Here is a 129,239-nt window from a genome sequence, read left to right on the forward strand (position 1 = left end):
AGGTAGGCCTAGGCTACTCTGCTGCGTACAGTTGTGCCCGGTTCTTGCGGAGTGCGCACCGGCTTGAGTTACATCCAGCCAAATTTCACTTCTTGAGTGTTGGTGTCCTTAAAAGTCAGACTGCTTACTCCATAACAAACGATAATTGATTGAAGATGGTAAAGATGAATAGTCTCTTTCGTAAAACAAATCTAGATATAGGCAGTGTTTCCTTTTTACGCACGAATTCAATACATTGTATGAAATGGCTCTGTGACAGCATCAGTGGCATCAGCGGTTCTCATTCTTGTGCGCTTTGACGCGTGATTCCAGTTTCAAGTCCTCCCCTCTGAGGATCGGCATGGTGTTTCGTTTTCTTTTGCAGGACGCTGAGAGAGTAACCTGCTCCCTCTGATATATCCTCCACGGGTTGTGATGGATATATTAATTACATCTGAATGTGGGTTTGTTGTAGGAGATCCCCGAAACCTCCCTCAATCAAGAGGCGGGGATGGGTTAGGGAGAGGAGGGGTCCGTCAATTTGGATTCTGATCGCCCTCTGTCGGAATATCTGACTACTTCTGCTAATTTTCCATTGATAACAGAGGGGGGAAATTAGCTAGAAGCGGTGAACAACAATTAGAACTGAATGTGAGGGGCCATAGCCACTACTATTTCTATCAATAGGCCAACAGCTACTATTCATTTTGAGAGGTTAGCCTACTGGCTACCCTGTACAAATACTGCTGAGGATTTTACAAAAAAGGCTTACTAGGTTATAAAACAACAGGATATAGAGATATTATTTGTCATGAGGAAAAACATGTTAAATACTCTATATAATAGCATCCTTAAATGACACTCATGACACATACACTCAATAATAATACCAACACAAAATGCTTCAAATGTTTTGAATTGTTGTGAGCAAGTAGAACATAGGGAGAGACCTTATAAAGAACATGACTGAACAAACAACTGTTTATTTTTCTAATGAAGAGTGTTCTCTTTGTTGGCAGGGACAATATTTCAGTGTGCAACCATGTCACAGGGAACCTCTCAATAAACCTTGGCCAAAATAACTCCCAAATAAACAACTCTCACTAAGCAGCAGCCATGGAAAGTATCACCATTTGCAAACCTGTCTACCCTCAAATGCTTGGAGAATCATTCCTTGAAAATAATTTAATGGAAGAACTGACTGGCTGCTACATCAGCCATAAAGCATTCACTTAGATAAATGCATCTCTGTTTCATTTTGAATGAGCTAATTCACACACGCACTTCTGCGCACCACTCATTTAGTTTATGGTCAAATTATGGTGAAGAGTCTGGAAAAGGTCACGCTTATTTTTATTTTTTGAAACAACAATTGATCGGACTATTCAGGCATTCTTGGGCATTGGCAATCAGGCATTGACAAGGTTTAACTTGTTGTGACAAATCCCCATGTATCTGAATACCGGTGTTGAAATGATGCAGCGATAATAGGTAAATACTGATGAATAGATACATAACCATCTAGAAGCAATATATTACAATGATTATAACATTCAATGGTCTAGATACATGGTAACATCTATGGAATACTTTAATCTATGCGATGAAATTTATTGGAGAATACAGCTGCATTAGAGCCAGCAAAGTGACATTTCAATATGGTTCTCATTACATTATGGACTTATTGCCAGCCCTCATTTCATGGTGAGTTGTTTTTGTTTCTTCTAATCCCTTCCTACTGTTTTATCACAGGAAAATTGTGATAGTTAAATATTCACCTTGAAAAGACAGAATACTTTAGACAGACGCCTGCTTAATTGAAGAGTTTTTATTCAAGTAGGCTAAACCAAAGTCAATTTCCTCAGCTAGTAAAACAGCCAACATAATTATCATTTTCAGGGTCTGGTCCTTGAAAGGTACAAAGGAATAACAACTTTTGCTTAAGGATATGCATTCAAAATGAATACCTTTAGGTTCTGCATAGGTCGTTGTACCCGTTCCTGCTGGTTTCTCATTTAGTGAGGCAAACCAGACCACTCTCTTGGCAGGCACCTTATTTTTTTATATTTTTTTAACTAGGAAAGTCAGTAAAGAACAAATTCCTATTTACAATGACGGCCTACCCTGGCCAAACCCTAACAACGCTGGGCCAATTGTGTGCCACCCTATAGGACTCATGATACAGCTTGGAATTGAACCAGGGTCTGTAGTGACACCTCTAGCACTGAGATGCAGTGCCTTAGACCGCTGCGACACTCAGGAGCCCTTAAACATAGGCACCAAGAGAAGGCCAGCTTAGTTAAACCATTAAAAACACACTAATAGTGATTAAGAATGGACCTAGACTTTCCAGTGTCATTTCTTTTATTGTGGTTGTATTAAATTATTACTTTCTCCTACAGTTGAAATCGGAAGTTTACATACACCTAGCCAAATATATTTAAACTCAGTTTTTCACAATTCCTGACATTTAATCCCAGTAAAAATTCCCTGTCTTAGGTCAGTTAGAATCACCACTTTATTTTAAGAATGTGAAATGTCAGAATAATAGTAGAGAGAATGATTTATTCAGTTTTTATTTTTTTCATCACATTCCCAGTGGGTCAGAAGTTTACATACACTCAATTAGTATTTGGTAGCATTGCCTTTAAATTGTTTAACTTGGGTCAAACGTTTTGGATAGCCTTCCACAGGTTTCCCACAATAAGTTGGGTGAATTTTGGCCCATTCCTCCTGACAGAGCTGGTGTAACTGAATCAGGTTTATAGGCCTCCTTGCTCGCACACGCTTTTTCAGTTCTGCCCACAAATGTTCTATAGGATTGAGGTCAGGGCTTTGTGATGGCCACTCCAATACCTTGACTTTGTTGTCCTTAAGCCATTTTGTCACAACTTTGGAAGTATGATTGGGGTCATTGTCCATTTGGAAGACCCATTTGTGACCAAGCTTTAACTTCCTGACTGATGTCTTGATATGTTGTTTCAATATATCCACATAATTTTACATCCTTATGATGCCATCTATTTTGTGAAGTGCACCAGTCCCTCCTGCAGCAAAGCACCCCCACAACATGATGCTGTCACCCCCGTGCTTCACGGTTGGGATGGTGTTCTTCGGCTTGCAAGCCTCTCCCTTTTCCTCCAAACATAACGATGGTCATCATGGCCAAACAGTTATATGTTTGTTTCATCAGACCAGAGGACATTTCTCCAAAAGGTACAATCTTTGTCCCTATGTGCAGTTGCAAACCATAGTCTGTCTTTTTTTATGGTGGTTTTGGAGCAGTGGCTTCTTCCTTGCTGAGCGGCCTTTCAGGTTATGTCGATAAAGGACTCGTTTTACTGTGGATAGAGATACTTTGAACTGGTTTCCTCCAGCATCTTCATAAGGTCCTTTGCTGTTGTTCTGAGATTGATTTGCACTTTCGCACCAAAGTACGTTAATCTCTTGGAGACAGAACGCGTCTCCTTCCTGAACGGTATGACGGCTGCGTGGTCCCGTGGTGTTTATACTTGCATACTATTGTTTGTACAGATGAACGTGATACCTTCAAGCGTTTGCAAATTGCTCCCAAGGATGAACCAGACTTGTGGAGGTCTACAAAAAATGTTCTGAGGTCTTGACTGATTTCTTTTGATTTTCCCATGATGTCAAGCAAAGAGGCACTGAGTTTGAAGGTAGGCCTTGAAATACATCCACAGGTACACCTCCAATTGACTCAAATGATGTCAATTAGCCTATCAGAAGCTTCTAAAGACATAATTTTCTGGAATTTTCCAAGCTGTTTAAAGGCAGAGTCAACTTAGTGTATGTAAACTTCTGACCCACTGGAATTGTTATACAGTGAATTATAAGTGAAATAACCTGTCTGTAAACAATTGTTGGAAAAATTACTTGTGTCATGCACAAAGTAGATGTCCTAACCGACTTGCCAAAACTATAGTTTGTTAACAAGAAATGTGTGGAGTGGTTGAAAAACAGGTTTTAATGACTCCAACCGAAGTGTATGTAAACTTCTGACTTCAACTGTATCAAGTTATTGATATTTGTTATGAATATAATGGACATTGGTTTTCCAGGTACTGCATTATTAGTTACACTTTTACCTCAGTTGACTGTTGAAAAGAAAGATGAACTGAAAGCATAAGACAAGAAAAAACAGTTATTCTCTGTACAATGAGAAAGTTTAAGCATGTTCTTGTTGTTTCACAGAGTAAACTGTATTATTCATGTAGGACATGAATTAAAATATGCATTCTGATAGTACTAGATCAGTGTTTTGTTTTTTACTGATGACTGTTTACTGTGTTTGCTTGAATAGGGCCCACAGCAAGAATGATCAGTATGCTCAACACAGAAGTGGTCTAAGTCAGAGCACCTCACTACTAGACAATACAATCTCTTGACACTCCCACTCAACCGGTGGGGGAAATAATTGTGTAGTCTACTCTGGAGGCACTGGTGGGGGGCACAGATAGTTGTCATAACTGATGGAAACAGTGTGTGGTTTCAATAAAATGAAATTGTCTCAGAAAACAGTCCATTTCACGTGGCGCTCTTCCGACACAGCACCTTTCACAATGTTTATCTCGCGCAATCCCATTTTCACACTCCAGGCTAATTGAGGCCACATTGCTGCTGAGTAAACACAGACATGAAATGGGTGCTATTTTGTTTACTCTGGCACTCTGGTGGTGTGCAATTTGGTAGTTTGTTTAGCACTTTTCCCATGTTCCTCCTGCAATCCAAGAGCCCACAATCACAATAATCACACTTACTATGTGCTTTATTTCAACAAATTGCTAGGTTTCACTAGAGCAAGGTGAGATCTTTCCTCACAATGTTAAGCCTTATCGTAGATGGTGTTCTTTCATGTCAAACAAGGCCACTCTACTGCTCGAGCAAAGCCGTTAGAGTTTACAACACCAATCATTTGCCAGTTTTATGTAGTATACAGATGTCAATCCTATTTCCGTGAATCTATTATCATAAATATCCAGATATGTAGTCGTTATACATTACCATGCATGGACAATACTGTTCTTTGAAGGCACAGAACCATTAAAAAATATATATATTTTGTTTAATTACAGAGAAAATTGGTAGACACATTTTACCCGAGTCATCACTTGCCATTGTCTACATGAAAATGTGTCTAAAGCATGTTAGAAAACTCTCTAAAACACCAACTCCTATTACATCACAATCACATTCTGAATCATATCTCTACACTCAATTCTTGCAATTTTTTTTCCACTGTCCCATAAATCCATATTTTTGTTCTTGTTATAAACAGCATCATTCAAAACATGGATTTATGGCACAATGGAATGTTTTTAGTGCAGAAACATAATTCCAAATGGGATTCTGATGTAACATGAGTTGGTTTGGAGTGTTTTAGAGTGTTTTCTAATATGCTTTAGACATATTTGCATTTTGCATTATAATTAATGCCAAGTGATGACTCAACAAAATGTGACAACCAATTTTCACTGTAAAGAAACAAAATATCAACTACAAGCACAGAAAGAGTGAAAATAAGGCCAGGTGGGTGAACTTCCCCTTTAACAGGCTCTTTAATTAACAGCTAGCCTTGTTTTCCCACAGGTTGTGGAGTTGAGGCTGTTGTGTGTGTTCATTTCTTTTCATCCCATAAAGTTTTCATAGATAATAGCATTTTATCCAAACAGAGTAATTAACCAGAATATAAACCCGGGCCTATTTCAATCTCCGAACCAGCCTCGCTAGCTATTCAAACAAATGACTTAACATAATGTCTATTTGGGTTTCAAAACAAATAGAGTACTTTTACACAGTTAGTTTGGGCCTGTAAATGTAATCGTTAAGAAATTATGAAAGGCAATTGTGTCATTATTTCCAGAAATGATCAATAAAATAAACAAACTTATGCTCAGATTTGGTAAGATACGGGCCTGGGAAAATGATAATGCAGTATTGTAGGCCTACTTATAATCCAAAGCAAGCTCAGTACCTCACAACTAACATATTACATCAGAGCGTCATGGATGGTGGAGGGCTTAAGGTTCCATTGAGCTCAGGAGGTGAGCATGAACTCATATGTCATCCAGGATAGCAGTGTCCTCAACTGAGACGGAGGAGGACTGATGGTTCTAACAAGCCAGTTACACAGCAAGTGCACTGGGCTGTGATGCAGCCCGAAGGCAGTGGTCAGCTCTCAGATAGCAGCCCCTTTAGTATATGAAAAATAAATACTTTGGCTTTTGATTGATGATTCAGCAGTTCATCAATCCACCATGTCACAGAAATGGAGCGTGAACAACAGCACAGAGAGACGGTGGGCATCCACTGCGGCTACCAAGATATTTAGCACACGTCAAAGACGGCTTTTCAGCACCGCCAAAGCCAGCGTGGTGATCCCATGTAGTAATCAAGGTGGATTTACACGGTTCATCAGGACAAAGCGGCAGTGGCTGGGCCGGAGCCTCCTCTATGAACTAACAGGCTGGGGGAGTTGGAGACAGGATGGGGAGCCAGTCGAGAGGGATCCCGGTGTCTCAACCTATAACACAGGGTGCTGTGTTTGCCACCCACCCCCTTGGTCTCAGACTCTCAGCTCCAAATTCACACATCATAAATCAAGATGACCTTACATTAATGAATCCCTCTCTTTGCTTTATAGTGGTGCTTTTGCAGCAGTGCTAGGATTCATTTCATGGATGTATTCACTCCCTGATAGCTTACGGGGGGCAGGTAGCCTAGTGGTTAGAGCATTGGGCCAGTAACCGAAAGGTTGCTAGATAAAACCCCTGAGCTGACAAGGTAAAAATCTGTGGTTCTGCCCCTGAACAAGGCAGTTAAACCACTGTTCCTAGACTGTCATTGTAAATAAGAATTTGTTCTGACTTGCCTAGTTAAATACAAAATAAATACAAGTCCTCTATAGCAGATAATCTGTTGATCATCAAAGCTGAAACATGTCTGAGTATAATTGAAAAGATCCATACCAGGCTTCATATTTCCATTTTGAATGTATCATGAGAGGCGCTAGGTAGTAAGAAAATATGAGCTGTAATTGTCCAATGTCTATTTCTGTACTAAATAAGTATTTTAAGTGTTTTGTTTGTGAAATAAGGTTGTTCTCTCTCTGTGGGAGGTACTTTTCAGTTCACAACATGGAAAAAATAATCAGCTCTTGATTTTCTTTGTGCAAATAAATAAGGTTGTTTAAATGAAAATCGGTAGTACAGTATAGTTTGTGTGAGGCTTGCACTGCTCCCTGTGACATCATCAGTGTTCGTTGACTCATGAGCAGATGAGTGATGCACACCGTTTTTTCTCTCCTCTTCTCAAAGTCATGTTTAGTACAGCAACTCTCTTTCTCTACCTCTCCCTCTTTCATTGGGGGGCGTTTGGTAATGAAGCAAGTGTTTCTATGCAATACGAGGGGCTGTCAGCTCTGCACACAGCAGACCTCTTTCACCTGCCGCAGCCAGGAGGGTTGGACAGCGGGCGTTGAGCCAGCCTGGCCCGGCAGCAGCAGGCCCCTTCCTCTACCTATGGATGGCCAGCTCAGTGATTTACACAGCCTCCGCCCAGTGGTGGCATGTCCAGTTGTGTACAGAGGGTTGGTGCTAATTGAAAGTTGGCAGTGGAATTAAAGCCAGTTCAATGTCTGTACTTTATATTTCTAAACACCTGGTCTCATGTAAAAATGAAAGAGGTCAATATTCTTGTCACTATATGAAGCGTTAACATTAGTACTGAAATACAACTATTATAATGATCTCTCTTAAGCTAAGAATAAGAACTTTACCACTGTTTTGTTAGGACTGTAAAATGTATCAATGGAATGACGTTTGTTTTGATAGCAAGAGTCTTCTAAGGCGGTCCTTGGCTGGTTTACCAGTAGTGAGGTTGAGATAGGAGACCCTGCTCTTGACAAGGCCAGACTCAAGAACAGAGAAGTGAAAAAGGAGAGGAAGGCAGTGAGAGGGAGACAGACAGCAGAGGAGGGGGAGTGTACTGGGGGCTTGGGCAGCAGTGGTAGCAGCGACTGTTACAGAAGGAGTTAAAGTGAGACAGTAAAGTGAATCCAGATGTGCTGTTATTATTAATATCTCTGGCTGATGAATGGGAAGGTAAAATTACAGGCGCCAGCCAGGGAGGCCCGGCGCGCTGCCCTGCCACCCAGGCGCGTCCCAGCTCACCTCACCTCCACGGCTCCAGCGCTAGCCTAGCGTCATGCTCCCTGTGATCCGCAACGGCAGGCAGACGCTCCGAAGGCCTCCACGTGGTTTCAACACGTCACACAGGCAGAGAGCAACAGCCTTAACCCCAACTCAATCTTCAATTTCAAAACATTGAACACCGTGATTGATATTAAAATGGAACGATTTGAGAGGTAGATGATCCTAAGCATGGTGAGGCATGAGGAGGACCAGACACAAATCTGTAGTAACAGACACCGGGGGGTAGCAAGTTACTGCAGAAAGGGGCTAAAGAGCTGAGACTGAGATTTAAACAAGCACCCTTTAACGATAAAAGCTAAGAGTTCCACTTCATTGCCTTTGAAATCCAACTGAGAAAGCCTTTACACCTCTGGTTTGTACTGTAGGAAATCTATAATCACTCCTAAACGGCTTTATTGGTACTATTGGCTCTTCACACCTCTCTTTCTCACACCGTTTGCCTTTGAATTGGTGTTGATCTATAGTGGTCATGTAAAGCGGTAACAAACAGACACAGAGAGGGCAGATTTCATAGGGTGAGTTCTATGGAGGCAGGACCTCTCTCACTCAGCCCATCATCATAAAAAATGACACCAGACAGGGCAGTTTATGACAAGTTCCTACTGCGGTTTAATCAAAACCTATAATGCCAGAGTCATTCCTGAGGGCTGGCTGGCTGCTGGAGTGTGGAACTGTCAGCTCAGCTCACCGCTCTGTCACAGTAGTTGTTTACGGGAGCAGCAGGAGAGCCCAGAGAGGAGGGGAGGTTGCTCCTGAAAGACTGACACAAGGGGGACTGGTGGGGGAAGCAGAAGGGGAGAAGAGAGGGAGGGACGGGGTCGGGGTTGAGAAACGAGTGTAAATCCACTGGGGAGATGGAGCCTGGTTGGCTGCAGGGGCTGTTGTTTTAACCATCAGGGGAGTCCCTCTCGGGTTGCTGTCCCCCAGCCGTCCTGGGGGAGATCACAGCGAGCCTCCCTGTCGCTGTCTGCTCCCTGCACCCCGCATGGGGCCCCCATCTCTCCACATCACAGCTTAGAAGAATGTCTCATGCAGTCTTACTTTCCCCCTTTGTGCATTTTCAGCGCAGGGATACCAGACACATTATGCTTAATGACTGGCAGTGGTCGCCAGAGGAATGGCTGTTTTGTTGCTACTGCCAAGAGTGTTATACAGTATGCAAACGTCAGGGAACACCCCTATCCCCGCCCCCCTCTTATAAACTGCCCCGTGGTGTTGAATAGACTAGTAAAGTAGTAGAGAGCTGAGAGACAGACTGGACATGGTTTGGGCTTTTATCATGGCGGGCGGTGTCGCTGTGCGCACCAGGGAGAGCAGATTGTATGGGGCTATTCTCCACGGTATAGAGGAAGAAGCCCTCAAAAGCACTCCACTCTCCCCCGCTGAACTACAGGCAGAGACAGCACCTCTGTGTCCAGACAGAACTGAACCAATAGCTACATGAATAATGGCCACTGAAATAGTCTATTTTCAATGACAATAATACACTTAAACCAGTTTATGGATGACCATAACTTGAATGGGTCCAATGTGATGTAAGACATTTAAGATGGGTGTATCATGACCAGGATTGAATCCTCTACAATGGCGGTGAATTAGTGAGAACAATTCCAACAGGAAAATGTTCATTGATTTCAGATTAATGCACTGTAACTGAGACTTGTGGGTCAGACTAAAGTAATTTTAAGGTTGGATTTCTAGTCTGAAAAACGAGCAGACCTTTTGAAATGGCTGGAGTCAGTCTGATTAGACTACTCCCCAAGGAGAAATTTCCACCCTTCCTCCACAAATATCATGTTTGCATTTAATGTAATATGCTCTCTGTATGAGGTGATGTTTCAGAACTATATACATTACCAAATTATATAAACATTTAACATTGACCAGCTCATATTTTAATGCAATGCAGAAAGACAAAACTAGCACAGTGTTATTTTGGTAAAGGCAAACCTAGACTGATAGATGAAGTGTTGTTTTGCGACATGGTGATTCAAGATGTAAGGACAGATTGTCATCAAGGTCCAGTGATGAAAAGAGACACAGAGATCAGCAGGACAGTTCACCAGACTGTTCACCAGACATGTTTTACAGGACCGCCACATATGATCTTTCACCTCATCCCCTCATGGTGTTTGGAGGACAGTCTAAATTAACACATTTACACGTGACTTCAAATGTGTTAGTTAAGTATACATCTTTCACCAGGTGCAGTAAATCCAGAAGCTCGGTCAGATAGTAAGCTTTGGGGATCAAAGACATTCTCTGTCAGCATGGCTGTTTGACTGTGAAGCCTCACTTGAACCCCTGAATAGAGGGAATCCTCTATGAGATACAGACAGAGAGGGGATCAGTGGTCAGCTCAGGGAGGGGAAGAGGGGGTTGAAAGCAAACAGCCCACTGCCAGTGTGATATATGTTTAAGCCCATTGGGTGTAGAGCAGACACCCAGCTTAAGATCTTTAACTTGTCTCAGGAACCAGGATGGTCGATCCCTGCCGACTCCGTGATTCAAGCTGTTGCGTTATTAAAGAAAAACAAAACCCACGGTAAAACGCCCATATGAAGGCTAAGGAGAAAGCGCTTTCTGTCTGCAAGCAATTCTGTAGTCATAGAAATAAATGATTTTTTCTTCCTATTGCAGGAAAATATATGATTGCATGATATGTTGTTTTAAGGAGACGTAACATTTTAACTCAAAATGATCTTTAACAGTCTATAAATGTTTGTATAACTGTCTGTCTGAATCTTATATCTTGCATAATCCTGTACATCCTTAGCTAGCTATATTTTAAAGGGCTGAATTATGTAACCTCTGTCAGGGGTTCTATTGCACAAACCTGACAGTAGGTCTATCAAAGTATGTTCTGTCTGGAAGTATTGAATGTCAATGATGTCAATACATTTATTCTGCCATCAGCTTAATCATTTTTGCCAATGTCTTTTCAAGTCATACTCTGGGGTGTGATCAAGACAATCTAGAAAATCAGCTCTGTTTGGGGGCAATATTGGTTTGAGTATAGGAAGTAAGAAAATAGAGGCTGAGAGAGAGATACCCTGGGCTCTGACAGACCATGTTTAAATACCAGTCTGACACCAGCCCAGCTCCGCAGTGTGACTGAAACTCTGACTCGCCACGCTGTAACATTTAATTAGGAGTCACTCGGATTTCCTGTGCAGCCATTCCAGAGACTCAGCTGAGAGGCTCCCTCACCAGGAGAGGACTGAAAGACCACCCATTCCCTCAAGAGCACGTCTTGTGTTGTTTCTGTAAATTATTTTAATAGCAGGGTACTGGGCTTTGTACAGGGGGTCAGGTCTGGGTGGGTTGACTGAGTCTGACGAGGTACGCCACCCGTTGACAGACAGTGGCTGAGCATTTCATACACCTACCTCATTCGTTCATATCAATGTTTTATCAAACTGAAATAGAAACTCTATATAGAATTTCTGCATCAACAAACAGATTTGGCTGGTGAGGACAGATGAGCGAGTGTGATGGGTGAATGGAGCTGGGTGGAGGGCCCTGTGGTAGGGTTGTTAATATTGTCTTTATTAATCTGATCGGGCAGAAACCCATTACCACATTGACTTACGTAACTTATGTTATATTTTCTTTAACAGAGCTAGATATATACCTTCATTTCTTGAGCCCTGTTAGGACTTGGGATCCTCTACACCCCAAGAACTGACAGTTTGGTTCCAGTCTGGCGTTGGCACTGAGAGGGGGTGCCTGGGGTGCTGGGGGCTCCAAGGAGATGACAATGAGTGATGTGCGGCTGGTCACTCAGACACAAGGCTTGGAGTCTCCCAAGACCTTGGAAAGAGAACAAACACAGAGAGGTCAGACAAAACAAAGTGCTGTCCATCCTTGTCTCTCAGAACCCTACTAAATAACCAAAGCATCACAGGCAAAGCTGGTCCCCAGGTCATTTTAAATCCAGCTCAGAGAGGGGACAAGTAGAGACTAAACGGCTGAGATAATGAGATTGCCATTAGATTTAGATTTTAATTATAGACATTACAACATATTGATATTTAGGTGCAACACTATTGAGACACATTCCATGTTTATGAGAGGCTGTCCTCTGGTTGGTCAGGTCTCTAGGTGTTCTGTTCCCTAATGGTGACATTAGATATCTCAATGTGTATCACTGTTGATGTAAGTGTGGTTGCACCAAGTCCAGCAGTAATCAGCTGCACTGCACCACATTCCACAGGGGCAGCATCACACTGTGTTTTCCTAAGGAAATAGATTCATCATAAGTCATCATACTAACTGCCACATCATACAAAACAGCCCTTTGTCAATTTGTCCAGCTGCCAACCTTTTCAACATTAATTAACCGACATGTTGAAGAAACTGTCCAGCAGAACATCAATCTCAACAGAACTTCACATCAAAGGTTAATGTAACGAATAATCCGTAAAGAGATTCTCTCCAAAGCAGTGAGTTAACATCCTTCTGACAGATACATTCTTATGAATCCTTTTCTTTCACTATTGTTTTAAATGGGTAAATCTTCCGGTGTAGTAGTACATTCTGCTCAGATTATTGGTCAACTGAACAGCGCTACGAGTGGCAGCCAGCCAGCAGGTGGCAGTCTTATCAGGAAAGCCAAGTGAGACTTGACTTGATACTGGACAGTCAACTTTCAGATGGTTTAGAGTCTCGCCACGGCACTCTGATTACACCCGAATAAGCAACCTCCTTTATAGAATACACTCTACTGCACACAGTCAAACAGAACAATAAAGGAATTGTCCTGGAACATAGCGCAGGGGAACAGCCAAGGCCTTTTTTCGTGTTGAATTACTGTATTTAAAAACAATTGTGAAACCACATGTTCAAATATACATCATTTGAACTAAATATTGTTGGAATTTCTAAATAGAGGGCTTTATGTTGCATAGATCTGTCATGGACATTATATAACTAGCTCAAACCATATGTACCAAGCATTTGCTCAATGTGAAGGACTGAGAATGTTTAATATCATCTGATTCTGGCTCGTTTTCTTTCCAGCACCCACAGTGAGACGTCTGTCTGACTAGCTTTGTTCATTCTGATAGACAGATACATTCAAAGGCTTTTGTAATTGTGACAGTAAAAGGTCCATTTTCCGATTCCTCTGAATGTCGACGACATTGAATAATATGCCGTCTAATCTGTGTTTCAGAGGTCTCATTAAACTATCCACAAGAGCCAGACAAAGGTCAGTAACTCACAAGACTGATATACTTGACATAATATGCCCCCCAAAATGTAATGGACTGCTTTCAAAATCTAGTAGTTGGCATATACAGTATAACAACTTACCTCAGGTTACCTCTGAGAAGCACTCAGGACACAAAATGATACATTTGTTTTCCCTTCAACAAATGAGACTTCTAGATAAATTCTAGATAAATAAATCACATTCAGAGAGGTATTTGAAGGGAATAGCATATTGCTCTCAAAATATTTGTACAGTTAAATCTGTGAGTGAGTATATATCCTCATTTTGACACTGGTGCATAGCAATGTGGAGCTAAAACAAACTGCAACATGTGGAATCATCCCACGTAAGAACCATGGCACCAGACCTATTCAGACAGCTTTAATGGCAAGCTCTGTGAGAATCCACTCTGGGCTTAAATTCCTTCCAGTATTTGTGAGAGTGCTTAATAACTGTAGAATTAAACTAATTACAAACACAATGTTATGGCGACAGAGCAGATAGATGCCAGGCTTGAAACCCTGAGAATCTGCATCTATCTCTGATTAGAAAAACAAGCTTACGAACTATGGTCTTAGTGGGAGGATTAAGTTGGATGCAAAGAAGAAACAAAAAAGAAAGAAAGAAAGCATGATATTCAGGAGGTTTGATTTGTCTATAGCAGAAACTAACCATGAAACCCAAACAAAATGCTCATGTGCAGTGTGGTAAAGTGAACGTTATTTTTCCAGGAAAAGTGAAAGAGACAGAATTTCCGTTGCTATGGCTGCAGCCCTTAAACACGTCCAGTTCCCTGGTATGTGTGAATTCAAGGGCAAAGCTGTAATGAACAGTGGCTTTAATGACACTGCAAGATGTGCGCTTGCCACAGTGTGTATTACTACAGTTAACTGGGGCTGTAATGAGATAGTCTTTCAGGCATGAGTCTGAGAGGAGACAGACAAAGAGCAGGGTTCAATCATATCTAAGTGCATTAATCAGGGAGAGAGAGAGAGGAGAGAGTCACTACTGGTTATTACTGCTGCTGTAGCCACACCAGGTCAGCCCAGGTGGGGGAGAGGCTCTTTACTGCGTTCATCATTTCAGTCAATGAAATCAAAACAATACATCAAATCTATATATTGGGAGCCACGGGTTTAACATTCATAGGTTTGGACATTTTAGGGGAAAGACAAATACGGTTTCAACAATATGAACGTAATCTGTAGTTACAAACTCAGGTGAATTCTATATTTGACTAAGGACAGTTAGTTGTAAGTATGCTGTAAAGACAGAACAGGACAGTAATACTGTCTGAATGGTTGTCTGTCTGCTACCACCACTGTTTGTGGAACCAGAGGGTACGAGGCCTGCTGGTCTTTGATTCTGGGAACGCGTAAATCTATAGACCGAAACATTTCATTTGTGGTATTTATTTTGTTTATTGGTCCCTAAATGGCCCCATCCATCTCTGACCAAGACAGGGTTGGTTTTGATTAGGGAATTTGCTGTTAAGAAGTTTATAGAATAACAGATGGGTTTACTGATGGTTACTCAAAGGTGTTATTACCTATGCATTTAAGCAAACCACTACTCACGACTCATACCAACATGCCAAAATCAAAAATCAAAAATCAAAAATCAAAGTCCATTTAAAACTCCATCTATTGAAAGTGTATGCCACAGAGAAAAAAACACTACATTATGTTGTAGTATGAAGAATTTGTGAAGTGAAGAATTTATGTTGTTTCGACATGTTGCAGAATTTCTCCTTCAGAGACCGATTCTAACCACACAATTTATTCAATGTGGTAAATCTGCATTCTATTGATTACAGTGATAAATCATTATCTTAACTATAAATAGTTATATTTTTCTAAATGGAAATCAAGCAAAGAAATGTAGAAATACATTTTTAAAACACTCACATTAGTGTTTTTCAGGTCTCATCTTTTTTTCCACAAAAGGTATTTACTATTGTTTAAACCAAACAATCACCTATGTCAAAACTGCACTCCAAGCAAAGCACTTGACTTGTACAAATCATTCCAATCTGTATTTTCTGGATGGTTTGCACATTCTGTCACTTATTCATGTCATCTACTTCCTCAGTGCTCTAGTACTACTTCCTCAGTGCTCTAGTACTACTTCCTCAGTGCTCTAGTACTACTTCCTCAGTGCTCTAGTACTACTTCCTCAGTGCTCTAGTACTATTCTGCTCTATGTGGTCTGCAGGCAGCTGTAGTAAAGCAAAAACAGTAATCTCTTCTTCTACCAGAGGGGTATTGACATAATAGGAGGTATCAGGTCCCAGAGGAGTTTCATTAAATGGAATTTATAAGAACAGCCAGACTGATAAAACAGAAGAGGGGGTAATCAGTAATCACTCAAAATGTTTGCAATCAGATATTTGCCAAATTTATATTTTGGGGGTAAAACTTTTTTGAAAAGAGCAATGGAGAAAATGACTTGACATTTTCACAATAGTAGTGGTGGTAGTCCTCAACAACTCCTTAATGAAGAGAGCAGCCAATATAGCCTCTGTAGTTAGGCTACCAGAGCTGAGGAGAGCTTGCATGCCCCCTTTTGGCTCTTTGGGGAAGAATGGTCATCATCTAGATTCAGAGGAGGGTCACCAATCTGAGAGAGAATGCAGATGCTGCTTCTCCATATCCAAATGAAATGCTTCACCTACTTTATGCCGCTTTGTTTCAAGCTGCTTGGCTGACTGCAGGTCTGGACTCCTGATTACAGTGATAGACATGCAGGAATCTGGAGTTGGCTGCCAGAAACCACAGAAGGAAAGGAGAGGACCCTGAGTCTGCGGTCAGACGGTCGGGAGAGGTAAACAGGAGTAGCCCCTCCTTGGAATGCAAGGCCTGTGTTGGCCCAGAGACTAGGTTACGTATGGAGGAGGTGCCAGTCTCAGTCCACGGCAGCTCAACAGAAAACACAATTATTTTTAATGAATGCAAAGACACACCAAGGAAAACAAATACCTGACATTAAGCTAGCGCCAAAGCCTTAGCAATTTTGTGTAATGCAGCTTACACTGTGCATTACTCTTACGTGATTGAATCTGTACTTGCGCAGACAAGCAGTAAAGCTTAGTCATTTAAACTTAGAAATGCATTCATTGTAACCATACCATAAGACCAGCAATGGGTGTTAATTACGGTCTGTGTGTACCTCTCTCTTTTTGGCAGCAGCCTGCAGAACAACAGAAAGTTTAGCAGTTATTGTTACTCCTCTGAAAAGTTGAAAAATAGTCTGTATCATAGTCTGTTTTCTCAACATCATCATAGACACAAGCCTGCATTCTAATGACCAGAGAATTTAGGGACCATAACAGCAGGTAGAAAGTGAATGGGAAAGAAATCACCATCCAGTCACAGGCATTAGCCACGTGTCTGACCCAGTTCACAAAAATACATTTTATTTTTAACTCTTCTGTGTATTTTTGTAGCCTGTAAATGTATGCTCAAGTCAGGAAAAGGCTTCTCTATTTTGTTTTATTTTGTTTAAAAGGACCCGTATTTCACACCAACATTATTTTCTGCTCGTTGAATGAGGAGCTGTTTGCAGAAAGATTGATGGATGAAAATCAAACATTATCTTACAGAGCTGTAACGATCCAAAATCCATAAATACCCCTGAGTGCCCAACAGCAGCCTGCCATCCTGGTGATTTCTGAGTTCCGTAGCAGGAGAGCCCTGAGACAATATTGTGTCTCTCCGTGTTTGCGAAGAGACCATTCATTACCTCAGTAGCAGGCTAAACGTTGGCCCTGAGGAACAGACTAGACTCTCCCAGAACCGGAATGGCTCCCGCCAAATGAGCTATCATACAGAGATACATTATTTACCATCCTAGACAAGCATGTTTTTAAAACAGAAAGAGTCAAACATCAAGTGTTTTGACTGCAAGCTTTCTCAACTCAACTAAACCATCCTCTGTGGTAATAAGAACATTAACACAGCCATTATAAAAGTATTGTCAAACAGTTGGATTCCTGGCCTGGTATCCTGATATACGGCTTGCTACGGTTCAACATTTCTCCAAAATAAAAGGGGGCACAAACTGAGCACACATAGCAATACAGACAGAGGAATAAGCTATAACTCAACCAGTTTGCATGCCAGTTGTTGAGAGATTCAAATACAATACTGCTATACATCTTTTTTTAACCATAAAACTAATGGAGTTAAACAATCCCTCCTAAAAATTCTCATTTTGCAGGGCTGAGTTATCTCCAACATCATTAATACATGCGTATGCAGCCTATTGCTGGACATTAGTTATACTATTGGTTATTCAAAATGCTCTTACTTCTGGAAATCATTCCGTTTGGACTGTATTAATAAGTCAAATATGTGATTGGCACAAGCACCCAGCAGTTCTCAAAGATGATGTTGAACTGAACCAGTGCGACAGGGTTGATTGATATTCATAATGTAAAGGAAATGCTTTTCATTTACTAGGCAAGTCAGTTAAAAACAAATTCTTATTTACAATGACAGTCTAGGTTAACTGACTTGTTCAGGGGCAGAACGACAGATTTTTAACTTGTCAGCTCGGGGATTTGGTCTAGCAACCTTTCGGTTACTGGCCCAACGCTCTAACCACTAGGCTACCTATGCTTAAGAAAATAAGTGTATAACCTTAAGATTGGGCCTTTTTGAATAGAGGTAAAGCAAGGCAACTGTGCTCAGCTAGAACCACATGTGAGTCTGCATGTATAATTAAGTTGAACTACAGTTCATTTGCACAACACTGTATAAAATCATATAAAAGCCTATTCAGGATCAAGGATTCCGATTCCCAGAGCACACTGATATCTATAACTGTAATCTATTAAAAATCACCAAAAAGGAGGTTGAAAAAATAAATTTCCAAGCACAGCCATTATTGTATTACTTCTGGCAGACAGCAAGGCACCTGGGAAATCTGAGCTGACATTTAGGAGAAGCAGGAGTCCAGGAGAAAAAGTACATCACTTTCTAAAGCTAATTAGCCCTGTATATTACCAATCAAAAGAACCCCCCTCTAAAATACAATGGCTAGCCAAGAAATATATTTGTCTTCCATTTGTGAAAGACTGGCAATGGAAAGAACCCTTTTGAGAACTGAATATTATTCACTCAAGAAATTCCCGTGGATAAAATGGTGCATAAAAATAGAAATGTAAGGCTCTGATTTTTATCGTTACTCCCATAATTCAGTCCAACCAAAATAGAACGGATGCATAGAAAATCATACAAAAACTCTTCCAAGATTCCAACGTCATCAACCTACTACTATCTCGTAAACGGATTCAGCTCTCTCTGCTATGACAATTCTCGACTCGTCACTTACATTGCCAGAACTGAAGTGTGCCTTTGATTACTCTATTAAAATAACTAATGCAAGCCTATGCTTTGTGGCCCATAGATGGAATTTGAATTCAGTAATGTAATTAAAACTGTAAAGTATTCATGAATCAAATTGAGATATTAATTGGATACACAAATGTGTTCCTTGTACTTCCTGGTAGTCTCAGGGCTGAAAGAAGTCATGAGACAAAATTGAGACCGGACCTTCACTGCAGATTATGTTCATTCAATGTTCTACTATTCACTCCACAGACCACTAGGTGGAAGAGAAGAACAAAGTAAATGGTCAATCTCCGGCACAGTGAAATCAGTGAGCTCTAGGCCCTACTTCACTTTCCATTGATGATTAAACAATACCCACTGGGCATAGACATCAATTCAACATCTATTCCATGTTGGCTCAATCTAATTGAATTGAAATGACGTGGAAAGAACGTTGATTCAACCAGTGTGTGCCCAGTGGGTAGTGATACCATGATTGCACTTTTCTCTAACTCCTTAATAGCAAATAGCCTCCACAGACCACTAGGTGGAATAATCAATATGAAAGGCTATAGATGGCATGTTGTGTGCACTGTAGCCTACTGTACATGCGCGTGGTTGAACACCTGACAAAGGGACAACAAAACATTCCGATTTGAATAACTGGCTATATGCCAATGACTAGAAAGTTACCTGGACAGTGCTTGGAAATGTAATGGCAAAGACAAAGCTCTTCTCTTTGGGGTTGATGGGAGGGCTTTCACACAAGATATCCTAGGCCTAGAGCAATGACAAGAGTGAGGTGGTGATCTCATAGGAAGCCAGCACCATTTTCACTCAGGAAACATCTAGAACAATGCCCAGTTCGCTAACAGGTCAGCAGAAGTGAAACGTCAGAGAGAGGGACACAGTGAGGATGGGAGGGGAACACTCTCTGGTCTCACTCTCCACCAGTGGACTGGCAATAAACAGGAGTATAGTGACCAATAGCGGTGTGGGTAAAATCACTGGGGAAGCCAAGCCAGAAAAAAAACTACAGTATGTGTTGTGATAATTGCGTTGTTTATTCTATAACCTGTTTGTTCATATGCCTTGCAAACGTGATACACTACATGACCAGAAGTATGTAGACAACTGCTCGTCAAACATCTCATTTCAAAATCATGGGCATTAATAAGGATTTGGTCCCCCCTTTGCTGCTATAACAGCCTCCACTCTTCTGGGAAGGCTTTCCACTAGATGTTGGAACATTGCTGCATGGACTTGCTTCCATTCAGCCACAAGAGCATTTTTGAGGTCGGGCACTGATGTTGGGCGATTAGGCCTGGCTCACAGTCAGTATTCCAATTCATCCCAAAGGTGTTCGGTGGGGTTGAGGTCAGGGCTCTGTGCAGGCCAGTCAAGTTCTTCCATACCGATCTCGACAAACCATTTCTGTATGGACCTCACTTTGTGCACAGGGGCCATTGTCATGATGAAACAGGAAAGCACCTTCCCCAAACTGTTACCACAAAGTTGGATGCACAGAATCGTCTAGAATATAATTGTATGCTGTAGAGTTAATATTTCCCTTCATTGGAACTAAGGGGCCTAGCCCGAACCATGAAAAACAGCCCCAGACCATTATTCCTCCTCCACTAAACTTTACAGTTGGCACTACAACGTTGTGAGAAGGTAATGTCTAGTCATGACCAATAATTACAAATCCATTACGTTGGGGTTGGTCGTGGTTACGCAACGTGTTTGCAGTTCATGTTGCACATTTCATTTTAGACTGGGGTGACATTTTGTTCTATGGTTATCTATAACTCTGCTGTGTGATTAATTATTGACGCTTTGTCAAAGTTACAGGCGCTCTGCCTTGGAAGCCAGAACCTTCAGTATTTTGGGACCTTTAGTTATTTATGTTTTACCTTTATCTAACTAGGCAAGTCAAACAAATTCTTATTTTCAATGACGGGACGGCCTAGGAACAGTGGGTAAACTGCCTTGTTAAAAGGCAGAACGACAGATTTTACCTCGTCAGCTCGGGGGATTCGATCTTGCAGCCTTTCGGTTACTAGTCCACTTTCTCACAACCTACAGTAGGCCTATGAGAATAACATCGTTTACTTACAACTAAGCTCCTATACCACCTATGTAGCCAGACAAATTATATCGGACTCACCATATTCATCACCATCACGGTTCATGAGGTTCGATTTTTCCGGTCTCGCGGATTCTATGCTGTCGACGAATTTTAAGATACAACTTGCAAAGTAGGCATAGACTGCTAAACGTAGGCTAGGCTCTACCTTTTTCAGATATCAAGAAATACCCTGTCAATTTATCTTCAATATAACTCGTTTTTACAAAACACATCAGTGCTTCCGGTGAGAGAATTGAATTATCAGATACAATGTATCAAATTTGAAAGGTCAAGTAAAGTATATCAACTTCATCACGCAACATCAGGGCCGCGCGGCGTGAACCTATCATTTTTACCGCAAGGGGGAGCGCGAACCACAGGAACAGTTCATTTCGTTGGTCAACGCCAAAAGGTGGAAAATACACTTTTTTAAAAATTGTGTTCGATTAAGGTGATAGTCCTGTTTTGAAAAGCGTCTACAGGTTTCAGTCAAATAATACACGATGCAGTGCTTCATCTCAGCCGTCATTTTATTGATATGTATTAGATAGTAATACACACTTATCACCTCCACAGAACTGGAGACCTAACTGCAACCACATAAGGATAAAGAGGTATAGGTCTAGCTCTCGAAGATTCAACATATGAATAATTAACTTCAACTATTTCATTATCGTGTTTTTGTCAATTTCAAGTATAACAAAAAAATCAGTGCAGGGAACTTTTAATGATAGGACAATATCTTTTTTATTTTTTATGTACATTCAAAATGTCCATTAGGGAAATACATATAATTACAGCACTGCATTTCTTCCTATAGACATTAAGGTTTGAAAGTTGATCTGATTTCAGTGCTTAATCACAAGTGCAAAAATGCATATCATTCATTGACTGAACATTCATACATGAAAAAATGTAGGATTTAAAAAAACAACATATATTTGACCATAACAAACAGGAAAATAAAAGGAAAAGCCATTGTAGTCAAAGAAACAGTACTCGTTAAAACAGGGGGTAGATCACTACAGATCTCATCCAAGCCCTTACTGTGGGCATGCCCAAAATACAACATTTACATAGGAGTAGGAATTCAGTACCAGATAACTTCAATTGAAATTTATTTTTTATACAACTAATAACTAAAATACAGTACATGCCCCAGTCAGTACCACATCCAGCTGCAGATTACACCAACACCACTTTCACCTATTGACTTCGTAATAAGTCTCAAACCATACCCAAAACACACACAATGGCCCTCAGACACCGTGAGTGTAGACTATATTGAACGATGGGTTGAAAAATACAATCCTTGTGGCTTTGATGCGACTTCCCACAAAGGGCGTTCATTTCTTGTTCTTCTGGCAGTAGTTTGAGTAATTGCCACAGGCCTTCTGCATGTCTGTAAGGAAGGCAGGCACTCCGCTCTGTTGAAACACAGGGAAACACAGCTGCCTTTGTCAATGAACTTCATGGATAGACTAGCAGAGTAGACACACCCAAATGGGGCAACCATTGGCATCCTAACACAAAACATCTGCTTGAGATTAACAGCGTGAATAAAGCCTTCCAATTGAGATAACAGGGCATGCTTTGGGGCATTCATAACTGGCAAGTACATATAAATGAGTAAACAAACCGTTTTCTTAATTCTATAGTACTCCTTTATTATTACTCTAGGAATATGTCAACCATCCCACCAACAGAAAAAGATGAGCTGCTACACTCTTAGAAAAAAGGGTTCCAAAGGGGTTCTTCGGCTGTCCCCATAGAAGAACCATTTCTGGTTCCAGATAGGACACATTTTGGTTCCATGTAGAACCCTCTGTGTACAGGGTTCTACCTGGAACCAAAAGGGTTCTACCGGGAATCAAATAGGGTTTTTCAAAGGGTTCTGCTATTGAAACAGCCAAAGAACCCTATTAGGTTTTTAGATAGCACTCAGGTCTGAACTCACCTTGGCTGCCCAGTTCACAAGCCAGGTTGGAATATTACCACCAGGGTTATCAAAGTAATTCATGAAGACTGAAAGAAAATAATGCAAATGTAAATGTCTGTCAATAAAAAGCAAGTGACTTCACAGACAGATCCACAACAGATTCAAGTTCAAAACTGAACAGTTTCCCCTATAGACATTTAAATTGGTACTACAGGGATGAGTTCTGATTGGATCCGATGTACTCTAGAGTGAGCAGTACCTTTAGTGCCACAGGCACCATCACTCTCCATGGCCACAGTCTGCTTGTAGTCATTCACTCGCTGCACCCCACTCTTCTCTGGTAACGGGGACAGTGGGGAGCTCTTAGCCAGGACCACCCAGATCTTCCTGCTGTCCACGTCAACGTCCCTCCGCTCCCTGACGTACACGTACTGAGGTTTACACTGTTAAAGAAGCCTGGTAGAGATAATATGGTCTAATGTGGTCCACACCCCGTGACTGGATCAGTTACTCCTTGAGAAAATATACTGTCCCGTGTTGTCACCTAAAAAACAATACATTTCTCAACTTACTCTTAATACTATAAACCATACTTGTTTTCACTTCACCATGTCGGCCCCATTGTAAATGTGAAAAGGAGGAGAGAGAGGAAAGCAAGATTGAGACATTGTGGGTGGGTGAATACATAGAACAGGATTATGTGATATTGTATATGGAGTATGTATTTTGTTTTTTTTTAAGTAAAAAAAAAAAAATCACAGGCCTATTTTTCTTTTACTGAGAAACATGATGACCTGATATCTACACGTATTATTTATTTGGACATTTTACTTCATTAAGGATACGTCTCTGTTTGACAGAGGAAAAGGGTATTTCACCTCCCAGTAGATTGCTGAATGACCATCATAGTCCTTCTCATGCAGCTCTGCAAAAAACAAAAAGGCACACACACAAAATAAAGCAGTGCTTACATCATGAAACATCAGTCATCTATTATACTATAGGTATTATACTATAATGTCATACTATTCATTACATGATTAAATCATACATCTTCTAGAACACTGGCTGCACTTAGGGGGAAAAAAGGTTATATCTAGAACCAAAAGGGGTTCTTCAAATAACCCCCTTTGATACTAGGTAGAACCCTTTTGGGTTCCATGTAGAACCCCTTCCATATAGGGTTCTACATGGAACCCCAAAAAGTTCTACCTGGGACCAAAAAGGGTTCTCATATGGGGACAACCGCAGAACCCTTTTGGCACATCAAGATACAATCACATGTGCAAGCAAAGACACCAACAGCACTTTCAGAATACAGCATCTATCCAATCTATTGAAATGGCAATTTTATTCAACAAAAAAAAGCTTGACGGCAGTCAGGAGCTGAAGCCAAGGATGTGTTTCCAATAAAAAGCCCACTCCACCCTCTCACGCAACAAGTCTCTGGGAGAGGCAAATCTGTTACTTCAGTTAGTTATCATTTCCAGGATATCCATAACCCTGTTGTTTCTTCTTGAAAAAGGACAACAGTCCAGTATTTGGAAATCCCAAAACAAGTTATGGCCAATGATTTAGGCCTACCTTGTTAAGATGGAACCTGTTGGTAATTTCTCAGTGGGTCGACAAAACAAAAAACTACATTTTCAAGATACAAGCCCTTGAAAGAACATCTTCAAGTTCCCTTGTTTGCTCACACAGTCTAGGCTTATTTAAACATTTGATTAAGCACATTAATACACAACATTAGCCCATGGCTACACCAGAGTGCTAAGTACCCAACTACAACATCAATAGCTACAGTCTATGGCTAAATTCAGGTGGACAGACATGTTACCTGTTGGATACTTTGGGGAGGCAAGAGAGAACAAAAGATGAGAAAAGTTATTAACTGCCAAATAGGCCCTGTGCTCTTGTTGTGATCCTCATGAAAACTGAGATAAAAGGGATTCTTGGTTATGATTGGTTTGATTGGGATAGAAAACAGGAGTGAATGGAAAAGGACAATGGAAAGGTGATGGTTTCAACTATTTTGTGGAGCTCATATTTTAGATAATTAAGTAAGAGTTAAAGGGGCTATACATATGAACAATAACACATGCATAAGTAAGCACCATATAAAACAAGCATTAATATGCAATACCATGTCATCAATACTCAACCAAACTGACAGAATTGAGTTGCTTATGAATGTGTTATGAGTCTTATAAATGGCCCTTATTAGGTGTTGAGTGCGACAAGAGGTTTGAATGGAAGAAAGTCGATCTAGGGAGAGTTTGTGTAACTCTTTACCTTTGACATATCCATCCCATTGTTTCCGATAGGGCAAGTCCATGTAGACATCAGCACACAGTTCTGGAGTGCAGGTGGCAAGCACTCCAAATACTTTGTACTCATAAAGTCCAGTTTCCTGTGAACAGCATATGAAAGAAGTTCTCTCTTCCAAATATATACCACACCTACAATGTAACTAATCCCATACCACAGGGATCTGATTATTGCCAGTTGGAGAAACATGCAACCCTCAAAAATGTGCTGGATTTGCACAGGATATTATTTCTCCAGAAACTTGAGCTGGGGATAGAGTTAGGCAGGGGGTTTAATAAAAAACAAACATGCATTCTGTGAAAAGGTACTGTCTGAGCATGCGTAAAGTTCTAGACTACAATTTGGCACACCATACCCAACAGACGCAGCACAAAAAGCAATATTTGGCATATTTCTGAGGGTGCCATTCATCCCACTATCTCTAGCCTACAACACCATCATTCAATTTGCTGACGACACAAGAACGGTAGGCCTGATCACCGACAACGATGAGACAGCCTATAGGGAGGAGGTCAGAGACCTGGCAGTGTGATGACAGGATAACAACCTCTCCCTTAACGTGATCAAGACAAAGGAGATGATTGTGGACTACAGGAAAAGGAGGGCCGAGCACGCCCCCATTCTTATCGACGGGGCTGTATTAGAGCAGGTTGAGAGCTTCAAGTTCCTTGGTGTCCACATCACCAACGAACTGTCATGGTCCAAACACACCAAGACAGTCGTGAAGAGGGCATGACAACACCTACTCCCCCTCAGAAGACTGAAAATATTTGGCATGGGTCCTCAGATCCTCAAAAAGTCCTACAGCTGCACCATTGAGAGCACTGGTTGCATCACCGCCTGGCAACTGCTCAACCTCCGAGTGCAAGACACTACAGAGGGTAGTGCGTCACTGAGGCCAAGCTTCCTGACATCCAGGACCTCTATACCGCCAGGCGGTATCAGAGGAAGGCCCTCAAAATTGCCAAAGACTCCAGCCACCTTATTAATAGACTGTCTCTCTGCTACCGCACAGCAAGCGGTCAAAAAGTCTAGGTCCAAAGGGGTTCTTAACAGCTTCTACCCCCAAGCCATAAGACTCCCGAACAGCTAACCAAATGGCTACCCAGACTATTTGCACTGACCCCCTCACCCCCACATTTTTACGCTGCTGCTACTCTCTGTTTATTATCTATGTACAGTCACTTTACCTCTACCTACATGTACATATTACCTCAATTACCTTGACTAACCTGTGCCCCTGCACGTTGACTTTGTACCGGTACCCCCTGTGTACAGCCTCGTTACTGTGATTGTTGCTCATTAATTATTTGTTATTTTCTTAATTAGTATTTCTTCATTGTTGGTTAAGGGCTTGTAGGTAAGCATTTCACCCTAAGGTCTACCTACACCTGTTGTATTCGGCACGTGACAAATAACATTTGATGATTTGATTTGTATTTTTCTTTTAAACCTAGCATAAAAATGAATCATTGTACCGGTGTGGGCAAATATAGTCAAAATGTTTGCCTTGGGATAAGTTGAGAAAATTAAAGTGTTTTCTTTCCAGGCATAATGCAAGGCATTATCGCTGGGATATGAGGTAACAGGGCCTGGCCTATGTTGAAAAAAAAATGGTAAAGTGTTAAGCCTTGTTAAAATATGCTTCAATTACTGAAATACAAAAAAAGCGATTGTAATTGTGTTGAATTGCGGAGGTAATTGTGCCAAAATGCCACTTTTTTTGGACAAGCTACAGTATGCTTTCAAAACTAATGTTTACATTAATTCTGAATGGCTCAACTTACCCCACTCTCCCCTAGCCTACTCAATCATCAATATGACGTTTAAAACACTTTAGTTGATAGCGACTTCCGCAGTGGGCCTGTTGCTCGAGTCTAACGCAGGCTACTCACAAAATCTTCTATGCTATTTCATGTAAATGTCCTTTTCGACGTGAAAATAATACAACGTATGAAACGTGAAAATAGTCTACGTGCGAGCACATCCAACAGATTGATGCCAGTGCGTCATTCAATCACGCCAATCGGCATAATCACAATGAATAAACTATTGCTTCGCCAGCTAACGACGCTAACCGCCGATAAGCTAACACAGCAGTTTTCACTTTCTATTCCTGTCTCAAAACATTAACTTAAATGTACCTTGTCATACAGCCGGTAGATTTTGACACCCATAGTCTCTGTGAAAAACTCCCATCCCCCCTCCAACTGAGGTTTATCTAATTCCTTCCATGCCTCCAGAAATTCCTCATCTGTAAAGTGCAGCGACATGTTTTTAAACCGTGCCCCGACATTTGATCATGTGATCTAGGACTCCGTTGTGCGCTTCAGACGCCGTGCGTGCGCTGAAGTGCGTCAGTCGTTCCAGTGATATATTTAGAATCACTATCTATTTATTTTCGTGATTGAAATTGTATTTTGTATTTAAACTGTGTGTGTGTGTGTGTGTGTGTGTGTGTGTGTGTGTGTGTGTGTGTGTGTGTGTGTGTGTGTGTGTGTGGTTAATAACTATCTGCACTGTAATGTTTTTGGAATGCTCCTTTGTCTATCCCACCTCCAAATTGAAGTGCCATCCAAGGAAAAATATAATTTGGAAGCACTGACCATCTCCAATTACAATAGAGAGGAAACATAATCTGTAATGCTTTGTGTCCTGCTGGTGCCCTGTCTCAGTTGCTTGTTGATGATTATTCTGTGGTTAACCACTCCCATTCCATTCAGAAATCCCAAAACTGTAGTCTATTTCAAATATAGGATAAACTACATCTGGTGGTTTTAATAAAATATATCAATGCCTTTAGGAACTTCCAGAGGTAGAACCCTGGATCTGTGGTTTAGCATCCTTGGCACTCTTCAGGCGATTTCAGCATTTACATATGCCACTGATTGAAGGTAGGCCCAAATGATAATCACTCTAAAATATGTCACTCCATAAGTGCCTCTGAGGGATAGTTTAGAGATATGTCATATTACTCAAATCAGTTTTCCAGCCGGACAGTATATGGTCCAGCTAAGGGTTGTGGAAGAGCCATGATTTCCCATTGCCACTGTCTCTTTTTGGGAAGGGATTTACTGCAGGAAGGAAGAGACAAGACAACACCCCGTATCACATTACTATGTATCAGATCTGTCTTGGGGAACACTTGTGTTACAAGCAGTAGATATATCCCATCCACAGGCCCTGGTGGCTGCCATTGGATCACAGGCATAGCATGGGTGTGTGACAGCATGAATTTCCAGACACATAGGTCCTATGAACCATGGTCCCAGTTTGATAGACCATATGTCAATCATCTTAGAGAGTCCCTTGTTTTAATTAAAAATAACCAAACATGAAGATATGTGCATGGATATTATTGTAGGCTCTATTGTGTGTGTTTGTATGTTGTATGTGTTTGTATGTTTGTGTGTGTGTATATTTGTTTGTCATGATGTGATAATATTGTAATATGTCAACTGCTATAACTCATCTTCGTATTAGCCAACATCTGCTTCAAAGGCCTAATGCGCAGTTCTAGGCTATATAAATGTGTCTGGACATCCCAACAGCTGTGCTTCATGTTGGCCCTGCCTTAGTCAAAAGAGGTTAAAAGGTCCCCCCTCCTCTGAAGCCAAGATAATAATAAAAACCTGTGGCCCGCGTTTGGTTCACCCCACCCCCATAGCCACCGATATTCTACAAACGTGCTTGCAATGCAAGAAGATGGCAGTCAAACAGTCGTTTTCTTACACAGGAGGAAACGCACCGGGGACATCCGATGAATGGGAGTCAAATTCCAACACAGCGTTTACGGTGCGAGCTGTAGACTGGCTGAGCGAAGTAGAGAGTGAAACTGTGTTCTAGACCTACATATTGAATCTGGTTTATAATTGAATGTACATAAAGACGGAGGGGAGTCCCACTTGTGTCTGCTTTTGAAAGTATACGGAGTTACTGGAATACAAAAGCGTATTACAGTCCATGTTTTATTCATCGATGGGCAAAACCACATTTTAAACGGTGCGGGCATGGAAAATGCGTGCAAGGTAAGTTTAAACACTTCGTTAGACACTTATCGAACATGCTGATTTTTTTTCTTCATCACACAATATTCACTGTGTGTTTATCGGAAGTTGGTCCACGCGTAAAACTCGATCTCTCCAACTCAAACACTTTCCCGCATACATGATATGTTCCCTTTTATGTAATCATTACAACAACTTGAAATAACGTGTTTATATATGGTAGGTAGACTATGCATGTGGCACAGCTAAGGCTACAATATTTTCCATTGCTAACTTTCTAGACACATGGAAATTCAATTCAAACATAACACCCCTTACAGCAAAACCGCATGATTTTACATGTGTAAAATCACATAATTTCACATTAAATTATACTTGTGAAATCATGTGAAAAGTTGTTTTTGTAACATTTCACATATGTAGTTTCATGTTATCTATCACATGTTGCTTTACTTGTTGTCGCATGTTATCACATTAACTTCACATACTATCACGTGATCACATGAAAACATGTGTTTTTGGAACACTTCACATGTTCACATGTGAAATGAATGTATTTTTTCTATCAGGGACCTCATCAACAAAGGTTACTATAATAAAGGACTAGGCCTATTACAACAAATAGGCTATAAGTTAAATATATTCCATATAGAATATCAATTGCAAAAGGTCTACAATTTTGCACTAGGCCTATTAGAGTAATACATTTCTAAGATGTTATGACATGGACTAATGTTTTATAACAAGCATCTTGAATTACATTTTTTATTATATTTTCTAAGTTTGCGGACATGGAGAAAGAATGACTGCTTGTGAAATTGCTGATGATTTTGAGGCTGCTCGGATTACACAGAGTAGTTTGTAATGCCATCTCCCACGCTCTCTAGGGAATGTGACAGCTTGTGCAAGGTTGAGTGGTTCTGCGTCATTCAGCCAATTTCTGACTTTGTTGGGCCAGAGGCTAGCATTGTGCAAGGAGGTTGCCTGGAGTTACTAAGTGCCAAATGAAGGCTCATGTCTTAAGCTGTCAACAATTCCGACTGAGGCCATGTGCATGCACATAATAGCTACTTAAATTATTGTTTAGGCCTATTTTATTATGTCCAGTGAGGCTACAATTGGGCAACATGTTGAGGAACATATGGATTTTGACACTCCCTTCAGTATGACATAACAAATTATATATTTCTTCACATAGATTGGGACACGCTGACAGAACAACCTCAGGATATAAAAAGTGAAGACCCATCTGTGGTTAAAGTGAGGATCCATCTGTGGTTGGAAAGAAGCACAACTTTGATGCTGGATCCTGCGATGCCAGAGGAACCCAGTAAAGACCCAATGACAGTGACAGCAGCCCCAGAAAGAGCTGTCATGGAGAAGGCCAACATCAATGACCACACTCCGACTGTGACTATAGTAGCTATCCCTTTGGTCACTGAAATCCAACTGAACGCGGCCACAGGTGGTGCAGAACTCTCCTGCTATCGTTGCACAGTGCCGTTTGGCGTGGTCATTCTCATTGCCGGTATCGTGGTCACTTCTGTGGCCTACAGCTTCAACTCACATGGGTCCACCATCTCCTACTTTGGGCTGGTGCTACTATCTGTTGGACTGGTGCTATTGGCGCTAAGTGCGGTATGCTGGAAGATGAGACTTGAGAGAAAGAAGGAGAGGCGGAGGGAAAGCCAAACTGCACTGGTTGCAAACCAGAGGAGCATCTTTGCATGAAGGAAAAGACTGATCATCAGGAGAAAAATAAGTCTGTGATATGTTTGGGTGCGAGGCGAAACAGAGGTAGTGGTTAATTTGAAAGCGGAGTGGAGACAGCTGTATCCAGATGTTTTCATGACTGACCAACGTCTATGTGGTGGGTCGTTGCCCTGCAAAGCTTTGACCTCAGACTATCTCTAGGCTAAGCAAGTCAAAACGTCTTAGCTTTCATGAAGTTGTTGGGTTTTTAATCTGTCAAACAGACTGGTCACATCTGGGAAGCTGGGCAGACAGCCAAACTGAATGTATCAAAATTAAGACAAATTACCACTGTACAAAGCAATGGAGAGGATGTTTCCCATTAATCTACTGTTGCATCTGGTGTCTTAGATTTACTGGGAGGGATAGTGGTCTGAAAGGAGGGGGACATGGGAAAATCCAGAACAATGAATCATGCTTCATTTACCATGTTTTAGGCATAACATCTCTCATAAAGTCTGATTGTTCCTTTTCATTTCACACAGAATTATGTTAAAATACCTGACATGGGAATATGGTACTTACAGTGAGGGGGAAAAGTATTTGATCCCCTGCTGATTTTGTATGTTTGCCCACCGACAAAGAAATGATCAGTCTATAATTTTAATGGTAGGTTTATTTGAACTGTGAGAGACAGAATAACAACAACAAAATCTAGAAAAACGCATGTCAAAAATTTTATAAATTGATTAGCATTTTAATGAGGGAAATAAGTATTTGACCCCTCTGCTAAACATGACTTAGTACTTGGTGGCAAAACCCTTGTTGGCAATCATAGAGGTCAGATGTTTCTTGTAGTTGGCCACCAGGTTTGCACACATCTCAGGAGGGATTTTGTCCCACTCCTCTTTGCAGATCTTCTCCAAGTCATTAAGGTTTTGAGGCTAACGTTTGGCAACTCGAACCTTCAGCTCCCTCCACAGATTTTCGATGGGATTAAGGTCTGGAGACTGGCTAGGCCACTCCAGGACCTTAATGTGCTTCTTCTTGAGCCACTCCTTTGTTGCCTTAGCCATGTGTTTTGGGTCATTGTCATGCTGGAATACCCATCCACGATACATTTCCAATGCCCTGGCTGAGAGAAGGAGGTTCTCACCCAAGATTTGACGGTACATGACCCCATCCATCGTCCCTTTGATGCGGTGAAGTTGTCCTGTCCCCTTAGCAGAAAAACACCCCCAAAGCTTCTTGGTGACTATGGTCCCAGCTGCCTTGAGATCATTGACAAGATCCTCCCGTCTAGTTCTGGGCTGATTCCTCACCGTTATCATGATCATTGCAACTCCACGAGGTGAGATCTTGCATGGAGCCCCAGGCCGAGGGAGATTGACAGTTCTTTTGTTTCTTCCATTTGCGAATAATTGCACCAATTTTTGTCACCTTCTCACCAAGCTGCTTGGCGATGGTCTTGTAGCCCATTCCAGCCTTGTGTAGGTCTACAATCTTGTCCCTGACACCCTTGGAGAGCTCTTTGGTCTTGGCCATGGTGGAGAGTTTGGAATCTGATTGATTGATTGCTTTTGTGGACAGGTGTCTTTTATACAGGTAACAAACTGAGATTAGGAGCACTCCCTTTAAGAGTGTGCTCCTAATCTCAGCTCGTTACCAGGGAGCCAGAAATCTTTCTGATTGAGAGGGGGTCAAATACTTATTTCCCTCATTAAAATGCAAATCAATTAATAACATTTTTGACATGCGTTTTTCTGGATTTGTTTGTTGTTATTCTGTCTCTCATGGTTCAAATAAACCCACCATTAAAATTATAGATGGATCATTTCTTTGTCAGTGGGGAAACGTACAAAATTAGCAGGGGATTAAATACTTTCCCCCCTGACTGTACATGTTAATTAATATGTAATGATATATATTGGAATTATGGGGACACAAAAACGTGTTGTTTTTGTTTGATGTTTATTATCGTATTCTCTGAAACAAGTCGAGCTCAGAGATAAAGTCAATTAGATGTCACACAGTAATTATTGATAGTAACTATGATGTACTTATTATGTTATAGGTAGTATTGCATTATGAGGGAATATGATTATTGACTAAATGTAACTTACATCGAATTAACCTTTATTAAGTATTCTCTGTAAGCACTTTGTTCCACACCATGACTAACATGGTGTTCTATGTAACTATGACAACAAGATTCTTTGGAAATACTAGCATCTTGCCACAGTCTTGTTGTCACTACAGTACTTGCCAATGTCAGTAAATGTATTTCATATGTTGAGCGATATGAAATGTTCTAGTGTTTTATTTCACTTTAATATAATCATTTTTATGTATGACTTCTCTGTTAACAGTACATCAATTGTTAATAGGTTATAGTGAGGTTTAATAAACTCTCATCCATATTTAAACATTTAATTTGTGTCCGTTTTCATGATCCAAAGGTTCACTATGTATGTATTCTGAAGAGAACAGCTGATATATAGGGGAGAAGTCGAAGTGTTCCATGAGACAGTCTGGCTCATATCAGCTATTAGCTTGACATATCAAATTAAATGATCTTTCTGTTTAACACAACCACACATGGTCTATTTCAGCTTTGGGGGTTTTTAATGACTGAAATGACATAATAGAATGTCTCTCACTTAATGTATTTGTCAAAGAAGAACAAGTAGGGCATAACTGCTAAAAGCAGATAAGTGGTGTGACTTGAACATTCAATAGTGAATTGAAGGAAGTGTGTCTTTCTCTCCTGACGTACACCACTAAGTCCAACTCCTTATCCTGGGGTTCCATTGTGTATTCAACCTTATGCACTTGTTCTGTCCTTTGTTGATTGTTTAAACTGCTTTGAGGGCAGGTTTGCCTAGGATTACATTTCATTAATCTGCAGTGAATGAAATGTGTTCGTGATAAGGATAATAAATATTGTTTATGTATTATATAAATAAGTTACAGTATTAATATCTACTTAATATGTTTTCTAATATTACAATGTATTAACTATTTGTTGTTGTTTTGTACCTCTGTCAGGATCAAATTATGTAGCTGCCAAAGGTGACATCACTGTACGCTTTGACAGCTGAGAAATCACTTCCACCGTTTCTTCCACTATATAGTAAAGTCCAAATAATCTGCATAACAGTGCTCAGTTGGCCAACAGAATCAATACTCCATTCTACCTTCCAATACATACATTCCCAAAGGTAAAAGGAAGTTGAACTCTCCTGTTTGACTTGGTTTAAAATAGCACAGATGCGGAGGTATATTTATAGGCAGCATTTGCGTTGCTATGTGTCCCTGTGACACCAGACACTACAACTAAATGGTTTGCTTGCGTCAGAGGAGCACCTACAACACACTTTGTCACTTTTGAGGGCGAACCTTACCCCACGCATAGGGAAGCTCCCATATAGGGGGAGAATGGAGTCAACCTGACTCTGAGACCAAATGTTAATCACTTAGTAAGATGTGTCCCTTTCCGCATGACAGGTTACCAGCAGCTAGGGCTAAGAAGCAGTGAAGTTGGAAAAAAAGGGTGACCTGATATGGGATTTAACAGGTGCTCTCCACATCCGTACCCTCTTTCTGAATTTGGTATACGTCACTTTTTTTTTGTTCCAGGGACTGCCAAGCAGATAATTATGTTTATGAATAAGACAAAAGTGAGATTGGATCAAATTCTTTGAATTGAATCGAAGAAGCCCATAATGGCTAGCTGTTACAAGCCAGAATGGGATGAGCACAATTAAAAGTAATGAGGCTAACATTACAGGGATCCTTTTCAGTCAGTTACCTCCAATCAAATACTTGATGAAACAGAGAAGCATGACTTAACCATAAACAGCTTGAAATAATCAAAATATGTGGTACCAGAGGAGCAAAGGGCTTATTTGTTACAGCTTCTATTTCAAATGACGTCCAATCAATGACCTTGGTTGACCTGGATTATGAGGTCAATGTTTTAGAAATATTTTTTTCATCGTTGCTTGTGAGCTCACCCTGTTATCATTAGGCTGTTAGGGCTGTTGGTGTAAAGGAAGACAAATTCTCACATTTTGTGTCTGCACACAAATAAGACTGCCCATGTTCTTGTACAGTCCAGCCCAAATGGAAAAACAGCTAACCATATCCTAATAATTGTGGATTGTTCACTTGAAAACAGTGTTACAATTATTCACTTCAAGAGATACGTTGCTGTTATGAATATTAGAACTGGGTTTCTGATCAATGTGAAACTGTCATTTGAAGTATTCTGTGGTCAGAGCTTCTCATATGTCCAAACCATTGTAAATTCATTTTGATGTGACTTTTAAGTTGCTCTACGGGGGCTGGTGGGTTAAAGAGATGGAGAGTGACTGTTTAGTTGCTCTACAAGGGCTGGTGGGTTAAAAAGCTGGGGAGTGACTGTTTAGTTGCTCTACAAGGGCTGGTGGGTTAAAGAGATGGAGAGTGACTGTTTAGTTGCTCTACAAGGGCTGGTGGGTTAAAAAGCTGGGGAGTGACTGTTTAGTTGCTCTACAAGGGCTGGTGGGTTAAAAAGCTGGGGAGTGACTGTTTAGTTGCTCTACAAGGGTCTGTTGGTTAAAGAGCTGGAGAGTGACTGTTTAGTTGCTCTACAAGGGCTGGTGGGTTAAATAGATGGAGAGTGACTGTTTAATTACTCTACAAGGGTCTGTTGGTTAAAGAGCTAGAGAGTGACTGTTTAGTTGCTCTACAAGGGCCGGAGGGTTAAAGAGCTGGAGAGTGCGTCAGCCACCTTTCCCCTGGCGGATTGGCCCATGTCACTACTTCCTCTGTAAACTCACCCCACCTGACACTCAGTGACCATGGGCACAGGCCAGCTGATGCAGGAAACAATAGGCAGCTAGCCTGCTTATCAGACACAACCCTCCCATTTCTTGAACGTGAGCAGTTCTTTGATAGTTGTGTCAGTGGATACAACAAAAGTGGAACCTTGGCAATCAGGAGAGAGTTTTGATTAGATTGTTGCAGCAGTCGCTTGTAAGAATGCTTGCCTTCCCAAATGTTCACTGTCAGAAATATTTGCTCACTTGGAGTTTCAAACTTTTAAGCTTGTGCCTCTGCTGAATTTCAACATTGGCCCATGTTTTTGATAACTGAAAGAGCAACCACTGAAACACTGCTAAATTCCATGTATTGGTTCAGCCCTTCAAAAAAATTCCAATCTATATTTCAAGCACCTCATCAAGCAATGTTTTCTTCCTGCTCCCTTTGAAAGGTACTAAGTGCACACCCTCCAAGATAAATAAATGGCTTATCAAAAAGTATTTCAAGGCAATAGCTAACCACAATTTTGGTGGTAGTTCCCTTAAACAAATTATTATTGTGATAGCTGGTAGAGGATATGTCACAATCTTTTTAATGAGTGGACCAAGATGCAGCGTGGTATGGTTCCATCCTCTTGATTAGGTAGTGAAACTCAAAGAAAACAAGAAGACACAAAACGAAACATGACGCTCAGGTAGTGCTCGCAGACAACTATACATAGACAAGATCCCACAAAACACAAAGGGGAAATGGCTGCCTAAATATGATCCCCAATCAGAGACAACAATAAACAGCTGCCTCTGATTGGGAACCATACCAGGCTAACATAGAAATATAAATCACCTAGATTACCCACCCTAGTCACACCCCGACCTAACCAACATAGAGAATAAAAAGCTTTCTATGGTCAGGGCGTGACAGGATAAACATAATAATAACTTTTTATTGGAAGAAATCCAGACTACATCCATTATCATAGAAGCACATTTTACCTTAAAAGGAACAGAAAAGCCACTATGGCATTCACAACAGTTATCTTCACTGGCACTGCCCAAGACTGTCTTTTCTTTCATGCTGTGCCAACAGCTCTCAAAGAGGTGTCTGAAGTGCTGCCTGCCCCGCTGCCTCTGGGGTCCTAACCCATGGCATGTCCTCATTCCCATGCACACTGGAGGTAAAGCCCTTCCTGACAAACTCAACAACTCTGAGGGATAGAGGATGCTCTGGATCGCCATTAAATCTCAGTTCAACCCAAAATTTCCCACTGTTGTTTAAAAAAAACTACTTAAGCACTGCTTTTCAAAGCCTTTTTAAAACTGTAAAGTTCTTCACCCTCTTGTATCTGGCAGTTTAACTTGAGTTTTGAATCTTGATTCAACTTGACATGAACAACTCTCAGCAGAGTAAAATAAGTCTGAACAGCAAACAACGCAAGATCAATAGACACTGTGACGTTATTGAGTCTGGAGATTGTGTAGAACCTTGGAAGGGTGGTGGGTCAGGGCCTCTAGAAACAATTATTTTTGTTTTGTATTATTTCCCTAAATTCTTATTTAGACTACAGGGCTCTCTTCAGCCATAACAAAAGGCCATCTTGACTGATACAATCTTGACGATTGAAGCAGCTGCAGCTCCCCCAATGCCCAACAACGACCAACTGTTGAACGAGCACATTCATCTTCTAATCGATTGTGCTGTGTAGTATTTTACCTCTTGTCTCCTTGTAGCCAGCCACCCTTCTGTCTCTCTCCCCACAGACTTCCTAATTAAACCAAGGAGTGTACTGCTAACAGTGTTTTCCCCTTGTTTCTCTTTCCTCATCAAGACCTCTCTCAAACATAGTGAGCCTCAACCAGCTGCCTGCTGGAAAAGGGTGAAAATGATTCCCATCATGCAACAAAGACGGAAGGACGTCAAAACGGCACAAAGGGAAACCACAAAAGTGACATCCTATCGTGACTGTATTGTTGATTCCGTCAAGCATGAAGATACATTTAATCCATTTGTCTGAAAATAGGAATGAGAACAGACATGGTCAGAGTTTGGTTTCACTGTGATACATAATACAGGATAGTTGGCCGAATTCCTGTTGAACCATGGTGTATGTTGTATCTTGTGATTTACAATGCATTGCAAAAAGCTTAGAGAGATAAGTAGTATGAACAAGGCAGTGACGGATATGTTATTCATGGTCAATATGTTGGCTCAATGTTGATCTTGAAAGAAGTTCTCACCCTGAAACAATCTAATCCTCGTACCCTTGTTGGAACAACAGAGGAACAATCACTCCTGTCATGGTGTAAAAGACCAACAGGGCTGTTTCATGTCAATCTCTGACACCAACAGGAAAAAAGCGACTTCCACAGTGTTTACCAACTCTGCCTCAGGAAATCTGTTTGTAATCTGCAAGTTCTCCTTTGAAACCAGGGATTGGGAAACAGCTGTAATTGAAGAGTTATCTATTAATCAGTGTTTATTTTTTGCACTTCCACCTTAATTAGTGTGTGTGTGTGTGTGTGTGTGTGTGTGTGTGTGTGTGTGTGTGTGTGTGTGTGTGTGTGTGTGTGTGTGTGTGTGTGTGTGTGTGTGTGTGTGCGTGCGTGCGTGTATGCAAATGCTCATTACAGAAGTATTTGAGAAAAATACACACTGCAGATTAAAACTGCACCCCCTCATTGATCAAATAATAGACAATATGCCAAAGTACATGTGCTGCAAAAGGATATATATTTTTATATCACAAAACAGTGGATAAAAACTCAATGATTAATATGTCTCCTGTGTCTAGAATATCAGTTTACTGTAAAGAAACATTGTGGACAGTGAGTTAATGCTGGAAGACCTCAAGTGCAATTGGTTAGACTGCAATAATACATGCAAGGTGTTCACTCTTTCCAGTACCATATTCTTGTATGTGTGCCAAGAAACATCTTGGCAAGCATGGCCAGTCTTTTTCCCCTAAGTAAATTAACTAAATAATTGGAATGGTTTAGGGAGGAAATGACAAGGTGTGTCTGACACAGCTGCAGAGGTCATTTAACAAACACAATGATGTCATGGGAAGTAGCTTCTTCACAGCACTTGGTTTCCTTTCATCTGAACAGCTGAGCTACTTTGTAAAAGGTTGGGTTTTCCTCTATAGGCGTTCAAAAACTCCATTGCATAGATCTTTTTGAATGGTAAGTAGAAACTTCTACTTCTGCTGTTGGTTAGGTTACCACCTTGATATTCCTCAACAGATAAACTAACACAGTTATGCTATAAATGTATTGATCTTTGGGGGGAAATGAAAAAATGACGAGGGAATAATCTAAACGCTTCATCCTTGAATGCATTAATGGAGACCAAGACAGAAATATATATTTATTTACCTTCTTCTGCCCTTATGTGACATGAAGTGAAAGCCCAGAGGCTCTCCTATTTGCCACGCTCTGTCAGGTAACTTTCACACCCAGAAGCTATGGCCCCATAAACCAGCTTGGGAGCCTAGGACTTCGTCAGACCTGGTCACACAGAGCACAACAAGGGAATGTGGCCCAGCTGAGAGTAGTGGGACCCCAGCTCCGAGCACCACCTAATCTTGAACAAGTGTGAATAGGTTACTGTGGGAATCAGTGGGGGAGAGTTTAATGTGGTCTCGGGGTGTAAATCGGCATGCTTTTAATCAGCTCTGGACGTTCTTCTGAGCGCTGCCTAGGGAAGAAAACAGCAGCATTTCTGATGACGTATGCAGGACAATGGAGAGGGGACACAGTCAGGGCATCTGTTTTGTAGTGCCCCAATGACTTATTACTGTGGCCAATGGGACCCACGTATAAATCTGAGCTCCTCTGGAGCTGCAAGGCGAAAGAGTCTCTTTGATGCTAAGTGAGATTTAAATGCATTTAAATGCATTAGATGGAGACAGAAAAACCTTCGACAGCTCTCTGTCCTCCTGAGTATGTAGAACATTGCTATAGGTTGCAATGTGTTCTGAGACATATGGCCAGAGAAGAGTGTTACAAAGGATTACACAGGCTTCATATAGAGTAAAACAGTTAATTGAAATCCTATTACTCCATATTACATACAGTACATGTCTAAGTAGGCTACAGATGAAGGATCTTAATTTGAGCCAGTTTACTACAGCAGTAAAATAATTCTGAAGGAACAGGAAACGTGCATTATAATGTGTGGATTATAATTAATGTAAATGTTTTGTAGGGGTTGATACGTTTTCTGTTAGGGCAAATCATGCACATAAAGTCTGATATTTTCAAGTGGAAATGACAAATTTTAGAATCCTTTTAAAACCTTGAATTCACTACAGTTTGCATTTCCTCATGTGCAGGAAAATTCTCAGCAACAAAAGAGTGATCAAATAAAAATCCTACAGCTGTAATTTAGTGCTGTCTAAAAACCATTTCATTGATTCATGTGGTGTTTCGGTAAGGGTCTTTACATGTGTCACATACTCTCCGTGCGGTTTAACACCACTGTAAAAGCACTCCTCTCCCAGGCTGGGCTTTAAATGTAAGTCACATGGTACACAGACGGGTTGTGCTTTGTGGGGTCCTTGACTAGAGGAAGCCATGAGCTCTGGGAGGAGCAGGTTCCCACACCCAGAAGAAGAGACGGAGGACAGGCTAACACAAACAGTCCGCCTTTCAGGAAGGAAAAGGCTCCCTTTAGGCCTTTATCAGATCTGCGAGCGCCTCAGTCCGCCAGTCGCCCGCCAGCTGCTGTCCCCCCGAGAGGTACGGTTCCACCCTGGTCCAATTTAATGGTCCCTTTACTCTGAAATAATCAGTCATCATAATGCACTACTAATATATCAGGCTAGCTGCTAGGTCACTCCCTTATTTGGGTCTGAGGACACAGTGCATACAGAGGTAAAGTGTGGAACTAGTCAACTAGTCAACATTTCAAGAATGCAGGCTAATGGCAACACTATCAGATAGGGCTAGACCGGCAGTGCAATATGTGATGACCTGTGCACGGTGGTCTACACCCTCTCTCACTTGTTCAGGAAGGTCTGGCCAACGGGATACAGCAATGTGGTAACAATTACTATAGAATGAACAAAATAACAGATCTGTGGGTAAGTTAGATTTACCACACCACACATGGATTCCTTCCCGTTCAGGTCTAATTTCCTGATCAAACAAGTTATACTATTCATAAAAACAATTCTGAAGGAAATACACACAACACGAAACAAATCCTCAACCCCCTGGTTCCTCAGTCTAGATCCCCTCTACTCTCTGTGCCCATGGACCAGTATGTCTCTCCTGTGATATTCGTACACATTGCGGCCGAACAGGAGCTGCCCTCAGCTGTCTTTTGATTGCATAACCCTGCCTCTTTGCTTACCTCATGGAACATCTCTGGAGTAACTCATGGAGACTGAAGACACAAAGAACAGGGACACGTTCACAACGTCTGCTGGCTTCAGCACCTCATGACTGTGTATGCCGCTTGGGCAACTCCGAGTGAGTAATAGTTCCCTTATGTCCAGTAAAGAGGGCTGTGTCTAAGGAAACCTTTGCCACATCGAGGAGGTCTTGATTTGATGGGTTTTTGAAATAAATTGATACGCTAACGCATTACAAAATTAGCACTCTGGTTTTTTAAAAATGATTTAAAAAAGCCTGGGCCTGAAACTTCTGCAATTTTTTTTTACTGGCATGGCTAAACTCTCCAAACTTGTATAAAATATATCTTACATTTGTTAGTAGTAGAAAGAACACAGTGTACGCCACTGTCCGCCGATTGAATTTCATTATTACCAGATCTGTAAAACAGAGCATTTTAACCTCAAATGTAAACATGCTTCCTTTTGATTCATGTCAGTTAAGTTGTAACAACTGTCTACATTTGGCGCACCCTCATGGTTGCCCACAGAGGCACCATGGCAACAAAGACAAGAGTGCTTGAATACATACATGTCAAGACAAAGGTCTATGCTGTTCAGTATTTGAACGTGAAGCTAGTATAGGCGAGAAAAGCTCTTGGGGCCCTGTAGTGACGATTTATCACATTGTGTTGGATTGCAGAGAAGGAGGGACCTTTTGAATGTGTATGCCTTGTAATTTGTTGTGGACTTGGAGGGGTGAGGGTGGGGGGTCAGGATATGTCTGATGGAGGGAAGGACACCACCAAGTATTAGTGGCATGCTGGGAAAATAAACAAACATTGAGCAGAGTTGTGTCTCTTTCCCTTGGAGGTAAAGTCTTTGTGCTCTAGCAGAAAGTGAGGCTTTTGTTAACAGAAAAGTCAAAGAAAATAATAACTCCCCTAGCGTCCTCAGACATCTACACACAGAAAGGCTCCATCCAGACAGAGAAGACAGATGGGAAGGCCCAAGGCCCTCCGGGAGGTTTCTCTACATATCCTTTCTCCCCAGCTCTCTCAGGGCGTCTGTCTGCTTCCAGTCCCGTGGAGACGGCTGGACACCCTGGCACCAGGTCTGGAGCTGGGAAAGATCGCCGGCCCAGATATAAACAGGAGAGAGTCCCCACCCATGGGCATGGGACAGACAGACAAACCTGACATATCCTCTCCTGTAATCACTTCCAAAGAACTCAACAAAAACATCCCTCAGCTTTTCCTTCAACCCAATGTCAATGTGCTATTTCTTGTCTAGTAATCTTGAAAATGAAGCTATATGGATTGCAACGCACAAAGTCATCTTATTGATTCTGCAAAGACCTTACCAATATTAATCCATACCCACAATGTCATCTCATTGCCAAAATTGACCATTTCCCAGAAGGAAATTCTGGCCTCCAAAAATAAGGGAGGATGTTTGCTAAAAAAATGCATGTTGACTATGTTCTGCATTTCAATCCACAAACAGACAGGCTGACTGTATTAATGCTGAGGCCGCCACAAAAGGGCGTAGCCTTTTCCAGATGCTCATTTTGGGAATTTGACCAGATTAACAAGTGATGACGAACTGACTGACGTACAGAGGACTGTCAGAGGACATGGTTGCTCAATGAGGACTTTTTACTCAAAGACAGAGAAGGCATTAGTCTTCTTCATAAGCGTTCATGAAATATTGTGCTGATTGTCCTTCAGAGGCCAAAATAACCCTCTAGTTTTAAATCAATGTCCAAATGGACAGTTAGATCATGACATGTTGGTGTGGCTATGAAAAATCTTTGTAACCTTTGACATTGGTCACAAGAACATTCAAATCAAATCAAATCAAATCAAATCAAATAGTAGTTTTGGAATTGTTAGTTAGATTACTTGTTGGTTATTACTGCATTGTCGGAACTAGAAGCACAAGCATTTCGCTACACTCGCATTAACATCTGCTAACCATGTGTATGTGACAAATAAAATTTGATTTGATTTGATTTGATTTGGTCACAAGAACATTCAAAACGTATTAAAGGCATGAACATCTAGTTCTGCTATGAAGTAACAGTGAATCCTAACTAAGCCTCTGATGGTATTTGGAAACATGAAACCTCTTTATCAAAGAAATCCTTACTTTTTCAAATTAAAACAGCTCTGTCCTTTGTTCTAAAAACCCATGTCATCTGTTTGGGGCTTGTCCATTGTAGACAATCATCCTGATAAATGACTAGTTGAGCCAGAGGAACATGAACTCTAAAAACAGAGCTGTTAGAAGTTCATCAATTCACATAGGATCTATCTGGTTTTATCTTTGTTCAAGAATACAATCTAAAACTCATGTATGCACTCATAAAAATGCACCAATCAAATCTCATCTCTTTGTATTGAAGTGCCTAAATAACAAATATTGATTACCAACGACATCAAGTAGAAGATTACAGTTTGCCTGTCCCCATACATGACAGACATGTGTGTGTGTGTGTGTGTGTGTGTGTGTGTGTGTGTGTGTGTGTGTGTGTGATGGCAGTCTGGGTCAAAGTTCAGATTATCATCCTATAGATGGTGCTGTTCCTACTGCGCAGCTCATGTTGACGATGATGACTGCCCTCTGCTGCTCATCTAACCCTCTCGCTTGAAAGCAAAAGGATGAAAACCATACCACAGGAACAACATTAGCTTCACTCAGTAAAAAGATATCAGTAAATAAATATGGTAGAGAAATGTCCTTGTGGTGGAAGTTCTCTCTTCCACAGAGCATGTGTATTTGAAAATGAAAAATGGCACTGCCTTAATTGACATGCGTCAGCACAGATTATTGACCTCATAGGAACGCTTTCAATTCCGTTAATCCGCCCTCTGATATCTCTGCAGCGGCAGCCTACAACGACTGTGTCAATCCTCTGCTACACACAGTGAACAGAAGAGTACTGATCACACATATTTACCACAATAAATATGCCTGCATTGATATTTAACATTGAAAATATGAAAGTCAAAGACCCCTCTTTCACATCTGAGTAGCTTTTTAAGTCGCTATCTCGAGTCTCTATTTAGCCAGATGGCTCCCTCTCTCAATCCCCACTCACAATCAAGATTAAGATTACACTATTACACACACACACACACACACACACACACACACACACACACAACACAGCACACACACAGAACACAGTACTCATAAATGCGTCATACACATGTTCATACTAACGACAGACTGTCTGTCCCCACCCTGCTTTTTCTGTTAATTCTCTAAATCCGTGCTGTTTCCGACATTAATATGCCCTTGATAAACAGATTCTGGTGATATAACACAGGCTTTCAAAAATGGCCTTTTTAAATGGGCAGAATCCTATACGAGATTCAGTTGTTGAAATTACAACCGAGGCTTAAGTTATTAAACAGAGCAGCTTTAATCATTGATCACAGAAATTCAAGGTTGGAGGAATGGCATGGATTAAAGTATTTTTACCACAAAGCCACATATCCACTGTGATCTGAGAGAGAGAGAGAGAGAGAGAGAGAGAGAGAGAGAGAGAGAGAGAGAGAGAGAGAGAGAGAGAGAGAGAGAGAGAGAGAGAGAGAGAGAGAGGAGATTGACGAGGATAGATTGACGAGGATAGAGAGAAAGCCCTGCTGTCACTCGCTAGTTTAGTGATTCCAGCTCCACTGAAGGCGACCATCTTCCATTTTCCGTCCCATTCACCAGCTGTTTCTTTTGGGCCTGTGGGCCGCACAGTATGAGGCAGCTACCATGGGCTTTAAGGAAAACTTCTCTGAGATTGATCCTGTCACTTTGAACCTCTGCATCCTTATCGCCAGCTATGTTATCTTGCTTCTGGTGTTCCTGATATCTTGTATAATGTATGACTGCCGGGGCAAGGATCCAACCAAGGAGTACGCGCCGGACCCTGTGCCGACCCAATCCCCCATCAGACTGGTGGTGATGCAGCAGACCACCCCTTCTCCGCAACATCAACGCTGGGACCAGACCAATATGGTCACCTCATATGAGCCTCAGCCCAGTCCAGACTTCAGGGAGAAGAAGAGCACCATGGTCTAGATTCTAGAAGGGCTACTGTGGTGCTGAATAACTCAGTCCACCACCCGTTGGAATTATCGCAGCGGGATAAACTTTTGTACATATATGTTTTTTAAAATCTGTTTCTACATTTATTTTTTAGATTGTATTTTTCCCTGGTGGCCAGGACAATGCTAGGATTGGACCTGCAGAAGACCAGTCTGAGACGGTAAGAGAGAAGCATGTGTGTGCAGTGTTGATGCACATGAAATCCGTCTTTTAGAAAGCTCTGGTGGATCACAGAAGCCTACAGCCTGTTCTAAAAGAAGAAATGTCACAACTGATAATCAACATGGAATTCAGGAGCTGTACTATTAACAGTGGTTTGTGTTACACGACATGAGAGGGAAATGCAATTGACTGAAAAATGATTGCAGTTTTCAAACCTTATCTTTGCACATAGCCCAACTATTTATTACATCACAAAATGCCTCAGTGTTTAAATGTGATACAAAGTATTACCAGTTATAATTGTTCATTTTTAAAGAGAGACAGGTCTGTCCCCTCTCAGTGAACGTTCATTGTCATCTTGCTTCACTACTTTGTCAAATGTTACTTGATAGACATTTGTATGATGCTCTGCTAGTGTAATGTTTTCATCGATGACAGACTTGTTGTCCTATCTCAACCAGGACTCAGGAGGAGTGTATTACAAAGTGTCCCCTGGCATTTTCAGATTAGGAGACTGCCCAACATTTCCTCGTATTGTTTATAGGCAAACTAAGGTAGCCATTAGCCAATTACATAACTTGACAGTGTTGAGTCTCTATGAAGTAACCGACCACAGTTCAGCCAAGTGCTGTCCAACCATGGTCCTGACCTGTGAGGCCCAGATTATTCTGCTATTTTGAGACTTGCTTCTTTAATCTCTCTCCCACCCGCCATGAGAAACAGGTTATTTATGGAGCCCATTTCAGATATGTACCTGCTAACCCTTTGATGTCAAGACATGTGACTTGATTCAGCCAACACAAGTTGATACATGTAAATAAATACATTAACAAATGCTATGTAACGGTTTATATACAGTTAACTCAATAATTACAAGCTGTATTGTAGATACAAATGGTCAGAGTAACACATCAATCAATCAATATGGCATACTGTGTACTTTTTCTGAAGTGCTTATTGTTTTGTATAATTTCCCTGTATGAGTAGTAGCTTCCTGTACGAATGTTCCCTTATGAATAGTGAAACTACAGACGCTTGATACAGACTACTCCTATCATCAAGCAAAAATAAACATACTTTCTAAATAGTGTTTTACTTTGATAATTGCTGAATCCTATCAGTGCATGTAAATATTACATGGACTGTTCCAATAAAGAGCTGCTGTATCTAATACTGATAAAGGTGTCCGCAGCACACGCATGGCTATTTCCTGACTGTAGGGTCCAGACTGCCCAGGGCACTTCACTTGTTGGTGATACAGAGAGCACGCCATGCTGTGCCCGGAAAAACCTGTATCTCTCGTGACACAGGTACGATGGGAACATTGTATTCCCAAGCCCCACACCAGTCATAATGTAGTGCAGCTCTGCAGTATACACGTGAAACGAGCAAAGTCCCATAGATATTTATTGATGTGACGCAGTGCTGTTACTGTAGGTCCTGAGTCCTGACTTTGCCTAATGTACAGTATATGACTCACTAAATAGCCAAATCTATGCACACATTCCTTGACTTGATGTTGTCTGATTCCAATGTGTTTCCTCTTTTATTCTGACAGGCAGTGTTTCCATTTGGCATCTGTGTTATAGGAATATGAGACGCTTAGAGAGGGTCTGTCTTTTGTTCTGTTGTCCTATTGCTGAAATGGTAGAATGCATCCACAATGCAGGCCTCATGAGGACTCGCAGGTATGGATTGTCGTGGCCATACATTCCCCTCCTGAAATTCACTAGGCCATCACAGACTCCATTGAACAACTACAGTATATTGAGAGAAAGAGGTTGTGGCTAACACTTATCCAATTATTCAGTCAATCTGCTTGAATTAGGATCTCTAAAAGAGAGTGCAAGCTGAGGCTATAAACTGAATTAAGTCCTTGCATGTAATATAATTAAACGCCAGTAATCATACATTCACTCGAAAGTGTGACGGAGTACTCACTGCCAAAACTAGCACCTGTACACACCGAAATAGCTTTGCCCATGCCGTCTTATCTGGAGTATAAACAAATTAAGCTGTTTTAGTCCTTATACTTAGAAATGCTACATGTATGCACCTTGCCCTGAGCTGACACACCTGGCAAAGCAGCTCCAATAGCTTGATTACAGTACAACAACATCAACACCTACAGTACCAACAGAAGATTACAGTACAACAACATCAACACCTACACTACCAATAGAATATTACAGTACAGCAACATCAACACCTACACTACCAATAGAATATTACAGTACAACAACATCAACACCTACAGTACCAATAGAATATTACAGTACAACAACATCAACACCTACAGTACCAATAGAATATTACAGTACAACAACATCAATACCTACAGTACCAACAGAATATTACAGTACAGCAACATCAACACCTACAGTACCAATAGAATATTACAGTACAGCAACATCAACACCTACAGTACCAATAGAATATTACAGTATAACAACATCAACACCTACACTACCAATAGAATATTACAGTACAACAACATCAACACCTACACTACCAATAGAATATTACAGTACAACAACATCAACACCTACAGTACCAACAGAATATTACAGTACAGCAACAACAACACCTACACTACCAATAGAATATTACAGTACAACAACATCAACACCTACAGTACCAATAGAATATTACAGTACAACAACATCAATACCTACAGTACCAACAGAATATTACAGTACAGCAACATCAACACCTACAGTACCAATAGAATATTACAGTACAGCAACATCAACACCTACAGTACCAATAGAATATTACAGTACAGCAACATCAACACCTACAGTACCAATAGAATATTACAGTACAGCAACATCAACACCTACACTACCAATAGAATATTACAGTACAACAACATCAACACCTACACTACCAATAGAATATTACAGTACAGCAACATCAACACCTACACTACCAATATAATATTACAGTACAACAACATCAATACCTACAGTACCAACAGAATATTACAGTACAGCAACATCAACACCTACAGTACCAACAGAATATTACAGTACAGCAACAACAACACCTACACTACCAATAGAATATTACAGTACAACAACATCAACACCTACAGTACCAATAGAATATTACAGTACAGCAACATCAACACCTACACTACCAATATAATATTACAGTACAACAACATCAATACCTACAGTACCAACAGAATATTACAGTACAGCAACATCAACACCTACAGTACCAACAGAATATTACAGTACAGCAACAACAACACCTACACTACCAATAGAATATTACAGTACAACAGCATCAACACCTACAGTACCAATAGAATATTACAGTACAGCAACATCAACACCTACAGTACCAATAGAATATTACAGTACAGCAACATCAACACCTACAGTACCAATAGAATATTACAGTACAGCAACATCAACACCTACACTACCAATAGAATATTACAGTACAACAGCATCAACACCTACAGTACCAATAGAATATTACAGTACAGCAACATCAACACCTACACTACCAATAGAATATTACAGTACAGCAACATCAACACCTACACTACCAATAGAATATTACAGTACAACAGCATCAACACCTACAGTACCAATAGAATATTACAGTACAGCAACATCAACACCTACAGTACCAATAGAATATTACAGTATAACAACATCAACACCTAGGGAATCTCACCATCTCTTTATCAGTTATTGACAGAGAGAGACACTTATATTCTTGAAGTAATTTACTTGGGAAAATGTATTTCTCAAAATCTGGAATCAAGAGATTCCAACTGATGAGAAACTAGCCATCTGAAAGGATCATGTTCTGCTGAGTATTAAGATGTAAAAAATAATTACCACTAAGATAGAATACCACAGATTCCCATCTAAGTATATACTGTATGTGAATAATTGTACCATTTAGAAAAGGCGACATGTTGCAGGACAATGGGGCTCCTAAGGTCTAATGTGTACATAAATCCGAATGTTCCAAATATCTGAAAATGCTTGCAGTATTTTTGTCAACAGTGAAGAGCAATGTTACACCAATGTATTAGCTGGGTGCAGGTCGACTGTCATGCCTCTATGCAGACACTACACCAGTAATCCTTTGCTATAGGGGGAAATGTGCTTTACAGTCTAAGAACATGCCATACTCAGCTTGTTAGCTACTAGATCAATTCTGATCTCTGTTGAGGCTGGGACACAACACAGGCTCTATCTTACTTTACAGCAGTTTGATTTATTGATTAAAATGGGCATTGACAGCATGGCTATAACATACACTAATATATCCACCATGCCATGAATTGCAAAATGCAGCCATTTTATTTCCATTTCTTTACTGAAACCTCGAAGGGCATAGCTATGTATTTAGATGTTTAGCCTTTTCACATTGACAACATTGATTCATCAAGCATCTGAATATCACACCTTTACATTTCTTGTCGTCTTTGTCAGACAGAATTAGCGTTGTTGTTATCCTAAGTGTGAGGATGGAAATATTCTGTGGCTTTTCCTAGAGGTGTTTCCAGCCTATTGTAATCCACAGTATTGGGATTCCCATGTCTTCCCTTTTTAGAGGTACTGCATTCCAGCATGAAACAGTAAACCAATTACAGAGCTGTTTAACCCTGGCATCACGTGTCTTCACAAAGCCTCTGTTATCCTGTGCGTAGTCCCGCCAGTTTCTGTCTTACAGTAGCCACTAAAGATGTCATATCAACAGCATGGCCTGCTGTGTGCATGTACAGTACAGTACATTGCTGTTGGGCAGTATGGAGCATTGTTTAATACTGTTGATCTACATGGTGTAGAGAGCTTTTACATCCTGGCAGAGGGCTTTGTTGGGCAAGCTTTGGGTGTTTAAAAGCAATCAATGAAAATAAATCACACACAGCCTTTACAGTATGTGTTGCCATAGTGTGACACAGAGGGTGATTCTTGTGAGATGCTTAACATAATACCTGACCTGAGGGACCTTTAACCACACTTCCTCTGTAACATGAGCTCTTCCACTTGCACTGCCGTTGTGGCTCGTGGAGGAAGTGAAATGGGTCTTCAGGTTGTTGACTGTGAGCAGAGTGGGGTAACGGATGAACTCTGCATGTGCCTCCAACATGTAACAGTGTCAGAAATAGAATGAGCTAAACACTGTTTTATAGCATATTTAGAAACACAGGGACACTCTGCTGAGCTGCTAAACCCTGTGTTTGCATGACAGAATGCCAACCTCCATGTCTCAGTCCTGTATCGCATTAGGGGTGTTAGCATGGCACCATGGGGGAACTTCAGCCTTGCAGCAAGAACAAGGAAATGCTAAACCCTAACATATGGCTGCTCGCATCCTCCCGTTGTCTCTGCTAATGTCATTCTTAAAAACCCTGCCTGCCTGCCACCCACCATCTCAGCTGTACTTCCACAGCTGGTGAACAATGAGCTCCTCCTGGGCTGGATAAACCACATTTGAACTGTCCAATGCATGGTGTACCCTAGGGATAGGATCTTGTGCAAAAAGTGGATTTTACTTTCATGAACTACAATACACATTAGGCTAGGGCTACTTTTGTAATCCTTTGGCATCACAACATATAAAACCAGAGAGATGAATTCCTACTTAGAGGCTTACCTGTCTGTCCAAAGATAACATGTGAAATATTTCTCTACGGGGTTGATTATACATCTTATTCTGAATTTACCAACGCAAACATTTAAAATGGATACATTTGGGAATGTTATCTTCTCATGCATAAATGTGCTGGTTATTAATGGTTCTGAACGGTATTGTGCAATGCCACCACGTTGAAGTTGAGTCAGTATGGGCTTATGTTTCACTCTGGTTGTAATAGCCCAAAGAGGAAAAAAACTACAGGCATTTGTCAGTTTGAAACTCATTAAGCTTGCATATTGCACTTAAAGTCTTATGTAAACAGCTATGTGTTGTGTTATCTAATGCTGTTCCTGAATGATCCAGTTACATTACTGTCACTGTTATGTAACTCTATGGGTTAGAGAGTGCTCATCAGATACATTGCTGAGTTACAATGCCATCACTGTTATGCAACTTTATGGTTAGAGTGCTCATCAGATACCTTGCTGATGTGAAATTCAACATAGGCTAGCAGCACATTGTTTTGTGTCCTGTCCACATACAGCACAACACAATTACCCATAGGGACATATTTGCATCTGATAACATTGTGAACTAATCTCTTCGCATCTGTTGAAACAGGCCTATGATGTAATATCAGTTTATTTGCTCAGGTTTATTGACACTGAGATAAAAAGTCAATACTAAAAGGCTGAATTCAGAAAAATAAATGATTCACTCATGACACAGGACATGATATTGGACTCTGAACAGAATACAAAAATAATGTTGATGCATATTCAGGTTTCGTCACTAGTTGCCACACCCACAAGGTCATAAACCCCGGCAATTTATACAACTTCTCTTCTTGAAATTAAAATCTGATTTCAAAACTAACGCTAACATTAACATTAACCTTAACCACACTGCTAACCTTATGCCTAAACCGAACCTTAATTTAAGACCAAAAAGCTACTTTTGGTTCTCATGAATTTTTTTCGATAAAGCGTTTTTAACTTTAGGGTTGTAGTAACTAGTAGAAACCCATATTCAGGGTTGCTGGTTGAAAAACAAAATAACTACTACTGTTACATCTGTCTAACATGGTGTGACAGATTTTGAGACCTCCTCCAGCCACCCACACTGTCATAAGATGATTGATTGGTCTGATAGGACGATGCCCCGCACTTTTAGTGCTATTACTGGTTCAAGCATCCGTCATTCAAAATCTCTTTGCTTGAACTAAACACATTTCAAGCGTGAAAAAGGGAACAACGCCGGTGTCTACAAGGGGGCACAAGTGTCAGGAGGATATGTCTTTGCTAAATTATACTATTAATGTAATCGATTGAAGCTAGTTTATATTTGCAGCACAATGGTATTAAGGAAAATACTAAAATAGTGTCTTGATGTATTGATTTGGACTGGGGGTATCTCATTATGTGTACAGATGACTGATTAGTTGATGACGATAGCTGGGCCTTCACTTTCTCTTGTTTTGGCTAGCTTTCTAATTTCCCATTTGGCTAGCTTGCTGATTTCCTATTTTTGACTGTAGCTCGCAAGCTAAATCTTGCTTCGTGATTTCCTCCCTTCGTTTTGCGTGAAGGCATTGAAATGAAGAGAGTGAACAGCCTTCAAAGGTGGGTTAGCTAAAAATGTGGCAGTCAACCAATGTTTGCATTATGATGAATTTAGCTATAGATAGATAGCTGGCATTCATTTGTTCAGGCAAGTGGTCTTGTTAACGTAAGTGAACCTAGCTATTGGCATTTACTGAGCCTTATTCTTAGATGGATTGTTTGTTTGTAGCCATGAATTGAGCAGAAACATGGTAATTGTAGCATGCAGTACTATAGCCTACTAGCTACAATGTGTCCCACCAGGAAATACGATATAGCACAGGGAAATGGAATCCGGTAAAAAAAAATAAAAGAAAGTCGCCATAATTGTCCAATCATTGCTTTGTAAATAATGGTTATATGTCCTTGATGAAGGGTAATTACATGTTATCAGAGTGACGCTGAGACTCACTTTAAAATGTGTGGCAAGATTCAAAGATGATTGCATTAAGAATTAGGTGTCAGCTATGATATGACACCTTGAGTATGAACAAATCTGTTTTGGTTATTGAACTACACTAAGTGAAGTGGATCAATACCCGGTAATAGAATGACTGTAACAGATTGACATCATGGGTCTGTACTAGACAGAAATGTATAATTATGAATATCATTCTCTTCATGGTGAAGTGTCCTATACAAAGGTAGAAAAATGTAATATCCTCCTTTGCATGTTTATTCTACACACGAGCTATTATTCAAAATGTTAATCTTTTTATTTATTTAACCCTAATGAGCTCTGCCTCTATACATGACCAAATGTGGTCGGTCTGGACCAAATCTCTATCAATCATAGATGTCTATGTTTCACAAGTTTGGACATTACAGTAAATTAAAGGTATAGTACAGTATAGTGCTGCAGAGTAGAGTATATAGTTCAATACAGCACAGTATAGTCCAGCAGAGTATATTACATTATATGGTAATCTACTCATGTGCTCTACTGTACTGAACTCTACTTCCATCTCCGTGAGCAGAAATCAAAGCTTTTGCATATTCCACATTTTTAGGATTTAAAATGGTTGAAACATGTATCTATGCCTTAATTTTTTTTTTTAAATACAGACTCTTAGCTTTCATTTGGAACAAAATGTTAAATGCTCCTATAAACTTCAGGTTATTGCTGATTGGTCCTTTTTTACATGGAAATGACCTGAAACTAAACTACTTTTCCTTTTTTTTTTTTTGCCAATCACTAAAATGTGAATGTACCAGTAGGCCTTCATGTGTTAGTTATATGCTATTTTTCTTTGGTCAATCACTAAAATGTGAATGTACCAGTAGGCCTTCATTTGTTAGTTATATGCGATTTTTCTTTGGTCAATCACTAAACTGTGAATGTACCAGTAGGCCTTCATTTGTTAGTTATATGCGATTTTTCTTTGAGATGTACTGTATGTCAGGTTCTTGTCTTCTCTTGTTATTTTCCTGCTTCCTTCAATTGGCATGGCATACTGTTGCATGAACAACACAGAACAGTGTGAGAACAGCCCTGAATCAGGATAACCTCTAACACCGGTATTGTACCAGCCCCTAGTCCTCCCTGCTACCTGCCCCACTAACACTTGCTGCATGTTGCTGTATGTTTCAGGTTCATGAACAGGCGGGCCAGTGCTAACTGCCGCTACCAGCCCACCTGCTATGAGCATGCTGCAAACTGCTATACTCACGCGGTGAGTTCACCTTCCCTAAGTGTAGGCCTACTGTACAAAGACGGGTTTTCAAATGTCAGACCTCAATTGCTCTTTTTCCCATGCTTAATTCTATTGACGGAATTCTACCTGGTGTTGATAGGGTTATGGAGAAAACACATTTGATGAAAAACACTATCATTATAAACTAGACTGAGTGTATGTTACAACAGTTGGTAATGTTAATCTGTCTCCCTTTGTCTGTACCCTGCAGCTACTCATTGTACCAGCTGTTGTGGGCATGGCCCTGCTGCACCGGCTCTCAGACGACCGATGGGAGAAGATCACAGCCTGGGTGTACGGCATGGGCCTGTGTGCCCTCTTCCTGGTCTCCACTGTGTTCCACATCATCACCTGGAAGAAGAGCCACATGAGGTGAGGAGACAGAGTAATGTTCGATCACACTAGACCAGGGGTCTTCAACCTTTTCTTGCCAAGGGACCCCCTCCCAGGCAAAATGCCGACCCAGGGACCCCACCATACTTAAGCAAATATTATGTTTTACATGTCTTATCATCAGGTGAATGGAAAGGAGAAGTAATCAACATTTTAAAGGGAATAGATTTGTTTGATTATTTTGACCTCCCCACATTATAATTGAAAGAGGAAGTGTAAACTCATAGCCTATTAGTTAGAAAGGTAACTCCAAACTCATTTTCGCTAAGAGCAGTTGCTTAGCGCTGGTTAAACAAAGGTTAGCCATGTGTTGGTAAAAATTAAAGTCCAAGCCAAGAGCTTACCAGCAGCACTTGTTGCAGTGGTAGCCTATTCACGGGTGCTTATTCAAAGCCTATGTCAGATACTTCAGTGAGTTTAATTTGCAGTAACAGGTCTGACTACCTGAGTTATATTATACAGCACCCAGCAGATAATAATTTTAATTGCATACTAGGTATGAGTGGGCAGACGCAATCAAAGGCCAATGAGAGAAAAACTGAATGCTTGGTCTTGATTCTAGGTCTGTGGAGCACTGCTTTCATATGTGTGATAGAGTGGTCATCTATTTCTTCATCGCTGCCTCCTACACACCATGGTAAGTTCTATTTCTAATACCAATTTTGATATGTCACTTATGGGATGCACCTAAGGGGCGGATCGCAAACTCGAAGGATCCAATCACACAGCATCTGTTGGAGACAGCGTGACGAATGAGGTGAGCCCCTCTCCTTCATTAAAGTAGCCACTCACCCGCCAACTGGTCATTCTCGCCTTTACCTTGCGGAAGTGACCGCGTTCACTAAAAGCTCTCCTCAGCACAACTAGATTCCTGTCTTTCTAGTGAACTGTTCTCAGGCGAACCAAGAGGTTAACGCTGACGAACTTAGAACCTCAGCTCTTGTCGATTAGTGTTGAGTACTGACCGAAAGGAACATTTTTGCTTTTTTTTTTGTTTTCAGGTAGTGCCACATGGCAAGCTACCGAGACTCGGTTAGCCCTCGCTTCGGCTAACTAGGCTAGCACACACCGTAAGGCTTTAACTAACCACTAACAAATGTCTAGCTCCTGCCGCAATGCTTAAGCTAACCTGGCTAGCTAGCTACAAAGCAAGCTAACCGCACCAGCCTTACTACCAGCAACACTGTACTATTGTTAGCTCTCTTCTCTTGTCTGGTTCAAATCTACTTTTACATGTTTGTATTAACTTCCTAAGGTTGATGTCTGCACCCCCGCGGATATCGAATTAGCATAATAAAAAAATCCCAGTAAAAATCTGTCAGTTTAAGCTAGAGATATGTTTTTTTGTTGCATTGGATGCATCTCAATCCACCGTATCCACCTATGTAACACTTCCGCATCAGCGTTGAAAGGTGACAGAGCTAGAGCAGTGTTTGTCAGACCATGACACATCCCGAACATCGGTCTTCTCACAAAATCGTCTGTAGTGTCCGAACGGTTTGGGTTACAAACTATTATTGACTGTTGGCTACGACCTACACAAGCATCTTGAGACTCGTCTGAAGTCTGTATAGCCAATCTGCCAACTTCTGTCTGTAGCGTCCGTACAGTTTGGGCTACACACTAATCTAACGTACATGTTGGTTGTTTTGGTCTAGGATGCCCACAGGCCACACAAGAATCGTCTGAAGGTCCCCGGTTGCAGTCGAAAAAATGTATGGAAGTAAATTATATATACAAAAGTATATATAATTTAAATTAGTGGATTCGGCCATTTCAGCCACACCCGTTGCTGACAGGTGTATAAAATCGACTACACAGCCATGCATTCTCCATAGACATATATCGGCAATAGAATGGCCTTACTGAATAGCAACTGTAAGTGCTGTTATTGTGAAGTTGAAACGTCTAGGAAAAACAACTGCTCAATCGTAAAGTGGCAGGCGTAGTGCGTAAAAATCGTCTGTCCTCTGTTGCAACACTCACTACCGAAGTCCAAACTGCTACTGGAAGCAATGTCAGCACAATAACTGTTCGTCGGGAGCTTCATGAAATGGGTTTCCATGGCCGAGCAGCTGCATACAAGCCTAAGATCACAATGCTCAATGCCAAGCATCAGCTGGAATGGTGGAAGGCTTGCTGCCATTGGACTCTGGAGCAGTGGAAACACGTTCTTTGGAGTAATGAATCACGCTTCACCATCTGGTAGTACGATGAAATAATCTGGGTTTGGCGGATGCCAGGAGAACGCTACCTGCCCGAAAGCATAGTAACAACTTTAAAGTTTGGTGGAGGAAGAATAATGGTCTGGGGCTGTTTTTCATGGTTCGGGCTAGGCCCCTTAGTTCCAGTGAAGGGAAATATTAACGCTACAGCATACTGTACAATGCCATTCTAGAAGATTCTGTGCTCCCAACTTTGTGGCAACAGTTTGGGCCCTTTCCTGTTTCAGCATGACAATACCCCTGTGCACAAAGCGACTTCCATACAGAAATGGTTTGTCGAGATCGGTGTGGAAGAACTTGAGCCCTGACCTCAGCCCCATTGAACATCTTTGGGATGAATTGGAACGTCGGCAGAGAGAGCCAGGCCTAATCGCCCAACATCAGTGCCCGACCTCACTAATGCTCTTGTGGCTGAATGGAAGCAAGTCCTCGCTGCAATGTTCCAACATCTAGTGGAAATCATTCCCAGAAGAGTGGAGGCTGTTATAGCAATAAAAGGTGGACAAACTCCATATTACTGCCCATGATTTTGGAATGTGATGTTTTACAAGCAGATGACCAAAAGTATGTGGACATGTAGTGTATATACAGTGCATTTGGAAAGTATTCAGACTCTTTTTCCACATTTTGTTACGTTACAGCCTTATTCTAAAATGGATTAAATAAATAAAAATCCTCATCAAGCTACACACAATACCCCATAATGGGCTCCCGAGTGGCGCAGCAGTCTAAGACACTGCATCTCAGTGCTAGAGGCGTCACTACAGATACAGCCTGTATTTGAATCAGGGTATCACAACCGGCCGTGATTGGGTGTCCCATAAGGCGGCACACAATTGGCCCAGCGTTGTCCGGGTTCTTAACTGACTTGCCTAGTTAAATAAAAATAATGACAAAGCAAAAACAGTTTTTTCGAAATGCTTGCAAATGTATTAAAAATAAAAAACCTATACCTTATTTACATAAGTATTTAGACCCTTTGCAATGAGACTCGAAATTGAGCTCCGGTGCATCCTGTTTCCATTGATCATCCTTGATGTTTCTACAACTTGATTGGAGTCCACTGAGACTCTACCTAGAGCTGGCCTCCCAGCTTAACTGAGCAATTGGGGGAGAAGGGCCTTGGTCAGGGAGGTGACCAAGAACCCAATGGTCAGCTCCAGAGTTCCTATGTGGGGATGTGACAACCTTCCAAAAGGATAACCATCTCTGCAGCACCACCAATCATACCTTTATGGTAGAGTGGCCAGATGGAAGCAACTCCTCAGTAAAAGGCACATGACAGCTCGCTTGGAGTTTGCCAAAACGCCCGTAAAGTACTCAGACCATGAGAAACAAGATTCTCTCGTCTATTATTGCCTCAATTTTCCATAAGACATACAGAGCTTTGTACCTTTACATCTGAAAACTGAATGTGACCTCTTTATTGTTGGCCTACCAGGCAGAGTTACAGGAGGATGTGGGGGAAACAACTGGATTCAGGTACTCTGAATCTGGTTTCTTGGGATGAGATCTGTATGGCTACAGATCTAAACCTCTGTGCCTCCCATAATGCCATCCAAGGCTGTGGTCATACTATGAGTCTGGCGGTGGTGGGAGAATGGGCTCTTTGGCTAAGCTTGTCCAGCTTGACAGATAAAGAAAAAGTGGACTTCCTGGATGCCCCTGTGATACCCAAGGAGTTGTTCGGCCCGCTGTCGCCGCCATGCAGCAGAAGTGCAACATGTGTATGGAAGAAGGTGAAACCTTCAAATTCTGCCTACCCCGCAAACCAGGGACAGGGCAGCAAGCTGGCCTTAGGGGCCCTGAACCCCAGTGACACAGCAGACTGCCAATACCCAGGCTAAGCTCTTGAATCAAGGCAAACCTGAAGCCAAACAATCCTTTTCGGCGGCCTCAGCAAGGTTCCGCCCTCCTAACCCCCCTAAGGGGGGCAAGAAGTGCCAGTTAAACTAGGTCACAGCCCTAAGTGGCAGAGGAGGATAGTGTGCAAAGCCTCTCTTGGGTTTAACGTAAGCTGTCCCTCCCCCTCGCGTGACAGTGGTGAGGCACATCTGTAAAAAGAATAATATGTATACACTATTCCCTTTTGCAAAAGCACACTTTTGTGACATTGCTCACATGGGAAGATGGAGGATGTGCACTCTTACCATGAGTGCCATCCCCCTTGGACTCTCTGCTTGGCACCTTATCAGGTTTTAGCCAGGGATGAAAAAGTGAACATGTCCGTTCTCCCTCTGGTCTCTTCTGACATACGGAGCAGGATGACAGATTGCCTTTTGCTATTATACCATGGCTTCCTTATTTTTCCTTGCCTTACGGCATTGTTGCCTCTGTCTTTTGCACTAGCAACACAGTAAAAACAGGCTCATGTGGGCACCTCCTCGGTACTACCACCAGGAGGCGCCATCATGAACTGAGCAAGGCAGGGGAGAAATCTTGCACCTTTCTCTGTTTTCATAGTGACAAACAGGAAATCAGGTTTCCGGGGTTCACTTTAGGGACCACAGTCTTTTTTTGGGCAATTTTATGGCAACTTAGCTCTATTGATAGAAAACTATTTTTGTTGAGCTATAGGACAGTCAGTACAGTATTCCATATTCCAAAAATAAGAGGGGGGAAATGGTTACCTTTGCTGGGCCCCAGAGCACCAAGTCCAATGCGCTCAGTCTTTTTTTTCCTTGTCCCGTTCTTACCTGTGCTTGGTTTGCACAGTCTAAGATTAGGCCAGCTCCACCTTTGCTTTCTGAACGAGCGGCTGAGGAGATCTTCGCTCATTCTAACCCTCCCTTCCGGGGTAGGGCCAAACAGACCAGACACATACAGGCAACTGCCAGAATAAAGGAAGCACCAACATAAAGTGTCTTAATAGGGTGTTGGGCCACCACGAGCCACCAATGCACCTTGACATAGTTTCTGCAAGTGTCTGGAACTCTATTGAAGGGATACGACACAATTCTTCCACGAGAGGCTTTGATGGTGGTGGAAACCACTGTCTCAGGCACCACTCCAGAATCTCCCATATTGGGTGGAGATCTGGTGACTCGCTCACACACACGCTTTAAACCCCCTATGTTTCTTTGAGACCCATGGGCAACTGGGCATTTTCATACATGAGCATGATGGGATGTTAATTGCTTAACTAACTCAGGAAGCACCTGCTTTCAATATGCTTTGTATCCCTCATTTTCTCAAGTGTTTCCTTTATTTTGGCAGTTACCTGTAGCTGATCTATTGCTTAGGATTAGGATCTGGTTAACCAGCATGTTTCCTTCTTTCTTTTGGCTACACGGGTTGCCCCCGCTAGTCATTCCATTGGCCGGTCTCTTTCGCGCAAAGAACCCCACTCGGTAACACAAAATAGCCATACCTATTGCCACCTGCAGTCCAAGAGGATCAAGCATGTTTTGCAAGAAACATTCATGCTCATATGCCTTCGACCCATTACAAGGTATCCTAGTTAACTGGGACACTCTTTGCCCCCCCCCCCCCCCCCCCGTGGAAATATTACGCCCCGGGGTGAACATGCTGGCACTTCAAACCAGTCCCTGAGAACCCGGCCTCCCCATCTATCCAGACTGACTCGAGAAGACACTGTTAGAAGCGTCAACCCTATAACGGTCTTTTGGAGACCCTGCCCCTAAATTATGATTAAGCACCACTAGGGGTGGAAGCCACGGCACACCCTCTCAAGGGTAATGCCCTATGCTTTTTCTCTCTATCCTAGGCCTGACACCCCCACTCTAAGCAGAGCGAGGTAACAGGCTTATCCCTGATCTTCGACTCCTGCAATGACCAGGTGCACCCTGGTTAGCGGAGACCACTCTCCTGCTCTATAACCAGTCCTGGTAGCCACTGTTATGCAGGGATCCACGGACACTAACATACGGAGAGATTTGTACCCTCACCCAGTAGCTGTTACCCTCTGTGCATAGCCCGTGGGAGGATAAATCTGAATGCGACAAGCCGGCCACTCAAGATCTTTCACAATCCAGAGTGCCAGTGCCCCACATACATGCCCATTGTTTGGAGAAACAGACAACGCGTTTTTTGGAGAAGTGGTGTAACCTACACAGATCATTCCTTAAATGCTCCGTATGCTTCATTGCAGGACTTTTTTTGGACAGAGGGAAGATCTCCAAACGTCCAGTTGACTGCTATCTCGCCTGTCACACAGGCCTCGACAGGTGTTATACTTCTCTTTCTAACCCGCTTTACCGTCTGCCCTATGCCTGCAAAACGAATACGCGGGCTGTACTCACTGGCAGCCAACCCCTGCAGAGGGAGGCCCCCTACATCGTTAACGGCTATATTGAGATAGTGTAGGCTATTGTATTGGAAAATATAATAGCAAGGTTACAGCCCAGAAGGTCTCATTCCACCAGAGATATGACTACCACTTGGGCACTGGTCTAAGGCATCTCCTTAGGGGAGATTTGCGCTATAGCGTGTTGGGCCACCCCTCATATGTTTTTGGTCTTCACCGACTGGATGTCACTGCACCTTCGTGGGGCATACTCCCTCAGTGTCGTAGCCTCTGAGGGGTGATGCTGTTGGAGATACCCTGGCTTCAGGGAGCATGTCTGTGTTATGGGAGTTTACTATATCCCATAAGTGACACATTGAAACAAGTATAAGAAATACAACTTTGGGTTACTTGTGTAACCCCGGTTCTATGAGAATATGAGTGAGATGTCACCTCTTTTCGCAAGAGCGCAAGAACTAGAGGCATGATTGAAAATGACCAGTTGGCTGGTGAGTGGCTCTCTTTATGGAGGAGAGGGGCTCACTTCATTCACCAATCGACCAACCTGTCTTCAACAGACGCTGTGTGATTGGATAATTCGAGCCTGTGACCCCACCCATAGGCATATCCCGTAATTGACACATGTCACTGGTATTCGCATAGAACCGGGGTTACACAAGTAATTCAAAATGATCTCATGTATGTGATGAGGATCCTGTATTTAGTATGTTTCCCTAGGCTAAAGTGTGGAATGAACATCATCTTTCTCTCCTGCCAGGTTGAATCTTCGTGAGCTTGGCCCACTCGCAGTTCACATGCGTTGGTTTGTATGGCTAATGGCTGCGGCAGGAACGATATACGTCTTCAACTACCACGAAAAGTCAGTATAATAATCTTTCTGCATTTTAATGATGCCTTTTTTGCAATGTAAATGTATATTTTTTGAACTAAATCTTCAGTGGAGTACTTGGATATGTACAGACTACGGTCTCAATGAATCCTATAACAATGAAGCTGATGAACAGGGCCATTGTTATATCTGCTAACCATCATCACTTGTTTTTGTTCTCAATTTTGTAGTTTTTCTGGTGATAAAGTAGGTCTTTTTTATATGGAATATTCTGTGTGTTTTTTGTTCTAGGTATAAAGTTGTTGAGCTCGCCTTCTATTTGACTATGGGTTTTTTCCCTGCGTTGGTTGTGACATCAATGGTAACGTACTCAGTTTTACATATTGACTTTCTGCTGTAATCTCCTTACTCAGTCACCACCCACACTCACAGCGGTAGTGGCAGTGCTGCTTACATCTGCATCTGCTGCTTGCTGTTTGCTTTGACACTCTGTTTCGAGCTCTCTGGCAGACAAATTAAACATGACCGGTTCTCCATAACTTAATTAAAATGTCCCTATAAAATCTGGAATCTGTCAATTCCACCAAACCGGCGTTTACATATGTGAAAACAGCGCATTTCTATGATCTGTGGTTAAAAAAATAAGGTCCTAAAAAAAATGCTTCTCTGTGACATCACAGGGTAGGATTAAAAGGGAAAAACTGATTTTCAAAACCTGCAATGAGTTTCTTGCCCAAGGGAGGGTATTTTCTTACTCCCCACGTCTCCGTCAATCTCATAGTGTTTGAAAATCACTGTTTGTAAAATGTTTAAACTTTTGATGATGTCATCGGGTAGAACTGTTCACTTCCTTTTTTTTCTATAAAACTTTGAAATGGGCCGTTGACACTGGAGTTGTGCTGGAGATAGTGAAAATGAGGTTGGAAAGTGGTGGAGTTGTTCTAAGGTGCTCTATCGCTTTGCACCTTTGTAATGCCTACCGTCATCTGGTGTTCTTGCAAAAACATCATGTTAATGTGTGTATTAGTGACTTACTATACATTATCAGTAGCATCCATCGCCAAGTCGTAGTGATCACAGCCTCCATCACCACCCTTCACTTGTGTACCACTATATCCCTCAAACTCAACTCTGGACCTTGAAGCCAGTCCCACTGCGTTTTTTATTATTCCCCTCTAATCAGGGTCTGATTTAGACCTGGGACACCAGCTGTGTGCAATTAATTATTAGGTAGGACAGAAAACCAGCAGACTCCGGACCTCGTAGGGTAAGAGTTGAATAGCCCTGCGCTATATGATCAGCAGAATATCTGTTGTTCAGCTTCCTATGCCCCCCTGTGGACTTCTTGTGGTAGTTCACTCAGACTCCAAAGGTTTTTAGGGTTTGTATTACTGTACTATATTCTAGTCCTTTACATGAGATTTTCCCCCAAATTTTCCACAGAACAACACGGATGGACTGTACGAGTTGGCCTGTGGGGGACTCATCTATTGCCTGGGCGTGATCTTCTTCAAGTCGGACGGGGTCATCCCGTTTGCCCATGCCATCTGGCACGTGTTTGTGGCGCTGGCTGCAGCCGTGCACTACTACGCTATCTGGAAGTACCTCTACAGGAGTCCCCCTGCTAATACTATTCGGGACGCCTGACCCCCACCGCATCAAGTAGGCTAACTGAAAACACATTGCCCTCCAGTGCCTCTCGACATAGGCACCAGCAAATAAAAACTCCCACAACTGCCCACCGAGGATGCATCCACAGCCGGAAAGTTTACGAAAACGACCATGCATTGTTTACTGTTTCCAGGTAGGGAACAGTTTTTCGGTTTATCTTTGACTGTACAAACGTTGAACAAAGGTTATTTGTAATTCTGTTTTTGTACGACTATTATTTATTTGGAACCCCAAACAACTAAAATGATCAACCTTTGACTTCCATTTGGAAATTGTTCTCATCTTCTACACATAATGAATGATACGTTGGGCTGAGTTGATATCAGTGCTTTGTATCACTTCACATTCCATACTTAGTATCTTCTGTCATTTGTAGTGATTTTGTCAGTCATCTTATTGATTGGAAAGCAGTTGGGAAGGACATTCAATTGAGTTGGGCTTTTCACTCTGAGGTAAATGTGCACGGTACACATTGGACACAAAATGTCTGAATCAGTATTTATCAGTATCTAAGTGCAGTCTTATTTTTCAGAAGCACTTTTGTATGATAAGAACCACAAAGAACCATTGGATATGATGTTTAATAAGTACTCTGATTTGTGTAATTGTATTCTTTCTCACAAATATGGAGCCTTCAGAAGGTGAGTATTTGAGTTGGTATAGTTTTTAAAAAGGGTTTCTGTGATTGGACTGAACTTCCAGAAAGATACAATATCTACAGTACATCTGAGATGTCCTGTACTTCTGCACATATCACTGCTGCCACTTTAATGGTATAGTAGATAGTTCCATTATATCACACACTTCCTGATTTAAAAACTCTTCACATCCTAAATTACCCTTCTGTTCTTTGTATTCATTTGAACCTGTTATGTGTTTTTGGGTCTTCAATGGTACTCCATTCCCTACCTTTTCTTTTGAGGAGTATTTGCCATTTCAGTTGAGAAACTATGAAGACCAGTACCATTATACTATGATGTTGAATTGATTGAGAAACGTGTCATGTACAACCAACCCTATAATGATTTTTAATGGTTGGTAGATTTATCCATTTTTAGCTTTCTCTTTTGTTTCTCACAAATGTTCCTTGTGTAAAACACTGTACAGCCCTTGGTGAGCATGCCTTTTTGTTTTCCCCTCCCTGACATTTTGTTAGCTATGCTAAGTGGAGAAGTCAGATGATTTTTGTTATGGATTGTAGCCATTCTGAAATGTCTTGCTCCCTTTACCACAATGTTTTGTAATATTTGTACATTCTGTTTTGGCACATGATCCTGTACTGGCCTTTTTAGGGAAGACATCCGCTTCTTGTTAACTCCCTACTTTATCCATTGGGTGTATTGGTGCTGTACATATAGAAAACAATGTTCACTCTGTAAGAAATAGGTTACTAATGTGTTGATGAAAAATGAATGCCCTCAACATTGTTCCTTTCTTCTCAGTTTGTCCATGTCTTGTAAATGTGTACTAGATCTATAGGTTGAAACTATAGCTGACCTCTGGGGGCTTGTCACAGCACTGTGACCTCTGGGGGCTTCATACAGACAGAAAACACATTTCTCCATTGTTCTGTGTAGGAAACCAAACCTTCATTAAAGGAGTTGCATTTCCCCTTAGCTCATTTCCTCCATGGACAGAATGTTAGCCAGACAGTGTCCCAGCAAGAGACCTTCCAATCACTGACCTTGATGCTTGAGACAGCTGCTGGGCCTGGGAGCTTTTTGATCAATCAGACTGGCAGGTGGATGAGGAAAACACACAAGCCACTGAAACGTTGATACCAGCGGTTTCATTCATTTAGTACCATGTCTTGAACATACCACAACTGACCTTAACCCAGCCACCTGTAAATGTTTTTTACTCCTTAGAAATACTGGTTATGTGACATTACTTTCCTAAATGTATGCTAAACATTAGGAACAACTTCCTAATATTGAGTTGCACCCTTTTGACCTCAGAATAGCCTCAATTTGCTGGGGCATGGCCTCTACAAGGTGTTGAATGCTTTCCACAGGGATGTTGGCCCATGTTGACACCAAAGCTTCCCAGTTGTCAAGTTGGTTGGATGGTTGGGTGGTGGACCATTCTTGAAACACACAGCAAACTGTTGAGCATGAAAAATACAAACCGTTGCGCCCGCCACCGACTACCATACCCCCTTCAAAGGACCTTAAATCTTTTGTCTTGCCCATTCACCCTCTGAACAGCACAGATACACAATCCATGTCTCAGTTGTCTCGAGGCTTAAAAATCCTTCTTTAAACTGTCTCCTCCCCTTTATCTACACTGATTGAAGTGGATTTAAAAAAAGTGACATAAGGGATCATAGACTGACCAGGTGAAAGCTATGTCATGGAAAGAGCAGGTGTTCATGTTTTTTTATAAACCGGGTGGTTCGATCCCTGAATGCTGATTGGCTGAATGCCATGGTATACCATGGGTATGGCTAAAAATGACTATTTACTTGTCTAATTACATTGGTAACCAGTTTATAATAGCAATAAGGCACCTCTGGGGTTTGTGCTATATGGCCAATGTACCATGTCTAAGGGCTGTTCTTAGGCACGACACAACACCTCCGACGACCTTATTGCTTAAGTACTATATAGACTCAGTGTATACAGTAAACAGTTTGAAAATGTTTGACACTAGCAGAAATAAGTGTGACACTCATCAAAAGAAACAGAAAATACTTTATTAGACACTATGAATTACAGATCGGGAGGCCAAGGACTGAATATCATATGTTATGCATTCATTCCATGACAAACAAGACAGAATACTCCTTTCATTGTGTATCTATGTACCCTCTGTGAAACAGTCCATTGGTGTTGCCATTAATACAATGGTAATTAGTTAATTGTAGCGTTTTAAATAAGTAAAAAGACAATTGTAAATATATAGAATATTTGCTGCATTAGATCTGAACCTATTCAAGTGGTGATAATGACAATACGTCGCTGAGAGACTGAGGAACAGTCAGTGTATTCAAGGCACTGGAATAGACTCAGAATTATGGTTAGTTTTTTCCATTCATGGGTGAGGTAGTGAAGTCACTCTACGGGAAGGTATGTGGGCAATGTGTGGACTGGTAATGGCTTTATCCTATTCTTTCATATGGTACGTCCATGGTACAGAATAGCATGTTAAAGTACATGGACACAGCTAACAAAACCCATATCTGTACGGATGGGCTATAGAAATGTGAATAAGGAAAACCATCTTCAGCCATTTCTCTACAGCCAAAACATAGCTCTACCTGCAACAGGTAGGGAACACTACACTGTATTTGGTCAATTGTGAATTTAATGAAGTATTGTAGCAGAAATAGAGAACTCAGTAGTGTCATTGAGAGTAATATCACTCAGGCAGTGGGGCTTACTAGAACTGCGAAGGTCAAACAAGCAGACAAACAGCAGCTACAGTAACCTGAAATGGCCCTCCCCTTCATTGTAACATCGTTCTAACTAGTGAGCATAGATGGCTCCAAATATTAGTTTATATCAGAATATGACTAAAGGTAAACCTTTTCAGTTTTACCATCAAAGGACTCCGGTGACATATTTTGGCTGAGTGAAGGGACCCATTACAGGAATCTTCTTGAGACACCTAGTGGTGACATCGATGACAATCAATAGCAATAGAGACCCAATAGTGGGTCTCTTCAGAAATCGATTAAAGATAATTCCATACATTCCGTCCTCCATACTCACAACTTTATTTCATGTTAACGTTGGGGAGACTCGAGCTTAAAGCACTACGATTCCATGACACAAGGAACTAAAGGTTACTGACGGCTAAATCTATAGTATATAACCAGGATACAGGAGTGTCTTTCCAATAATGCCCAACAGTATCCGTTACTGCTGCTGGATTTGGAGGAATCTCTGTAATACTACCACATTGTTATGGTTAAGATAACCAATATAGTAGTGTTTTGCTTTCTTTGAGTAATGTATTTGTATTCTTTAATAATAATAATAATAATAATAATAATATTCTGGATTCTGTGCCTTTAAAATACATAGCCAGTAATGTATAGGAAAAATACTGTACAAAAACCCCCATATAGAATATCTTTATATAAACATCTCTTATAACCAATGTATCATCTCTGTACTGAATCTTTTGGTTTGTAGTAAACTAATTGTTTGGGATAACCACAGTACTGGACAACACCATCCTACTTTTTTCCCCCGACATCTTTTACATTCATACAGCCATCTTACAGAAGAAGGCAAACACATATCTACAAAAATACAGATATCTCTATTGATTATTAAAAGAACCACTCTTGTTAATCATGCTAAATAAAAAGGAAATAATTCAACCACTTTGCGATTAGCTTGAGGTTTGTGTTCTGAGAAATCATGCCGAAATATTCAAATAAAAACCATGAGATGATAATAATAAGAACAACATCAACGACACAAATAGAAGCCATAATAATAATAACAATTAACAATTGAATATTTCAAAAACTTCATCTGTCCTTAACAGAAAATATACATAAATATCAGGCAGATTAGACTGAGGAACATTGCACCAGGGCAGATTGTGACACGTGTTAGAAGATTGGTGCAGAGAGGGTTAGCGGAGTTGTGGTTGTGGAACAGGCTGCAGCAGAGAGACCACTGAGCACAGGGTGGGAAATCTGTCCACCATCACCATGCTAGCTAGCGCAACTCCCAACAGAAAATGACCGTGCCGTGCAACGCGAGACTAGAGGGTTGTGGGTTCTACTGGAGACCAAGAGGTGCTCTGATTGGGGAATCGGTGTGGGAGGAAAAACTTGGTAGCATGAATTAATATAGCTTTGGAAAAGATTATTGCTCAATGTGTGATAGAAAAGAATCGCTGGTTTTTCTTTCCAACTGTACAGTTATACTGAGGTTTGAGAGAGAGGTTAAGTGCTAACAAGAAAATATTAAAATCACAAGAGTAGCTTATAGTCCTGATGTGATGAACTGATGTTACAGCTCTGCAATAGAACAACAATGGACACGAAAATGTATAATATTAACAGAAGTACAATAACATAAACAAATTGCAATACGAATGTATGGTACAAACCGTTTGAGAAAGGATGCTACAGGAAGGTACAGGACATAACAACAGACAGGAACAGGGTCTTAGGTAGGAGGAGAATCCCTCTGAAAACAGCACTGGAAGAACATAAGGATGGGGAGGGAGATACATTACAACAGCTCTCAGTCCTGATCACATGTATAAAACAGGTGAAAAAGGGGGAAAACAAACAGCATGGCATCATTTACAAAATGAACAGTGGAAAGAGGGGACAGGGTAGGGATCCGGAGAGTAGGTTGTTGGCTCATTAACACTCAAAGTGCCTTCTAGTACTTGAAAGAGGAAAGTGTGTGTGCATACTGTACATACATACTCATACCCCATGTACATGTGTGTACATGAAGGGTGAGTGAGAAAACAGAAGGAACAAACTAACGGATGCCAGTGACAGAATTCAAATTCCAAATGATAGAATCATGTAGGATTATAATGTACAGGGGTGAGGGGCTGGTGTGTGTGGGTGTGTGTGTGTGTGTGTGTGTGTGTGTGTGGGGGGGGGGGGGGGGGGGGGTGCCACCAAAAGGGAGGCACATTGTCCTTTAAACTCTTGGGTGAGGGGGTAAGAGGGAAGGGTGTGGCGTGGATGTTGGTTTGGGGAGGTTCACAGGGGCCCATGCTGAGCCTCGTATTTGGCCACAATGTTCTTGGTGCGACCCAGTTCCTTCCTCAAGTCAGCCACCTCTGAGCGAAGTGCACCGTTCTCCTTCTCTAGGAAGCCAGCCCGGATGGCAATTTGGTTCTCCTTCAGTCGCCTGGCATCTCGTGATCTTTTGGCTGCTACGTTGTTCTTTCTGCGTCTGGCCCAGTACTTGTCATCCTGGAAAGTGAGGTGAAACACACTGTTGTGATTCATATATTTTTTTTCACACTACCTGTGGTATTGTAAAATTATAAGTGATTCACCTGAGTAATAAACCGTATTCCAAACCTATTATTTATGTCAGCACGCATCTCATTTTCACTTATCACATTTCCATAACGTTGTTTAAAACTGCCTGACACGTTCAACCTCCTTTGCACCCTGCAGGAAGCCATCTTACCTCAACAAACAAAATAGTACATGTGATACACCTCTTCCATCAACATCGTATGACCTGGGTTAAGAGTGAATGACCACGGCTAAACCTGTCAATCTAAATCCTGGCCAAGTTCGCCTCCTCCCTATCAATACTGAAAAAGCTGCCGGTTTGGGTTTGCGCCAACGCTCCTCCTCATATTGTGGTTTAAAATACTTCTGGTTATTTAGGTGGAATAAGTCCACTTGCTGCTTACATAACATAAGAAAACATGGTACTTAAAGTTTTTGGCTAAACAAGTGGCGAACCCTTTCAACCTTCCACATAAGTAGGCTCCAGGTAGGTTACCTTGAGATCTTCGGGGATGAAGATTTTGCGTGCCTTTTTGATCATGGGCTGTGGTTTGAGCTCCTCTGGGGCGAACTTGCGTTTTCGGGGGTCAAACATCTCCTGTCCAGGTACGCTGGACAGAGCCAGGTCTGCAGGGTCGGGCTCGTAGCCAACTGGTACTTGAATAGACTCTGGATCGATGGGGCTGGGGGTGTTCCTGGCAGCTGAGGGCAGCACTGCAGGAGAAAGGAAAAGGAAAACAGGTTAGAGGGTCTGCTGAATTACATCTGGGCACTGTTAAGAAGAGACTGTGCTCTCAAAGAGCAGGCTTTGAGGTGCAATGGTCCTTCAGAAAGTAATGGTTAGAAATTAGGCCTTATTAGACCTCAATTGGTTTCCTTAAAATGAAGGTTCTAGAATCTGCCATTAAATGTAATATAAAAAGCTATGACAAAAGTCATTAGTACCCCCCTCACCTCCTACCCCATACCAGGTGTAGTAGGGGTACTTTTGAATTCTCAAAAAAGCCCCCTTTAAAAAGACCCAAGGAGGGCACTTAGGGGGAAACTAACACATGTGTGCCTGTTTACATCATAGTATTCTGCCATTCTGTTCTGTATCATGGTTGTGCTTTACAAAGCTGATCCTCTAGAACTGGGGTGTCAAACATACATCCCAGTCCAATGCGGCCTACGGGTGATTTGAATTTTTTTTTTTTAAATCTCTCATATTTGTTTTTCAACAGGACAATGACCCAACACACTTCCTATTTGAACAAGAAAGAGTGATGGAATGCTGCATCAGATGACCTGGCCTCCACAATCACCTGAACTCAACCCAAATTGAGATGGTTTGGGATGAGTTGGACCGCAGAGTGAAGGAAAAGCAGCCAACAAGTGCTCAGCATATGTGGGAACTCCTTCAAGAGTGTTGGAAAAGTATTCCAGGTGAAGCTGGTTAAGAGAATGCCAAGAGTGTGCAAAGATTTCATCAAAGCAAAGGGTGGCTACTTCGAAGAATCTCAAATATAAAATATTTTGATTTGTTTAACTCGTTTTTGGTTACTACATGATTCCATATGTGTTATTTAATAGTTGATGTCTTCACTATTATTCTACAATGTAGAAAATAGTAAAAATAAAGACACACCCTGGTAGGAGTAGGTGTGTCCAAACATTTGACACTCACTGACTGACTGACTGACTGACTGACTGACTATATATATATAATTATCACCGAAATGAAAGCTAGACAATCAGGGAGCATCAGAAATTCAGAAAACAGAGGACTACAAGACTATTTGTTGCAAATTTTGACAGCAAGGAAATATAACACATTTTTTGTGTGGCCCTCCGGACCTCGTTGATGACCATATGCGGCCCCCGGGGAAAGATTAGTTTGACACCCCTGCTCTAGAATCAATACCAGCCTTGCATGTGAAGACGGACTATATTCTTATGTCCGTCTTATTCTATACATGCTCATCAAGTCAATGATTATTTAATCTAAATAATTCTACAACTGCCCTTGCCCACAGGGAAGCAAAATAAATGTGGTTGCACCTTTTAACCAACAGGTGGAGCACAGAGAACACACACACACACACACACATTTACTGACACACAGACAGACAGACAGACAGACAGACAGACAGACAGACAGACAGACACTCACAAACAAAGAAGATATGTTATTTAAGCCTTTTTGTGGCCCTGTTATCAGTGCCTCTAGTCAGCTGAGCTCAGGCAGACAACAACATTTTGTCTGTAAATTGACTTAAGGCAACCTCCTTGTCAGCCAGCCTCAACATGTGCCTCTGCAATCTCTCTGTGGATGTTACGTAACACCTAATAGATTTCTATTGCACAGAGCAGCAGGTCAGCAGTTGACACGGTTTCACATTCTACCCTTCATCATTCAGTGGATTAGCAAGCAGAACTGAAGAACTTAATTGGATGGCTTCATCAAATCAGCTGTAATTTGATTGGTGGCTGGCGGTGAGCATCTTATGACAGTAAGCTAATAGAGCCCAATGTCAGTGTATTTACCTGAGATTCATCCACTTAAACAGCTTGACAATTACAACGACTCACAAAGGACTACAGCCTTTTGTAGTTGGTTTGAAAACGTAATGAGGAATGAAAGAAATACAAATTCTTCCTGCTGACGGTGAAAACACTTCACTCAAACAGAATTCAAAGGCCGACATTTTAGGTCACTTCCTACGTCACGACCCAGCTTCTCTGTGCTTTAAGCTGGCTACGGCCTTAAGCCTTCTGACCTTTGATCACAGCAGCATTTCTAGCTCCAGCCAGTCCTGGTTGAGATTTAAGCCAAGGCCAACATACAGGTCTGACTTGCTTGTATGTTAAGCAGAAGGAAGTAAGACAGCTACTCCAACCCTTTCAGAAGAGAAAACAAATATGTAGGAATTTAGTGAAAAAAATATGGATGAATATGTATGCACGCATACATAAGTTGCTCTGGATATGAGCATCTGCTAAATTGCTAAAATGTAGACACGCAAGCATGACAACTACACTCTAGCGTCACCAGTGAATCATTGTATCAGTAGTCACTGACACATTAAGCTAAAATGGCTGGCCATCCAAAGTGGTACTTCAGCAGGGGTCCAATTCAATGCCTAATTTTAGTGAATTGTCAAGAACACGTTGGCTGCATATTAGTCCCCAACAATGACAGGCCACTGACTAACACTGTCAGCTTAGTGCCAAGCTACTTACAAGGGCTAAATCAGACGCTGTCCAAAACAATCTGTCAAAAGTATTTCACCTATATAAATAACAAGCACTATGGCCCAAACATCTTATCACTTTAACCATTAATTCTGACCAGATTACTGGAGTAAAAATACAGTGACTGGCTAAGAGTGGCCTGGTGAAAAGCCTGGCTGATAGTGCCCTATAGAATTTGGCTGTGACCTCTCCTCTACGAACCTCCAATAGGAAGAGACAACACACACCCGTCTGACAACATGTATTCAACGTCCACCAAAAATAGATAGAAGGTAAGAGCTCTGCGTCTTGTTCCTTCTCCTGTAGGTAAATGCTCAGATTTGCATTGTGTGGGTGGGTAGTAGAACCAGTGCAGATGGGATGGAGGGCTAAGATGGCTCTGACCTGACTCTCACCTGCATGTTCTTCCTCTGACTGCTGGACAGTCAGGAGAGAAACTCAAACCCTCTTTAAAATGGTTTGATTTTCATTAACATTTTAAGCTTGACCCCTAAGGAATGACAACATCGAGTCTGTGCCTTTTTCAACCAATCTTCAAAATGAAGTGTGAGCTAGTCGGGGATTCCTATTATTGTGTTAAGTGTTTACTGTATATTAATGTGATGCTAAACAACATGGAGTCAACAGGACTAACCACAACTCCCCCTTATCTGTTTACTATAGGGAGAGGATTTCCATAGGTACCACACACCTTTTCAGACAGTCACTTCCATGGCACACAAGTTTAGACCTGACCTTTGACCTTGTCTACATTCCACTTCCCTTCTGGCCCCTGCCAACAATAGACCGTAGGCCCCTTATTGAACCAGCAGTGGGACCCGCCCATTGCTAACTCCACTGGATATCTGTTTTGATAACAAAGCTATCTCAGGCTGCATTGTGCTTGCATGCAATATGGAATTGGGAGGTTGGTGGGGCGGGCTAGGCTGGAGGTGTATGTGATAGCAGTATAGCCTTGACCATGTGATCTCATCAGGGTTCAGCCTGTGGCTCTACTATGGCTCCGACTGGGATCTGTCTGGTGAGGGACAATTAAAGGAAGGAGGTGAGGGAGAATTAAAGGAAGGAGGAGAAACTCATGCCATGACAAGCTCCCGTTAGCAGTGGGGCTACACATGGCGGATGCATGTGTCTGTCAGGAAGACCTAGCCGTACATGTGAGAGGGAATGTGCATAACGGCGAGAAGACAGGCCCTGTGAAATTGTACCAGACCAAAAAAAAAAAAAAACACAAACACGCTCACTCGCACTGAGAAAAATGTACATGCACGTACACCCTCACATGATGGGATTCTTTGTACTGTAACTGTACAGATGTAATTCTTTGACATGAGTGACAGACTTGTGTCCGGATGTACTACTACTTCCTGTGGTGAGGCCAAAAACTATTTACAGTACCACGTCAAGGTGTGTTCCCAGCTTTTTTCTTTATTTTTTTACTTTGTGAAAGCAGCGGGGAAATAAATACTGAGAGGAACATTGTGGTCACTGTACGCACACTGAGGAAGGACATACTGTGTATGGCATGAGTAATAATGTCATCATTAGAAACAAACTATTACACTTGTCTGCGACTACTTTTAAGGGACAAGCTAAATCATCTTAAAATGTGTCAAACAGAATGTCATACATCAGAAGAAAGTTGTGAATGTTTTTGTTTTTTCCCCATGGCAATTGTGAGGCTATTTTTGGAATGGATGGGAATTTAGGGCATTTGCAATTCCTTCAAATGTGATTGCAAATCACAGTAAAAGCATGCTGGGTGGATCAGAGTAATAGTGGGGGGGGGGGGGGGATTGATACAGTAGAGTATCGTAATATTAATACTATTTATGACAATATTATATCAATTTTATGACTCCAAGTATCAATTCTCAACAACAAACCTTTTTTATATTTTCTGTTAGGTAGTTGACGTTAGCTGGCGCTAGTCGGCTGTACCAAAACATTGGTATTTCTCCTTCTATAGCGTTGGCCTCAATCTTCTTTTAAAAATGGTGAGCCAACATGTTTTCAGCACTTTTATTTCCATGACGGATCAAAACTAGTTTTTATCATGGGTCTCTCGTGTCCCCCTGCAGCAGACATAGTGAGCAATATGTCATGAACATCAAATCAGAATACATATAGAATCGCAATAAATATCGTATTGGCACCTAAGTATCACGATAATATCATTTCATGAGGAGCCCTGGTAATTCCCAGCACTACCATTTAAGTGGTAACTCATATGAATTCAAGTCCACTACACAGGCCAGTTTCACTAGATCGCCATCACTGTTCACGTCGGGACATGGTAGATCATTAATGACTAAGATGAAAAACCTTTGGACATACATAGGTCTATTGGAATAAAATGCAGCAGAATGTGTTTTGTGTGAGAGTTCAACTTCTATTCAATCTGAGGATGTTTACTGATAATGGTGTCAACTCATATCCGGAAAACCTCAAGAAGTATGGGACAACAAAAAAAAAATATAGGTCCCACCGAGCAGAGACATTGTAAACATGAGCTTCTGTTATACACTGGAACATTATAAAAAGGCAGGTTTCCATACAGTGTGGATGTGATTATAAGGATTGTTTTTGGCACACTGTGCTCTACCAACAATGGTAATGAGAAGATATCACACACACACACCAACCAAAATACGTACCAAAGTTACTATAACACAAACCAATGGGCACACAGAAATATCCCCTTTAAACATATAACATAACTGATGTGATAACACCTTATTTATACATTTTTATTAACTAAAACAGGGTCATAAAGACAACTACCATCCTCATCATGAATTAACTCGTTTCAAAATAAAACAATTACAGGCAATAGAATCACTGTTTTCCCCTCGACTAGAAGATTCAGATAGGATGTCCATTATTTAGCAACAAAGAATTGGCTAGCACAAACCAGATTACATCTGCCTGCTCCAACAAACACACCAATTACACTGACCATCTTTATTCACTCCCCCACTTTCAAGAGGCTGAAACCATGACAACTAGCCTTATGGAAGATGTTTGCCTTGGTGATGCATGTAAATAAGGTATGTTTATCCTCACACCTCAAAATAACAGGGTACCAGGAATGTGCGTTTCATTAAGGAGGAACGTTTAACTTTTTTCTGGTTGTCTCTTCAGTAGGCAGCAACAGATAAGTCAAGATTCACCTTAACCAAACAAAGCATTGCGTGCCAAGCAACAAAATGAGCCTAATCTAAATCAATATTGGAATGTCATCGGGAATGTAGTAAAACTGTAAATGTTTGTTGACAAAAACTACACAGTTGAGGGATCAAAACTACAACCCACCCAAGTTGTACAACTACTGTCCCTCCAGTTTAACTTTCTAGTACTTGGCACAATGCCACTCAAGCGCCAAAGTCCAGGGCCAGAACTGTAGAAGAAATGTCCTAGCATACACAAAGCCCCTGAATTAGCCTAAATACGGAGAAACCTCTATCTGTGCTTTTGGTCAGAGTGGGATGGGGTATACAGTAAAGGAGAAAGTTCAGTGTTGAGAAGACAACCTGGTCATGATATGCGTGCTGAGTACACCAGGTCGACAAACAGCGCCCGGGGCATATTATTACAAAGCGTAACAACTAAGGCTTTGACCATAGAGATTTGCCCTAATTTGAGAGCTATAGGAGGGTTGTGTGTGTGCGTGTGTGCATTTGGTTGACCTTGCAGATGTTAGCCCTCGTTTGAGAGTGTTCCTGTGCTGTGTGTGTGCCGTGTGTGATATGGTATTTTACCTGCTCTGGCTGGGGGGCTCTGGAGACAGTTCTGGGAGACCATGGTTGTATGAACAGAGATAGTGGCGTGGCTATTGAGGTCGACCACAGAGGGTATGGGGGGTGCAGGGGAAACCTGCTGGATAGTGGGCTGCCGGGACTGCTGTGGCTGGTTTAGGTTATTCTGAGCTGGGTTTGCGGGGATGCCATTCTCTGACAGAAACTCTTCCAGGTCCATGTACTCCAGCTGAAAGTTGTCCCCATCATATGGCAAGGTCTTGTCCCACAGGGTTGGCCCTAGGAAGGCCGACTGTGGAGTATTGGTACCGCCTTCCTCATCCAACTTTTTCTCATCTTTTCCAAAACCTGCAAATATTTGGAGACAGTCATATCAAGGTTAGACCAAAACAGACAAACAATGTCAAAACAGCTAAGCCAATAAAAGGCCAAGGTTTTAATATATATATATATATATATATATATATACACACACATACAATATCTAAAGCCCCTGTGTTGTTGATTAAGCATATACTTGAGGCATATTTGAATGTTTATATAATTGATGCAAATAGATAAATAACCAAACTACAGTAAACACCCCATCAACTCCAAAAGCAAAAGTACCTTCTAGGGGACAACCTCCAGTCTCAGGAAATATATTTTAATTTCTCTTCAACCTATTTCCAGAAGTTTTAAAAGAGTTTTATAAGTACTAAATGGTTTCTAGCCTGGCTAGTCTTCGGAATACTAACTTTTTACAGTAGATTACAAACTTCCCACAATGTACTACTGTTGGACTTGCTTTTGCCCTTTAAAAGTATTTTTGTAGTAGTGTTCAAATTTTTGTCTAAGTTGTTGGGAAAGTTGTCAAAATGTCAGTTCTTTTTAAAAGTTTAGATAGAATGTAGTTGATGTGGTTAATAAAACAGTGGTTGTTTGATTGGTAGAATATATTTCTGTTCTGATTTAAATAGCAGAGAAGTAGACCAAGATGCCATATCCTCTAAGTGTTTGCCTAAGTTGTTGGGGAAGTGGTCAAAGTAGCTGATGTGTCAAAAGTCTAAATGTTTACTTATTGTCTCATGGTAGAAATGTGCTCACCCAGTGCTATAAATGTTACATTTCTGAAAGTTATATGACAGTTAATTCAACAGTGGGAAGTTAGCTTAACGAATGCAGTGGATAACCATTACTAAAACAGCTGTCACTTTTGATCAGAAGAAGATAACACATTCAAATCTGAAATCAGAACAGAAATGCCACGACATCAGAGTTGACTTCGATACCAGGTTTAGTATCACTATACTCGACACCAAAATGATACCAATTGAAAAAAAGAAAAGGTATTAGCCAAAGTCACAGAATGGTTATTGATCCAGATGGATCTTTTGAGTGGATTATCATTACATTTGAAATGTTTAAATAAATGTCACCTTTTTTTTAACCAATCAAACTACATAACATTATGATCATCATTTATTTGAATGGTAAATCTCTAGTCTATTGATAAACTGGGTAAATCGTGATGTAGCCTAGGCCTATTTACAATACAAGGGAATGCATATTCAATAGGAGCGTGTCCATGCATTGAGTTATTGAACCTTGTTTTGGCTGATTTCATTGGGCTACAGATGAAAACCAATCTGTTTCCCTTCCATTTGGGACTTATTTTAAAGTATGCAGGTTCTCTTTAAGACCCATGACGTCATTCACACACACCTTTGAAAACATTTATTAACAGTTTCAACATTTCTACATGCTGTTTTTCATTATTCAAGTGTGTTAACTTATGTGCCGCATAAGTGGTGATGCAGCTCAGACTCCCAGTGGTTCCTCCTGACAGGCTTGGGCTAGCAATGAGTAAGTGGAGCAGGCATGGTGCTCTCGCGCTATAAGCGGACATCGGCTACGCTGATTGACAGACTTGATCCTCTCTCAATCCGTTGACGACATGAGACATGACAGAAGTACCAAATATAACAAAAATTCTAGTACACAACCGTTTTTCAGGTTCTAGTATACAAAAAGTACTGAAGTTTCGGTATATCGTGAAACACGCATTTGAATAGCAGAGAAGTAGACCAAGATCTCATTTTGTCTAAAGTGCTGGGGAGCTCCGCAAATTTTTTTTTTTTTTTTAAATACAGAAAATGCAGTTGATGCGGTTACTAAAACAGCTGTATCGTTTTATCGCAAGAATATATTTTTGTTACGATTTCAGATTTCAATTGCAGAGAAGTAAAGGAAGATTCCATACGCCCTAACTTTTTGTCTAACTTGTTGGCAAAGTGTCAATGTAGCTGATTGTTGTCACAAGTTATTGTTCACAGTGCATAGAATGTTGGATGTAATGATGTCACAATGGGACCATTAGAATGTTGAAATCCCTTTAGAGTGGATGGAGGACAAAACGAAGGGCAAAAAGCTTTATAGTTTATAAAGTGTAAAGGACATCCAAAAGTTGTATACAAGCACACTGGTCCTGACCACTCTGCACTTTTTTAAAGTTTGAATGACGTTTCTAGCTTAAACGGTGTACGAAAAATAGCATTCCAAATAATAATAAGTACTGTATGACAAAAACTTGCAGCGGGACGTTTTCTGTCGTAAGTCAAGTGAATTAAAGGGATAGTTGTTACACTGTATCCTTATCAGGCTGGAGCTGTCATGCTAGGAATGTATTTTGACATTTAACGAGAAAATTGCAACCATCATGGATCATACTGTACTCCTTCCCGATCTGGCTAGATGTAGTAGTACTAATACATTACACTTAATGCGGAAATCAGCAGTATAAACAATAAAGCGAATCCCCCGACACTGGTTCGGTAAAAAGCTGAGGGATGGGGCTGAGAAATGTAACCACTCAAATGCATAGACTTTAAGAGTTAGAGTTGTGGATACAAGGATTGACCATCCATGATATCAAAATTATAGTTTTAACCATGTTGAGGCTATATTGTGTTTGTTTACATTTTCATTGTTTACAAACATTGGAGTAAAACATTCTTATATTTGGGGTTCTGATGAGTTATGACAGTTGAACTAAGCTCATGAGGCATTTATAAGTTATACTCTTCAAGAATCAATTAATGTATAAGTCCAAAAGTGGATGTAGCAACAGTGATTGTCCGTTTAATTTACACTTGAATCAACGCCCATTCTTAGTAACTAAAGGTGAGAAACACCGGGCTACTGAAATATTGTAGCCATCGGAGACGTTGTTTTTTCTGCATTGTATCTTGCTTGCTCACGCGCTGCAACACTGACAGATCATGCTTGAAAGCGAGAACGACAAAACAATCGTCTCAAAAATGAATGTAAACTTCCACGTAACAAATGATTTGATGTCTGCGTTTTGTTTACCTTCTTCATGATGAAATGGCAGCTTCATTGGATTCTCCAACAAGGATTTCAGTACGCCATTAGTTGGAGGTTGGAAAGATGAGTTTAAAGGATCAGGTCTGGACATTTTCTCCATTGGTCTGGAGGACGATAGTATAGCGTACAATTGCTGTTATTCCAAAAGAAGACCCACGTTTGAAAATATGTTAAACAAACACCAAACCTCAATGCTTGACCCAAATTGTAGTTCAGACCGAGAAATTGATATCCGCGCAGAAAATAACAATTACGGGTTTCGTCGAACGACGCTAGTTCGAGAAGGCAGAGAACTAACTGGATGTGAAGCTCAAGATGGTTCACAATCCATTTGTGGACACCGATGTACAATGACGTCAAACCTGGCAAATACTTGAATACCGATTCTGCGAATGAGATGGAGGGAAGGAGGGACTGACCACTGCTGATTTTGGAACTTATTTGTTTCACGGTGTTCCCTATCATTTTTTTCTCCGTCCTTTTCTCCTTGAAAATATATATGTCAATCATGTTAATTGACAGATTACTCCGACATGGCGTATGTGATCGTTGTACTACCCACATCCATTAGCCTTGGTATGTAGTGCAAGAACCATAGATTTAGACCCTCATACAGTTCTCTCTCTCCCGGTTTTCTATTGTGTTATTGACTGTACGTTTGTTCATCCCATGTGTAACTCTGTGTTGTTTTGGTTAAATAAAGGTGAAATAAATTGATGAAACACTGGGGACAGCAGTGGGCTCATTGTGGTGTTCTCTCAGGGCCTTGTAAGCATGTGAAGCTTTGAGTGTGAGGACATACAACCCTTCTTTAAAGAGGGGGAATATTGTAATTTAGGCCTACTGCAATGTGGTGTAGTGAGCTTTGTTGGACACATACACAGGGGCCTGCGTTATTAGGTGCTCAGCTCTGTAATAGGATATGGATCAAGCCCCCATCATAGCGCTCTCGCTCCTGTACATTCAATAGATCATTTAAAGCTTGTTGCCACCAAACTGGTAACTATTCAACTCTAATAATATTTTGTCACACACTGGATAGTTGTAGGGAAATGTGTTGTTTTACAGGGTCATCCATAGTAGTACGGCACCCCTGGAGTAAATTAGGGCTAAGTGCCTCAAGAGCACAGCGACAGACTTTTCACCTTGTCAGCTCGGATATTCAAACCAGTGACCTTTCAGTTACTGGCCCAACATGCTAACCGCTAGGCTACTAAAAGGAGTAGGCTTATAACAGGTGTGCCAACTGTACATTTCTTAACCTTAGATCTATAGGCCTACTATTGGCCACAGAGTAATTGAATTATACAAACATTTATTTTAGCTCTCTATTATGTCCTACAAACATTTAACCTATGGTCTACAACAGCCCTCCACTCATTTTTTCTTAAAACATAAAACCAATCAATTAGAATGATGCTAGTACAAAAAATTCCTAGGACATCTACAGCACCCAATGTCACAGGAAAGCAAAAAAAATCATCAAGCACATCACATCAATTCAAATTGTATTAGTCACATGCACCGAATACAACAGGTATTATTTACCTTACAGTGAAATGCTTACTTACGAGCCCCTAACCAACAATGCAGTTTAAAAAAAAATACAGATAAGAATAAGAGATAAAAGTAACACGTAATTAAAGAGAAACAGTAAAATAACAATAGCGAGACTATATACAGGGGGTACCTGTATATTGAGGTAGTATCTACATGTAGGTAGAGTAAAAGTGACTATGCATAGATGACAACAGAGAGTAGCAGTTGTGTAAAGAGGGGGTGAGGGGGCACTGCAAATAGTCTGGGTAGCCATTTGACTAGATGTTCGGGAGTCTTGGACCTAGAAGCCTCTTGGACCTAGACTTGACGCTCTGGTACCGCTTGCCGTGCGGTAGCAGAGAGAACAGTCTATGACTAGGGTAACTGGGGTCTTTGACAATTTTTAGGGCCTTGTTCTGACACCACCTTGTATAGAGGTCCTGGATGGCAGGAAGCTTGGCCCCAGTGATGTACTGGGCCATTCGCACTACCCTCTGTAGTGCCTTGCGGTCAGAGGCCGAGCAGTTGCCATACCAGGCAGTGATGCAACCATGCTCTCGATGGTGCAGCTGTAGAACTTTTTGAGGATCTGAGGACCCATGCCAAATCTTTTCAGTCTCCCGAGGGGGAATAGGTTTTGTCGAGCCCTCTTCACGACTGTCTTGGTGTGCTTGGACGGCCTGTTCACCCTGCTGTCATCCAGAAGGTGAGGTCAGTACAGGTGCATCAAAGCTGGGATGGAGAGACTGAAAAACACCCATCTCAAGGCCATCAGACTGTTAAATAGACATCACTAGCCGGCCTTTACCCAGTACCCTGCCCTGAACTTAGTCACTGTCACTAGCCGACTACCACTCGGTTACTCTACCATGCATCTTATAGAGTTAGATTGGAGTCATTAAAACTCATTTTCAACCACTCCACAAATGTATTGTTAAACAGGCGTACTATTGTTTGTACAGATGAACATGGTATCTTCCGGCGTTTGGAAATTGCTCCCAGGGATGAACCAGACTTTTGGAGGTCTACAAAAAAAATTCTGTGGTCTTGGTGGATTTCTTTTGATTTTCCCATGACGTCAAGAAGAGGCACTGAGTGAAGGTAGGCCTTGAAATACATCAACAGGTACATCTCCAATTGACTCAAATTATGTCAATTAGCCTATCAGAAGCTGCTAAAGCCATGACGTACAATTTTCTGGAATTTTTCAAGCTGTTTAAAGGCACAGTCAACTTAGTGTATGTAAACTTCTGACCCACTGGAATTGTGATACAGTGAATTATAAGTGAAATAATCTGTCTGTCAGAATCATAAAATACGGGATGAGATGTTAAAAACTGTCCATTGTGCCAATAGATGGTATGCACTCACATGAGATTTACCGTGATGTTGACAGAGTGGCATGGGAGGTTTATTTCTTAGACTGGGTTAAGATGTCAATTTTGGGACACATCCTCAGTAGTGTGCCTTCGAATCAGTGGGTGTTTCGGCCTTTAATCACTAAACATCCTCATCAAAGGTGGCCAGCTAAAGGGTGATCAAGCCTTAGCTCGTGTCCCATGCCCAATTAAGATTTCCCACGCAGGGGCGTCCTCTTCCCTGAGCCAGCCCGACAGCTGACCGCATACCTCATATGCCCTCCTCAAGTTGGAGGGATCTGAATTGGGTTTTCCGGTGGGGGTTAGGGGTCATGAAGTTATAGCCCAGCAAGGGTCCTTCCGTTTGATCCAGATCCACTGGCTGCCTCTTTCAGCTGCTTGAGAAACTGCTCTGACGGTCTGCCGCAGAGCCTGTCCATGGATTCCAAGTTCTTTCAGCAACCTGATGGTGGAAGAAGCCACGAATCCTCTGCATCCCACTTCAACTGGCCAGACTTTTGCATTCCAGCCATGCTGAGTTGTGTCTGCTGCCAACTCTGTGTAACGCAGTTTCTTACGCTCGTAGGCCTCTTCAACAGAGTTTTCCCACGGGACGGTGAGCTCTATGATGTACACATCCTTTCGTGAAGGGGACCAGAGTACCATGTCTGGCCTAAGGTTGGTAGAAGCAATCTCAGGTGGAAAAATGAGTTGCTGGCCAATATCGACAAGCATCTTCCAGTCCCGGGCCATGGCTACGTGTCCAGTTTCTGGCTTTGTAGGAAGATGCTTGGGCCTTTTCTGTCCCTCCCGGATGAATGTTGTTGTTTTAACGGGATTGCTTGATTTGGAGGTAATGAATTGGTTGCACTCCTCTTGGTCTCAAGTGCTGCAGCCAGGCTCTTGAGGACCTGATTGTGCCTCCAGGTAAACAATTGTTGGAAAAATGACTTGTGTCATGCACAAAGTAGATGTCCTAACCGACTTGCCAAAACTATAATTTGTTAACAAGAAATTTGTGGAGTGGTTGAAAAACGAGTTTTAGTGACTCCAACCTAAGTGTACAGTATGTAAACTTCTGACTTCAACTGTATGTATGTGTGTCCCATCATCCCATCATATATACAGTACCAGTCAAACGTTTGGACACCTACTCATTCCAGGGTTTTTCTTTATTTTTGATTATTTTCTACATTGTAGATTAATAGTGAGGACGTCAAAACTATGAAATAACACATATGGAATCATGTCGTAACCAAAAAAGTGTTGAACAAATCAAAGTTAAGTGAGCCTTGAATTCTAAATAAATCACAGTGTCACCAGCAAAGCTCCCCCACACCATCACACCACCTCCTCCATGCTTCACGGTCGGAACTACACATGCGGAGATCATCCATTCATCTACTATGCGTCGCACAAAGACATGGCGGTTGGATCCAAAAATCTCAAATTTATACTCACCAGACTAAAGGACAGATTTTCACCATTCTAATGTCCATTGCTTGTGTTTCCTGGCCAAAGCAATTATCTTATTATTATTGGTGTCCTTTAGTAGTAGTTTCTTTGCAGCAATTCGACCATGAAGGTCACAGTCTCCTTTGAACAGTTGATGTTGAGATGTGTCTGTTACTTGAACTCTATGAAGCATTTATTTGGGCTGCAATTTCTGAGGCTGGTAACTCTAATTAACTTATCCTCTGCAGCAGAGGTAACTCTGGGTTTTCCTTTCCTATGGCGGTCCTCATGAGAGCCAGTTTCATCATAGCTCTTGATGAAACATTCAAAGTTACTGACATTTTCCGGATTGACTGACCTTTATGTCTTAAAATAATGATGGACTTTGCTTATTTGAGCTGTTCTTGCCATAATGTTTTGGTCGTTTACCAAATAGGGCTATCTTCTGTATACCACCCCTACCTTGTCACAACACAACTGATTGGCTCAAACACATTAAGAAGGTTAGGAATTCCTCAAATTAACTTTTAACAAGGCAGACCTGTTAAATGAAATGCATTCCACAGGACTAACTAATGCCGCTGGTTGAGAGAATGCCAAGAGTGTGTAAAGCTGTCATCAAGGCAAAGGGTGGCTACTTTGAAGAATCTCAAATATAAAATACATTTTGATTTGTTTATCACTTTTTGGGTTATTACATGATTCCATATGACGTTATTTCATAGTTTTGATGCCTTCACTATTATTCTACAATGTAGACAATAGTAAAAATAAAGAAAAACCCTGGAATGAGTAAATGTGTCCAAACTTTTGACTGGTACTGTATATTAAATGTAAAATGTTTGTCCCGGATTGGGTCCATATCAAGTGAATGATTGTTCTATGTTGGGATCCCTACATCTGAAAGAAGGGCAACAACCTCAGTTCACCTCAACGGAGGTGCTGAGTCTAACAACTTGATAAAACATAAATATATAGTTTTATTGGCTAAGTTGTTAAAAAAAGAAGAAGTATATTCAAGGCCATATTTCAGTCATGGCTTGTTGTGGGTGGTAGTGGTGGTGGTGGTTGAGATGGATGTATTCCTCAGTTAGAGTAGTTCTGACTAAAACTGCACCATTCTACACAGCCTACCAGAGTGGGAGTACAGAGATCACAAATACTGTATGTGAGAACCTCACTTTGCCTGCAGCCGTTTTTAGGGTTGTATGATCAGTATATCCAAACACACTACCCTGGACCTTTCCCCCTCACTCCCCCACAACCAAAATATAGAATTGAAGATACAACTGGTTGAAATGTGTAAAATGAAACCCACAGCTTAATTTGAATTGTACCAACAGAGAGGAGACTACGGTTTTTCAAGAAGATTGTCTCACTTAGCCGTGGAAGTCATGTGATTAAGAATTCAGGGGCTGGACAGAAAAAGAACAACTCACTGAAACGAGCCACAGCACAGCAGTTAAAGGCCTGTGGAAGGGACTGAAACGAGCCACAGTACAGCAGTTAAAGGCCTGTGGAAGGGACTGAAACGAGCCACAGTACAGTAGCTAAAGGCCTGTGGAAGGGACTGAAACGAGCCACAGTACAGCAGTTAAAGGCCTGTGGAAGGGACTGAAACGAGCCACAGTACAGCAGTTAAAGACCTGTGGAAGGGACTGAAACGAGCCACAGTACAGCAGTTAAAGGCCTGTGGAAGGGACTGAAACGAGCCACAGTACAGTAGCTAAGGGCCTGTGGATGGGACTGAAACAAGCCACAGTACAGTAGCTAAGGGCCTGTGGAAGGGACTACTGGGTGGGGCCCACTAAGTACCTTTAAGATACATGATATGGATAACATGGGTCTTAAAACATTCCTTGAGAACCCTTGATATTGACCAACTATTTTGGGACTTAGCATCACTTGACATGATTTACTGTCCACCACAGCCTATGAAAATTATATTTACCATTTCAAAATTATTGATTTTATTTGCAATTATTATACATTTAAATCAATTTCAGTGGCCTAATGTAGACATATTACAAATCAGTGAGGGGCACTTGCCATCTCGAAAGGATGTTGTGTGTATTTGATCTCATAGACCTACTAACCCTGTTCTAGTTCTGGCCATGATGGTTAGACCTCCACCTTAGCTGCACTAGCTGTGTCATGTTCCCCATGGCTCCCCACCTGGGCGTCGGCTTCCTGTGAAACTACTGGGCCTGAAAAAGAAAACATGACAGATCTCACTCGGCCTGTCTGAGGAGCTAGATGGGAGACCAAGCCCAGAAGGGTTTAGAATCCTCTCCTCAGTAGTGGCAAGCTACTCAAGCTGGAAGTATTCATTGTTTTAATTCCAACTTCTTTGTGCACTGTGTATTTTGTACTTTTAAATATGCAGTGCACTTCAACTTGAAGTTGAGCCTGTGAGAAGAGTCACATTTCAACATTCTCTTTGTCATGTTTCAACTGGACCATAGCATAGCTCTATCCTCTGTGTTTTTTACAAGTAAAAGTGATGGATTACCAGTAATACAAGTGTAAGTGTTGATAAATGCAGTCAATTTCACTGGCTTTTAAAGTACAGCTCAGAGTAGACTGGTACATTTCACAGTTGGCCCTCCTTACTCTGCTCCATGCAATGCAGATATGCCACCGTGTATTTTCAATGTCACTGCTGTGGCTTAAGTGCATGTTACTCAAGGAATATATAATTTACGGTTTTTACTTTTTAATTATTATTTTTATATTTTTTTCATTCAACTTTTTCACTCCGGACGCTTTATCTGGACATGGTACGTCAGGACCTCCAACAGCCGAAGCTAAGTAGTAACATTAACATGATACCTTCTAATCGCAGTCGCTGTACTCATAATATACAGGAGAACGATCGCTTTACGGCGAGGATAGCTGTGTTACAAGCCCAGCTTCAAACGCAATCGTTAGGCAGGGTAATTTCAGTGTAGGAAAGGATGAAACAGCGTCTGTGCCACCAGTAAGTACAGATAGTAACGTTAGTATAAATCCCCTCGCACGGTCCCAGCAGCCGGACAACTTTCTCACGGTTTCTGGAGGGAAATGCTGTAGGAATGCTCTCAACCGGTGTCGCTCATTCAGCCGACAGAAACTTTCACCCGGTTTTCCCCATTAAGCAACGAGTCTGAGGCCGAGCCTTCTCTTGTCTCTACTCCTCCCGTTACGGGGTCTGAGACGCAGAAGCTTCCCACCATTAGCTCTGACAAATTGAAAACCCTAGTCATTGGCGACTCCATTACCCTCAGTATTAGATTTAAAACGAATCATCCAGCGATACACTGTTTACCAGGGGGCAGGGCTACCGACGTTAAGGCTAATCTGAAGATGGTGCTGGCTAAAGCTAAAACTGGCGAGTGTAGAGAGATATAGAGATATTGTTATCCACGTCGGCACCAACGATGTTAGGATGAAACAGTCAGAGATCACCAAGCGCAACATAGCTTCAGTGTGTAAATCAGCTAGAAAGATGTGTCGGCATCGAGTAATTGTCTCTGGCACCCTCATAGTTAGGGGGAGTGATGAGCTCTACAGAGTCTCACAACTCAATCGCTGGTTGAAAACTGTTTTCTGGCCCCTCCCAAAAGATAGAATTTGTAGATAGTTGGCCCTCTTTCTGGGACTCACCCACAAACAGGACCAAGCCTGACCTGCTGAGGAGTGACGGACTCCATCCTAGCTGGAGGGGTGCTCTCATCTTATCTACCAACATAGACAGGGCTCTAACTCCTCTAGCTCCACAATGAAATAGGGTGCAGGCCAGGTAGCAGGCTGTTAGCCAGCCTGCCAGCATAGTGGAGTCTGCCACTAGCACAGTCAGTGTAGAGTCAGCTCAGCTATCCCCATTGAGACCGTGTCTGTGCCTCGACCTAGGTTGGGCAAAACTAAACATGGCGGTGTTCGCTTTAGCAATCTCACTAGGATAAAGACCTCTTCCATTCCTGTCATTATTGAAAGAGATCATGATACCTCACATCTCAAAATAGGGCTACTTAATGTTAGATCCCTTACTTCAAAGGCAATTATAGTCAATGAACTAATCACTGATCATAATCTTGATGTGATTGGCCTGACTGAAACATGGCTTAAGCCTGATGAATTTACTGTGTTAAATGAGGCCTCACCTCCTGGCTACACTAGTGACCATATCCCCCGTGCATCCCGCAAAGGCGGAGGTGTTGCTAACATTTACGATAGCAAATTTCAATTTACAAAAATAAAAATGACGTTTTCGTCTTTTGAGCTTCTAGTCATGAAATCTATGCAGCCTGCACGATCACTTTTTATAGCTACTGTTTACAGGCCTCCTGGGCCATATACAGCGTTCCTCGTTGAGTTTCCTGAATTCCTATCGGACCTTGTTGTCATGGCAGATAATATTCTAATCTTTGGTGACTTTAATATTCACATGGAAAAGTCCACAGACCCACTCCAAAAGGCTTTCGGTGCCATCATCGACTCAGTGGGTTTTGTCCAACATGTCTCTGGACCTACTCACTGTCACAGTCATACTCTGGACCTAGTTTTGTCCCATGGAATAAATGTTGTGGATCTTAATGTTTTTCCTCATAATCCTGGACTATCGGACCACCATTTTATTACGTTTGCAATTGCAACAAATAATCTGCTCAGACCCCAACCAAGGAACATCAAAAGTCGTGCTATAAATTCTCAGACAACACAAAGATTCCTTGATGTCCTTCCAGACTCCCTCTGTCTACCGAAGGACGCCAGAGGACAAAAATCAGTTAGCCACCTAACTGAGGAACTCAATTTAACCTTGCGCAATACCCTAGATGCAGTTGCACCCTTAAAAACTAAAAACATTTCTCATAAGAAACTAACTCCCTGGTATACAGAAAATACCCGAGCTCTGAAGCAAGCTTCCAGAAAATTGGAACGGAAATGGCACAACACCAAACTGGAAGTTTTCCGACTAGCTTGGAAAGACAGTACCGTGCAGTATCGAAGAGCCCTTACTGCTGCTCGATCATCCTATTTTTCCAACTTAATTGAGGAAAATAAGAACAATCCGAAATTCCTTTTTGATACTGTCGCAAAGCTAACTAAAAAGCAGCATTCCCCAAGAGAGGATGGCTTTCACTTCAGCAGTAATAAATTCATGAACTTCTTCGAGGAAAAGATCATGATTATTAGAAAGCAAATTACGGACTCCTCTTTAAATCTGCGTATTCCTTCAAACCTCAGTTGTCCTGAGTCTGCACAACTCTGCCAGGACCTAGGATCAAGAGAGACGCTCAAGTGTTTTAGTACTATATCTCAATGATGAAAATAATGATGAAAATAATCATGGCCTCTAAACCTTCAAGCTGCATACTGGACCCTATTCCAACTAAACTACTGAAAGAGCTGCTTCCTGTGCTTGGCCCTCCTATGTTGAACATAATAAACAGCTCTCTATCCACCGGATGTGTACCAAACTCACTAAAAGTGGCTGTAATAAAGCCTCTCTTGAAAAAGTCAAACCTTGACCCAGAAAATATAAAAAATTATCGGCCTATATCGAATCTTCCATTCCTCTCAAACATTTTAGAAAAGGCTGCCTCGCTGCCTTCTTGAAGACAAACAATGTATACGAAATGCTTCAGTCTGGTTTTAGACCCCATCATAGCACTGAGACTGCACTTGTGAAGGTGGTAAATTACCTTTTAATGGCATCAGACCGAGGCTCTGCATCTGTCCTCGTGCTCCTAGACCTTAGTGCCGCTTTTGATATCATCGATCACCACATTCTTTTGGAGAGATTGGAAACCCAAATTGGTCTACACTGACAAGTTCTGGCCTGGTTTAGATCTTATCCATCGGAAAGATATCAGTTTGTCTCTGTGAATGGTTTGCCCATTTGACAAATCAACTGTAAATTTCGGTGTTCCTCAAGGTTCCGTTTTAGGACCACTATTGTTTTCACTATATATTTTACCTCTTGGGGATGTCATTCGAAAACATAATGTTAACTTTCACTGCTATACGGATGACACACAGCTGTACATTTCAATGAAACATGGTGAAGCCCCAAAATTGCCCTCGCTAGAAGCATGTGTTTCAGACATAAGGAAGTGGATGGCTGCAAACTTTCTACTTTTAAACTCGGACAAAACAGAGATGCTTGTTCTAGGTCCCAAGAAACAAAGAGATCTTCTGTTGAATCTGACAATTAATCTTAATGGTTGTACAGTCGTCTCAAATAAAACTGTGAAGGACCTCGGCGTTACTCTGGACCCTGATCTCTCTTTTGAAGAACATATCAATACTGTTTCAAGGACAGCTTTTTTCCATCTACGTAACATTGCAAAAATCTGAAACTTTCTGCAAAAATGATGCAGAAAAATTAATCCATGCTTTTGTCACTTCTAGGTTAAACTACTGCAATGCTCTACTTTCCGGCTACCCGGATAAAGCACTAAATAAACTTCAGTTAGTGCTAAATAAGGGCTGCTATAATCCTGACTAGAACCAAAAAATTTGATCATATTACTCCAGTGCTAGCCTCCCTACACTGGCTTCCTGTCAAGGCAAGGGCTGATTTCAAGGTTTTACTGCTAACCTACAAAGCATTACATGGGCTTGCTCCTACCTATCTCTCTGATTTGGTCCTGCCGTACATACCTACACGTACGCTACGGTCACAAGACGCAGGCCTCCTAATTGTCCCTAGAATTTCTAAGCAAACAGTTGGAGGCAGGGCTTTCTCCTATAGAGCTCCATTTTTATGGAATGGTCTGCATACCCATGTAAGAGACGCAAACTCGGTCTCAACCTTTAAGTCTTTACTGAAGACTCATCTCTTCAGTGGGTCATATGATTGAGTGTAGTCTGGCCCAGGAGTGTGAAGGTGAACGGAAAGGCTCTGGAGCAACGAACCGCCCTTGCTGTCTCTGCCTGGCCGGTTCCTCTCTTTCCACTGGGATTCTCTGCCTCTAACCCTATTACAGGGTCTGAGTCACTGGCTTACTAGGGCTCTTTCATACCATCCCTAGGAGGGGTGTGTCAATTGAGTGGGTTGAGTCACTGATGTGATCTTCCTGTCTGGGTTGGCGCCCCCCCTTGGGTTGTGCCGTGGCGGAGATCGTTGTGGGCTATACTCGGCCTTGTCTCAGGATGGTAAGTTGGTGGCTGAAGATATCCCTCTAGTGGTGTGGGGCTGTGCTTTGGCAAAGTGGGTGGGGTTATATCCTTCCTGTTTGGCCCTGTCCGGGGGTGTCATCGGATGGGGCCACAGTGTCTCCTGACCCATCAATCAATCAATCAAATTTATTTTATATAGCCCTTCGTACATCAGCTGATATCTCAAAGTGCTGTACAGAAACCCAGCCTAAAACCCCAAACAGCAAGCAATGCAGGTGAAGAAGCACGGTGGCTAGGAAAAACTCCCTAGAAAGGCCAAAACCTAGGAAGAAACCTAGAGAGGAACCAGGCTATGTGGGGTGGCCAGTCCTCTTCTGGCTGTGCCGGGTGGAGATTATAACAAAACATGGTCAAGATGTTCAAATGTTCATAAATGACCAGCATGGTCGAATAATAATAAGGCAGAATAGTTGAAACTGGAGCAGCAGCACAGTCAGGTGGACTGGGGACAGCAAGGAGTCATCATGTCAGGTATTCCTGGGGCATGGTCCTAGGGCTCAGGTCCTCCGAGAGAGGGAAAGAAAGAGAGAATTAGAGAGAGCATATGTGGGATGGCCAGTCCTCTTCTGGCTGTGCCGGGTGGAGATTATAACAGAACATGGCCAAGATGTTCAAATGTTCATAAATGATCAGCATGGTCGAATAATAATAAGGCAGAACAGTTGAAAACTGACCCCTCCTGTCTCAGCCTCCAGTATTTATGCTGCAGTAGTGTCGGGGGGCTAGGGTCAGTTTGTTATATCTGGAGTACTTCTCCTGTCCTATCCGGTGTCCTGTGTGAATTTAAGTATGCTCTCTCTAATTCTCTCTTTCTCTCTTTCTTTCTCTCTCTCAGAGGACCTGAGCCCTAGGACCATGCCTCAGGACTACCTGACATGATGACTCCTTGCTGTCCCCAGTCCACCTGGCCGTGCTGCTGCTCCAGTTTCAACTGTTCTGCCTGTGATTATTATTATTTGACCATGCTGGTCATTTATGAACATTTGAACATCTTGGCCATGTTCTTTTATAATCTCCACCCGGCACAGCCAGAAGAGGACTGGCCACCCCACATAGCCTGGTTCCTCTCTAGGTTTCTTCCTAGGTTTCGGCCTTTCACCGTGCTTCTACACCTGCATTGCTTGCTGTTTGGGGTTTTAGGCTGGGTTTCTGTACAGCACTTTGAGATATCAGCTGATGTACGAAGGGCTATATAAATACATTTGATTTGATGATAATTTATTAATTGTTCATAAAGTGTTGGTCTCCCCCATTTTCTATTTATTTTGTTATGTAAGTTTCTGACAGTACTGTTCTGTGAAATACATGCAGAGTCTAATTCAATGTAACATCCCCCTCCCTATGCTCCCCCTGACAAGAATTCACACTGAGGGTTCAGATGTGGTTTTGGGCAAGATGTGGCACACAGAATCCTGCAGCACGATGAGCTAGGGATAACGGCCTGAGTCCGTGTGTAATTACTCTGTGAAATGTTACATAACATGAATAGTTTTCTGTTGAAAAGAGCTTCAGCTTCATTTCAGCTTCTGCAGCATGCTCCCTAGACCTTCAGGCCTGCTGGGGTAGTACAGTACAGTTTTTTATCTCATCGTGTTTATTCATTCACATTATCCTTTTTCACAGAAACATGACTTGACATTGTTGACCTCTCGACCCCTGGCTATTTCAGGCACATCATATACGTACAGTGGCTGATAATAATCCTTCAGATTTCGTTATATTCCCAAGGGGAATCCAAATGGCCTGGGCCAACGCTAAAATAAACCTTATTTAGGGTTGGTTATTTTTAGAGGAGTGTAGTCATCAAGATGTTCTGTACTTATATATAGTTTTGAGTCAATTTGAGTGAGGCGTCCTCAAAGATAATCCCAGATTATGGAGACATCTGACCTACCTGGAACCCTGCTCCTCCTTCTCCAAATGAAAGCACTTCAGGGAGCTCATTCTTTACCACAGCATTGCAACTCAAACATCCCCAAACCTGAAAGATTGCAAAGGGTTACACCAAAACCTCTTCAGAAATAGAATGGGCACAAATGTACAATATATAGCAATAACAATTACATGAGAAGTCCATGTAACCAGGAAAGCATAAGGCAGGGTAACACTCTTCAGTTTCTGATTCCGTTTGCTTTGATTTATCCTGTGGCAAGTAAACATTTCTTGGAATCAGAGGAGCTCAAACTCAGGCTTTGTGAGGTAGAGCAGAGAAACAATCAAGCAGAAGTGGGCCGTAAGTGATACTCTAACCAGATCTAATTTCATTGACAAAGTGTTCAGAGCACACTCAACAAGACAGGTGGGTGGCATGAGACAAAGGCTATGTGTCAAATGTATGTAACACCTTGCGAAGAAGTACAGTGCCTTGCGAAAGTATTCGGCCCCCATGAACTTTGCGACCTTTTGCCACATTTCAGGCTTCAAACATAAAGATATAAAAGTGTATTTTTTTGTGAAGAATCAACAACAAGTGGGACACAATCATGAAGTGGAACGACATTTATTGGATATTTCAAACTTTTTTAACAAATCAAAAACTGAAAAATTGGGCGTGCAAAATTATTCAGCCCCTTTACTTTCAGTGCAGCAAACTCTCTCCAGAAGTTCAGTGAGGATCTCTGAATGATCCAATGTTGACCTAAATGACTAATGATGATAAATACAATCCACCTGTGTGTAATCAAGTCTCCGTATAAATGCACCTGCACTGTGATAGTCTCAGAGGTCCGTTAAAAGCGCAGAGAGCATCATGAAGAACAAGGAACACACCAGGCAGGTCCGAGATACTGTTGTGAAGAAGTTTAAAGCCGGATTTGGATACAAAAAGATTTCCCAAGCTTTAAACATCCCAAGGAGCACTGTGCAAGCGATAATATTGAAATGGAAGGAGTATCAGACCACTGCAAATCTACCAAGACCTAGCCGTCCCTCTAAACTTTCAGCTCATACAAGGAGAAGACTGATCAGAGATGCAGCCAAGAGGCCCATGATCACTCTGGATGAACTGCAGAGATCTACAGCTGAGGTGGGAGACTCTGTCCATGGGACAACAATCAGTCGTATATTGCACAAATCTGGCCTTTATGGAAGAGTGGCAAGAAGAAAGCCATTTCTTAAAGATATCCATAAAAAGTGTTGTTTAAAAAGTTTGCCACAAGCCACCCAGGAGACACACCAAACATGTGGAAGAAGGTGCTCTGGTCAGATGAAACCAAAATTGAACTTTTTGGCAACAATGCAAAACGTTATGTTTGGCGTAAAAGCAACACAGCTGAACACACCATCCCCACACCACATCCCAACAAGACAATGATCCAAAACATAAAGCAAAATCTACAATGGAATGGTTCAAAAATAAACATATCCAGGTGTTAGAATGGCCAAGTCAAAGTCCAGACCTGAATCCAATCGAGAATCTGTGGAAAGAACTGAAAACTGCTGTTCACAAATGCTCTCCATCCAACCTCACTGAGCTCGAGCTGTTTTGCAAGGAGGAATGGGAAAAAATGTCAGTCTCTCGATGTGCAAAACTGATAGAGACATACCCCAAGCGACTTACAGCTGTAATCGCAGCAAAAGGTGGCGCTACAAAGTATTAACTTAAGGGGGCTGAATAATTTTGCACGCCCAATTTTTCAGTTTTTGATTTGTTAAAAAAGTTTGAAATATCCAATAAATGTCGTTCCACTTCATGATTGTGTCCCACTTGTTGTTGATTCTTAACAAAAAAATACAGTTTTATATCTTTATGTTTGAAGCCTGAAATGTGGCAAAAGGTCGCAAAGTTCAAGGGGGCCGAATACTTTCGCAAGGCACTGTATATGCACAAACTGTTTTGACTGGGGACCATTTATTGATTACTTATGCATATAATTACTTAATATGATTTGAACTTTAAAACAGCATTACATACCTTTACATGTAAATGGAGTTGTGTGTATGACCCCGCTCTGGCTTTAGTGTGATCTGGCAGGAAGAATCAGTCTAATCTCTGAACTACAGACTGGTGGTGATTGAGTGGTGAGAGTTAAAGTAATCTCCTTTTTATATTGGATAGTGGACTTTCTTGTATCATTTTTTCATGGCACAGTAGCACTTCTTTCTTTGCCACCCATCCCTTGCTCCTCTCCTCCTCTGCAGGTTTTTGCTTAGTTATCACCATCCACTTCCATTGCTGCCCAGGGGATGTGTGTCCCTCTGGGATCTGCTGGGGAGAGACCACCCTCAGCCTACACACAACACTCATCATCCATGCAAAAAATACTGTGCTAAAACAACAGTATCCCCACAAACACACACAGTAAGAAGTCACATGCTGCCAGTGCAGACACACACGTTTTCTCACACACACATAAACATTCAGGGGAGAACGGATACATCTCCTCTCTCATCAGTGGATACACAAAGCCTCGCACGCAGGCATGTTCACACTCACACACTGAAATAGAGCTGTGTCCATCTGTTGTGGCTGGTTGTTTTTACAGTCAACAACAGATAGAGACAGCATGTTGGCTAGGGCTAAGGACCAGCGGAGATGGAGCGTTCAAGGGGAGTGAGTCAGAAAGTGAAGATGGAGACAGGGGATGTCCACAGCATAGCAGACCATTCTCTGTGCCATGCCTGTCATTTCTCCATGACACAGACAACAATCTCCTCTCTCTCTCTCTCTCTCTCTCTCTCTCTCTCTCTCTCTCTCTCTCTCTCTCTCTCTCTCTCTCTCTCTCTCTCTCTCTCTCTCTCTCTCTCTCTCTCTCTCTCTCTCTCTCTCTCTCTCTCTCTCTCTCTCTCTCTCTCTCTCTCTCTCTCTCTCTCTCTCTCTCTCTCTCTCTCTCTCTCTCTCTCTCTCTCTCTCTCTCTATCTCTCTCTCTACAGGTTGAGACGGAGAGGAGGGAGAGTAGCTGAAGGTTAACGTTAGATTATAGACTGAGGGTAGTGACATTTTGAGATATCAAATCAAACTTTATTTGTCACATGCGCCGGATACAACAAGTGTAGACCTTACAGTGAAATGCTTACTTACAAGCCGTTAACCAACAGTGCAGATCAAGAAGAGATAAGAAAATATTTACAGAAGAAACTAAAGCAAAAATGATAAAAAGTAACACAAAATAACAGTAACGAGGCTATATACAGAGGGGACCGGTACCGAGTCTATGTGCGTGGGTACAGGTTGTAGGTAGGAGTGAAGTGACTATGCATAGATAATAAACAGCGAGTAGCAGCAGTGTACAAAACAAATGGGGGGGGGGGGGGGGGTCAATGTACAGTGCCTTGCGAAAGTATTCGGCCCCCTTGAACTTTGCGACCTTTTGCCACATTTCAGGCTTCAAACATAAAGATATAAAACTGTATTTTGTTGTGAAGAATCAACAACAAGTGGGACACAATCATGAAGTGGAACGACATTTATTGGATATTTCAAACTTTTTTAACAAATCAAAAACTGAAAAATTGCGCGTGCAAAATTATTCAGCCCCCTTACGTTAATACTTTGTAGCGCCACCTTTTGCTGCGATTACAGCTGTAAGTCGCTTGGGGTATGTCTCTATCAGTTTTGCACATCGAGAGACTGAAATTTTTCCTCCTTGCAAAACAGCTCGAGCTCAGTGAGGTTGGATGGAGAGCATTTGTGAACAGCAGTTTTCAGTTCTTTCCACAGATTCTCGATTGGATTCAGGTCTGGACTTTGACTTGGCCATTCTAACACCTGGATATGTTTATTTTTGAACCATTCCATTGTAGATTTTGCTTTATGTTTTGGATCATTGTCTTGTTGGAAGACAAATCTCCGTCCCAGTCTCAGGTCTTTTGCAGACTCCATCAGGTTTTCTTCCAGAATGGTCCTGTATTTGGCTCCATCCATCTTCCCATCAATTTTAACCATCTTCCCTGTCCCTGCTGAAGAAAAGCAGGCCCAAACCATGATGCTGCCACCACCATGTTTGACAGTGGGGATGGTGTGTTCAGCTGTGTTGCTTTTACGCCAAACATAACGTTTTGCATTGTTGCCAAGTTCAATTTTGGTTTCATCTGACCAGAGCACCTTCTTCCACATGTTTGGTGTGTCTCCCAGGTGGCTTGTGGCAAACTTTAAACGACACTTTTTATGGATATCTTTAAGAAATTGCTTTTTTCTTGCCACTCTTCCATAAAGGCCAGATTTGTGCAATATACGACTGATTGTTGTCCCATGGACAGAGTCTCCCACCTCAGCTGTAGATCTCTGCAGTTCATCCAGAGTGATCATGGGCCTCTTGGCTGCATCTCTGATCAGTCTTCTCCTTGTATGAGCTGAAAGTTTAGAGGGACGGCCAGGTCTTGGTAGATTTGCAGTGGTCTGATACTCCTTCCATTTCAATATTATCGCTTGCACAGTGCTCCTTGGGATGTTTAAAGCTTGGGAAATCTTTTTGTATCCAAATCCGGCTTTAAACTTCTTCACAACAGTATCTCGGACCTGCCTGGTGTGTTCCTTGTTCTTCATGATGCTCTCTGCGCTTTTAACGGACCTCTGAGGCTATCACAGTGCAGGTGCATTTATACGGAGACTTGATTACACACAGGTGGATTGTATTTATCATCATTAGTCATTTAGGTCAACATTGGATCATTCAGAGATCCTCACTGAACTTCTGGAGAGAGTTTGCTGCACTGAAAGTAAAGGGGCTGAATAATTTTGCACGCCCAATTTTTCAGTTTTTGATTTGTTAAAAAAGTTTGAAATATCCAATAAATGTCGTTCCACTTCATGATTGTGTCCCACTTGTTGTTGATTCTTCACAAAAAAATACACTTTTATATCTTTATGTTTGAAGCCTGAAATGTGGCAAAAGGTCGCAAAGTTCAAGGGGGCCGAATACTTTCGCAAGGCACCGTATATTGCTGAAACATTTTGAAGTTGGGGATGGAAATTTCCCAATTTTTGGTGTCCTTCCTTAGCCAGGATTCAGACACGGCTAGGACATCAGGGTTGGCGGAGTGTGCTAAAGCAGTGAAAAAAGCAAACTTATTGAGGTAGTTACAGTTGGATCAGTAATCGATAATATATACTGTATAGGTACAGTATCTGAATGGTGCCTGGAGGTCCCTTTAATAGTGCTAAAACATCAGGAGAGCAGCACAGGAATAGTAGTACAGTGCCCTTGACCATTTATTTTAAGGATTACTGTGCAAATCCTCTGGTGACCTGGAAACTTCCTACAGATCTTAATTTGACCTATAAATTGTCACAGCAAAATAATCCTTCAGCAACAGGTTTTGAAAGTTTAGTCCATAATGTTGATTGATCAGTGGTTAGGCTATTAGCTGGCCAAAAGTAGTCTACATGAAATGTGCCATACTGTTAATGTGGGATTTCAGTGAATGTACTGTATGTAAATCATGAAGTTCATCTGCATTTCCTGCAGGAAATTTCAGGAAAATTCTCAGCAACAAGGGAGAGTAAACTTTGGTTCTCCTAAAGGCAAAAATTAAAATTAGGCTTTCTCTTGGGTCACTACTGTATCAATCAATCAAATTGATTAATAAAGCCCTTTTTACATCAGCAGTTGCCACAAAGTGCTTATACAAAAACCCAGCCTAAAACCCCAGAGAGCTCCATACTATTGCTGATGGCGCCGACAGAGATAGTCGCCTCGCTTCGTGTCCTTAGAAACTATGCAGTATTTTGTTTTTTTATGTATTATTTCTTTCATTGTTACCCCAGGAAATCTTAACTCTTATTACATACAGCTGGAAAGAACTATTAGATACAACAGCGACGTCAACTCACCAACATTTCAACCAGGAATACGACTTTCCCGAAGCGGATCCTCTGTTTGGACCACCACCCAGGACAATGGACATAATCCCAGAAGACGACCCAAAACAAGGGCGCCGCAGAAGGTGCAGACGGAGCGGCCTCCTGGTTAGGCTCCGTAGATGTGCACATCGCCCACCGCTCCCGAGTATTCTACTCGCCAATGTCCAGTCTCTTGACAGCAAGGTAGATGAAATTCAAGCAAGGGTTGCCTTTCAGAGAGACATCAGAGATTGTAACATCCTATGTTGCACGGAAACATGGCATTCTTTGGATATGTTGTCGGAATTGGTTCATCACTTCTCCATGCATTGCGCCGACAGAGATAAACTTAGAGGAAGGGCGGGAGTGTATGCTTCATGATTAACGACTCAGGGTGTAATCATAACAACATACAGGAACTCAAGTCCTTCTGCTCACCCAACCTAGAATTCCTTACAATCAAATTCCGGCCATATTATCTCCTAAGAGAATTCTTGTCAGTTATCGTCACAGCGGTGTACATTCACCCTCAAGCAGACACCAAGACGGCCCTCAAGGAACTTCACTGGACTCTATGTAAACTAGAAACCATATATCCTGAGGCTGAATTTGTTGTAGCTGGGGATTTTAACAGAGAAAATTTGAGAACAAGGCTACCTAAATTCTATCAGCATAATGATTGCACTATGCGCGGGTGTAATACACTCAACCATTGCTTCTCTAACTTCTGCGAAGCATGCAAAGCCCTCTCCCGCCCTCCCTTCGGCAAATTCGGCCACGACGCTATCTTGCTCCTACCGACTTATAGGTAGGTATAAACTCAAGCAGGATGCATCAGTGACTAGAACCATTCAACACTGGTCTGACTAATCGGAATCCACGCTTCAAGATTGTTTCGATTACGCGGACTGGGATTTGTCCCGGTCAGCCTCAGATAACAACATCGATCTATATGCTGACTCGGTGAGTGAGTTTATAAAGAAGTGCATTGGAGATGTTGTGCCTACCCTAACCAGAAACCGTGGATGGATGGCGGAATTTGCACAAAACTGAAATTGCAAACCACTGCATTTAACCATGGAAAGAGGTCTGGGAATATGGCTGAATATAAACAGTGTAGTTATTTCCTCCGCAAGGCAATCAAACAAGCGAAATGCCAGTACAGGCCAAAGACACGAGATGTATGTGGCATGGTCTACAGGAAATTATGGGCCACAAAAAGAAAACTAGCTACATCACGGACACTGATGTCACTCTTCCAGACAAACTAAACACCTTCTTTGCCCGCTTTGAGGATAGTACAGTGCCACCGTCATGGCCACTAACAAGGACTGCCCCCCTCCCTTCTCTGTGGCCAACTTAAGTAGAACATTTAAACGTGTCAACCCTCGCAAGGCTGCTGGCCCAGACGGCATCCCTAGCTGCGTCCTCAGAGCATGTGCAGAACAGCTGTCTGGTGTGTTAACGGACATATTCAATCGCTCCCTATGCCAGTCTGCTGTTCCCACAAGCTTCAAGATGGCCACCATTGTTCCTGTACCCAAGATGGCAAAGATAACTTAACTAAATGACTACCGCTCTGTAGGACTCACTTCTGTCATCATGAAGTGCTTTGAGGGACTAGTCAAGGATCATATCACCTCCACCTTACCGGCCACCATAGACCCACTTCAGTTTGCATACCGCCCCAACATGTCCACAGACGATGCAATCGCCATAACACTTCACACTGCCCTATCCCATCTGGACAAGAGGAATACCTATGTAAGAATGCTATTCATTGACTACAGCTCAGCATTCAACACCATAGTACCCTCCAAACTCATCATCAAGCTGGAGGCCCTGGGTCTCAACCCAACCCTGTGCAATTGGATCCTGGACTTTCTGAATGCCGCCCCCAGGTGGTGAAGGTAGGAAACAACATTTCCACTTTGCTGACCCTCAACACTGGGGCCCCACAAGGGTTCGTGCTCAGCCCCCTCCTGTACTCCCTGTTCACCCACGACAGCGTGGCCATGCACGCTTCCAACTCAGTCATCAAGTTTGCAGACGACACAACAGTAATGGGATTGATTACCAACAACGACGAGACAGCCTACAGGAAGGAGGTGAGGGCACTCGGAGTGTGGTGTCAGGAAAACAACCTCTCACTCAACGTCAACAAAACAAAGGAGATGATCGCCCTATCCACATCGAAGGGATTGCAGCGGAGAAGGTGGAAAGTTTTAAGTTCCTTGGCGTAAACATCACAGACAAACTGAAATGGTCCACCCACACAGACAGTGTGGTGAAGAAGGCGCGACAGTGTGGTGAAGAAGGCGCAACAGCGCCTCTTCAACCTCAGGAGGCTGAAGAAATGTGTCTCGTCACCCAAAACCCTGAGAAACTTTTACAGATGCACATTTGAGAGCATCAAGTCGGGCTGTATCACAGCCTGGTACGGCAACTGCACCACCCTCAACCACAAGGCGCTCCAGAGGGTAGTGAGGTCTGCACAATGCATCACCGGGGGCAAACTACCTGCCCTCCAGGACACCTACAACACCCAATGTCACAGGAAGGCCATAAATATCATCAAGGACAACAACCATCCAAGCCACTGCCTGTTCACACAGCTACCATCCAGAAGGCAAGGTCAATACAGATGCATCAAAGCTGGGACTGAGAGACTGAAAAACAGCTTCTATTTCAAGGCCATCAGACTGCTGAACAGCAATCACTAACTCAGAGAGGCTGCTGCCTACATTAAGACCCAACCACTGGCCACTTTAATAAATGGATCACTAGTCACTTTAAACAATGCCACTTTAAATAATGCCACTTTAATAATGTTTACATATCTTACACTACTCACATCACATGTATATACTGTATTTTATACCATCTATTGCACCTTGCCTATGCAGGTCGGCCATCGCTCATCCATATACTTACATGTACATATTCTCATTCACCCCTTTAGATTTGTGTGTATAAGGTAGTTGTTGGGAAATTGTTAGATTACTTGTTCGATATTACTACACTGTCAGAACTAGAAGCACAAGCATTTCTCTACACTCGCATCAACATCTGCTAACCATGTGTATGTGACCAATAAAATATGATTTGATTTGAGCAAGCAATCCAGATGTAGAAACACGGTGGCTAAAAACTCCCAGGAAAGGCTGGAACCTACTGTAGGAAGAAACCTAGAGAGGAACCAGGCTCTGTGTGCTATGCTTTCTATACACAGATGAGTCTATTTTTAATTTGTGTTGTTGTGTGTAGTCCTTTAAGTTAAAGTCTGTATCAAGTGTATACCCTTACCAAATCCCCCCCTCTCTTAAGCCACACGTGCGTCACCAAAGTGCCGGTCTCTATGAGACGAGAAGCATGACTGAGACATGTGCTTTGTGTAACTCAGCTCAAAAGAATAAATCAGGTTGGTTAATCAGGTTTCATTGAACTGGCAGTCTTCTTTTCAATGTAATTCCAACACCAAAGAAAAATAAACACTCAAGAGCAGAGATGCTCTCCCACACAAACACAGCTAGTCTTGTGTGGTTCCTGGCAAAGCGCAGGAACCTAAGGAATAGGAGGTTTCTTCTCTGTCTCCCAGCAGTATCTAGGCAACCCCCAGACAGTTCAAGTTGTCTGTGCATCGACCTAGATCCGTTATGTTCTCACATCAACCACTGCATCCTTCACTGTGGATCACCTGCTAATTAGTGTGCCTCTCTTCTGGCTTCCCTAGATGGAAGGCTGCTCTGACCCCGCATCTCCTTCTGAGGGATATTAGCCACGGCAACAGTCTCAGTCTACACTCTGCATCCGGCTGAACCTCCAGTTTAACACACAGTAGACTTCTCCCATTATTCGTTAGGTTAACACTAGCAAACAGGAAAAGCTGAGTGTTGTGGAACTCATAATTGATTTGCTATTGTGCTGTCAAAATGTTACAATATGCATTATGTTACAATATCCATGTTTTATGGAAACAACTGTTCTCACAGCTCCAACAAACACACTCCAGTAATTTGCATAAAACAATCTATGTCAGATGTTTACAGTTATAATGAGGCTACCAGTATCTGAAGAACAGCAGAGTTCAATAAAAGCCTGTTTCCTAATGATCCAAGGATCCCTTATAATAATCCTTTAGGTTTTGAGGGTTTTGAGGGGGCGGAGGTATCGTTAGTACAGTAGTTTATAGTGCATCTCATTAGTGTCTCTTTAAGGGCTGAGTGGAGGACCCAGGGCACACAGCAGATGGCGGCTGGCTGCAGGTTCAGAACTATGCCCCGGTTTAAACTGGTGGCATGTCAGCACTGTATGCCTGCCTGCAGTACAGTACAACACACACAGCAGTGAGGTGGTGGTAGTGGGCCAATCATGTATCTTTGTTATGTCTACAGTATAGAGAGAGACATCTCTTATGATGGAGGGTGACAGCATGGGCCATGATGACTTCTGTGAATGATATGTGTGACAAAACAACGTTTGTAGTCATGGATGATAGGTTTATGTACATACAGTGCATTCAGAAAGTATTCAGACCCCTTCCCCTTTTCCACATTTTGTTACGTTACAGCCTTATTGTAAAATTGGTTAAACAAAAAATGTTCCTCATAAATCTACACAAAATACCCCATAATGACAAAGGGAAAACAGGTTTTTAGAAATGCTTGCTAATAATAAAAAGGAAATACCTTATTCATAGAAATATTCAGACTCTTTGCTATGAGACTCTAAATTGAGCTCAGGTGCATCCTGTTTCCAATGATCATCCTTGAGATGTTTCCACAACTTGATTGGAGTCCACCTGTGGTAAGTTAAATTCAATGGACATGATTTGGAAAGGGACACACCTGTCTATATAAGATCCCACAGTTGACAGCGTATTTCAGAGCAAAAACCAAGTCATGAGGTTGAAGGAATTGTCTGGAATTGTGTCGAGGTACAGATCTGGGGGAAGGGTACCAAAAACTGTCTGCAGCACGACAGTCCCCAAGAACACAATGTGCTCCATTATTCTTAAATGGAAGAAGTTTGGAACCACCAAGACTCTTCCTAGAGCTGACCGCCTGGTCCCTCTGAGCAAACGGGGGAGAAGGGCCTTGGTCTGGGAGGTGACCAAGAACCCGATGGTCACTCTGACAGAGCTCCAGAGTTCCTTTGTGGAGATGGGAGAACCTTCCCGAAGGACAAGCATCTCTGCAGCACTCCACCAATCAGGCATTTATGATAAAGTGGCCAGATGGAAGCCACGCCTCAGTAAAAGGCACATGACAGCCCGCTTGGAGTTTAGCAACTCAGACAATGAGAAATAAGATTCTCTGGTCTGATGAAACCAAGATTGAACTCTTTGACCTGAATGCCAAGCGTCACGTCTGGAGGAAACCTGGCACTATCCGTACGGGACTGGGAGACTAGTCAGGATAGAGGGAAAGATGAACGTACAGAGAGATCCTTGATGAAAACCTGCTCCAGAGCGCTAAGGACCTCAGACTGGGGCGAAGTATCACCTTCTAACAGGACAATGACCCTAAGCACACAGCCAAGACAACGCAGGAGTGGCTTTGAATCTCTGAATGTCCTTGAGTGGCCCAGCCAGATCCCGGACTTGAACCCGATCTAACATCTCTGGAGAGACCTAAAAATAGCTGTGCAGCAAAGCTCCTCATCCAACCCAACATAAGAGGAGAGTATCTGCAGAGAAGAATGGGAGAAACTCCCCAAATACAGGTGTGCCAAGCTTGTGGCGTCATACCCAAGAAAACTCGAGGCTGTAATTGCTGCCAAAGGTGCTTCAACAAAGTACTGAGTAAATGGTCTGAATACTTATATAAATGTGATATTTCAGTTATTTATTTAAATAGATTTACAAACATTTCTAAAAACATGTTTTTGCTTTGTCATTATGCGGAACTCTGTGTAGATTGATGAGGGAACAAAAACAATTTAATCAATTTTAGAATAAGGCTGTAATGCAACAAAAATGTGGAAAAGGTCAAGGGGTCTGACTACTTTCCGAATGCACTGTATGTTTAACAAAGAATTACAGCAAATGAGTGACTGTCTCAAATTTTTTTTTAAATAGTTAAAGCTATTGAAAATGGAAGCTGGTTAGGTCATTGTAAATTCCCAGGCCATTTGCTATTAAACTTTTTATTTGTCACCCATGCTCAAAATATAAACAATAGATTGATTTCAGGGAGATCTATATTGGAATTAATGTAGGAAGTGAAACTTGGAATGTTGTTTAGCCAGGAGTGTCCTCACCCTCCCACACTGCAGGATGCTAGCCTGTTCCCCGTGGAGACAGAGGCAGCAGTGTCTATAGATAAACCCACTCCAGGCAGTAGAGAGGATGAGTGAGTGGTGGAGCACAACAAAAGCTAGAGGGGGCTGTGTAGGCAGGTGCTCCTGAGGGGGTTGGAAAGGATCAACACCCTTTTGGATTCCAAAATTTGAAAGTGGGTTTTATTTAAACTTTTGCTGTGTGCTGTAAGCTATTTTTCTATTAAGGAGCTGAAGAGAGGTTGGTTGGTTGGGATATGCCATAGATGGATATAGAGACATACTGTATAAGGTTAGTTCTTGCAAAGATTTCTTAAAAGGATGAATGATGAGTCAAAGCTGAACTAATTTCTCATAAAATGTGGTAGGGTTGAATTAATTCTTCACTGAGAAAGGGGTTTCCAGTCTTAGCCTAGGTGTGCTATGACATATAACATGTGCTATGACATGTGCTATGACATGTGCTATGACATGTGCTATGACATGTGCTATAACATGTGCTATAACATGTGCTATGACATGTGCTATGACATGTGCTATAACATGTGCTATGACATTTTTAGCCTATAAAACTGAGTGTTGTAAACAAGTTCCTCTATCATATATTATGGCGAGACGTTGTCTTGTTATCACTTTATGAAAACAGTACAAGCTGACCTAGATATTATAGAAAAGGGAAGTGCATCTCAGTTGCTAACAGTGGTGAGAAAATAAACTGCCTGGTCCCTATGGAAACTGGAAGGACTCAACATAACCACACTCTGCTGGCACCTAATTGTCATCCAAACACATGTACTGTCCAGGAGAAGCTTCAAATAAATAATCTCAATTAAGATCAACCCAACCTCCGCTGCAGTAGTTTGAATGAGACGTGACAGCCTGTTGATTGATGTTGATAAGGTGTAGACAGACAGGAAAGTGGCAGATTTCCAGAAAGGGAACCGGCTCTTATCTGAACTGTTAATGAGGAAAATAAAAGGTTATCAGGAAGCTGAAAGGAACAGGGAAATGATTTCCTCATATGCAGATCTATTTGTAGCAGCACCTTCCATGTTAAACCTGGCAGCATGGCTGTGAATATATCATCTCCAGAGTAGATGTAAGTTTGTTTTACACACTGCTTTAGCACACTCTGCCAACCCAGATGTCTTAGCCGTGTCTGAATCCTGGCTTAGGAAAACCACCAAAAACCTTGACATTTCCATTCCTAACTATAACGTTTTCCGCCAAGATAGAACTGCCAAAGGGGGCGGTGTTGCAATCTACTGCAGAGATAGCCTGCAGAGTTCTGTATTACTATCTAAGTCTGTACCCAAACAATTTGAGCTTATACTTCTAAATATTCACCTTTCCAGAAACAAGTCTCTCACTGTTGCCACTTGCTATAGACCTCCCTCTGCCCCCAGCTGTGCCCTCGATACCATATGTGAATTGATTGCCCCCCATCTATCTTCTGAGCTCGTGCTACTAGGTGACCTAAACTGGGACATGCTTATCACCCCGGCCATCCTACAAACTAAGCTTGATGCCCTCAATCTCACACAAATTATCAATGAACCTACCAGGTTCAACCCCAAATCAGTAAACACGGGCACTCTCATAGATGTCATCCTAACTAACTTGCCCTCCAAATACACCTCTGCTGTTTTCAATCAAGATCTCAGCGATCACTGCCTCATTGCCTGCATCCGTAATGGGTCTGCAACCAAACGACCACCCCTCATCACTGTCAAACGCTCCCTGAAACAGTTCTGCGAGCAGGCCTTTCTAATCGACCTGGCCGGGGTATCCTGGAATGACATTGACCTCATCCCGTCAGTAGATGATGCCTGGCTATTTAAAAGTGCAGGGGCCTCCCGGGTGGCGCAGTGGTTAAGGGCGCTGCCCGGGCGTCGCCCGGGTTAGGGAGGGTTTGGCCGGTAGGGAAATCCTTGTCTCATCGCGCACCAGCGACTCCTTGTGGCGGGCTGGGCGCAGTGCGCGCTAACCAAGGTTGCCAAGCGCACAGTGCCGCGAAAGATGCCGCGGTCATCCCCCTCTTCAAAGGGGGTGACACTCTAGACCCAAACTGCTACAGACCTATATCTATCCTACCATGTCTTTCTAAGGTCTTCGAAAGCCAAGTTAACAAACAGATTACTGACCATTTCGAATCCCACCATACCTTCTCTGCTATGCAATCTGGTTTCAGAGCTGGTCATGGGTGCACCTCAGCCACGCTCAAGGTTCTAAACAACATCACAACCGCCATCGATAAGAGACATTACTGTGCAGCCGTATTCATCGACCTGGCCAAAGCTTTCGACTCTGTCAATCACAACATTCTTATTGGCAGACTCGACAGCCTTGGTTTCTCAAATGATTGCCTTGCCTGGTTTACCAACTACTTCTCTGATAGAGTTCAGTGTGTCAAATCGGAGGGACTGTTGTCCGGTCCTCTGACAGTCTCTATGGGTGTGCCACAGGGTTCAATTCTCGGGCCGACTCTCTTTTCTGTATACATCAATGATGTTGCTCTTGCTGCTGGTGATTCTCTGATCCACCTCTACGCAGACGACACCATTCTGTATACTTCTGGCCCCTCCTTGGACAATGTGTTAACTAACCTCCAGACGAGCTTCAATGCCATACAACTCTCCTTCCGTGGCCCCCAACTGATCTTAAACGCAAATAAAACTAAATGCATGCTATTCAATCGATCACTGCCCGCACCTGCCCGCCCGTCCAGCATCACTACTCTGGACGGCTCTGACTTAGAATACGTGGACAACTACAAATTCCTGGGTGTCTGGTTAGACTGTAAACTCTCATTCCAGACTCACATTAAGCATCTCCAATTCAAAATTAAATCTATAATCTGCTTCCTATATCGCAACAAAGCATCCTTCACTCATGCTGCCAAACATACTCTCGTATAACTGACCATCCTACCGATCCTCGACTTCGGTGATGCCATCTATAAAATAGCCTCCAACACTCTACTCAACAAACTATCACAGTGCCATCCGTTTTGTCACCAAATCCCCATACACTACCCACCATTGCGACGAGTACGCTCTCGTTGGTTGGCCCTCGCTTCATACTCGTCGCCAAATCCACTGGCTACAGGTTATCTACAAGTCTCTGCTAGGTAAAGCCCCGCCTTATCTGAGCTGACTGGTCACCATAGCAGCACCCACTCGTAGCACGCGCTCCAGCAGATATATCTCACTGGTCACCCCCAAAGTCAATTCCTCCTTTGGTCATCTTTCCTTCCAGTTCTCTGCTGCCCATGACTGGAACGAATTGCAAAAATCTCTGAAGCTGGAGACTCACATCTCCCTCACTAGCTTTAAGCACCAGCTGTCAGAGCAGCTTTCAGATCACTGCACCTGTACATAGCCCATCTGTAAACAGCCCATCTATCTACCTACCTCATCCCCATACTGGTATTTATTTATTTTGCTCCTTTGCACCCCAGTATCTTTACCTGCACATTCATCTTCTGCCAATCTACCATTCCAGTGTTTAATTGCTATATTGTAATTACTTCGCCACCATGGCCTATTTATTTCCTTAACTTACCTCATTTGCACTCACTGTATATAGACTTTTTGTTTTATTTTGTTCCACTGTATTATTGACTGTATGTTTTGTTTATTCCATGTGTAACTCTGTGTTGTTGTATGTGTCGAATTGCTATGCTTTATCTTGGCCAGGTCGCAGTTGCAAATGAGAACTTGTTCTCAACTAGCCTAAGTGGTTAAATAAAGGTGAAATACAAAAAAATTAAGATAAATGTACCATCTAATGGAGACAGTATCAGACCAATGGTATGTTCTGAGCAGACATCTTTCATCTATTCAAACATGAAATTATTTTAGGACCTGGCTGATTGTGATCGGTGTAAATGAGAAAAAAAAGTCTCTGCCTTTGTCCACCCTGAGTTAAGAACCATATACAAACCATACTACAATAGGTATATGCATGCTGAACACCAGAGAGGGAGAATGACAACTTATTGAGAGGACAGAAATCAAAAACATCCGATGATGGGTTGCCATTGGCAACAAGTCTCCGGCCATATCTCCATATTTTCTGCATTGCATTCATGCTATAACGTGCTCACATCACAAGGTTATGCTACATGTGAACATGAAAGCGAAGGTAACCTCCCTAAATGACTACCGCCCCATAGCACTCACTTCGGTAACCATGAAGTGCTTTGATAGGCTGGTCATGCCTCACATCAGCACCATCATCCTGGAAACCCTAGACCCACTCCATTTTGCATACCACCCCAACAAATCCACAGATGACGCAATCGCAATCGCACTCCATGCTGCCCTTTCCCACCTGGACAAAAGGAACACCTATGTGAGAATGCTGTTCATTGATTGCAGCTCAGCGTTCAACACCATAGTGCCCTCAAAGCTCATCACTAAGCTAAGGACACTGGGACTGAACACCTCCCTCTGCAACTGGATCCTGGACTTCCTAACGGGCCGCCCCCAGGTTGTAAGGGTATGCACAACACATCTGCCACGCTGATCCTCAACACTGGGGCACCTAAGGGGTGCGTGCTTAGTCCCCTCCTGTACTTCCTGTTAACAGTCATTAAGTTTGCTGAAGACAAAACAGTGGTAAGCTTGATCACCGACAACGATGAAACAGCCTATAGAGAGGAGGTCAAAGATCTGTCAGTCTGGTTTCAGGACAACAACCTCTCCCTCAACGTGAGCAAGACAAAGGAGCTGATCGTGGACTACAGGAAAAGGAGGGCCGAACACGCCCCCATTCACATTGATGGGGCTGTAGTAGAGTGGGTCGAGAGTTTCAAGTTCCTTGATGTCCACATCCCCAACAACCTATCATGGTCAAAACACACCAAGACAGTCATGAAGAGCGCACATGTCACATTCTGACCTTAGTTATTTTATTATGTCTTTGTTTTAGTATGGTCAGGGCGTGAGTTGGGTGGGTTGTCTATGTTCCTTTTTCTATGATTTGCTATTTCTGTGTTTGGCCTGGTATGGTTCTCAATCAGAGGCTGCTGTCAATCATTGTCCCTGATTGAGAACCATACTTAGGTAGCCTGTTTTCTATTGTGTTTCGTGGGTGATTATTTTCTGTTTTCTGTTGTGTGTCCTCACCAGCCAGAACTGTTTTCGGTCGTTTCTCTTTGGTATTTTTGTTATTTCCGTGTTCATTTTAATAAATATGGACACATACCACGGTGCACCTTGGTCCTCACCTTTTTCCACCAACAACGGCCGTTACAGCACAGCAACACCTTTCCCCCCCCCCCAGGAGACTGAAAATATTTGGCATGGGTCCTCAGATCCTCAAAAAGTTCTACAGCTGCACAATCGAGAGCATCCTGACAGGTTGCATCACTGCCTGGTATGGCAACTGCTCGGCCTCCGACCGTAAGGCGCTACAGATGGTAGTGCATGTACAGATGGTAGTGCATGTACACCAGTACATCACTGGGGCCAAGCTTCCTGACATCCAGGACCTATATACTAGGCTATGTCAGAGGAAGGCCCTGAAAAATTGTCAAAGTCTCCAGTCACCCAAGTCATAGACTGTTCTCTCTGCTACCGCACAGCAAGCAGTACCGGAGTGCCATGTCTAGGTCCAAGCTTCTACCTAAGCCATAAGACTGCTGAACAATTAATCAAATGGCCACCCGTACTCTTTACATTGATCCCCCCCACTCGCTGTTTATTATCTATGCATAGTCACTTTACCCCTGTACAAATGATCTCGACTAACCTGTACCCCAGCACATTGACTTGGTATATAGCTCGTCATTATTATTTTATTTATTACTTTTTATTGTGTTTCTTAAAACTGCATTGTTGGTTAAGGGCTTGTAAGTAAGAATTTCACGGTATTGTTTTCGGCGCACGTGACAAATACAATTTGATTTGATATAACACAATGTTGAAGAGTGTGTGAATAATATGGCTTGGTTGTATAGTTGAAGGACCATTAAAATAGAGGAAACGTATATCAGGTATCAGGCCGGTAGTAACCACTACAGAATGTCTGTCCACAGCAATGAGGAGTCACAATGTCCAAGTAAGGGGGTTTAATTGACAGCAAGGATCCACACGAACACACATACAGACACACGACTGACGTCAATGAATAACTTTAGATAGTGGTTCTGCAAGGGTAGAAGAGAAAGGACATATTATATAGTAGTACACAATAATATGTAAAAGAGGCAAGGCTATACACAGACACACCTTGACTTGTCTTAACTGAATGATAATGCGGCATATAAGAATATGATTGACAATAGCAGGATAAAGCTGCAGTATTTACTGCTACATAATACAGATTCAATAAGCTCTGACTGTAAAGTATAATGTGGCCCGAGAGTACACGTGACCACCGCATGGTGAGAAAAGTCTGTCCACTTGTCTTCACCGCAACTCACTGGCTGGAGGCGGGACTGTGAAAAAACACAAGAGTGATTGACTGAGGAGCTGTCGGGATTCTAACTGATGGGACAAACCAGGGGTGCGTAGAGACATACCATAACTGACAGTGTGCCGTTTTGTTTTACAGTGTGAACGTTACAGAGAGGTGAAGACACTGGTTGTAAAGACATCCAGATGTGTGAAAGCTACCACAGAGACCCTGTGACGCTGTGGTCTCTCTCTGAATGACTGGGGAATGGATTCTTAAGGATGTCTCTGAATCGCTCCCACAGAGACCCTGTGATGCTGTGGTCTCTCTCTGAATGGCTGGGGAATGGATTCTTAAGGATGTCTCTGAATCGCTAACCGGTTATTGTATATCTTCCTGTTTTATTATGTACAAAGACTGGCCAACAAATCAATTGTATCACTTGCTGACCAACTACAAAGGGACATTGTGTCGTTTTCCAATCAATAGTGAACAGTCAACATCAATAGTAGCTACCTACTGAGGTCTGTTTAGGGAGACATGGTGTTCAAATGGGAAAAATACACTGGTCGTGACAATGGTATTTGATCTGATTACAAGCAAAGGCCCACAATGACTCATGTTGACTCAACCATAAACAGCCAGACCACAGACAGATGCTGATGGAGCAGCCAGTGCAGTAACTGTTTCTGGTGGAGCCATGCCAAACGGCCTGTCACGATAAGCCCTAACCAGAGTTCATCTGGGGACCTTAAAGTTGTATAATACCTTTCCAATCCAGGATGACAGCAGGGCCAATTGCCACTGCAATGTAAACGCACACACACACACACACACACACACACACACACACACACACACACACACACACACACAGCTGTACCTGGGGTTCACCTTCCTGTTTGAATATCCCAAAAGTACACACCCATGGTTTTATTGATGTTCAGCATCCAATGCAGCGATGAAGTTGATGTGACACCTAACCTTTTCTTTGTACTACAACATGTGTGGTTGACTGTGAAACAGTTCCCTTTTCATATCCTCCTTTCCTGTGAACACACCAAGATGACCTGATCCCTGCTAAGCCGCTGTGGCCATTCCGTTCCCCACCTCAGCGAAGAACAGGACATAGCTCCCAATTATCTACCATATCTTTATTTCTTCTCATTTAGGATGTATCTAATTTTGATCTTTTGGCACAAACATGTTAAAAAAAGGCAGTAGCCCAAAGTTAATTACTTTCTTTCTGTTCTGTGTACATAGCCCATTCCCACAATAATAACATCTCTGTTGAGCTTCCTCAGCCTCTCTTCCTGTTTTCTGTTTCCTTCACATCAACAGAGGACTGTATTATACATAATCGGAGGAGAGGTACATAGGGCAATTACACATTAGAACATAGTGGGGAGGGCCTGGCAGGCTGAAGGGCAGGGGGGCACATCAGGATACAGCCAAGTTGTTTGTAGCAGGAACACAGAGTGAGGCCGCTCGAACACCATAAGTCAAACACGATATTAGCTCCCCGATGAGCTGTCAAATGCCCTAATGAGCCATGATATTGCTGGTCTCCTTCTCACAGCCCTGCACACACACCACAACCTGGCCACACCGCACCTCACCCAGATCACAGGCAGGAGCAAGGAGGCTTGCTGCTCAATCATTCCAGTTGCTGAATAATACAAAGCAAACAGTGACCTACTTTTTCAAGCAGGGAACATGAGAGAGAGAAAACACGAAGTGGAGTCTGGGGAAAGGAGCTGGAATGAGGAAGTGGAGAGAAGACCTAGAGTGCATTGACAAGGGAGAGGGCGGGTTTGCTGTATTGGCGCTGACAGGCTGGTACAGTAGCGGGTGTGAAAGGCTTAGTATACACCCTCTGTCTAAATGGAGCTCACCAGGCGGGGTCTACACCAGGAGCTCCCATGAGAAGTGTGACTCCAGTCCAGAAGGCTGTTGTGTACCAGCCACAGCTTGTTGGCTTCTGTAATGTGATTAAACACACAGGCACAAGAATACCACAACTAGCCCCTATCCTGAAGGCCTCCAGGCGCAAGGAATGCATTTCATAGAAAGAGGGCCTCACACATGTGTCACATCATCAATCTGGGCAATGTAGGCCAATGCCTTCTGATCCTACTCTTTCGCAGAATGTTCTATCCATTTTCTCTTTTGTTTTTGTTTAATTTGACCCTTGTTTTGTGGTCCCAGTTGTCTCCTATTGTCTACTTGTTGCCAGGGTGTACCCTGTGAAGTGAGATGACAAGCAGATGCATGTCAAAATGTTCCAACCAAAATATATGGTAACTATAACACCACACACACACACACACACACACACACACACACACACACACACACACACACACACACACATCTCAAAACCAAATATGGCATGGTTGTGGTTAAAATACAGACAGATTTGAGGAAGGACATAACAAGCAAATCAAGAGCTCATGACTGGAGCTATTTACAAATCTTTAGTATTTATTGCCGAGTGGTAAGGTATGAATCAAGGTTTTACTTATACATCACTGTTTTACCGCAGTCGATCTTCGTTTTATGCACTCTCCCACTCAGTTTTACTTAAGAGGCTTGTGGAAACTAGACAGAGCAGAAGGGAAAATGAAAAATGCACATCCGTAAGCAGAACTAAATGTAGGGCAGGCCATGTCCCTGCTGTTGTGATCCCTGTTCTGAAGTCTCACTCTGTATAAAAATAGAGGGAATGTACAGACTGGATGTGGAGTGGGTGAACTGTGATAGGCCACTGTGTCATCGGTCTGTCACTGTCAAAGCCCCCTGCTACTGTCCTCATAGTAAAGGGAAACCCTAGCGGGCCTATCGCTAACCTCCTCAAATGTAGTACTATATCAGGGCCAGGAGTTTTTCCTGCTCAAGACTCATGTCACATTTGAGAGATACTGTACGTGCTAGAGATACTGTACCTGCTAGAGATACTGTACCTGATAGAGATACTGTAGCTGGTAGAGTAAGTAGGCTAAAAATCAGTTGATCCTGCACAAATCATTTGATCACAAAATGGTACATCCTGTACAAATGTATGTTCTGACCTGACGAAGAACAATCCTCAGACATCTTCCCAGGTGGTATTACAAATGTTATAGTGTGCCAGCTTTTTTGTCTTCTTCAAATCCTTTTCTCTATTCACAAAGATGTAAGACACCTCAGACTATAGACTGGACTTGTGTTGAGGAACCCTGGTGTTCCTCACGGTTCCGTTTTAGGACCACTATTGTTTTCACTATATATTTTACCTCTTGGGGATGTCTGTCACGGGATACTAGGAGTGGTGGGTTGGAATCAGGCGTAGAGAGCAGGGTTCAGTATATCGTGATTTTATTCTCCGGCCAAAAAAACGGTCACGCCAGCATAGAAAAGACCAGCCCAAAACAGGACCAAACAGTCCGGAGAATACACACATGAAAACCACAATCCAACAGAGTAACAAAAAACAATCCTGCACAAAACAAGGGCGGGACAACCTACTACATATAGGGAAGCTAATTAAACTAAAATACACACAGGTGAAACTAATAAGACAAAACCAACAGACAAACGAAAAAGGGATCGGTAGTGGCTAGTAAGACGGTGACGACGACCGCCGAGCACCACCCGAACAGGCAGGGGAGCCAACTTCGGCGGAAGTTGTGACAATGTCATTCGAAAACATAATGTTAACTTTCACTGCTATGCGGATGACACACAGCTGTACATTTCAATGAAACATGGTGAAGCCCCAAAATTGCCCTCGCTAGAAGCATGTGTTTCAGACATAAGGAAGTGGATGGCTGCAAACTTTCTACTTTTAAACTCGGACAAAACAGAGATGCTTGTTCTAGGTCCCAAGAAACAAAGAGATCTTCTGTTGAATCTGACAATTAATCTTAATGGTTGTACAGTCGTCTCAAATAAAACTGTGAAGGACCTCGGCGTTACTCTGGACCCTGATCTCTCTTTTGAAGAACATATCAATACTGTTTCAAGGACAGCTTTTTTCCATCTACGTAACATTGCAAAAATCTGAAACTTTCTGTCCAAAAATGATGCAGAAAAATTAATCCATGCTTTTGTCACTTCTAGGTTAGACTACTGCAATGCTCTACTTTCCGGCTACCCGGATAAAGCACTAAATAAAACTTCAGTTAGTGCTAAATAAGGGCTGCTATAATCCTGACTAGAACCAAAAAATTTGATCATATTACTCCAGTGCTAGCCTCCCTGCACTGGCTTCCTGTCAAGGCAAGGGCTGATTTCAGGGTTTTACTACTAACCTACAAAGCATTACATGGGCTTGCTCCTACCTATCTCTCTGATTTGGTCCTGCCGTACATACCTACACGTACGCTACGGTCACAAGACGCAGGCCTCCTAATTGTCCCTAGAATTTCTAAGCAAACAGTTGGAGGCAGGGCTTTCTCCTATAGAGCTCCATTTTTATGGAATGGTCTGCATACCCATGTAAGAGACGCAAACTCGGTCTCAACCTTTAAGTCTTTACTGAAGACTCATCTCTTCAGTGGGTAGGAGTGTGAAGGTGAACGGAAAGGCTCTGGAGCAACGAACCGCCCTTGCTGTCTCTGCCTGGCCGATTCCCCTCTTTCCACTGGGATTCTCTGCCTCTAACCCTATTACAGGGGCTGAGTCACTGGCTTACTGGGGCTCTTTCATACCGTCCCTAGGAGGGGTGTGTCAATTGAGTGGGTTGAGTCACTGATGTGATCTTCCTGTCTGGGTTGACGCCCCCCCCTTGGGTTGTGCCGTGGTGGAGATCGTTGTGGGCTATACTCGGCCTTGTCTCAGGATGGTAAGTTGGTGGTTGAAGATATCCCTCTAGTAGTGTGGGGGCTGTGCTTTGGCAAAGTGGGTGGGGTTATATCCTTCCTGTTTGGCCCTGTCCGGGGGTGTCCTCGGATGGGGCCAAAGTGTCTCCTGACCCCTCCTGTCTCAGCCTCCAGTATTTATGCTGCAGTAGTTTATGTGTCGGGGGGCTAGGGTCAGTTTGTTATATCTGGAGTACTTCTCCTGTCCTATTCGGTGTCCTGTGTGAATTTAAGTGTGCTCTCTCTAATTCTCTCTTTCTTTCTCTCTCTCAGAGGACCTGAGCCCTGGGACCATGCCCCAGGACTACTTGACATGATGACTCCTTGCTGTCCCCAGTCCACCTGGCCATGCTGCTGCTCCAGTTTCAACTGTTCTGCCTTATTATTATTGGACCATGCTGGTAATTTATGAACATTTGAACATCTTGGCCATGTTCTGTTATAATCTCCACCCGGCACAGCCAGAAGAGGACTGGCCACCCCACATAGCCTGGTTCCTCTCTAGGTTTCTTCCTAGGTTTTGGCCTTTCTAGGGAGTTTTTCCTAGCCACCGTGCTTCTACACCTGCATTGCTTGCTGTTTGGGGTTTTAGGCTGGGTTCTGTACAGCACTTTGAGATGTACGAAGGGCTATATAAATAAATTTGATTTGATAAAAAAAATCCAATCAATCAAAAGGTAACACAAAAAATGTACATACTGTACATACTGTAACATTAACGAGGCTATATACGGGGGGTACCGGTACCGAGTCAATGTGCGGGGGTACAGGTTAGTCGAGGTCATTTGTAAAGTGACTACGCATAGATAAATAAACAGCAAGTAGAAGCAGTGGAAAAACAAGGGGGGGGGGGGGTCAATGTAAATAGTCCGGGTGTCCATTTAAAAACTGATTCAGAACACTTCCCAGTGTGTGGTGGGAGCTCAAGGGCTCTCTAGGGCGGACTGTGAATATCATTAAAATACACACAGAGTGGAATGCTACCCAATGATGAAAGGGGGGCATGAGTAAAAAGGTTTGGGAAACACTGACCTAATGCACTGTAATGTTAATGAACATAATTGCAAAGATTGAAGCACTGACTATTGCAAGGTTCTCTGATAAGGCTAATTGAGAGGGTAACATTATTGAATGGCACCTAGTTGTTTACAGTCAGGCACAGCCAGGTGTGGTCTAAACTCTCCTGCTACAAAAGGTACAGTGATATGATATGGCTTTACTGAGATAAGGACGGGTAGCCCTGGAGACATGATGGCACAAACTCAGGTCCATGTGGCCATGTAACCCTGTGGTGAACACGTCAACTGAGGAATAATAGGACATTTTCTGTGTGGGAAAAGCCTCTACCTTCTCCATGCAGTGTTCTGAATCAGTTCATGGAGGGCATTGATTCTACACTGAAGAAAAATATAAATGCAACATGCAAGTTACAGTTCATATAAGGAAATCAGTCAACTGAAATACATTCATTAGGCGCTAATCTATGGATTTCACATGGCTGGGAATACAGATATGCATCTGTTGGTCACAGATTCCTTTTTAAAAAAAGGCAGGGGTGTGAATCAGAAAACCGGTCAGTATCTGGTGTGACCACCACTTGCCTTATGCAGTGCGACACATCTCCCTCACATTAAGTGGATCAGGCTGTTGATTGTGTCCTGTGGAATGTTGTCCCACTCCTCTTCAATGGCTGTGCGAAGTTGCTGGGGGGATTGGAATACGCTGTCATACACGTCAATCCAGAGCATCCCAAACATGCTCAATGGGTGACATGTCTGGCAAGTATGCAGGCTATGGAAGAACTGGGACATTTTCAGCTTCCAGGAATTGTTTACAGACCATTGCAACATGGGGCCATGCATTATCATGCTGAAACATGAGGTGATGGCGGCGGATGAATGGCACGACAATGGGCCTCAAGATCTCGTCACGGTATCTCAGATCTCGTCACGGTATCTCAGATCTCGTCACGGTATCTCTGTGCTTTTAAATTGCCATTTATTAAATTAAATTGTGTTCGTTGTCCATAGCTTATGCCTGTACATACCATAACCCCATTGTCACCATGGGGCACTCTGTTCACAACGTTGACATCAGCAAACCGCTCGCCCACACGACGCCATACACACTGTCTGCCATCTGCCTGGTGTAGTTGAAACTGGGATTCAGCCATGAAGAGCACACTTATCCAGCGTGTCAGTGGACATCGAAGGTAAGCATTTGCCCACTGAAGTTGGTTACGATGCCAAACTGCAGTCAGGTCAAGACCCTGGTGAAGACGGCGAGCATGCAGATGAGCCTCCCTGAGACGGTTTCTGACAGTTTGTGCAGACATTGGGTAAACCAATAGTTACGTCAGCTGACCGGTTGTGTAAACCCATAGTTAACATCAGCTGTTCGGGTGGCTGGTCTCTCTCGGGTGGCTGGCGTGGTTACACGTGGTCTGCATTTGTGAGGCCGGTTGGACAAACTACCAAATTCTCTAAAATGACATTGGAGGCGGTTTATGGTAGAGAAATTAGCATTAAATTATCTGGCAACAGCTCTGGTGGACATTCCTGCAGTCTGCATGCCAATTGCCCGCTCCCACAAAACTCGAGATATCTGTGGCATTGTGTTGTGTGACACCTGTGTAATGATCATGCTGTCTAATCAGCTTCTTGATATGTCACACCTGTCAGATGGATGGATTATCTTGGCAAAGGAGGAATGCTCACTAACAGGGATACAAACAAATTTGTGCACAAAATTTGAGGGAAATAAGCTTTTTGTGCACATGGAACATTTCTGGGATCTTTTATTTCAGCTCATGAAACATGAGACCAACACTTTACATGTTGCATTTATATTTTTCTTCAGTATATTTACTATATGGCAGATTGTTATCAAGATCATTCACCAACCAGCCAGAGTGTAGAACAATTGTTTTTCCAATTCCACTTCATCTACAGTGTGAAACATGGGAGACTAAGAGTGCTACCTTGGCGTTAGCTCCAAGAGGCTGTTGCAGTGTAAAATAGGTCTTACTGTTTCCTTGGGAACAGTAGACAGGCTTTCCATCTGTAAGGCCTGTCAGAAGCAGAGTGGTGGGGGAATAAAACTGATGACCAATTACAACACTGAAGGACGGGTGGCTTTGTGCCTCTCAGACTCCCTGCACAAATGACCCAGCATATAGCCTTTTCAATCACTTTACTGAAGAATGCAATTAAAACACAAGCAGAGAATTAGACACAAAATATTAACCATTGGAGCTTTTGACGGCTTTTATCGTGCACAAGCATATCCAAATATTTCAGTACCACTTTTTCTGAACCACCTGTGCATAATGAATGCTCTATTTTATTCTATCACCTCATGCATTTACCCACAGGTTGAGTTGAACATTACAAAACTCGCTATGAGCGTACGTAAGAGTTTATAATCGCATCACACACAGGTCGCTCATAAAATAGCTACCAATATTTCTCCATTTGTCCAGGTAAAACATTACTAAAAAGTACAATGATGACATATTTTGAAAATATTCTAATGAGAGTAGCTACTATACTTGAAAGGTAGCCTAACTAACAACACAAAGACAGTTGTGAAAGCATCCTCCAGTAATTAACCCAGCAGGAAACAGCTCTCACAACAGGAGAGGAGGCAAAATCAGCAATATCTCCCACTGCTCTTTTTATGTTGTGTGACTTTATGTCATTCTAACCAGAAGCAATTACAGCTGAGATCTGTCATCCCCTACCACCAAACAGTCTTTCATTGAGTCATTAGAAAAAGCATCCACAAATATCCAACTAAACAGGTATTTTTGTCAGGTTCTTGATTTGAAGTGACGTACATTCGATCGATCAGGATGCAGGGGCAAGATCTGCAACACTGCTGCCAATCCAAAAAATGACTAGCAGGAACCTCTTGTTAACTTTCTCATAATGTGTCTCTACCCGCATGGTGAGACATTGCTGTCCTCAGTACACCAACACAAGCTTTCACCCACAGCACCTTGCACCTGCAGCACCTGTCAGGAGTCATTTAGTCTCAGTCAAAACACCACTTCCTAACCTTGGTATGCACTGTACTGTTCTTCTGGTACAGATTCCAGCCTGTTCTTGTGCATGGGCAAATACACTGAGTGTACAAAACATGAAGGACACCTGTTCTTTCCATGACATAGACTGACCAGGTGAATCAAGGGGAAAGCTATGATCTCTTGTTGATGTCACTTGTTAAATCTACTTAAATCCGTGTAGAAGAAGGAGAAATTAAGGATTGCACGGGGGGGTGCAACTCAATATTAGGAAAGTGTTCATGTTTTGTACACTCAGTGTATTTGTGAATGGGCCAAGACATGGGGTGCTGCTGGTTAGTGGTCAGTTTTGATGTTATGACAGGGATGTTTCTGGCCACAGGGGACTATGTGTCCCCTCCCTACAACATTCCTCTCTGGCTGTTGCCTGTAGTTCTCATGCCGTGGCTAGAGGAGTGGACACAGCCCCTATGCTTCTGCCTAACCCAGAGATGAAAGCTCCAGGCCTTTCTGCTGCACACACTCACTGAGGGCTAGGTGTGTGTGTTGGGGGGGGGGGGGGGGGGGCTAACATGATTGAGAGTAGTGAGAAAATAAATGGTGGGGAATAGCCATGATTTGGGCATTCTAAACCACTTCACCCATGACACGGTCCTCTTTCTCTCTAAAAGAGAACTCATATCTTACAAGGGTTTTGTGTGACATTGGAGTTATTTGAATTATTGCCCTAACAAACAGAGTAGTGATACTTTGAATTGACATGGTTATGGTTCACAAAAGTAAATAAAAACAGGATGTTTTATGGTCATGTTGTTTTACAGGGTCAGCTATAGTAGTACGGCACCCCTGGAGCAAAGTAGGGGACACTGGGAAACCTTCCACAAAGTAATTATACTGAACAAAAATATAAACGCAACATGTAAAGTGTTGGTATCATGTTTCATGAGCTGAAACAAAAGATCCCAGAAATGTTCCATACGCACAAAAGGCTTATTTCTCTCAAATGTTATGCACAAATGTGTTTACATCCCTGTTAGTATTTCTCATTTGCCAAGATAATCCATCCACCTGAGAGATGTGGGATTTCAAGAAGCTGATTAGACAGCACAATTCCTGGAAGGCATCACCTCATGTCTCCTCATGTTTCAGCATGTAAATGCACAGCCCCATGTCACAATGATCTGTACACGATTCCTGGAAGCTGAAAATGTCCCAGTTCTTCCATGGCCTGAATACTCACCAGACATGTTACCGATTGAGCATGTTTGGGATGCTCTGGATCAACATGTATGACAGTGTATTCCAGTTCCCGCCAAAATCCAGATACTGACTGGTTTTCTGATCCACACCCCTACTTTTTTTAAAGCTATCTGTGACCAACATATGCATATCTGTATTCCCAGTCATGTGAAATCTATAGATTAGGGTCTAATGAATTTATTTCAGTTGACTGATTTCCTTATATGAACTGTAACTCAGTAACATCTTTGAAATTGTTGCACATTCCAAAAACATTGTAAGAGGTTGTTCTGTGTTTTACACAGTGGTGCCTTTACGTTTTCACAGTCAGAGTATTCATGGTTTCTCATTGTTGTTACTCTGATAGTCACAGACCCAATGCATTATGTGAGCATTACAAAAGAGCATAAAAGAAGCATAACAATCAAAACATTATAAGAGCCTGACTAACGCGGTCTAACATGAAGGCCCATGTGGAGCTCGTGATGTTTTCAGACCTTGATGACCCAGAAGCACTGCTTGACCGACAGCCTTCGAGTAGAGCACAAACAGCCTTCCAGTAGAGCGCAGGATGCTGCAGAGCGCATGTCAGAACCCAGTCAACCATGCTCTCCATTACCGAGAGAGGACCAGAATGACTCAGGCAGTAAAGCACTACAATGTGGAGTCAGTCAAAACATGGTAACAAACCTCCTCATACTTCACATTTCTAGTGTAAAGGGCTCCACTATAACATGGTTGGTCTCATACAGAGTATACACTCAATACATTACTCAAGGCCCTTAGGCTCATTGAGGGATGGTCATTGAGTTCTCTTAATGCCAATCTCTGGGTGTTGTGAGGGCGTATTTAAGCTCAGAGATGTACGCAATCCTGCATCTAGGGCTTTAGGATTCTGTCCAGGTCAGTTGGAGAGCCGCCTTTTTACCCAGGGCCCGTAAGAAGACAAGATCAGCGGCAGCCATCTACTCTAATCTCTATCCGGTTTCTGGCAGGGTTCTTCAGAGGGCTTGATGACCAAGCACACCCACACAAACTCTCCATCTCTCCACTGCATCTCTATCTCTCCCTCTGTTTCTCATGGGTGAAAGACATGTATCGAGGATCTAAATACAATTTTAAGATTAGGCTGAGATACATGTTCTTGGCACTTTCACTGTGGGTGATGTGTTCTAAGCACTGTCTATATGCTGTCATTTTGGTGTATGTGAGTGTGTGTGCATGGGTTTGAGAAAGACAGAGTACACACAGCATGATAGATATTGTGACTCTGCACATGGATGTAGGTCAGACAGGCGTTTGTGTACCTTGCTCTGCACTGCCACCATGTGGTACAGGGAGGAACTGCAACCCGACTGACCCTGTGCTGTGAGGTTGCCCTCAAATCAGGGAGAATGCATTATCAAAATCCAACAAGTGGTTGCAAAGAAAGTTGACTTTCTCTAATGACAAGAGCAAACAAAAAAACTTAAATGCCAGGTGCCAAAACCAGTTAGCATGAACTTATCCTCATAATAGCTTAAATCTGTTATGTAATGTAATCTCAACAACATCCATTTGAACAACCAACTAGTCTTGACCAGTTGGTTCTCTGATCTTGGAGCTCTCTGAATGCCGTCTCTCGCTGTGAATTCCAGAGAATTACATGGCGCTCACAAAAGGGATTATTGTTCTGCATTCGTTACTTCACAACAAGAACCCCAAGTGAATAATTGGATTGTATTTTAAAATAGCAGGATCACAATGAAAACTCCATGAAGCTGATAGTGCTTCTACCATTACAAACACATCGAACAGTAAATCATTAGTCTGAATGCTGGATGTGATTATTTGTTTAATTAATCGTATCACTGTTGGTTTAGAACCATTGAGCATAACAAGGTTTTATACTAGAAATCGACAGAGCTGGTCATTATGGAGCAGGAGGAGAAGGTATTAGAGGATTGGAACCTTAACATAGTTACATTCTTAGAGAAATAAATTCATTAAAAATCCTACAATGTGATTTTCTGGATTTTTTTTCTCATTTTGTCTGTCATAGTTGAAGTGTACCTATGATGAAAATTACAGGCCTCTCATCTTTTTAAAAGTGGCAGAACTTGCACAATTGGTGGCTGACTAAATACTTTTTTGCCCCACTGTAAGTAAATCTGACTTCCAGGATCTATTTTTCAGACGACTTCCCTCCATCAATCAAATCCCATATCCATCCCCCAACTAAAATGACAGTGGATCACATGTTCAATAAAGCAATTCCTCCAAGCTCCTGGTTTCTATGGAAACACCTCCTCCACAGCCAGCTGAAGCAACAGAGATGTGTTCATTAAACTGTAACTAACTGTTGCTTTGAATGCCCTTGGTGCCCACCCGTCTCTGCACTGACATTTTACAAACACCGACAACCTATAGTGCTAATTAAAAAAGTACTTTATTTGTCACGTGCGCTGAACCTTACAGTGAAATGCTTACTTACAGGCTCTAACCAATGGCGGAAAAAAAGGTGTGTGTGTGTGTAGGTAAGTAAAGGAATAAAACAACAGTAAAAAGACATTTGAAAAAAAGAGTAGCAAGGCTATATACAGACACCGGTTAGTCAGGCTTATTGAGGTAGTTATACAATAGTTCGATGATTATCACCATAGGCAATTATATACAGACTATTACACCTGATTGGATTTCATTTGAATTACTGGGGAGCTCTGTGTCAAAGACATTCATAACTGCACTCCACCTTTTGATCTACATATTTGTGAATTCTCTCTTTCCTTAGGAGGCAGAACCAGAGGGTGTGATCTCTGGTCTGGTGCTCATGCTCATTAAACAACCTAGCAAAACTAGGACAGGCCTATGGTATAGCATTTGTTCCGACATCATAAAATGATCAAGTAACTTTGCGTCAATCCTTTCTTGAATAGAGATAATATATATATTTTTTAATGAGTATTATGAAGTTATCAAAATGTTAGTTTGTTTTATTCAGATCCCGATTGTCTTTTGCCAAAGCAGCAGCTATTCTTCCTGGGGTCCACACCTAGTTACTTACACCACAGCTCTATCTGCCTTTCAGAGCTAAATTAATTAGTAAAATGGGTTTAACCTGAAAAAGGCCTATTCTGGCAGGCCTTGTTTGCATTACGTGAACTGAAACCACTGACGTACACCTGGACAATCAAGAAGTGCTACTCCCAACAACAGCCATTACCCTCCTAAAATAATTGGGTCACATTTGATAAGACAATATAAAAAAAAAATATTCCAGGATAGTGAAATTTAGTTTGTTCTCTTTTTCATTGAATTATCAGTGACCTTTAAGGTTATGAGTCCCAAAAAGACCAAACCGTCTCGTTTTGTTCTCTCTGAGCCTTCAGTAGTCGATGTATACAAAAGTAACATTTTGCGTCACAAGGACATATCTAAGCTCGTTGTTTTCTTTTCATTATCATTTCATGAGGTTGTTAGTTTGTAAACAGCATCTGTTAACACTGCCTATTAAATTAACAAGGGTTACAGGTGAGGAAACACTGCGGTCCCAGCAGCCTAAACGATCACAGTCACATTCTTGTTACAGCAATGAGCAATCTTTTTACAGCAATGAGTGCTTGTACCAGTTGGTAGTATGTACATGAAGCCCAAATCCTCATGTTGTTTTGACCACTGCATCTTCAAGACAAACCACTTTTTTTGAGACAGCTAATAATTTGAGATTAGTAGTGCTATCTGTGTGAAAATGTGAGTAGCTAATAGAGGTTCCCTCACATCACTGAACCAACTATTCCTTTCAGTGTGTTTCACCATAAATAAGTTCAGTAGTGTTAGCCTGAGTGCCAGTCAGTTTGTGCTCTTACCAACTACATTGCTGACATTGTAAAGCCAAAGTTTGGCATGACAATTATTGACAAGGAGTTGGCATGATAGCACAAAAACACTGGCACTCAGGCTATAGTAGTGTAATGTAAACAGTAACAGTTGATAGAATAATTTTTATGTTTAAGATAATGACTAAAGTATTCCACCCTGAAACCATATAATTGTATGAAATGAGTCATAATCCAATAATGTGTGTGACTAGGCCATTGTGTTACTATTTCGCAATATGAGCTGGGTATAGTTGAGACATTCAATGACAACTGAACTATCGACTTGTGATAACAGTGAAACTAATAACTGGAAAGAGAACTCCACCCTAGGGAGGAGAAAAACTGTTAGAAATGGCTTGCAGAAGGGTGATAAACAATGTATGTGAACTCTGGAAAAATACAGCCCACCTAAAGAGAGGTGTAGTTTCTACTGATGTGAGTTCATTTGTGTGTGTGTGTGTGTGTGTTATAAAAAGATTGTGTTCTCATTTTGAAGACAGAGCGCTCTCTGAATAAAGTATTGATCTATTGCAGAATCTGAGACTTTGTCTAATTCTTCATTAACCAGAGCCTTACAACCTCTGGGAATTGGTCAAAGCTATAAAATAGTTGTTAGAACTTTGGGATAGAAATGCTTGTGACAGTCTTCTAGAATCCCTGTGGTGTTCTATGTGGAATCATCCATAGATTCAGCTCCATTTGTCTCTGTTTTATCATGCAAATCAGTCTCTCATGAGGCCATTAATAAGTAACATTTTACATAGTACCTGTGCTGTGATGGGGTGTACTAGACCAAAATCAGGCACAAACAGGGAACGTCATCTCAAGTCATGACGTCCGATCTGTGCACTTACAGTGCATTCAGAAAGTATTCATACCCCTGAACTTTTTCTACATTTTGTTTCGTTACATCCTTATACTAAAATTCATTAAATAGTTATTTTCCCTCGTTAATCTACACACAGTACCCATAGTGACAAAGCAAAAACTGGTTTGACATTTTTGCAAATCTATTAACCAAAAAACCCCTGAAATATCACATTTACTTAAGTATTCAGACTCTTTACTCAGTACTTTGTTAATGCACCTTTGGCAGCAATTACAGCCTCGAGTCTTCTTGGGTATGATCCTGCAAACTTCGCACACCTGTATTTGGGGAGTTTCTTCCATTCTTCTCTACAGATCCTCTCAAGCTTTGTCAGGTTGGATAGGGAGTGTCGCTGCACAGCTATTTTCAGGTCTCTCTGGAGATGTTCGATCGGGTTCAAGTCCGGGCTCTGGCTGGGCCACTCAAGGATATTCAGAGACTTGTCCCAAAGCCACTCCTGCGTTGTCCTAGTAAACCTTCTCCCCAGTCTGAGGTCCTGAGCACTCTGGAGCAGGTTTTCATCAATAATCTCTTTGTACTTTGCTCCTTTCATCTTTCTCTCGATCCTGACTAGTCTCCCAGTCCCTGCCACTGAAAAACATCCCCACAGCATGATGCTGCCACCACCATGATTCACCGTAGGGATGGTGCCAGGTTTCCTCCAGAAGTGATGCTTGGCATTCAGGCCAAAGAGTTCAATCTTGGTTTCATCAGACCAGATAATGTTGTTTCTCATTGTCCGAGAGTCCTTGAGGTTCTTTTGGCAAAATCCAAGTGGGCTCTCATGTGCCTTTTACTGAGGAGTGGCTTCCGTCTGGCCAATCTACCATAAAGACCTGATTGGTGAAGTGTAGCAGAGATGGTTGTCCTTCTGGAAGGTTCTCCCATCTCCACAGAGGAACTCTAAAGCTCTGTCAGTGACCATCGGGTGACCAATTCCTTCGAACTCTTGGCTTGTGCTCTGACATGCACTGTCAACTGTGGGACCTTATATAGACAGGTGTGTGTCTTTCCAATTAATGTCCTATCAATTGAATTTACTGCAGGTGGACTCCAGTCAAGTCATATCAACGGAAACAGTATACACCTGAGCTCAATTTAGATTGTCATAGCAAAGGGTCTGAATAAGGTATTTCTAAAAAATGTTTTTTTGCTTCGTCATTATGGGGTATTGTGTGTAGATTGATGAGGGGGAAAAATGATTTAATCAATTTTAGAATAAGGCTGTAACATAACAAGTGTGGAAAAAGTCAAGAGGTCTGAATACTTTCCGAATGCACTCACTGTATGTAGGTAAATATATTCATATATTCTCTTTTAAATTCACTAAAATGTCTAAAAACGAGAAGAAAAAAAACAATCCATTTTGAATTGACTCAAAATGTGGACTAAGTCAAGGGGCATGAATACTTTGAAGGCACAGTATCTAGAACCTGCTTGATAACCTACATTTCCAACTTGCACTCCTGTTTGAGTTGGCTTTGCTATTAGGATGAAAGACAAGCACTGAGTTTCATTTAGCATGCATGTCATGACTGCATTAATTGTTGCTTGTGAAGTCATACAAATCTGACACGAGCATTCTAGGGGCATATGGTCGGAAAGAAAGTAAAGCTAAAGTGAAATCACAAAACACACACCTAATACCAAGCTGGAATTCTAACAAACCCTGGCTATGACAATGTAAATGTCATGCCAAATAGAGTATGACAGAATCATACTAATGAGTGAAGCATTTTAGTCCAGCATGCAAATGCTGCTTGTTTTACATGTTTGGCGCCAGGTCACACGGAGTGTACATATCATTAGGAACATCTGCTCTTTCCATTACAGACTGACCAGGTGAATCCAGCTGAAAGCTACAATTCATTGAGGTCACTTGTCATAATCTACACTGATTTGAAGTAGAAGGGGAGGTGACAGGTTAAAGAATATTTTTTAAGCCTCGAGTCAATTGTGAATGTGTGCCATTGAGGGTGAATGGGCAAGACAAAATAATTAGTGCCTTTGAACAGGTTATGGTAGTAAGTGCTAAGTGCACCAGTTTGTCAAGAACTGCAACGCTGCTTGGTTTTTCACACTCAATTTCCCCATGTGTATCAAGAATAGTCCACCACCAAAAGGACATCCAGTCAACTTGACACAACTGTGGAGTCAACATGGGCCAAATCAAATCGTATTGGTCACATACACATTTAGCAATGTTATTGCGGGTGTAGCGAAATGCTTGTGAAACCCCTGTGGAACGCTTTCGACGCCTTGTAGAGTCCATGCCCTGACGAATTGAGTCTGTTCTGAGGGCAAAGTGCTGGGAGGGGGTTCCGCAACTCAGTATTAGGAAGGAGATCTTGTTTTGTGCACACTGTTATGTGAAGACAGGTTTGGCTTACCATGCCAATACCACCCCTCGGTGGTCAATTGGGACACTGTCAAAATCCTAATTCACACAATGACCAATACAATAAAAGGGGTTTAAAAGAAAGCATGTCTAATTTTGCAGAGCTTGAATTTCCCTACAGAAGCTGTCAAAAGGCAACGAAATAACTATTCAATCACAAGTGAATGT

The 129,239-nt window shown here is 42.0% G+C and overlaps 5 protein-coding genes across 8 annotated transcripts in view; 2 read left to right on the forward strand and 3 right to left on the reverse strand.

Annotated features, from left to right (window-relative positions):
• The window catches only part of LOC110538563 (noggin-3-like), a 1,323-nt gene extending 908 nt beyond the window's left edge, over positions 1 to 415 (reverse strand). The window contains exon 1 of the mRNA XM_021625455.3: positions 1 to 415. This exon is cut by the window's left edge and continues 908 nt beyond it. The gene's annotated coding sequence lies outside the window, so the exon portion shown is untranslated.
• A 20,983-nt stretch (positions 416 to 21,398) lies between these two features.
• On the reverse strand, positions 21,399 to 27,504 carry ppct (Phosphatidylcholine transfer protein). 2 transcript variants are annotated; one of them, NM_001165243.1, is given in 7 exon segments: positions 21,402 to 21,597; positions 21,663 to 22,313; positions 22,844 to 22,911; positions 23,085 to 23,256; positions 23,671 to 23,750; positions 25,118 to 25,235; positions 27,298 to 27,444. In NM_001165243.1, coding segments are annotated over 6 exon segments (648 nt in total). In that variant the 5' UTR covers positions 27,427 to 27,444; the 3' UTR covers positions 21,402 to 21,597; positions 21,663 to 22,232.
• A 1,145-nt stretch (positions 27,505 to 28,649) lies between these two features.
• Positions 28,650 to 33,285, forward strand: LOC149979407 (transmembrane protein 100-like). The gene is made up of 2 exons (XM_090191502.1): positions 28,650 to 29,181; positions 30,359 to 33,285. The coding sequence occupies exon 2, from the start codon at positions 30,460 to 30,462 to the stop codon at positions 30,889 to 30,891; it is 432 nt and encodes a 143-aa protein (XP_090047628.1). The 5' UTR covers positions 28,650 to 29,181; positions 30,359 to 30,459; the 3' UTR covers positions 30,892 to 33,285.
• Positions 33,286 to 44,372: 11,087 nt separating this feature from the next.
• On the forward strand, positions 44,373 to 65,168 carry LOC110538565 (monocyte to macrophage differentiation factor). 3 transcript variants are annotated; one of them, XM_021625457.3, is made up of 7 exons: positions 44,373 to 45,257; positions 54,065 to 54,146; positions 54,379 to 54,539; positions 55,123 to 55,197; positions 61,810 to 61,911; positions 62,173 to 62,242; positions 63,325 to 65,168. In XM_021625457.3, the coding sequence occupies exons 1-7, from the start codon at positions 45,220 to 45,222 to the stop codon at positions 63,526 to 63,528; spliced, it is 732 nt and encodes a 243-aa protein (XP_021481132.1). In that variant the 5' UTR covers positions 44,373 to 45,219; the 3' UTR covers positions 63,529 to 65,168. The 3 variants fall into 3 exon arrangements, with proteins under 3 accessions (XP_021481132.1, XP_021481133.1, XP_090049858.1); XM_021625458.3 differs by lacking the exon at positions 44,373 to 45,257 and adding an exon at positions 52,002 to 52,494; XM_090193732.1 differs by lacking the exons at positions 44,373 to 45,257; positions 54,065 to 54,146 and adding an exon at positions 52,072 to 52,494.
• Positions 65,169 to 66,227: 1,059 nt separating this feature from the next.
• On the reverse strand, positions 66,228 to 80,218 carry LOC110538567 (transcription factor HLF). Its single transcript, XM_021625459.3, has 4 exons — positions 79,852 to 80,218; positions 76,504 to 76,848; positions 70,005 to 70,222; positions 66,228 to 69,457 (listed from the first exon to the last, which is right to left on the reverse strand). Exons 1-4 carry the CDS (start codon positions 79,964 to 79,966, stop codon positions 69,242 to 69,244), a joined length of 894 nt encoding a protein of 297 aa, XP_021481134.3. The 5' UTR covers positions 79,967 to 80,218; the 3' UTR covers positions 66,228 to 69,241.
• Between the last annotated feature and the right edge of the window lie 49,021 nt (positions 80,219 to 129,239).

Source organism: Oncorhynchus mykiss, chromosome 12 (genome assembly GCF_057628025.1).
Source record: "Oncorhynchus mykiss isolate SJ-2025 chromosome 12, ASM5762802v1, whole genome shotgun sequence".
Lineage (NCBI taxonomy): Eukaryota > Metazoa > Chordata > Actinopteri > Salmoniformes > Salmonidae > Oncorhynchus > Oncorhynchus mykiss.

Coding starts and splice junctions, on each gene's coding strand:
- ppct (XM_021622435.3), bottom strand. CDS start 27,426: ATGTCGCTGCACTTTACAGATGAGGAATTTCTGGAGGCATGGAAGGAA. Junction 23,751..25,117: donor ATGGGATGGATATGTCAAAG/GTAAAGAGTTAC, acceptor TGTTTTTTGCAG/AGCTGCATGAGAAGGACTAT. Junction 22,912..23,084: donor TGGTGCCTGTGGCACTAAAG/GTACTGCTCACT, acceptor ATTTTCTTTCAG/TCTTCATGAATTACTTTGAT.
- LOC149979407 (XM_090191502.1), top strand. CDS start 30,460: ATGCTGGATCCTGCGATGCCAGAGGAACCCAGTAAAGACCCAATGACA.
- LOC110538565 (XM_021625457.3), top strand. CDS start 45,220: ATGCTAGGATTGGACCTGCAGAAGACCAGTCTGAGACG. Junction 54,540..55,122: donor TGGAAGAAGAGCCACATGAG/GTGAGGAGACAG, acceptor TCTTGATTCTAG/GTCTGTGGAGCACTGCTTTC. Junction 55,198..61,809: donor GCTGCCTCCTACACACCATG/GTAAGTTCTATT, acceptor CTCTCCTGCCAG/GTTGAATCTTCGTGAGCTTG.
- LOC110538567 (XM_021625459.3), bottom strand. CDS start 79,966: ATGGAGAAAATGTCCAGACCTGATCCTTTAAACTCATCTTTCCAACCT. Junction 76,849..79,851: donor GCCATTTCATCATGAAGAAG/GTAAACAAAACG, acceptor AAATATTTGCAG/GTTTTGGAAAAGATGAGAAA. Junction 70,223..76,503: donor GAGCCCCCCAGCCAGAGCAG/GTAAAATACCAT, acceptor TTTCTCCTGCAG/TGCTGCCCTCAGCTGCCAGG.